Source organism: Hypanus sabinus, chromosome 17, assembly GCF_030144855.1.
Source record: "Hypanus sabinus isolate sHypSab1 chromosome 17, sHypSab1.hap1, whole genome shotgun sequence".
NCBI classification, from domain to species: Eukaryota; Metazoa; Chordata; class Chondrichthyes; order Myliobatiformes; family Dasyatidae; genus Hypanus; species Hypanus sabinus.
Window position 1 is genome coordinate 52,395,665 of NC_082722.1, and position 123,076 is coordinate 52,518,740.

The 123,076-nt window shown below is 39.8% G+C and overlaps 3 protein-coding genes across 6 annotated transcripts; 1 reads left to right on the forward strand and 2 right to left on the reverse strand.

The window, feature by feature from the left end:
* Positions 1-18,713: 18,713 nt before the first annotated feature.
* Positions 18,714-35,534, reverse strand: snai3 (snail family zinc finger 3). Of its 4 annotated transcripts, none has more exons than XM_059993062.1 (3): positions 29,554-35,534; positions 21,848-22,480; positions 18,714-19,824 (listed from the first exon to the last, which is right to left on the reverse strand). In XM_059993062.1, exons 1-3 carry the CDS (start codon positions 29,633-29,635, stop codon positions 19,643-19,645), a joined length of 897 nt encoding a protein of 298 aa, XP_059849045.1. In that variant the 5' UTR covers positions 29,636-35,534; the 3' UTR covers positions 18,714-19,642. The 4 variants fall into 4 exon arrangements, with proteins under 4 accessions (XP_059849045.1, XP_059849049.1, XP_059849048.1 ...); XM_059993066.1 differs by lacking the exon at positions 29,554-35,534 and adding an exon at positions 28,397-28,648; XM_059993065.1 differs by lacking the exon at positions 29,554-35,534 and adding an exon at positions 23,537-25,002.
* Positions 35,535-35,646: 112 nt separating this feature from the next.
* LOC132406933 (E3 ubiquitin-protein ligase RNF166) lies at positions 35,647-82,443 on the reverse strand. Its single transcript, XM_059993068.1, has 6 exons — positions 82,259-82,443; positions 56,479-56,635; positions 46,982-47,094; positions 44,364-44,478; positions 43,583-43,690; positions 35,647-42,394 (listed from the first exon to the last, which is right to left on the reverse strand). Exons 1-6 carry the CDS (start codon positions 82,402-82,404, stop codon positions 42,329-42,331), a joined length of 705 nt encoding a protein of 234 aa, XP_059849051.1. The 5' UTR covers positions 82,405-82,443; the 3' UTR covers positions 35,647-42,328.
* Positions 82,444-82,466: 23 nt separating this feature from the next.
* Positions 82,467-121,438, forward strand: ctu2 (cytosolic thiouridylase subunit 2 homolog (S. pombe)). Its single transcript, XM_059993067.1, has 15 exons — positions 82,467-82,797; positions 88,272-88,348; positions 91,935-92,013; positions 93,767-93,826; positions 96,767-96,827; positions 102,724-102,833; positions 102,939-103,300; positions 109,953-110,088; positions 111,414-111,545; positions 112,406-112,497; positions 112,883-112,983; positions 113,273-113,444; positions 114,345-114,411; positions 119,133-119,191; positions 120,414-121,438. The coding sequence occupies exons 1-15, from the start codon at positions 82,732-82,734 to the stop codon at positions 120,484-120,486; spliced, it is 1,647 nt and encodes a 548-aa protein (XP_059849050.1). The 5' UTR covers positions 82,467-82,731; the 3' UTR covers positions 120,487-121,438.
* The last annotated feature ends 1,638 nt before the right edge of the window (positions 121,439-123,076 follow it).

Genomic DNA, 123,076 nt, shown 5'->3' on the forward strand with positions numbered 1-123,076 from the left:
GTACTTGGTAAGAAAGGCGTAGAGGATATGGGCCTGATGTTCGCGTATACAACCACACACACATACACACAGAGTATCTAATTTCATTCTAACAAGTGCATACATACTCATCATTCATTCCATGCCTGCCAGACCAAGCTGCAGTATTTTTATACACAAACACACACAATGGAAACTATTTAACAAGGGTGAATGGAAGGCACACTAAGCTCATAAATAAATATATCCCAAGCAAGTTTCACCAAGTTCCGGATATTTATAACACAGTATTCCTCCAGTTGGTATTTGGGATTGAGTTTACCCATCTGAATATTACAATCAGATTTTCCAGCCTGAAATATGAGTTGTACTTTCTTCTTTCACAAAAATAAACAAGAAAAACAATGAGCTGCCTGTCTGAAAAGACAAGTTCTAATAGTTGTTGACCAGAAATTAATTCTTTCTTTTTGTCAGAAACCCTGTTTGACCCAATGAATGTGGCATTTTCAGGTTTTATTTTTAACATAAATGCTTACACACACCAAAAATACAAGAGATTCTGCAGATGCTGGAAGTCCAGAGCAACACACACAAAATACTGGATGAAATGAATAAATAGTCATTGTTTCGAGCCAAGAATCTTCTTCAGGAATAGAAGGGATGGAGGAAGATGCCAGAATAAAAAAATGCAGGAAGGGGAAGAAGGACTAGCTAGAAATGATAGGTGAAACCAGGTGGTTGAGAAAGACTGGAGAAGAAGAAATCTGATAGGAAAGGAGAGCAGACCATGGGTGAAAGCAAAGAAGGAGCTGCAAGAAGGGGAGGTGATAGGCAGGTGAGGAGAAAACATAAGAGGCTAGAGTGGGGAATAGAAGAAGGGGGGCAAAATTATCAGAAAGAAAAATTGATGTTCATGCCATCAAGTTAGAGGCTACCTATATGGAATTTGCCTCATCTTGGCTAAAGATGGGGCTGTTAAATGATGTCAGAACAGGAATGGAAATAAGAATCAAAATTCACCAGGAAATTCCACTTTTGGCAGATGGAGCAGAGCTGCTTAACAAAGCGGTCTCCCAATCTACGTTGGGTCTCAACAGTGTAGAGGAGGCCATATCAGGAGCACCATATACAATAGACATCCCCAACAGATTCACAGGTGAAGTATTGCCTCACCTGGAAGGACTATTTGAGGCCCTGAATAGAGGTGAGGGAGGAAGTAATGGGCAGGTGTATCATTTCTGTCACAGGGGTATGTGGCAGAAGGGGGATTAGTTGGGAGGGATAAATAAATAAAAGAATCATCGAGGGAGCAATCCCTGCAAACAATGGGGGGGGGGAATCGTTAAAGATGTGTTTGGTGGTAGGATCCCATTGAAGCTGCAGAGAATGATATGTTGGATATGAAGGTTTATGGGGTGGTAGGTGAGGACAAGAGGAACTCTATCCTTGTGAAAGTGGCAAGATAATACAGTGAGTATTCTCAGGACCAGGACCAGCAATGTTATTTCAGTTTAGGGTGGTACATGAATTGGGGTGGTGCTCCCACAGGTGTTGGTGTTCCCTTGTGCCTGCTGCCTCTGTCCTTCTGGTGGTACATATAGTGGGTGGAGAGGTGCTGTTGGCATGTATTGTGGTGTATTTTGTAGATGGTGTACACTGCATCCTCTGTGTATCTGTGGGGAAGGGAATGAATTTTTGGGGTAATGGATGTAGGATGGCAATCAAGTCAGTGTTTTTTTTTCCTGGTTGTATCAAGCTTCTTGAGTATTGTTAAAGATACTTTCATCCAGACAAATGAAGATGGTTTCAATCACATTCCTGATTTCTACCTTGCTCACCATTTGAATTGGTCTAGTTAGGTTTCTGATATTAATGATGGGGTTCAGCAATGGTAAGGTCAAGAGAACTTCAAGGATCTGGTGATCTACATCCAAGCATCCAATTTACAATGGAGATGGAGAAGAATGGTTGCCTCCCATTCCTGGATATCCTTATACAATGGAAAATGGTAGCCTTGGACATGGCGTCCGATGGACTTACACTTCAGCAATAACAGCCACCATCACACCTCCCAATGTAGAGTGGTTCTTTCTACTTCGATAAACCATGTGAAAACTATTTCAAGCTTGGTGAGTCTCCACAAGGAAATAAGATGATTACACACAATGTTTCTACAGAATGGCTACAAGGTGAAGGAAATTAATCAGGCCCTTAAAAGGGCCAATGGCAAAACCAGGAAACCTAACAACGAGGAGGAACCCGTCACTATTGCCTGTCTTCCTTATATTTCCACGGTTTTTGGAAGGATCTTCAGGATCCTGAAGAAATACCAGATTGATACCATCCACAAACCCATAAGGAAGCTCAACTCACAGCTTATGTGGGTCAAAAATGACCTGGGACTCAGGATGGCTGGTGCTTACAGGAAGGATGACTGGTATTTACAGGATTATCTGTGAATACAGAGCAGTGTATATTGGTCAGACAATGGAAATCCGTGTCGAGGAGCATAGGAGGTAGCCATTGAAATAAAACTAAAGGAAAAAGATTTTAACAAAGACAAAGGACTCACTCCAAATAAGAACTGGAATTCAAATTTAAACAAGGTAGGACTGCAGAAATCTGATTGGATGAGGACTAACCAATCAGGAGGGGTATAAATACCACAGGACTAGACATGCCCAGACATCATCCCTGATGAAGATGGCAGAGTTCGCCATTGAAACGTTGATTAAAATCGATATCTGGTTAAAGCCCAAGAAGAATTTATCTGTTCAAGGATCTCATTAAGAAACTTTTGAATATTAGGCTTAGATATAGTGGGCATTGTTTTCTGCAGTGGGTTAGTATAGGGCTAAAGGGCACTGCCTCAAAATAGAAGCACAACCGTTGAGAACAGAGATGAGAAGGCTGGTGATCTGTGGAATTCATTGCCACAGATGGCTGTGGAGTCCAAGCCATTGGGTATATTTAAAGCAGAAGTTCATAGGTTCTTGATTAGTAAGGGTGTCAAATATTATGGGGAGAAAGGAGAAGAATGGGTTTGAGAAGGGTAATAAATCAACAATGATAGAATGGTAGAGCAGACTCAATGGGTTAAATGGCATAATTCTGCTCCTATATCTTATGGTCTAGGAGTGGATGGCTAGACTTTCTTTTGTTAGAGAAGATCATAACTTACTTTATTAACTTCAGTTTCATCAGGATGTCTTGTTGCCATATTAGCATTGATGCTCTGAAGTGCATGTTTTCAGTAATAAAGCTGAGATGTAAGCTAGTCCCATTGCTTTTGCTCTGTTTAGTGCTCTTTTATTTCTAGAGAACTGAATTCATTTGTCCAAAGACTGACCACTGCATTGCTATTGGTTTCAGGAGAAAATTAAGCTGGATCACCGGTTCAGCACTTCTTGCTGAACATAGACGCAAAAGCTTCAGTCTTGCAGTAGTACACACATTGCACACGGGCCCACCATCATTCAGGGACAGCTGGAGGACTCCAGAGATTGGTTACTTTTCAGATCATGGAGTTGCCTATTGCATGCCATTTTTGTTATCTGTCATGCACTTTCTCCTGCATTGCAGCTTCACTAGCTTGACACCTTAACATTTTAGGGTATGTTTGTGCAGCTTCTGGAATTCCATTCTGCACTCCTCATTGACAAGAGATGATCCCCAGATTTGTTAGTAATGATAAATTGAGAAATATGGACGTGAACATTTTCCTCAGAGAGTACATTTTGTGCCTCTGCTAACTTCAGCACTTCTAGTTGTTTCACATAAAGAAAAGTCATCTTCTGAGGAAGAACAATAAAGTGTTATACAGCATGAAACAGGTTCCTGTTGACCATGTTGTCCACCTGACTTGGTCCCATTTGCCTGCATTTGCCCCATATCCATTTAAGCATTTTCTATCTGTGTACCTTCCTGAAACAAATTTAAGTGATGTAATCGTGCCCACTTCTACCACCTTTGCCGGGAGCTCGCTCCACAAACCCACCACCATCTGTGTGAAAAACCTGCCCCTCTCTTTAAACTATAGTATGTCATTCTAGCTTTAGACTCTCCTACTCTTCATATTTTTGTCCCTCATTATTTTGCATATTGCTATTAAGTCATTCCTCAGCCTCCTATGCTCTAGTGCAAAAATCCCCAGCCTATCTAGTGTCTCATAAATCAAACCCTCCAGTCCCAGTAATGTCTTCATGAATCTTTCTGCACTCTTTCTATCACAATGATATCTTTCCCATAGCTAGATAGCCAGAACTGCCCACAGTGCTCCCATTGGTATGATCTCATCACTGTCTTGACAGTTGTAATGTGATGTTCCCCCTAGGGTGGTTTCCTTCCTCATGTTTGACAATACCATGAGATTTAATGCAGCTGCATCCAAAGTTGAGGTCCTTAAAGGCTGTCCTTTCCCACCTGGTAGCCAACTGGACATAATGTACCCAGGGATTGTGTTGTAAGAGTCTGGGAAATTATTTGCATGTGTAACTGAACTTTTCTCTGGAGCAACTTCGCTTGGTGGGAATTTGCATGAGCAAATTCAGTATAAGGGGTTCTTCCAATTGTATTATTTTTTTCTGTTTGATCATAGCAGTAATGGTACAAATGAGTTGCTTATTAGGCTATTTATGTTCATCATTACTAGGAGTAACCAAGATTTATTATAAAAGAATGTATAAATTATGCAAGCTTGAGATTTGCTTGCTTGATTTGCTTGAGATTTGTGGTAGCCACAAAGCAAGAACTTCAAAAGAACCCAATTAAAGAAAAAAGAATAAAAATAAAAATAAAAGACCAAGTCAATGTGCATGAGAAAGAAATAAAGTACAAATCATGCAAACAATTAAAGAGAACAACAACATTCCAAACCAAAACTGAGTCCTCAGATCTGAACCCTGGAGCAGCCTAGAGTAGGCCCAAAGCCTTGCTTATCAGTTCATCATATTAGTAGCATGGAGCACAGCAGTTGGGGCAGTTTTCATAGGCTCAGCGCCTTGGAGATCTTCATCACAGAAAACGAGTGAAATTGGCTCTCATCCCAACTGACACAATGTCTTTTCAGTCTATCTGGACTGGTGTTTAAATTGACCAAACAACAGAACAGAAAAGGCTCTGGTGCCCTGGAGAGAGCACATCGCAGAGACTGAATGAAATTGGCTCTTGCTCTAAATTGAGCCAGCATTTAAATTGTCTAAACAGTGTATCATACTTTGCACTAGGACCCAGGCACCACTGCTGTGAAAGGCTCCGGGCTTAGACCATGCCATCAAGTGACTTGCTCTGGGCCAAGATTTTGCCACCCAGCCCAAAGCCACTCTCAAGCTCTTCAACTCAATACCCAGAGTGATCCGAACTCAAGCCCTGGTCAGCTGAATGGATATCGGAACTCCATCTGCAATGATTTTGTAACACACCATCTTGGCTCATCCCCCAAACCTGCCTCACTATTTGTTGATAATTTAACACAATTTACCTCAGAAAAGTGATGTTTTGTCAGATTTCTTAGCTTTTTGACAACCAAAAAGCTGTCGCACACGTTTGGTAATGCCACCTTAACCGGAAGTAATCCTCATTTTCTCAAATTCCAGATGTTTAACTAAATATAAATTCCACATCCATCACAGTGGGATTTGAATTCCAGTGTACAGATTTTTAGTCCAGACATCCAAATTCATTATCTTAGCTACTCTATCACCATTATCCCCAACATCTATAAAAACAAAAGGTAGTTTAAGTTTCAGAGCAATAGATGAAAACAATGATATAAGTTATAAAAATCTTTATTCTTTATCAGACTGAAATTTAATAGAACACTGCTGGTGATGATTTCTTTTTACACAATGAGCTAGTAATTTTGCAAGTTGTGGTAGATTTTATAATGAAAATTAAAGATCTGCAGGCTTAGCCATATTTTAATCCAAATTTAATTGGATCCTTGTGCTGTGATGTTTCAGTTAGTGTGGAGCAGAATGAGTCGGAAACTTCAATCTGACGTTTTGAGTATTCCAAATAAGATTGGAAATAGTAAGCAACACGAGTGAATCTGCAGATGCTGGAAATAAATAAAAACAGAAAATGCTGGCAGAACTCAGCAGGCCAGACAGCATCTACGGGAGGAGGTAGTGACGACGTTTCGGGCCAAAACCCTTCATTGGGAGTGAAGTAACATGGGATGGTTGAGGGGGGAGGGATGAAGTAGGGAGCTGGGAAGTGATAGGCTGGAGGGAAATGGGCTGGGGGGAAGGTGGAGAATTATGGGAAATAAAAGAGAAAGAAAGGTAGGGCTGGGGGGAGATTATAGTGAGGGGGGAAAAAAGAGAGAGAAAGAGAACCAGACTAAAATAATAGATAGGGATGGGGGTAAGGGGGGGGGGGGGGCAGGGGTTCCATCAACCTGCGTGTGGCCTCATCTTGATGGTAGAGGAGGCCATGGACAGACATGTCGGAGTGGGAGTGGTCTGTGGAATTGGACATGTCGGAGTGGGAGAAACATTCAATATTCAACTCAGACCTCCGTTGATACCCCTGCCCCCCCCTTACCTCCATCCCTATCTATTATTTTAGTCTTGTTCTCTTTCTCTCTCTTTCCCCCCTCACTATAATCTCCCCCCAGCTCTACCTTTCTTTCTCTTTTATTTCCCATAATTCTCCACCTTCCCCCTAGCCCATTTCCCTCCAGCCTATCACTTCCCAGCTCTCTACTTCATCCCTCCCCCCACTTCTTATCCCCTCTCCACCATCCCATGTTACTTCACTCCTTATCTCCTGCCTAGGTAGCCTCCTACCTGCCGGCATGAACATTCAACTCACAGACCTCCATTGATACCCCTGCCCCCCCCTTACCCCCATCCCTATCTATTATTTTAGTCTGGTTCTCTTTCTCTTTCTTTTTTCCCCCCTCACTATAATCTCCCCCCAGCTCTAACTTTCTTTCTCTTTTATTTCCCATAATTCTCCACCTTCCCCCTAGCCCATTTCCCTCCAGCCTATCACTTCCCAGCTCTCTACTTCATCCCTCCCCTCACTTCTTATCCCCTCTCCACCATCCCATGTTACTTCACTCCTGATGAAGGGTTTCAGCCCGAAACGTCATCACTACCTCCTCCCATAGATGCTGTCTGGCCTGCTGAGTTCTGCCAGCATTTTGTGTTTTTATTTGAAAATAGTAAGATTGTCAGAATCTGTTGTTGATATTCAGAAATGATTTACTGATAATTTAATAACAAAAACTTATTTTAGACCAAGAAGATAAATATTTTCAGTGAAGAATGTTGGTAGATTTTAGAAGTTATTGGACCATTGTGGATTTTCATTATTTTTTTGATATATATTGCTCCTGATAGTTGCAGGTCCTTGGATAAGACTGAAAATATTGTCAGAAGTTAATGTAGTTCTGAATTATTTATAACTGGATGTTTGCAGTAAGGTGTTTGTATTATATTGAGAATTTGTACTCAAAGTGATCGCTTCATTTGTGTCCTCTAAGGGCATGCATTTGAGAGGTCATCTTGGATCAGAGGGATCTTGGGGTCCGAGTCCATAGGACACTCAGAGCTGCTGCGCAGGTTGACTCTGTGATTAAGAAAGTGTAATGTGCATTGGCCTTCATCAACCACGGGATTGAGTTTAAAAACCGAGAGGTAATGTTACAGCTATATAGGACCGTGGTCAGACTCCACTGGAGTACTGTGCTCAGTCTGGTCACCTCACTATGGGAAGGACGTGGAAACTATAGAAAGGGTGCAAAAGGAATTTACAAGGATGTTGCCTGGATTGGGGGGCATGCCTTATGAGAATAGGTTGAGTGAACTCGGCCTATTCTCCTTGGAGTGACAGAGGTTGAGAGGTGGCCTGATAGAGGCTATATAAGATGATGAGAGACATTGATCGTGTGGATAGTCAGAGGTTTTTTCGCAGGGCTGAAATGGCTAGCACGAGAGGACACAGTTTTAAGATGCTTGGAAGTAGGTACAGAGGAGATGTCAGGAGTAAGTTTTTTTACACAGAAAGTGGTGAGTGTGTGGAACGGGCTGCCGGCAAAGGTGGTGGAGGCGGGTACGATAAGGTCTTTTAAAAGACTCCTGGATAGGTACATGGAACGTAGAAAAATAAAGGGCTATGGGTAACCCTAGGTAATTTCTTAAGTAAGTACATGTGCGGCACAGCATTGTGAGCCGAAAGGCCTGTATTGTGCTGTAGGTTTTCTGTGTTTCTATGTTTCTAACCTGAAACGTTATATTTCTTTCTCCACAGATGTTGCATAATCCAATGAGTATTTCCAGCATTTTCTCCTGTTAACATTTAATTTCATGCTTTGTACTAAATGTATTGTTAGTGACAGCACACTAAATTTCGAAGAGGCATTTATTTTCACTTTTGTAATGTAATTATTACACATGACTTTAAAAAAACAATTACTTGGATCTCTATGTATCCAATTGTGTCATGATAGCTCTTCCTCCGTTTTTTGTTTATTTAGAGATGCAGTAGGCCCTTCGAGCTGTTCTGCCTCATAACCCCTGATAACCCCAATTAACCCTAACCTAATTACAGGACAGTTTACAATGACTAATTAACCTACCTGGTGCGTCTTTGGACTGTGGGAGGAAATCAGAGCACCCGGGGAAAACCCACGCATTCCACGGGGAGGACATACAGACGTTTTACAGATGACACCAGAATTGAACTCCAAACTCTGACACCCCAAGCTGTAATAATGTCACTAACCACTATGCTGCCATGGCACCCCTTGAGGGTCATTTTGGTTAAAACCAAATATCTCTCACAGTAATAATATCTGGTCCTTCAGCAGGCTTGTCCAATAATGATGTCTGCATTCACCCAGAGGTTGGTTGTGACTTTAGTACAGACTATACTGTATAATTAGTGATTCTAATTATCTATTCCACAGCATAATAATTACCTATTCTATTTTATGGAATGATTTTAACAATTCTGGGATTCTGTTTATGTTGTGCTGTTCTTTACATTTCAGTAGAACATTGCAAGTATTGTTTACCTTCAGTGTCACATGGAAGATGACATTTCATTTCATTTGATGTGGTTATAGCAGAGAACATCTGTGTCTCCTTTCATATCACAATATAGCATGGACAAAAGCCAAAGACATCAATAATAGGTTGTGGGAATAAGGGCCAAGTGGCTTGTATGGATAAAGTAGTATAGTGATATCTCTGATTCATTTCTGACATATTCTTTCCCCAAATTTTTATTAAGTAATTTTGAATAATATTAGATCTTATATCTTATCAGAGACCAGCATTTTTCCTAAGCCTTCAATCCCTTGGGCATAAGGATGTAGTTATACAGTATGTATGTAGAAGGAAGCTAGACTAAAAATTATTTTTGATATAAATTTGTCTCATAGTGTACAAGCATTTTCATTGCTCAGTGATGGGTAATGCATTGTTAGATTGTTTATGAATATGGAAATTCCTTCTGCTGACATGACCCTGCTCTTTTCCAAATTGTGAGATGAACATTGAAAATTAAAGGTCCACATTTCTCAACTGTTCTACTAAAGTCCCAAAGGAGTTTCAGAAAAGGTTATGATTCCATTTATTCCTTACAAAGCCATTGGTGCCCAGCAAATGAAGCCTATTGTATGGTCTCCCTAACATGTGAGCAATGTGTGATGGCAGAACTCTGAAGCTGTTCCATATTTATAATCTTGAGATATTTAAAACACCCTTCTAGAAAAAAAATCATTCCACACTAATCTAACTACATGGCTCAAGAGGTTACAGCATTTACATTTATATATTTAAAATGATTTTACCATTGTAAAACAATCAAAAATATAAATGGTACCTTTTGCACTATAGTTTGGTTCAGTAACATTATTATAAAATCACCCCATATAAAAGACTGTTTAGTATTGGTTCCAATCTAAATGAAGGTCTCCGCTCTTGAACTTTTGAGGACAGTCATTAAAGTGCACATTTCTTTTAAAGAGTAAAGATCCTTTATATTCTGACCTCCTTTTCCACAGTGTTACAAAGCATTTATTATAGTGGGTGTCATTTGTTGCATGTGGGACACCGAGTTGAAAGTTATGGGCAAACTGCCTACAACAGTCTGTGCTGCCTTTGGCCTAGGGAGCTTCACTGATTGAATCACTGTTCCCAGAGTGTAAGAATAATTCAAGTCAATCTTCATTACTGAATTATTGCAAAAACTACTTTAAAAGTTAACAGAAACCAATAGCCAGACGTATCATTCCCCTTTTATTGTTCTGCTTCAGAATTTGTGAAAAGATATTATTTATTTACCGCAATGGAGTGATAAAGTATTATTCAATAATTCATACAATATTCTTCCCCACCACTGTCAACTTCCTAGTCCATATGACCGTTGTTGGCAATATTTAATATGGAGAAACTATATGATTGTTCAGAAGATAATTATGAAATTAAATCCAGACCTCTAGTTTAGCCTGCAGCAAAGCAAGATAATTTCTCCTTTAAATAGTCAGTGTTAAATGAACAGAGGAGGACAATGAGATTAATGGATGAAATGACAATCTACCTTTGACTATTGATTTTTAAAGTATCAGCAGGTTAGGCAGAACAATTCATAGGATGGGATTAATGTAATAAAGCTCTTTCCAGTAACAGAAACAGAGGAAATAATAACATCAAGAAGTAGTTATGAAAAGAGGAGTTTGAATAATGAGTGGGGAAAGGATGATATTAGCAGTGTGGATTAGGACAAGATGGTGACTTTTTCTAACCTGGATCTGGGATAGTTCCAGTGGGGGCAGTGAAAAGAAATCAGGAAAGAAGATGTGGGCATCATAATATGATGAAGCGATAAATTTCACCATCTTATATTTGAACAATTATACTTCTTTACCTATAAATGCAAAACAAAGCATAACTATTGATGGGTTTAGTGCAATGGAAATGCATTTAAAACTCACTAATAAATATCACAATTTACAGTGTTAAGCTGTGCATAGTTTTTGTGGGATGATGTTCTCTTAGTGAATACAGGATTTGAGTCTGCAGGACTCATGTACTTTGTCCTGTGACCCGTTCAAGTCCTGTGTCTCCTCCTCTTTGTTTCCCAGCTCTGCTTCACCTGCTCTATTTCCCTGAAATGCCTCTCAGTCTCTTCTCCTTGGACCTTTGATCTTCTGTCTTCTTCCACAGTTGTACTTGCTGCTCTCTGATCAAAGGGCACGAAGAACAGTTTTTGGGGTCTCCAGGGATCATGCTGCTGAGGCAAGACAGCATGCCATTACATGAGATTCTCTGAGCGAGACTGGAGTGTAACCAGGAGAGGGCAACCCCTACTTAGTTGACTAGCAGAGGAGATGTACTGCAGAATTATAGCCTGACCAACCATGTCAAAGCATATCAAGCAGGATGTGTGGGTTTAATGCACCAAACCCATTACTGAATAAGGCTAGGTGAATACATCACCAACTTTATTAAGAATAGATGTTAGCTTTTCTGACACTAATTGGTTCTTCTACAGTTCAATCAATCTACAAACAAACTGAACTAGTAAAGAAGACAAATATATTTTCATTGGGCTCTGCCAATGCATAAGCATTGGCCATATCATTAATGTTACCAGTATTAATATTCAAGTTGGTAATGGTCCTGAACATTATATCGACATTGTCCTGATTGGAGTCTATTTAGGCTTTGATTGGATTTATTCCAATAGACGGAGGTGATTGAAATCTATTACTCTCTGAACACAGGTGCTCTTATCGGCATTCAGCTCATTCTCATAATCTGTTTTTGGAGTATCGGAAACATAAGTGGTTCCACTCAAGGCTGCCAATGTTTTATTCATAGACACAGAGCTCTGGCCACACGGGTTATGATATAATTAGCAACAGAGGAACTATTTTCAAACCTTCACCTATAATAACTGCAGGGCTAGATTTACCTCATTCCAAAAGTAGGTTATTTTTAGCAAGTAGTAAGCAGCTAGTGCAGACTATTCATTAAAAACAGACCTTAGAGTTGACTACATACTGGCTATGTCCCAGGATGCTCTACACAGCTGGATACTATCTATTGCTAGCCTGTAAAACCAAGGCTAAGGGTATTTATTAATAGTATTTTTCCATAGTAAATAATATGTGAACTGTTTGACATACAGCGATTGATATCTACTTTTGTTTAAGCAGGATGAAAATTTATTACTGATACAAGCACTTCAGTACCAAGAAAAAAATTTAAATTGGAATTTAAATCAAAATTTGTAATTTTGAAGATCACACTGTTAAAACCCCATGAAACTTAACATGGCTAAAATAAACTAAGGCTATTTCTTCAAATAAATTGTCCAGCCCTTAAGAATAGAAGAGAAAGTCATGGAAAAAAATCAAGATCTAAGAAAAGCTATTTAGTCCTTTAACCCTTTTATTATTCCTTTTTACCCTCCCTAAATTCCAGTTACATTTTGTTATATTTGTTATATATTATTCCACCAGCTTATTTGGTTTTCATTTTCTAAAGGCTGTACTACAGGTACATCATGACATGAATAATTAACAAGCAAAATGAACTAGGAAAATATATTTGTCATGTTGCTTATATAAATTACTTAAGTATGTAAGTTTGATCAACACACAGTTTGACAAAGGCAGTGCTGCTGTTATTTGCTGCACCCTCTTACATGCTAAACAACAACACTCTGATACCCATCAACCTTCCCAGACAGTCAGTCACTGACCCAATCTTCTCCCCACCACCTACAACCTCGTTGTCTCCTTTTTTTTCTGCCATAGGATCCACAATCAAGATTGTCTTGATGGATACATGATCTCAGCTTGTCCTTCACATACAGGATTAATTTAATTGTATCTGACATTTTCTTTCCCCATCCATATCAAAGATAACTCTAATGCTTTGTGCCTTGCCTATTTCCAGTCTCTTAGTCCCAATCAGCAGATCTTCACAATGGAATCCCAGTTCCTTCTTAGATCCCTGAGGGGCCAATCACTCTTCTTTGAAGCCAAATGCACTTTCAATATTCAATTAGTACAGGAACATTTCACTTTTCATATGTTTAAAGACATAGAAGTAGTCAGTGCTGGCTCTCAGATGAATCCCTTCTATCCTATTTCCCCACATTTCCCTGTAACTCATTTCTTGTCATGCATCCATCCACTCCACCCTGGTTCTCCTGTCACCATCAAGGACACTTTGCACTTGCCAATTAACCTACCAGCACACCTTTGAAATGGAGGAGGAAACTAGAGCCCCATGGGAAAACCAAGCGGTCACAGGAAGAAGTTGCAAACCTCACATGGGATGGACTCAAGGGCAGGTTTGATCCTGGGTCGCTGAAGCTGTGAGGTAACAGCATTGTGGAGCCTTGTGTGGATCCCGGCAGTGATTTTCTCTATGAAGAATGTAAGGAACATTTCTTGTTTCAGTCTTACCCAAACACTCTCCTTCACCCCTTTTCTGGTATCACTTCCTCCTCTCACCCACAGCCAGAATATTTCATCAAATTTCTTACAGTTTTAACCCTTCTACCATCTTCATACAGTCCACCTCTAATTCTTCCCTTACCTGCTGTTACTTTTCTATCTTCTGTCTGCTTTTGAACTGATAGGTCAGTGACCAGGATCCACTTCAATATCACAGTGTCCCAGCTTGCTTCCCTGTAAGAACCTCATTCCATTTTTCCTAGCTCCTTAACTTCACTCCATTTCCAGTAGCCTCTCACTATAATTCTTCACTCCCACTCTGACCTCTCTATCCTCGCCTTCCTACATTATTAAATGAATCCCAATGTAAGTTTGAGAAACAGTATTTAATTTTATAGCTAGGGTTAATACAAGGTCTAGACATAACATGAAGATCAATAACTTGAGATAATTAGTTTTTCCAATATTTTTATTACTAATTTGCATGATTGCTTTTAAACTCCTTTGTAGATTCAGAGAATTATATTTCACATTTAGGTCTTATCACTTAACTCTGGAACACTTTGTTTAAATCGCTGTCCTCTTGTCAAACGAATCTAACTTACTTATTTTAGTTTAGTTTGCTGGAGGAACTCAGCAGGTTGAGCAGCATCTGTAGGAAGAAAAGAATTGTCTTCATTTTATTCATTTAATTTACCCTTTACTGGATTTATTTACTGTTCCCTTTTGTTTTTTCCTCGTTTTCTTCCTCAGCATTTTGAAACGTTTATCTCCATCCTGAAACAGCAGCTGTTCCTCTCTGCCTGAGCTGCTGACTAATTTGGTTTGAATTTGAGGATTTCAACAACTGCAGTATTTTACTTTTCTTTGATAAATCAAGCTTTGCCTTTACTATAGGGATCAGCAACTATGGAATTACTGGAGCATCAAGAATAAGTGATAAAATAAGTAGGGAATGACTGACCTGCTATAATGGGGATAGTTTTCTAAAGTGAGCTTAAAGCATAGTCAAAGCAAAGACAAGTCAATAATTGAGCTCATATTAAAAACGGTGCAGCAAAGAGTGTATGATTTATATAAAAGCCTATACTTTTCTTCAATCCCATTGAATTTTATTTTAATAAGAACATTAGTCATAGACAAAGCTTTTCACGATGCTGTATTACCTCACTGTCACTGGATTTCCCATACCACTCTGAGTGATTAGGTTACGTTGAAAATATCAGTGCTATTCTTAAATCTTTATTTACAACATTTGGGAAACTGACTAGAGCCCTATTAGTGGAATATCCTTAGTGACCAAAGATCCAAGATATTCTGTTCCATCATATTTTCACAATACCAGGACTTGCAAGCTTTTCCGCTGCCCTTAGAGACACCTTTATGTGAAACCACATTATCAACTGCCAACAGTGAAGAGGCCAACATAAATATCAAATCCAGACTGAAATATAAACTCAATCAGTTAATGTTTCATGATTTTATAGCATGTATATCACCCTTCCACATCTCTCCTGCCAAGACAGACAGCTGACAAGCTGCATTTTTAAAGTTGCGGCCACAGTGGCAATCGAGCAGGTTGATTCACAGTTCACACACTAAGGCTGAAATTATGCAAGCTTATTGTGTGCAGTTACACAAAAGACCTAGAATCATGGCACTTCCAGCGCATAGGATTTTGTATGAAGTGTGCTTGATAAAAAAACACATTCCCCAGTAACACTGGAAGAAACTGCTGCCTTTCCACGCATAACCTCTTTAGTATACAATAGATTTCATTGTTGTAAAAGATGTTAGTGATTTCATACAATTCCAGTTTCAGCTTTTTAAAACCGATATCAGTTTTACCTATTCTCTTAGAAGTTGCTGTCCTCTTGTCAAACGGATCTAACTTACTTTATAATTCCACTGGAGGGACTCAGTAGGTTGAGCAGCATCTGTGGAAGGAAAAGAATTACCTTTGTTTTGGGTTGAAACCCTGCATCAAAGGTTTGCTTCAAATTGATTTGCGGGGTTCTCTAACGTTTACAATGTAAAGTGTCTCTAAAAATTCATTTTAACTATCTGGCCCTGAGGTAAGACATCAATAGCTATAAACTTCCCTCGCATCTGCTCTTGGATTAGGTTTGGGGTTTTTTCTACATTTATTTATTTATTTATTTATCTATCTATTTATTTGCCTATAGTTCAGAGAAGGCCCGCCCAGCCCTCTGAGCCATGCCACCCAGCAATCCCCCAAATTAACCCTAGCCTAATCACGGGACAATTTACAATGACCAATTAACCTACCAACCGGTTCGTCTTTAGACTGCGCGAGGAAACCCACGCAGTCACGGAGAAAATGTACAAGCTCCTTACAGGAATTGAACCCATGTCATTGGTAGTTTAAAGCAATGTGCTACCTAGCCACCCAAGCTATAGAATGGAATCTGCCTCTCACACAAGTCTAGCTCTGTGGCCTTTCTAGGCAGTTAACATTAAAAATGTATATTTACTCTTAAGTACCTATCTGCATGCGGTTGTCACCAGGTGCAATGTAGTGGAGAAAAACAAAAAGGATGAAGAGGAAGAATAGATATGGGAGTCACAGGCACCACTTTCTATCTGACTTAGCAATATTGTCTTAAATAGGAAATAAAGGATTTCCAAAATGTACAAGTAATCAAGCTGTGCTCCAAAAGGGCATGGTGGCCAAAGTTGAAACAGTAGAACAGAACAACGTGATCATGGTCTTGATCCTCTTCCACCAGCTTTTGCCAAATCTTGTCCCCATAGTGTTATAATTATCATTTTACCTCACTGTCAGCGTGGAATCCCAAAGATATGAAAGCAATCAGTACTATTACATCGATGACTAGTGCTAGAAGCTGGCACACGTGGATCTTGACTGGGCTTAGGTTTTAACTCAGCTGAAGTATTAAAATTACTTGAGAGCCCTGTTATTATGCAACACACAGATAATGCCAAATAGCCAAAGTAGCAGCAGACCTGGCTGGCAGGGAACAATTTGCTGTCAGGAAATCAATCAATTAAGAACAGCAGAGATTTGATAAAATATTTATATGTACATATTTTTAAATGTCATTGAAGTTATTTTCCTCTGGATGTTATTCTTTTCTGACAGATACATAATGACTTGAGAGAAATATGTTAACTAGAGTTTAATTACTCAGTGAGTGAAGTCTGTCTTTACATCAATAATCTTCAGAAATAGATAGGGCTGAATATTCTTTAGTGAGACATTCTCTTTGGCCTTATAAGTGGAAAAGTTTGTTTAATATTGAAGGCCAGTGCAGCCATTGGGGCAGAATGGTAGCACACACTTTACAGTACCAGGTTCAATTCCTGCTGCTGCCTGTAAGGAATTTGCACGTTCTCCTTATGACCGTGTAGGTTTCTTCCACGTTTCCTCCCACAGTCCAAAGACGTACCGGTGGGTAGGTTAATTGGTCATTGTAAGTTGTCCCATGAATAGGCTAGGATTAAATCGGGGGGGGGGGGGGGGTGCTGGGAGGCGTGGCTCAAAGGGCCGAAAGAGACTATTCTGTGCCATGTCGCAACAAAAATAAATAACTAAATAAGCAGGATGCAGACTTGTAACCTTTACCACCACAGCAGCTAGCGCAATGCTATAACAGCTCCGGACATTGAAGCTGAGAGCTCAATCGCAGCTTCCTCTGTAAGAAGTCTCTGTCCTCCCGTTAGAATGCATGAATTTTTTTTCCAGTTTCCTCCCACAGTCAAAAAGATGTACAAATAGATTAATTGGTCATTGTAAATTGTGATTAGGTTAGAGTTAAACTGGGGTTGTTGCAGGTTGCTGGGTGGCACAGGTCAAAGGGCTATGTCTCTAAATTAAAAATAAATAAACCAGTAAGTTAAAAGGAGGACAAGGGCGAGAGATATGTGGGAACACTAGCTTCTGCAGGTTCCTCTGCAAGTTACACATCATCCTGACTTGTAAGTCCATTGCTGTTCTTTATTGCCACTTGTCTAACTTGTGGAAGTCATACCCGGCAATATTGTGGGAGAACAATCAGAACTGCAACAGTTGAAGCAGTGCTAACTAACTTCTCAAGAGCAAATAAGAATGGGATATAAATGCTGACCTTGCCAGTAAAATCCCCCCCAAAAAAAGTGCGGTCCTAGTGTAATTATATTTCCCCTAGGGTGAACACAAGGTTAAGGTTGCTAGCCAGTGAGAATATTAAATAGATCAGGCTAAGAGGACAAGAAGCCTGACTCACAGCAGCAACATTCAGCCTTGAAGAGTTCACATAGTTTACAGTTAGAAGGAACTTACTGCATCTGTATGTGAGGCAGGGTAGGAGCTGGTGGAGATGGAGGCATAGCACCCAATTCATTATGGAAGCTACTTCTGTGTTAAGCACATCTTCCTACCCCACCGCTGCACACACAAGCACAATGTCTAGTCATAGTTAAAGGTCTGGGCATTTCTTGGATGAATAATTTCCAACATCACATTAGACTCAAGGTCAAAGGTATGGGAGACTGACAGAGTAAAGAGTTCTACCTCTTACCTTGTCTATTGTGTCATACAAGGCAGGTAAGAACCCAATACAAAGAGTGATACAGTCTATCTATTGCAGGAGTTCCCAACCTGGGGTCCACAGTCCATTCTGTTAATGGTAGGAGTCCATGACAGTAAAATGTTGGGAACCTCTGACCTTTGGGCTGTTCCACCAAAACAGACGTGCTCATTTGATGTCTGTATTCACGGGATTTTGATACATCTTTCACTTGTGTTGAAGAATCTTTAAGAATGCAGCTGTTTAACCAGACATTTTATTCAATTGTGATTACGTTCACATTCCAAAGTTATCACATAGTAAAAAATAAACACATTATATGACATTTGCACTCCAAAATTACTAGTCTAGTGATATTTATATTCTGGACAGTATTCGCACATTCCCATTCATCTTTCAGATCCAACTAATTTTATTTTTTAAATCTACGGTCATACCTTTTAAAGCACCAAACTGGCTTCCCAGTTGCTACCTTAGAAATTGTGGTAATAGTTGAATTACCTTAAATTTGTTGAAGTATGACAAGTAGGATTTTAGATATCCAGCATGAAGCAGCTCTAGAAAGAACTAAGGAGGCCTTCTAATTCTGGAGACACAAGAGACTGCTAATGCTGCATGCTGGAGTAACATAAAATCTACTGGAGGAATCCAAGGGGTGAATCAACATTGAAATGTTGACAATTCCTTTTCTCCCTCAGATGCTGTATGGTAGTAGCGTTTATTTGAGATTTGGATTCCTCTCTCCAAAGCATTCTGGGCAGTCTTGCCACAGACATAGAGTTCAGTGATTCAGAAGTTACTCTTTTCTTTTAGATAATTACAGACAGAAGCTTATCCATAATACTAAATCCTTACCTGGTACTTTTAAAAATAATCTTCTAACCAAATCCCTGTATGTAGATCTTAGTAACTAACGAGTGAAACAAGCCACAGATAACCTCATGGATGGGGCAGCAGATGCAAAAGTATCAGTGCTATGTATTTCACTAAAGTCCTTGGGAAATTTAGATACAAACAAATTATCAGTTACTGTCAGCATATCAAAAGTTAAATTTTTTTAAGTTCATACAAGTTAACAAACAATTCTATTAACCAAGTGTAAGGTTTCAAAATTTCATTCTGAAGACAGTACAGTACCAGATTATTTTTAATACAGGCAGGTTATTTCCAGTGTGAATAGCTCACTCTTATAACTTGTAAATAGATTTTAACTTCTTTGAGACTCTCATGAAAAGCAAGCCTCTCTGATCCCAATGGCAACATTGCCCATTCTCCTGCCCATGCATACATTTCCTATAATTAAGATTCTAGAGGATGATGTTACAACTAAAGATCTGACCAGTCCTCAGTTTTGCAAAACTCTACAATTCCCTTTAAAGAGTGGGATACTAACATTACAACATTCATACAATTCAGTACACTTATTTGCTCTTACTGATACATTGATTGTGTTAGTGTTTAATAAAGCTGTTCTATCTCAATAAAACAGAGTCAACATTTATACTTCTGCAGCCAATGTCATCTGCCAATCTCCATTCAGGTTAAATTATTTTGCGAATTAATGAGCTAAAAAATGCAGCAGTTCATTCCATTTTCAACCAAATAATACTATAACAAAGGTCCTCAACAGTCTGCATAACTACAACTCCAGCTTATTACAACATCTGCAAATATTACAACATCTGCATCAAGATAAGGGGCAGCAGCCAGCTTCCTCATGTTTGGAAAGAAGAGACATTCTAGAGAAGGTCTTTGAGCAGCTCTTGCAGTGATATCTTTTCACATCAGAGTGTGTCTGCAGATGTGCTCGGAGGTTTGAGCGGTCTGCAAATGCCCTGCTGCAGTGAGGACAGGCAAAAGGTTTCTCTCCTGCAAAGAGAGAATAAAGATCAGATCCGAATGTCCCACTGTCACCCATAAGCAAGAAAACTATGATTTTTAAAAAGACTGTAGAGTTAAAGACACCAAGAAGCTTAACTACCGATTTGCTTTTGGCTCCTTTCAGAAGTGACCAAAAAACAATTTGCATCCCAACCCACAGCGAACCATTGGTACACTCCGATGGTTTGATTACCCACCCGATTTTACAAATACTTGTCAACACGTGAATTACAATGGTTAAAGGGTCAGCACTACATGGTGGGCCGAAGGACTGTACTGTGCAGTACTGTTCTAAAACCTGTAAAATATTTTGCAGCTACACCATTTCATTATATAGTGTTTGCTATATAGTCTTCTTTCTAAAACTATTTGCTTTTAAGTGATAACTAGCTGTGAATCCCTATTTCATATAGATGGTTATTTAATTTCAAGCTGGCCAGAAAAAAATGTCACTACTTAACTTGTTTAGAATTAGTGCAGCGGGCCTATTTCACACTGTATTGCAATAAAAAAATATTATGACTACTCAGCCATCAACAATATTAGGACTCCAACTTTACAATTTAGTCAGATGCCTGTAGCAAATACATTATTACAGCAAATGCATTGCATGTCTGTTGGACTGCATTTTAAAATTTCATACACGAAACCATGTTGTTCTGCTAGCAAACATTATTTTGGGCATGGTAACAGAATACCAATTTGTAGCTTAATAAAGGTCATTTAAGAAAGGCTAAAACAGGAGATCCCAACATTTTTTATGCTACGGAGCCTTACCATTAACCAAGGGGTCTGTGGACTCCAGGTTGGGTATTCCTGGTCGAAAACAGAAGAAATGGGTGGCAGGTTGGAGATACATCTCCACCAAAGGAGGTACAAGGCTCCAGCCTGAGGGTCACCCTTGGGCAAGGTGTAGCACCCACTTAGCCCCCTGATCAGGGTCTTGTGAAGTCATGGGAGCAAGTGGTGCATATCACAAGCCCTGGTTATGTGACCAATGATGCCAGGTAGACAATGTCTGAAGAGTACTGATAACAGCAGGGGTCACCCATCTTGTAAAAGCACTGCCAAGAAGGCGGCAGTGGTAAACCACTTCTGTAGAAAAAGTCTTGTAGACTAATGATGATGAAAACAAAAGAAAAACTCAGATTAAGGTAGTTTGTGTTTTCTCAGAGTTCAAGAATGGAATACATCATGTTAGGTTGGATAGAAAGCCATTAGGGCAAAGCTATAGAGCATGCCAACTTTCAAGAAATTGCTGTCGCAGCTCGGTGTTACATAATTTAAATGAAGTGTTTGCTCTTTACCCTACACAGCGATTCATGGCTGGACCATCATAACCATCGATTAATATAGAAGGAGAAAATAACCATAACATGTTGTTTCAAAGACATTTCATTTCCACTAGGGTAATATTTGAAAACATTAAATTACAGTGAAGTATTTCTGGGTCGTTCTCAGGAAAGGAATTATAATGAATTTCTGTGATACAGGGGATGCATTGATTAATTTTAAGCCAGCAAAACAAAAGAGGAACTCAAATTAAGAAAATTCTAGATGTGCTGAAAGGGTTGTTTTTGTGCTGTACTTTTTCTAAAAAAAAATGTGGTTCAATTTTGCTTTCTATTAAGGGTTAAACCTGCAATCTGTCCATTTTTGTGCAATTTGAAACCCTGTTCATTTTACAAAACTTTTAATCCATTAGGTTCAGCAGTCTTTATCTTTCCCACTATCCACCATTGGTATTAACCCTTTGCCAAAGTGGTCTTATTTGATATATTATCCTTACAAGTGGGTGCTGTAGGCAATTTTGCTATTTAGGTATAGGTGGTGGTGGGTGGGGGGGATTAAGAAGTCGCTATGGTGGTAAAAAAAATGACATCATAGCTGAGCTCAGTTCTATTCTCTTCTTCATTCACATTTATGAACTTTCCAGCAGGTCATTGAATAATAAGCAGTGGGAACTTGGTGGGTTTTTTTCACCCTTTACTGGGACCCTATTTGTACTCACCAGTATGTGTTCTGATGTGCCCCTGTAAGAGCCACGGTCTAGAGAATGCTTTGCCACAGATTTTGCAGACACAAGGCAGAGTGTGAGTCCTTATGTGCATCTTCAATGCACCCAGACTGACATATTCCTTATCACAATACTTGCAATTAAAGTATTTTGTAGTCTGTGATTCACAATGAAGCTGTCTGTGTTTAGAGAGACCAGATAAAGTATTGTAAGCCTTGTGACAATGGAAACACTCAAACTTCTCCAGGACTGCTTCAGCAGCACTTTCAACCTCAAAGATTTTTTCCTCCGGTTCATCATCTCCTTTAAATGTGCCATTGTTTCTCTCTCTCCTCTTGGTTCTTTTGGAAAGGGACAGGCTAAGGTCATTCACTGTATTCCTTAGTGGGGTGTTGCTGCCTCTGACAGCGACACATTCCTTAACACTGATCTCTAGGCTTGGTTGGCTACTGAAGGGCATTTCTGTTCCAATCTCAGCATCCAGGGGCGGGGGCAGACACATTCGGGGACTGATAGGAGCCCTGTCCCACAGTCTTGGCGGGTCACAAACGATGGGAGTGAGCACTTCAGGCTGTGGCACCAGTGGAAATCTCAAACCCTCATATAAATATGGTGAAATAACTGTGGCTGAAAAGAAAGCAAAATCTCAAATCATGCAAGTTAATAGAAATACTAATCGGTGGAGCATGTAAATTATTGCCTTATCCATAATATTTAAATAAGTTTACATTTCAGAAAATCTATAGAACCTATCAAGTATCAACAAGGAAGTATTTTAAACAAATGATAGTAAAAGTAATCTTTAAAAGATAAAATTAGAGCATATATTAACAAAGATGTGCATTTCATTATATTAAGGGGAAGTTCTACTTTTCAAGATCGCATCAAACGGTGCATGGCTGATCCCGATTATCTTTTCAAAAGGAATGAGTCCGTCCGCTATTTTCTTGCATAATATGCATATGCAGCTAACTGCCTTTGTCATTCATACTTCCACCACCACCCCTTCCACTTGCAATTAAGCTACTTCAATGTAAAAAAAGACACGTCTTCCCTTTTGTGTGGTGAAACCCTAGGCAATTAGCAAAATTTCTACAGGAAACTATTCACTTAAAATAGTTCACTGTAAGAGATCAATGGATCTCCACAAGTCAAAGGGGAAATCTGATGTGGAACATGAAACAAACATCTAAAAATAAACTACATAAGAAACTACTAAAGAGGGAAGTTTACTTTTTAACTGTTTTTTTTAAAGTGAGGGCGGAAACAGAATACTTAAAGACACAGCCGAAACATGCCTGTTGCTTGTTTAAGACAAATACAAGCCTGAGCTGGAGGGCGAGCCTGTGAATAAGAATGAGAACCCTCATGTAAGGCTATGCACCTGCTGGGTCTCTCTTTATCTTAGCAGCCGCGCTCTACAAACTCTATTAGCTGGATAATTCTACATAGCAGAATTTTTCTTCAATTTGGACGAAGAAAGCGCGCAGACCACTCATTCATGGTCTCGCCTCGATACATAAATATCAGACAAAGTAAACTAAGACATTATTTTTCAACAGGAGCAAACAAGTAGATGCTAAACGTCATGCTCTAAACTAAATTCATAAAGACATGGAAAACAAGTTTATTTTCACAGTTATGTAGAACAGTTTTAAACAATAAACCGAATTTTACTTTTACCATTCTGGATCTCCAGTTGACTGTAGTTAGGTTTCTTGGTGCTACAGTGTTTCTTGATCAGGAAAGAACGGGGCATGACTGTTTATTTCCCTCCTCCCACTGAGAGCATTAAATATGCGCTCAAAACCGAAATCCCGCTAGCTGAGATCTCAAAACGGGATAAGTAAAAATGACAGGGTTAACCAGTGAAGAACAAGTGCAGTAAGTCCGCCCCTCAAATTCTTCACTTGTGGAAACTATCTGAACGTCAGGTGCAAGAGGTCAATCCTTATTAACATAGACCTCCCATTGAGCCAATTAGAGCAAAGGCTCTTCAAGCGGGAGGAGCTAATAGTTGTCAATCATCCTTCCAACAGAACAGGTGGATTTCAGAACTGGAAGCTCGGAAATGGAAATAGGACCGTGTCTTAACGGACTGGAACAAGTGAAGCACTTCACATTTACACGTGCATTCCAGATGTAAAATGTTCAGTATTTAATAATTCGTTTAAAATTGTTAATTACTGGAATCAAATACACTCAGTGGCCACTTTATTAAGTACACCTGTACACGGACACGTTAATACACATATCTAATTGCCCAATAATGTATCAGCAACTCAATGCGTAAAAGCATGTCGGCATTTTCAGACCAAACATCTGAATGGGGAAGAAATGTGGTTTAAGTGACTTAGACTGTGTGATGATTGTTGCTGCCAGATCGGAAAGTCTGAGAATCTTAGAAACTGCTGACCTCCTGGGATTTTCCCGCACAACAGTCTCCAGAGTTTACACAGAATGGTGAGGAAAATAAAATTAAAACATTCTATGAGCGGCAGTTCTGTGGGTGAAAACGCCTCGTTAATGAGAGGTTAAAGGAGAATGGCCAGAATAGTCCAAGCTTATGATGTTCAAAGTTCAAAATAAATTTATTACATATAGGTCACAATATACTACCCCGAGATTCATCTCTGGGATAGGAAGACGACAGTAATTCAAATAACCAGCGTTACAAGTGGTGTACAGAAGAGCAACTCTGAACGCACAGCTCACCGAAACACGGAGTGGACGGGCTCCAGCGGCAGGAGACCACGAACATACACTCAGTTGTCACTTTATTAGACACAGGAGATACCTAATAAATTGGCCACTGAGTGTATATTTTCAATGTAAGTGGAAGATTATTAAATCCATCATTTTGTAGATACAGCATTGGTACTAATTATAATGAAAGTTGATGGCAGCTCCTGCTGTAAAAAGTAATTGTTTTGCTACTTTGCTTAACAATGCGGTAGAGCTCTTGGCGTGAAACTTCCAATTCCTATCTTCCCGAATAAACCATTATTAATGGAAAAATCACTGGACATGTAAAGTTAACTCTCGGAAATTGGATTGGTAACTCTCACAAATATCAGTTTCTTTACTGTTCTTCTACCGTTTATTTGCTCACAAGCTACAAGGCAGTTTCTAGATTTTGTATCCTACTAAATGACATTATACTTCGTATAGACCCAATGCCATAAGAATAACAATTCATCTTCCTTGATAGGCAGAGTAGCAGAATTGTCCATAAGTAAACTCCACGTCAAGCTTACTTTTGCAATTCATATTTAAATAGAAAATAACTTTAAAACACTTGGGAAATTCAACTGAGCTGGAAGTGATTTCCCACGATAACCATGCAGAAGTCAAAACAAAAGTTTGGCATATCCAAGCAAAATGACAGCTATCATGTTACTTATGGAGGGCTCAATTTTAGGGCAACTCTCTCTGGGTTATTTTATTTCGTTCGGCTGTAACATCTGGCAATGAAAAGGAGGTGGGTTTGTTTAATATAAAATTGCGATACACAGTAATCCCCTCCCCCATTTAATTAGGTAAATTTGGAAAGAAGACATTGAGTTCCAGAGTGCTGGCGAACATCAGTCCCTTGGTAATAACTCAAACAAGTGGTCATCTGGCAGCTTGCTCTCATAAAACATCGTGACGTGCAAATTAGCTGTTGATTCTGCCTTATAAACAGTGAGGTACTGGAAATGAATTGGAGAGATTAAAAAGCCTACAGAAATGCAAAGGCCATCGCCACGTGACTAACGCTATGTTTTTACGGACCTCTTGAAGTCGAAAGTACACAAACATCATTCGACATGGTAATCACATCTTCACAGTAACTGTAAAAGGGCAATCACGTTCTGACTTTCATAGGAATGAACATCGGACTTCTGAATTTTATAATATCATGGGAGCTCGTTCGTATTGACAGGTGCCCATAAATCAGGTGTTCATGACCTTGTGTTCTTATTTAAAAGGTGAACTATGTACCATTACAGTATTAAAATGCTAAAGAGCGTCTAACATTGTGCATTGATGTTTCATTGGTTATGTCGTAATTATGAGGAAAGATCCAAATCAATAATTCTAGCATCTTTCGACAATGTATTAGATAGCATATTATATCCCAAGTCTTTGATTTGCATCCAACTTTATTTAATTTTTGAATGCCAAACTTTCTAAACATTAAAAAAACCTTTTGAAATATTTCAAAGGCATAACAAACATATTACAGAGAGGCTATCAATGTTTGCATTTTATTTGAATATTTTAGTTTAAATACCAAGTTCAGGGAACTGCATTCTTATCTCCTGATCAGGTATTTTATAACTCTTGTGATTTAATATTGGTAACACACACAAAATGCTGGTGGAACGCAGCAGGCCAGGCAGCATCTATGGGGAGAAGCGCTGTTGACGTTTCGGGCCGAGACCCTTCGTCAGGACTCTGTTTCCTCGTGTTTGCCATTTAATATTGGTGTTGGTTTACTGTTGTCCATTACAATATTGCCAAGTCCCTCATGGGAGGCTAATCCAGAAGATTGCGTTACATGGGATACGCAGCGAAATGGCTGTTTGGATTCAGAACTGGCTTGCACATAGTAAAAAGAGGGTAGAGTTTGAAGGAACTTATTCGTGCTGGAAGTCTGTAATTAATCCACAGGGACCTGTGCTCGGACCTCTGCAGTTTGTGATGTATATAACAAACTGGATGAAAATGTAGGTGGGTGGGTTAGTAAGCTTGAAGAAGATACCAAGATTGGTCGAGTTGTCGATAGTGTAGAAGACTGGCAGGGAATACAGCACAATAGAGATCAGTTGCAGATATGGGCAGAGAAGTGGCGGATGGAGTTTAACCCAGATAAATGTGGGGTGTTGCACCTTGGTAGGGCAAATGCAGGGAGACAGTACGCTGTTAAGGGCAAGACCCTGAATAGTGTTGCTGAGGAGAGAGATCTTGGGGTCCATGTTCATAGCTCCATCAAAGTAGCAACACGGGTCGATGGGTTGGTTAAGACGGCTTATGGAAGGCTTGGTTTTATTAGTTGAGGCATTGAGTTCAAAAGGCAACTTTATAAAACTCTGGTTTGGCCACATCTGGAGTATTGCATACAGTTCTGGTCGCCCCACTATAAGAAGTATGTAGAGGCTTTGGAGAGGGTGCAGAAGATGTTTCCCAGGATACTGCCTGGTTTAGGGGGCAGGTGCTATCATGAGAGGCTGGAAAACTTCGGTTGTTTTCTTTGGAGTGGTGGAGGCTGGGGGAGGGGGGGAGATCTAATAAAGCTTTATAAGATTATGAGAGGCATAGAGTGGACAGGAAGTGTATTTTTCCCAGGATAGAAATATCCAATACCAGTGGCCATGCGTTGAAATCTGAGTGGATGAATGTGTGCTTACGAAATCATTCCCAAACCAAAAGCCGTGCATGAACCACGAGATTCGACGTCTGCTGAGGGTTAGACCTGTGACATTTACAGCAAGTCTAGCGACCCAGGTCTGTACAGGAAAATCAAGTATAACCTGCGGAGGGTTATTTCAAGAGCGAAGAAACAATTCCGAGAGGCTAGAGACAACATCGATGCACGTCAACTCTGGCAGGGTTTGCAGCACGTTACTTCCTACAAAGTGAAACCCAACACTGGGTTTCCCAGGGCTCAAACGGCTAGCACGAGGGGGCACAGTTTTAAGGTGCTTGAAAGTAGGTACAGAGGAAATGTCAGGGGTAAGGTTTTTACGCAGAGAGTGGTGAGTACGTGGAACGGGCTGCCGGCGATGGTGGTGGAGGTGGATATGACAGGGTATTTTAAGAGACTCCTGGATAGGTACATGGAGTTCAGAAAAATAGAGGGCTATGGGTAACCCTAGGTCATTTCTAAGGTAAGGACACTTTCGGCACAGCTTCGTGGGCCGAAGGACCTGCATTGTGCTGTAGATTTTTAATGTTTCTAACATCATGAATGGCAGTGATGCTTCTCTAGCAGAAGAGTTCAACGCCTTTTATTCTCACTTTGAAGGGTGGGGTGGAATTTAACTACAGCTGTGAGGATCCCTGCTGTACCCGGTGACCCTTGATCTTTGTCTCGGAGGCTGGCGTCAGGCTGTCTTTCGGGAGGGGAAACCTTAGCAAAGTATCAGGCCCCGATAAAGTACTTGGAAAGGCTCTGAAAACTTGTGCCAACCAACTGGCGGGTGTATTCAAAAACATTTTCAACCTCTCACTGCTGAGGTCAGAAGTTCCCACCTGCTTCAAAACGGCAACAATTATACCAGTGCCTAAGAAGAGCAGGGTAAGCTGCCTCAGTGACTATCGGCCAGTTGGACTCACATCTACGGTGATGAAATGCTTTGAGAAACTAGTCATGGCTAAAATCAACTCCTGCCTCAGCAAAGACCTGGACCCACTGCAATCTGCCTACCGCCACAGCAGACGTAATCTCAATAGCTGTTTACACGACCTTAGATGCTGTATAATAAAAACACCTGCGTCAGGGTGCTGTTTATTGACTGAAACAGCATTCCTCTAGTCCAAATCGAAAAGCTACAGAACCTGGGTCCATGTACCCCGCTCTGCAATCGGATCCTCGACTTCCTGCGCGGATCGGTAATCACATCTCTTCCTCGCTGACGACCAACGCTGGCGCCCCTCCCAGGGGTGTGTGCTTAGCCCATTCCTTTACTCTCTATACCCATTACGGTGTGGCTGGGCACGGCTCAAATCCCGTCTGAAAAGTTGCTGATGATACAACCACTGTTGGCAGAATCTCAGATGGAGACGAGAGGAGCATACAGGAGCAGTCAGCGGGAGTGGGGGGGGGGGGGGGGGGTCCTGTCCAGACAGGTATATGTAGTTGATCACAGAGACGGGAGGAGCAGTCAGTGGAGGGGGAGGGGGGGTCCTGTCCAGACAGGTATATGTAGTTGATCACAGAGACGGGAGGAGCAGTCAGCGGGAGTGGGGGGGGGGGGGGGGGTCCTGTCCAGACAGGTATATGTAGTTGATCACAGAGACGGGAGGAGCAGTCAGCGGGAGTGGGGGGGGGGGGGGGGTCCTGTCCAGACAGGTATATGTAGTTGATCACAGAGATGGGAGGAGCAGTCAGCGGGAGGGGGGGGGGGGGGTCCTGTCCAGACAGGTATATGTAGTTGATCACAGAGACGGGAGGAGCAGTCAGCGGGAGGGGGGGGGGGGGGGTCCTGTCCAGACAGGTATATGTAGTTGATCACAGAGATGGGAGGAGCAGTCAGCGGGAGGGGGGGGGGGTCCTGTCCAGACAGGTATATGTAGTTGATCACAGAGACGAGAGGAGCATACAGGAGCGAGATAGAGCAGCTAGTAGAGTGGTGCCGCCGCAACAACCTTTCACTCAACGCCAGTAAGACCAAAGAGCGGACTGTAGACTATAGAAATAGTAAGACGATGAAACACGAAGCAATCGTTATAGAGGGATCAGAACTGGAGAGAGTGAGCGACTCTCTTCAAGTCTCTCTGAGGATCTAACCTGGTCCCAACATATCGATGCAGCGATAAAGGCAAGACAGCGGCCTTATTTAATTAGGAGCTTGAGGAGATTTGGTTTATCGCCTAAGATACTCGAAACTTGTCCTGATGTACTATCGAGAGCATTCTGGCAAGCTGCATGGGCGGGGGTTGCGAACTACTGCACAGGACCGTAAGAAGCTACAGAAAGTTGTAAAATTAGTCACCTCTTACATGGGTTCTCGCCTCCTTCAAGGAGCGGAGCCTCAGAAAGGCGACGTCACCACCCCGGGCATGCCCTCTTCTCATAGTTACCGTCGGGTCAGAGGCAAAGAAGTCTGAAGGCCCACACTCGGCGATTCAGGAACAGCTTCTTCCCCTCTGCCATCAGATTTCTGAATGGACATTGAATCCTTGGACACGACCCCACTGTTTCTGGTTGTGCACTATTTTAACTGATTAATAGGTACACACACATATTTACTATCATTTATTCATTCTACATTATGTATTGCATTGAACTGTTGCCGCTAAGTTAACAAATTTCATGACACATGCCAGTGATATTGAACCTGACTCTGCTCGAAGATGAGAGGGGGGAGGTTCAAAGGATATGTGAAGGGTAACTTATTTTCTCAGAGAATGGTGATGTCGGGAATGCGCTGCCTGGTGTGGTGCCAGAGGCAAATACACTAAAGACTTTTAAAATACATTTAGATAGGCACATAGACGTGAGGAAGATGGAGGGGGATACGGAGAATGTGTGGGTAAGAGGGTTAGCTTTTGATTAACTTGTTCGGAAGTGCGGGCCGAAGAGCCTGTTCCAGCGCTGTACTGTTCTATGTACATGTACCAAAACACAGTGAAAAACAGATCATTCTATATATACTGTACGAACGTCATGGTGGTAAATAGGAAAACAGAACGCAGAATGAAGTGTGGAGAACATCATTAGTAATTATTACATTAGAATTGAGCTTTAAATTAGTTGCGTTGAGGTCTCTGTCGGTCAGATTTGACCATGGATATCGCGACCTAGCTGTGTAGATTTGCAAGCCCGGGGCAGTACGATATGGAGAGCAAGCTGTTGCCCATGTAACACGGTCCCCCTCTTCCACACATCTGATGAAACCCGAAGGAACGGCAGAGACCGATACAGTTTGGCATCAGAAGTGTGGCGGGAGTTGCCAGTCAGCAATGAACTCAGCGTAGGACTGACTGCCTTGGGGACTCCAGCTCCGGATTTTCCCCTCAGGAGTTAATTCCGAAACCTTCCCAATGGGTGGCTATAGCCACAATGCAGCGGACGTTTGAGATCGGAGTTTTCCTTCTGCTAGATGAGCTGCCAACCACGGCTGACGAGCTCCATTTGCCCAAAGCAATTGGTTTTAAGGAGCTAGTAACTCGCCTTTTGTCATTTAATGTAAGAAATAGGAGCAGAAGTAGGCCATCTGGCCCGTCGAACCTGCTCCGCCATTCAATAAGATCATGGCTGATCTGGCCATGGACTCATCTCCACCAACCTGCTTTCCCCCCATAACCCTTAATTCCTCTACTATGCAAAAATCTATCCAACCTTGTCTTAAATATATTTACTGAGGTAGCTTCCACTGCTTCACTGGGCAAAGAATTCCACAGATTCACCACTCTGGGAAAAGCAGTTCCTCCTCATCTCCGTCCTAAATCTATTCCCCTGAATCTTGAAGCTATGTCCCCCAGTTCTAGTCTCACCCATCAGTAGAAAAAGCTTTCCTGCCTTTATCCCTTTCATAATTTTATATGTTTCTATAAGATTTCCTCTCATCCTTCTGAGTTCCAGCGAGTACAGTCCCAGGCGCAATGAAGGCCAACATTCCATTTACCTTCTTGATCACCAGCTGCACCTGCAAACCAAAATTTTTTGGGAGTGCTTCTGCATGAATTGCAAGTCCTGCACAGGCGCATTCTGCAATCTTTTATCATTTAAATAATAATCTGCTCTTCCATTTTTGCTTCCAAAGTGGATGACCTCACATTTTCCAACATTGTACTCCATCTACCAGACCCTTGCCCACTCACTTAACCTACCTTTATTTCTCTGCAGACGCTCGGTATCCTCTGTCCAATTTGCTTTTCCACTCAATTTAGTGTCATCAGTGAACTTAGATACACTACACTTGGTTCCTTCCTTCAGATCGTTAATGTATATTGTGAACAGTTATGGGCCCACCACCAAATGCAAACCAGAGAAACACCCATGTATTCCCAACTCTCTGCCTTTTATTAGTTAACCTATTCCCTATCCATGATAATACATCACCACCCCACTCCATGCATCCTTATCCCTGTCAGTAGAAGTGGTTCCACCAGGCTTGGTAGCTAAGTCTCACATGAAGGCCAGGAGGTTATTTGAGGTGCACGCCATTGGAAACATTTAATACGTAAAGAGAGCTTGTCCCCATTACTACCCCTGGCTATGACAAGCTTAAGGAACCTTAAAATAATAGAATTATAATAAATGTGGATCTACTTAGAGCAGCTCACGAATAGCCACCACACTCTGGCACCATTGTGGAGACAATGCCAAGCAATTTTATTATACTCTTTTACCTACCACTGACAAATATGGGCAGGACTTTGGCTTTGTGTTTCCTCTCATCTCATAATCATTTTGTTCTAAATACGGGGTTTCAATGGAATTGTTACTTTAATTTACATCTCATTACACAAGGGATGCAGTCTTCAACGTTTTGAAGTCACATCTTTTGATTTGGACTTAAGTTCTAAGGTATTACTGTAGATGGTGTCAAAATGGCTTTTGTGATGCATCTGATCTGGTAGTGTAGTGGATAGTGCTTGTCACTCTTACTTTCAGCTTCCACCACTGGCTAGCAGTCTTGTGAAAAGAAGAGCTGAATGTGTCAATCTCTCCCTGCCTCTCCAACAGCAAGTCTCATGTAGTGCCTTTTCACTGGCAACACACGGATACAGAACTCCTTTCAGACTCAGGCTGAACTATAGAGGGTGGGGAAGATATCTGGTCCCTGCACACGTAGCTCGCAGGTCCAACGGCATGTGGAATTGCCTTGGAGCTCATGAACTAGATCCCCAGCTATGGGTAAATAGCCCCACTGCCTTGTGGGCAGCCTCTGGAGAGACCAAGGCTAAGGGAGTAAACCCATTCAGCAAATCCGGAGTGAAACCCCTAAGGCAGCTGGACGTCATTGAACATCCTCTTGCAGCCAAGCTTGTGCCTAACGTATTGCTTCATAAGCTTTCCTTTAGACTTCACTGGCGAGGCCAAGAGGGAGATCTTGACAACTGAACATTTCAGGATCCCATACCTTCCACCCAGGCTTGTGATGATCATCATCATCACACATTGTCCTCCGAGACAGATGGATACCAACCACCATTACTATAGATAATTATAATAATTGTGCATTAAAGACACATTCAAATGTCAGGAGTTTTGCTTTAAACAATCATCTAGAGCTAGGGACCAAAACACAGATCTTGATCGTAAGCACCACACCAACTTTAAAAAGCAATGTTTCTTTTTCCTAAACCATGATCTCTGAACTCTTCCCTTTCCCCATCGTTGTACAGCCCTTCAATGAAGGCTACTAAAAAGAGTTCAGGACCTGATGCCTCATAGCCTTAAATTTTCTGACTAATTGATTGAAATTTCTCCAACTATGGAAGACCACCATGGTGTTTTTCAGATGTCACAAGCCCCATTCCATTCACCAATAATTTTATCCTTCATGCCTGGAAAATGTCGGAGACCAAAATAGTTTGCTAACTTGTGATTGCCTATGGAGCATCAACAGCGTAACTGCAAGTTTACCAAAAATGCTTTATTCAGCATAGTACATCGTCTAACTCTTGCGTCTGCTTTTGAAGCACATACTTAGTTCCACTTGCCTCTTACTTATCAAGTACCAACTGGTTGGTTAGTTGGCTGCTGTAAGTCATCCGTTTGCTTTGGTAAATGCCAACAGAAACACCGGGAACTAGATGGACATGTCAGAGAGAATACATTGCAGGTCTGAAGGAAGAGGAGAATTGGATTGATATGCTGGGAGTTAGCAACAATTTAACAGGCTGAATAGCCTCCATTCACCATGATAACAAGTTATATGCCCATTACCTGCAGATTTGGTTATCTGAAGCCCTGGACTACATGTAAAATCACTGACCAGAAACTTAATCAAATTTCTTTTCTAAAGATGCTGCCTGACATGGTGAGAATTTTCAGCATTTCTTATTTTCAATAATTACCCTTAAGTTGTATTCAGTTATCATAGTCACTGTTTTTCCATTGGTTCCTATTGAGCAAAGTCTAGAAATTAAAATTCCCAACTCTCCAAGTTCTCTCTTCACTTCCCACCCCACCCCATCCCCTAACTGAATTCTCCTTCGGCCCTAAAATCCAAGTGTTTGCACTTCGGTAAATCTAACTTCTTGGCATTTCCTTACATTGTGTGCTCTCCCAGTGGGTAATGATGTCCTTTAGCCATCAAGTCTTCAATGTTGGCCTTGATTTTCAGTTCATATCCTTGTTCTGAATTTACCTGCTCAAAACCCACTTTCTCTCTGAGGAACTCCCAAATCCACTTTTTACAAAACATGCTCACCACCTCAGTAACAGTTTGTGGCTGTGTATTTAACATTTTAAAAAGCATTTTTGAAAGTCTTGGAATGTTTTACTATATTAAAAGATATTTTACAAATACAGTGCCTATAAAAAGTATTCACCCCACCCCCAGGAAGTTTTCATGTTTTATTGTTTTATAACACTGAATCACAGTAGATTTGACTTTTTTGACACTGATCAACAGAAAAAAAATTTGTGTCAAAGTGAAAACAGATCTCTGCAAAGTGATCTAAATTATTTTCAAATAAAGGCACAAAATAATTGATTACATAAGCATTTACCCACTTTAATATACACACCAAGTTATCACTGGTGCAGCCTTATGTGCGGTCTAGGTGTTTCAATTGATAGTAAAAATACACCTGTATCTGGAATGTCCAACTGCCAGTGAGCCTGTATTCTGGCAAAAACTAAACGAAGACAAAAGAACAATCCAAGCAACTTTGCAAAAGGTTATTGAAAAGTACAAGGAAGGAGATGGATATAAGAAAATTTCGAAGTAACTGAATATCCCTTGCAGTACAGTTAAGCCAATGATCAAGAAATGGAATGAATATAGCACAGCTGTAAACCTGCCCGAGCAGGCAGTCCTCAAAAACTGAGTGACTGTCCATAAAGGGGACTAGTGAGGGAGGCCTCCAAAAGACCAATGACAACTCTGGATGAGCTAAAAGCTTCCGTGGCTGAGAAAGGAGACTGCACATACAACTGTTGCCTGGGCAGCTTTATGGGAGAGTGGCACATAGAAAGCCACTGTTGAAAAAACTCATGTGAAATCTCAGTTAGAGTTTGCCAGAAGGCACTTGGGAGACTCTGAATTAGCTGGAAGGTGGTTCTATGGTCTGATGAAACCAAAACTGAGTTTTTTGGCCATCAGAGTAAATGCTATGTTTGCATAAGCCAAACATGACACATCATGAAAAACACACCATCCCTACTGTGAAGCAAGGTGGTGGCTGCTTCATGCTGTGGGGATACTTCACTGCAGCAGGCCCTGAATGGCTTGTGAAGGTAGAGAGCAAAATGAATGCAGCAAAATACCGGGAAATCCTGGAGGAAAACTTGATTCACTCTGCAGGAGAACTGAGACTTGGAAGAAGATTTATTTTCCAGCAAGGCAATGGCCCAAAGCATAAAGCCAAAGCTACACAAGAATGGCTTAAAAACAAAGTTACTGTTCTTGAGTGGCTAAGTCTGACTCCAGGCCTCAATTCAAATGAGAAATTGTGGCTGGACTTGAAAAAGACTGTTCACTCACGATCCCCATGCAATCTGACAGAGCTTGAACGGTTTTGGAAAGAAGATTGAAGAAAAGATTGCAGTGCCCAGATGTGCAAAGCTGATAGAGACCTATCCACACAGACTGAAGGCTGCAATTGCTGACAAAGGTGCATCTATTAAAATATTGATTTAAAGGGGGGGGGGGCTGAGTAATTATGCAATTACTTTGCATTTAATAATTGTAATACATTTAGGCCAATTTGTAGAAATTTGTTTTCACTTTGGCACAAGAGTCTTTTCTGATCAGTGTTAAAAAAACAAATTTAATCCACTGTAATTCAATATTGCAAAACAATAAAACATGAATACTTCTGGGGGGGGGGGGAGAATGAAATCTTTTTATAGGCACTGTATATGATGCTGCTATTGACAATCAGGTATTCCACAGCACACACAAAATGCTGGAAGAACTCAACAGGCCTGGCAGCCAGCTGAGTTCCTCCAGCATTTTGTGTGTGTTGTTTGGATTTCCAACATCTGCAGATTTTCTCCTTTTAGGTATTTCACAAATTGATTCAATTTGATACTTTTCTGGAAGAAAGAGTGACAAAATATCCCATTTTTCTAGCAATAAAATCTTTGCTTAATTATCTGCTATAGTGAGAAGATCTTTAAAAAAAATGAAACAAGTTCCAGTTGCTGAACAATCAAAATTTTATTTACAAATTGTCCAAATGTACACACTAACTTCACACAGCAACAAACAATTCCTAAAAAACTAGTTTGAAAATGTGCACTGTAATACATTAAAAATATTAGAAAATTAGAGAAGGTTTGTTTTACAGTTTAGCATAAGATTTCTATAATCATTTTTTGCTGCTTGATGGAAGAATGTGGAATCTGCATCTGACGCCTCTGCAGTTGGAGGAATATAACTGAACTGGAATGATAAGGAAATCACACCAAAACTAGCTTAGTGGCCTTGCCTCTGTGAAATGCACCGCTTGATTATCATCATTGGCTATTCCAGATAGATAATGTTAACTGTTTTTACATGTATTAGAACTTGGCTTACATTAACAAGAAATTGTAAATTTAAAATATCATTGAAGCCTATTCAAAAATCACATCTAATTGAAAAGTCAAAACAATGGGAAGAATATTTTTAACATTACACTTCCTATTCTGATATGGTATTGAAAATAAAGATTAGCAGCTAACAAAGCTTTTGTTAATTATAACCATGTTTACTTTTGCTCGTGAGCTGCAAGCCAAAAAAGTAAATGCCCAAAATTAAATATAAAAGCTTTAATAAATTATGATATAAAAGAAATATAACTTATCTTGTATATCTGTATATTCGTAATTACAAACTGTGAGCCATCAGCTCTAGTGATTTGAACAGTTTCAAACACCAATCTTGCACATTACTTAAATCTTTTTCACACTCTAATATAACTGTAACATCAGAAATTACTTTTTAAAATGAAAAACTGGAAGTTTTCACTTGTGCTCTGTTGGTTGAGGATTAAACAATGGAGCAGAATGAATATATTTTTCTGTAACAGTTTAAATTAATTTTTTCTGTAATTCCATTGTAAACCAAAATCCAACATTTCTCTAGAGTCTGAATATTAAATACTTAGCCAGCTATCTGGATTTTTGGTTCCTGCTATCGGAGTGCAAATTTCATAATCACCTAGATTGCTGAATTCTTCTTCTTGTTTAGCACTATGAAACTTCTTCAGAAAATGTTCTGTCCTAAAGCAGTAGGGAAAAACCTTTCCAAGATTTATTGCAAATGGAATATTCATTCCATGCTTTTTGAAACCAGTCTATCCAAAGCTGAGACTACTTTTATCTCTGATGTGCTGAACATGACCTCAGTGACCAACTGCAAATGCTACAAGAGGATGAAAATTAGCTTCCTTTCACTTATTTTAACCACGACTAGAGGTAAAGTGGAGGACAGGCATTAAAAATCATGGCAAATTGCTCTGAGGTTTTTTTGAGTATGGGTTTAGCTGCTCTTTCCAATTACTACCTTGTATGTTGCTTTAGAAAATATTAACTCAGCACATGCTTCATTTTTTTTTGGTTCAGCCACTTTTTCATGTGGAAGAATCCTACTATAATGATTTATCTGACTCACATTAATCTAACTGAATTTTTGTATTCCCTCCTGAACATTTAAGAATCATGTGATTTCAAAACATTAAGGAGATAACAAAAGACTGACCACCCAAATTGGATGATAAGCAATAACTCAGGATGGCATCATACATTTACAGAATGTAAAAGGCAAGACATGGTAATACAATAATGTTTTCAGAGCTCGAATTTCATTCTGTGAAGTCTCCTTGCCACACTGTATTTTTCTAATCAGTTGGTTATAGACTTAGGATTTACTAGACCATATTCTGAAAACTCAAGATTTGAAATTATCAAGCATCATGGTTTTAGTTCGGAAATAAAATCTGAGATCAAATGAATTACTTCTGTAAAACATGACTGGCCATTCATTTAAATGATGGCTAATCTTATTTGCATTTACCCTAACCTGTTCTGCATTCTTTACTACATCCCTCACACTACAAAAAAAAACCTAGCCATGATAAACTGATTCCCTGGGGCAATATATATTGCATTTAAAACAGAAATCAAGAGATGTCAACTCCCAATGGTTAGTGAGAGTCAAATGGATTTAAGATCCATCTCCCATCCTCATTATCATCACAGCAAAGATCTCTTGCATGCATTGTGGTTAAAAATGATTACTGTGCGTGTTTAAGCTTGAAAAGGAGCTTGAAAAGGATTTTCGTTGCAGAACATGGAAATACATGAGCCTGCGCATGCCGAAGATTATCTAGCTGCACATTTGGATATGCATTGTCCATAAAAGCAACAAGGGTGCGAGTGCAAACACAAGGAAATTCCTTATTAATTTAAACATTATTTCAAAGCAAATTTTAAGAAAATGCAAGTGAAAATTATGCCCTTATGATACAGGATTACTGAAAGTGAACCCAATATGAATGTTCTTGGGTGACAAGAGTCTCCACTTAGCTTTCACAGAAATGAAGCATCAACAGCTAATGTGATATTCAGAGTGATGAACAAAATTACATCAAACTTTCACTTGGAAGTTAATAGCAATGGTTGGAGTGGATAATATTTTTCTGTAAGCAATGGCAATAAGAACTAAATTATGACAGTAACAATAAAAAATTCTGGTGATACTTGTCTATCCACAATGCTACAAATAAAGCAGTTGAAGATATATTAAATGTGATAATGAAGCTTTTTCTATGAATTTCCATCACTCCTTTAATAACTTAAAGAGAAGAAAAAAACTGGAGGAATTGTGAGCCATTTGTGGCACAGTAAGTGCATATTGTCATGGAAATGAAGAATGCAGAATATTGCAGAATATCACAAAGTTAATAAATAATAAAATATATCAGCTACAGCTTAAAGATGTAATGGCTGAAGTTCACCCATGTCCTATCTCACATTACACATGTTTATCAATGTGAACAAGAGCACACAACCGGAACCAATTAATCTCAATAATTTACTGAGAACATTTTACAAGTCACTAGAGACCATAAAGGAACTAGGGTCAGAGATATTAACCACAAGGATGTCACGATCACAACAGCAGCTTTACCTAAAAGAAAAGCCATCCTTCTGGCTCAAGATCTCATGGCAGTTGAAGACTTTCCCTTCTGGGCCTCTAACAGTTCTGCCTTATGAAACAAAATTATGATATTTTGGGATGAACAGTGAATCCTGTCCTCATCAGAACCTGTAAACAAGTGTGAGCTCTGAAAAGTTTTGGAGAAGCCAATCTTTCTGATTTAAGTATACAAAGACAATCATCTCTGGAAAGCCTGGATTGTTGTTCATCAATTTATCCTACTACACAGAACCAGTATGGATTTGGTTTAGTCTGCAAGCTACTTTATACACTCTGGTGATACGCTCCATAGTTTTTACATCTACTTTAATTTTATACACATTAAAACAATCTTTGCCAAGCTAAAGCAGCAACACATCTGTTGACATTCTACAATAGAGCTGAAAGTGTGTACACTTACACACTGCTGCAATAACCCTGCATATGTATCCATGTATTTGCACGCTTTTAAACATAAACTAGTGCTTTGAGTTTGCTAATGTTAACTGGACAGAATTATAATTTTTGGTGATTTGCTGACAGATTTATATAAATCTAGCCTGATATTCAGTAAATATATATATTCTTTCAGCAACAAAACTGCCTCCAAATAGAAGAAAGTAAACACAGCAAGTTAGCCAGACCTCATTCGTGATGGAAATTAAAACAGAACTAAGGACTAATCTTATTTACTAATAAGATTCAATTTAAATTTGAGTTAATTTTCTAATATTTACAGCCTCAAGTTCTATTCAAGGTCTACAGTTACAATCACTTAGCCTTATCCAATATAAGGATAGATAAGAAGGCTCCCGAGTTCGTATCCAAGTCAGGCCACTCCCGAGCACGCTTTCCATCCGTGCCGGGTTGAACATCGAGCTAGCCACTCGGCCTCGTAAAAAAAACACAAGGGTCAAGTCAGGAACGTTCATATCCTGATCCAGTTAATCCAAATGGAGACCAATCCTGACACCACGTGCCAGACAAGAATGGTAACCGCCTGGTGCCACACGCTAAAAAAAATAAATCCATATAAAATTAGAGAGAACAACTTATTTAAATTTCTTGTGGAAAACATACAATTTAAAAATGGAATTAATGTTTTCCCAAAGCAGGAACTTAACTAATTTTGTTCCTTCAACTGTTAATTTGCAATATTTTTAAGAGGTGATATTTACTTGACTTGATAGGATTTGTGCAGAATATATCTTCATGACATAGAAAATATATATTAAGAGATAGAAATTACATGAGGCCTGAAAAGAAACATTAGAGCAGTATTTCTTCTGCAAAGCCTTCTGCGTGACATAGGCTGTGCACACCAAAATCTTTCTCCAGTAACTCTCTGGACTTAGTTGAATGCTGGGTAGGAGATTGAGAATTTTGGATGCAGTTAGAAGCAGAATCAGGTTAGGGAAGGAAAAGAAGAGACAAGACATCAGGGGTTGGGGGTTGTGTTGAATGTAGATTGGCAGGGATCAGGTAGACAAATAATGGAGTCAATTAGACTACCAAGCTAGTCAACTGCTTTGGAGTTCCAGTGACATTACCAGTACATCAGTAAATGTGGGAGAGTGAATAGTAAGTAAATCATTTTAAATAGGATGTACATAAAAGTTGATAAGTACCTCTGATTCCCAGCAACAGATCAGGTCTCTCTTAACTAATGCTGAAACAAGTCTGAACAAAGAGGAATTTTCTCCTCTGAGAATTCTGTGTATTCCTTGCTGTTGTGTCCAGTTGTCCCGGTGCATGTTGATGTCATACACAAAGAGGAACTGGAACCAATTTCTACAAGTATGTTACAGGATACAGGAACATTTGGGGTTTATAATAAAAGACACATAGGAATACAGAAAATCTACAGCACAATACAGGCCCTTCGGCTCACAATGCTGTGCTGAACATGGACTTTAGAACTGACCTATGGTTCAATTCTGACCTATACCCTCCATGTACCTATCCAAGACATGTTGAATGTCTCTGCTCTGCAATCAAAGGATCCAGTCTCTCTCAGCAATTGTTGGCATAATGTGTGTTTGAGGTAATAATAATAAACTCCGTATGTGCTATTCAGTTCATCAAGGTAAAAGCACGAGTAAAATGCATAGGCTGAATAACACATGATCTTTTCAATTTAAAAGCACCTCAAGCATGCTTAATCCTATATGTACCTTCTACAAATAATTTCATAAAATCTATAAAGATTTTCTGTACCTATTAATCTTGGAATTGGTATATGGCCTATGAAAAGGAGCAAGCATCTCCAATATCATAAGCCAAAGCTGTCACAGAATCAAAAATATTGTAGCTGTACCCAGAAATATCATGAATGATGACACATTTTAGTTATCTAATATATCTGAATTAACAAATGTATGTTCCTGGATCATATCATTTTATATCAGTTCTTGAGAGTTTCATTAATGTTCATAAACTTCACCTTTGTATCAGGATTAGGCAAAGATCTGCCTTTAAAATCTTGAAAATTACTGACTGATATCTTCAGTCGAGGGAATGAGGTAACACATGGTTACATCTCAGAACCAAATGAACAGGTCTGAAGTACTTTGTAGATCATGTTTCATACATCAGACTCCATACCATATAGATGACAATCAAGCAATAATAGTTTACAAGCTTTTTCCAATGAGTTAATGGCTAGAAGCCTTGGTCTGAAAAAGGGAATAAGTTTTCCATGGCATATAACTAAAACTAGACAAGTTTATGTTGTACACATGCCAATACAGTTTTCAATAAATTTCCAATCACCAACTATAAAATTCGAGCTCTGATTTGCAGAAAAGTATGTGGCGCATGAATGATTCCTTTAATCATTTCTCAAGTTTTCTATTCCCACTGTACCTGTTTTAAAATATTCGTTCTTAAAATCCACAAAATGACCAGAATGACCCGAAAATTAAAAACACACTTCAAAGTCAAACATCCCACTTATATTAAGTCCCTCCCCTATCAGTATAGAAAAATGTGGTTAAATTTATACCCAGTATATCCATACACACAGATGTTTAAAACAAAGGCTTGAGTGGAGGTTGTGACTGGCTGAGCGATGACAACCCTACAGAATGCTGAGAAATGAGCATAATCTGTGCTCACGTGTGAGAAGCTAATTATTATTGAGCATGAGAGCACCCTACTGAATACTTGCAAGTGGGCAAGATAATTCTCCAGATATACAGAAAATGACAGTACCCTACAGAATGCTAAGACGTTGACACTTCCTCTGTACACGTAAAGAAGGGACCAGTGCAGAGGATGACAGCACCTTAGTGAATGCTGGGAGAGGACATTACTTTTGCTCAGATGAGAAAAGGTGACTTGTGCAGAGGATGATAGTACCCTTCAGAATGCTGGGAAATTGAAACCCTTTGCCCAGGAGAGAGGAGTTAACCTGTAACCTGTACAAAGGTTGTCCACTTAGATCTCTGTGCAGATAGCTGCTTCATTTCTCGGTAAGTGAAAGTGCTATTGCTGCATGTAATGCTGCATCTTCGTCAATGCTGTAATCCTGCCAAAACAAATAGGACAAATACAGATCATTCTGACACCTAGTGGCTGAAAATAAGTACAGCACTTGTAGGGGACTGAACTTCCTCAACCAACAAAAGAACCACACTGCTAATTATGCAAACAAACCTTGTGCATATATGCATGTTGAACTATGATGCAGAATACCCTACACAAATTCTTACATAAGGTGCGTCACCATCTTTATCATATGTGGAACAAAATTATAAAATTATTTATAAAATACAAACTAGTTAATACATTCTGCAGAAATGTCCCTTCTCAATTTGTGGTTAGCAGTTTAATTCACAAAGTATCTCAAAGACTGAAAACAGGTTTTACATTTTTACGGAGTTAATTAGCAATAATAAATCATAAAGCCAGCCTAAATAATCACATGGGAGTACTGCATTTAGTTTAGTTTCAAGTAATAAATGGCTATGCTCTTAGAATATGTCTTATTTATTTGATGGCACACATATTTGTACAATGAAATATAGTTGCGCAACAGAAATAGAAATGAAAATGTAGATTATTTTACACTGTTAGGTGTAAGCATTGGTGAACAAGTATTTCCTAGTCCTACACTTGCTAGTCAAGCTGAAAGCTGAGGGACAGCTAAACTGATGTAAGCTTTTATTTTCACTGGCTGTCCATGGGACTGTGCAGTAAGGTGGCAATCAATTAGTTAAATAAACTGGCAACTAGAAAATATTATTTTGTATCCCACTGTGTAGTTAAAGTTCTCCCAATCTTCTGTCCAAGTCAGAGGTCTTAGGGCCTCTCTCCTCTCCCCAAATGGCCTCGGTCTGATTTCCACCCCCCATTGTTATTCTAGTTTTACATACACCTCCTTCAGCACCAACCTAATTTAACACAAAGCAAGAACCACAGGGCTGCGCATTACAGGTGAATTATGAAGTATTAATTTCACATTTGGTCTTCCTACTTTTCCAACTGCCCTTTAGCACTACCCAAATTGTCATTATACAGTGAAGTTGAGGATTGAGTGGCAAACATCCAAACATGTGTCCTTTCCAGGAGTCACCAACTAATAGAGTAACTGTCAGACTTGAGGGTACCCTGACTTTTATGATTCAAGAAATTTACACAGTACTTGATTATGCATTTCGAAACTATTGCCATTCTCTGATTACTCTTTTCACTAGCATAATGAATTTGTGCTCACCACAAATGTATCATAGGAGAATTTGTGCCTGTGAAGCAAGTGCTGGAGAAAGTTGGCACTCTTGTAGCTTGGATCTCCCCATGGCATTGCCACGCAAATTGGACATACCTACACAGGTAGGAAATAAGATAAAAAAAATCAAAGAATAGATAACAAAATAATGACCATTTTATTTGTTGTCTATTTGTTCATTAACGCCAATGCTAGTGGCATTCCTAAAGTACAAGTACCATTGGATGCATTCTGAGCTTAGTCCTAACCTCTCTTTAATTCCAATAACAGACCACATTAATGCATCCTGGACCTCCCATCGCCTCTTCAAATTTTGAACCAAATTTATTCACAGCAAGAGTTTTGTTCAAATAATTAATGGCACATTCATGTAATAATTTTGGACAATCTTTCAGTATAACCAGCAAATGTGCTGCTTTTCTTCATTTTGTTGGCAAAAGCACATGACGAGGAAATGTTCAACAATTTTGAGATAACGTTTCATTACCAATATCTGCGAATATACACTTAAATGCATAAAATGTGTTTTTTTTAATAAAGACTTTGTTTCATAAAATCATCTATAGTTCATTGCTTGTGACTAATCACGAGAACTGGAAGTAAAACTGAACAGAAATATTAACTTCCTTACTTGTGGTAGTAAATATGACAACAGCAGAAAATACTGGAGGAATAAAATTACATGAAAAACATACTTTTAAGATCTGCTGAAAACTCTCAACCTTTGGTTATCGTGGTTAGAACAGTAAATGAGAAACTGGACACTCACCACTTTGTTGGGATCACTGCGATGATTTTCCATGCAGTGTTTGACTAGTTCTTGTTGATCAAGGTTTCGTGCACCACAGTATGGGCAAACGAATGTGGAACGGTTTGGAATATTACTGAAGGAGAATAAGCAAGCTTTAGTAATTTAGAACAGAACAGCACAGCACATGTACAGGCCCTTTAAATAGAACCAATTAAGTTAACAATCAAATGGCTAACAAAATCTTCTGCCTACACAATGCCTATATCCTTCCATTTTCCTTACATTCATGTACCTATCTAAACATCTCTTAAAAGCCTCTAATGTTTCTACCACTACCATGACACAGGCAGCGCATTCCAGGCACCAACTCCTCTCTGTGTAAAAAAAAACTTGTCCCTCACATCAACTTTGAAATTACTCCCTCTCACCTTAAACGCATACACCCTGGAATTAGACATTCCAACCCTTGGAAAAAAATACTCCCAGTCTAATCTATGCCTCTCATAATCTGATAAACCTCTATCAGATCTCCAATCAACCTCTGCTGCTCCAGAGAAAACAATCCAAGTTTGTCCAACATCTCATTGTAGCACTTGCCCTTTAATCCAGGCAGCATCCTAGTAAACCTCTTCTACACCCTCTCCAAAACCTTGACATCCTTGCTACAATGACCATAACTGTAAACAAAATTCCAGATGCGGCCAGGAGTTTTATAAAGCTGCAATACAATTTCTTGACTTTTGAACTCAATTTCTCAACTAATGAAGCCAAGCATTCCATATGCCTTCTTAACCCTGCTATCAATCTATGTAATCACTTTCAAAGAGCTATAAATTTGGACCCAAAGTTCCCTTTGCTCATCACACTGTTAAGGATCTTGCCCTTAATGGTGCACTGCCTCTTTGCATTTGACCTACCAAAGTGCAACTCTTCACATTTAGCAGGATTAAACTCTGTCTGCCACTTCTCCACCCAAATCCATAACTGATCTAAATCCTATAGTACTCTTTGCCAGTCTTAGATGTTATTCACAACACCGCAAATTTTTGTAACATTTGCAAACATAATAGCCCACCCATCTACATTTTCATGCAGGTCATTTATATACATCACAAATAGCACAGATCCCAGTTCAAGATTCCTTCAAAACACCACTAATGACAAACCTCCAGCTACAATAAATCCCTTCGATCCCCACCCTCTGTTTACTATGGGTAAGCCAGTTCTGTATCAAAACAGCTGATTCGCTATGGATCCCATGCATCTTAATCTTCTGGATGAACCTCCCATGAGGGATCTTGTCAAGCACCTTACTAACATCCATATAGATAACATCCACGACTCTAGCTACATCATTCATCCTCATTGCCTCATCAAAAATCTCAATCAAGTTGGTAAGATACGATCTGCCCTGAACAAAGTCATGCTGGTTCTCCCCAATTAGACCATGGTTTTCCAAATGCTCATAAATCCTCTTCCAAAGAATTCTCCCAGTAACTTGTATATGCACATCTGATTACATGCCCAACAAGTTTGCACGGGTCAAGGATAATTGCTTTTGGACTGTAGCAGGCCAAGAGGTCATTTTTAATGTCCTAATTAGGAAAGGAGGGGCAAATACAGAGCAGAAAATAAAAGATAGCAACAAATGAAGAATAACAGGCTTCAAGTATGTTTGACTTCACAGATTACAAAATTATCCTTATTATTAATGAACATAACATTCATCCTGTAACAGAGGTCAATAACCAGGGAGAATAAAGAACCCTTCTTTATCCAAAGGGCCAAGGAAGGGTAGGGAAGAAAGGATGTTGTTGAAAAGAAAATGTCAGAAGATTACTGCCTTAGAAAGGATGGCAGAGTATCATCACATTTCAGAAGATATTTCAATAGGCATGTGCCATAAGTAAACTAGAGACCAATGGCTGGCAAAAGGAATTTCATTGAATAACCCCCTTTATGCCATAAATCTCAGAGATTTGCTCACTCTATAACTGATTAATCCAACGCACACACTGTTCAGATATCTACATTACCACTTACAGAAATAGGAAAGGCACAGATCTTTATAATCATTCTGGTTTGCAAAAATTCCACTTCTTTATTGCCTTTTTATTTACCAACTCCATTGTGTCTGCACCTCCACACATAAAAGAATTCAAAATCCTGATCCTTGTTTAGAAGTCCCTTTGCAATTATGAAATTCTTCCAAGTGCCAGTACACATGAACGTGCTCTGCCCTTCCTGTTGAGTTATTATGCAATTTCCATATTCTATAACACAAATTTCTTCATTGCACTGCAAAGAACCTCATTTCTTTATTTTTCTAGTATTTGCCCATCTTAAACACTTAACAAAATTTCCATCTGATTTTGTTTTTACTTATTCTTCTCTTCAGAATTTCAAAAAAAATAGTTTTAAACAAGAAGTGAAGTGTGCACCAGAACGGTTTATACAATATAGTTAACTCCTTCCCCAAATACTCAGAACGGATGCAACCACACTATGGAAATAGTCACTCTGGTAGTTGAAATGCTTTGAAACCGATTATGAATTTTGTTGAGTTCTAACATTGAGTTATTTCCGTGAGCCTGTTTAGAAGAGGCAATGTTGCAATTGCAACAGAGATTTCTTACCTGGGAATGGGCTGTGAGGTTGGAACAACAGGTACAAACTTTGGACAGTTGTCCATCTGCTCTTGAACTTTACTGCAGGAAGATATATGAGACCGCATCTTCACCAGAGTCACCTAGTGCAGTAATGTGCAGATTGCTTACATCAGGTAGAAACTGGATAGCTGCAAATTCCTTTCCACATCAATGTCAGGCAAAGCACAACTATTCTTGTTTCAATTCTGTTTAAATCTGTTGCTTAGCCTAGTGAAATCAAGTGATCACTGTTACAAGGTCTGGATCTTCAAATCCAGCCCTTCATTAAAATTCAACCTCTTCTGAACATCATGACAGCTCATATGACCCATTCTTCCCTAACAGAACAGAACAGAGTGCATCATCACTAACAGCCAGAGAACAGTTCTTACAAAACTATACTAAAAGCATACAATTTAACATTTTTACCCACCACTTTAAAAACCTGGGAAAAAAAAGAGAAATATCACTGTATTTTTAAATGGTGAAAGATGCACAGTATTGTACAAAAGTCTTAGGTTTCTTATACGGTTTCAGACAGCATGTCCTCTAGAGCCCTGATCTCAACATCATCAAGACAGACTGGGATTACACAGAGAGACAGAAGCAAGTGAGATAGCCAAAGAACTGTGGCAAGTTCCCCAAGAAGCTTGAAAAACTTTCTAGTTGATTCTCTGATAAAACTGCATGACAGTGTACCCGAGAGAACTCGGGTCACATGTGGTCACATTAAATATTAACTTCATCTAGCCTTATTTTCACCATGGATGTCCAGTCTCTATATACCTCCATCCCCCACCCGGACAATCTCACAGCTCTTCGTTTCTTTTTGGATTCCGGACCTAACCAATTCCCCTCTACCACCACTCTCCTCTGTCTAGCGGAATTAGTTCTTACTCTCAAGAATTTCTCCTTTGGCTCCTCCCACTTCCTCCAAACCAAGGGTGTAGCCATGAGCACCCACATGGGTCCCAGCTATGTCTGCCTTTTTGTTGGCTTTGTGGAACAGTCTATGTTCCAAGTCTATACGGGTATCCGTACCCCTCTTTTCCTTTGCTATATTGACGACTGCATTGGCGCTGCCTCCTGCACGCATGCTGAGCTCGTTGACTTTATTAACTTTGCCTCCAACTTTCACCCTGCTCTCAAATTTATCTGCTCCATTTCTGACACCTCCCTCCCCTTTCTGTCTCCATCTCTGGAGACGGCTTATCTACTGATATCTACTATAAGCCTAAAGACTCACACAGGACTATTCCTCTTCCCACCCTGCCTCTTGCAAAAATACTATCCCCTTCTCACAATTCCTCCATCTCCACTGCATCTGCTCTCAGGATGAGGCTTTTCATTCCAGGACGAAGGAGATGTCTTCCTTTTTTTTAAACAAAGGAGCTTCCCTTCTTCCACCATCAACTCTGCTCTCAAACGCATGTCTCCCATTTCCCACACATCTGCCTTCACCCCATCCGCCCGCCACTCCACTCAGGATAGGGTTTCCCCTTGTCCTCACCTACCACCCCACCAGCCTCCAGGTCCAACGTATAATTCTCTGTAACTTCCACCACCTCCAACGGGATCCCACTACCAAGTACAACTTCCCCCCACCCCCTTCTGCTTTCCGCAGGGATCGCTCCCTACGTGACTCCCTTGTTCACTTGTCCCCCCCCCATCCCTTCCCACCGATCTCCCTCCTGGTACTTATCCTTGTAAGTGAAACAAGTGCTACACCTGCCCTTACACTTCCTCCCTCACCACCATTCAGGGCCCCAGACAGTCCTTCCAGGTGAGGCGACACTTCACCTGTGAGTTGGCTGGTGTGGTATACTGCGTCCAGTGCTCCCGGTGTGGCCTTTTATATATTGGTGAGAGCCGACGCAGACTGGAGACCATTTCGCTGAACACCTACGTTCGGTCCGCCAGAGAAAGGAGGATCTCCCAGTGGCCACACATTTTAATTCCATGTCCCATTCCCATTCTGATATGTCTATCCATGGCCTCCTCTACTGTCAAGATGAATCCAAACTCAGGTTGGAGGAACAACACCTTATATACCGGCTGGGTAGCCTCCAACCTGATGGCATGAACATTGACTTCTCTAACTTCCATTAATGCCCCTCCTCCCCTTCTTACCCCATCCCTGACATATTTAGTTGTTTGTTTTTTCTCTCTCTCTCTGCCCATCACTCTGCCTGTTCTCCATCTCTCTCTGGTGCTTCCCCCCTCCCCCTTTCTTTCTCCCGAGGCCTCCCGTCCCATGATCCTTTCCCTTCTCCAGCTCTGTATCACTTCTGCAAATCACCTTTCCAGCTCTTAGCTTCATCCCACCCCCTCCGGTCTTCTCCTATCATTTCGCATTCACCCCTTCCCCCCACTACTTTCAAATCTCTTACTATCTTTCCTTTCAGTTAGTCCTGACGAAGGGTCTCGACCCGAAACGTCGACAATGCTTCTCCCTATAGATGCTGCCTGGCCTGCTGTGTTCCACCAGCATTTTGTGTGTGTTGCTAGTATTTTTAAAAACTGTTTTCTGTTCTTTATAGTAATTTTATTGATATTTAGAAACTTTTCATTTCATTATTTTTGAAAGCATCTTTGCTTTATGGAATTTTTTTTAAACACATGTACCCAAGACTTTTGCACAGTACTGTATACCTCAGCTTGCTAAAATGTCACATTTTTCTGAGTACAGCAGAACCTTTGGAGCCATTTGGCTATTACTTACTAGAAGCAGCAAATGAATTGTACAGAAATTGTAAATGTCTTCTTCTTAAGTCTATAATTATACCATGTCAAACTTAACACATTGAAAAAGCTGCAAAACATGCTTAATGCAAAACAAGAAAAAGGCTAATAGGGAAAGTTGCAAATAATGTGATGCCAGTATACCACAAAAGGTGGTAGTGCATGTCAGCACAAATGACATCGGGAAGAAGAGGAAGGACATTCTGCAGCGGGATTTCAGAGAACTCGGAAGAAGGCTGAAAAGCAGGACTTCCAGGGTGGTTATCTCTGGTTTGCTTCCAGTTCCTCGTGCTGGAGAGGGCAGGAACAGGGAGATAATGGATCTGAATGTGTGGCTGAGGAAATGGTGCAGGAAGCAAGGATTTACATTCTTGGACCACTGGGATCTGTTTTGGGGTAGGGATGAATTGTACAAAATGGATGGGTTGCAACTTAATAGGCGGGGGACCAGCATTCTGGCAGACAGGTTTGTCACTGCAATACGGATGTGTTTAAACTAAGTATTGGGGGGGGGGGGGGAGAGGGGATGAACTGGAAATATAAGGATGGATTTAAAGGGAAAGTGAAAATAAGAAAAGTTGAAAAGGACAGCAGAATCAATGAAGTAGAAAGCTCAAGAAGAGATCATACAGTATGGCCAAGTGAAATAGGAATTGATATGAAAGGAGAGGGGAGTACTGAATTAAAAATTTTATATATGAATGCACTAAGTATAAGGAATAAAGTAGATGAGCTTGAGGCTCAGTTGGAAATTGGCAAATATGATGATGTAGGAATAACTGAGACATGGCTTAAAGTGGACAGGGCCTGGGAAATGAATATTCAAGGATATATATCTTATCAAAAGGACAGACTGACTGGCAAAGGGGGTGGAGTGGCTCTGTTGGTGAGGAATGATATTCAGTCCCTTGCGAGGGGGGACATAGAATCTGGGGATGTAGAGTCAGTATGGATAGAACTGAGAAATTCTAAGGGTAGAAAGACCCAAATGGGAGTTATCTACAGGCCCCCAAACAGCAGTCTGGAAGTAGGGTGTAAGTTGAATCAAGAGTTAAAATTGGCATGTTGCAAAGGTAATGATACAGTTGTCATGGGGGATTTCAACATGCAGGTAGACTGGGAGGATCAGAATGGTACTGGACCCCAAGAAAGGGAGTTTGTGGAGTGCCTCCGAGATGGATTCTTAGAACGGCTTGTACTGGAGCCTACCAGGGAGAAGGCAATTCTAGATTTAGTGTTGTGCAATGAACTGGATTTGATCAGGGACCTGGAGGTAAAGGAACCATTAGGAGGTAGTGACCATAATATGATATGTTTTAACCTACAATTTGAGAAGGAGAAGGGAAAATCAGATGTATCAGTTTTACAGTTGAACAAAGGGAACTATGGAGCTATGAGGGAGGAGCTGGCCAAAGTTTAATGGAACAATACCCTAGCAGGGAAGACAGTGGAACAAAAATGGCAGGTATTTCTGGGAATAATGCAGAAGGTGCAGGATCGGTTCATTCCAAAGAGGAAGAAAGATCCTAAGGGGAGTAAGGGGTGGCCGTGGCTGACAAGTGAAGTAAAGGGCAGTATAAAAATAAAAGAGAAGTATAACATAGCAAAGATGAGCGGGAAACTGGAGGACAGGGAAGCTTTTAAAGAGCAACAGAAGATAACAAAAAAGGCAATACGCCAAGAAAAAAATGAGGTACGAAGGTAAACTAGCCAAGAATATAAAGGAGGATAGTAAAAGCTTCTTTAGATATGTGAATAGCAAAAAAATAGTTAAGACCAAAATCGGGACATTGAAGACAGAAACGGGTGAATTTATTATGGGGAACAAGGAAATGGCAGATGAGTTGAACAGGTACTTTGGATCTGTCTTCACTAGGGAAGTCACAATCTCCCAGATGTAATAGTGGCCAAAGGAACTAGGGTAAAGGATGAACTGAAGGAAATTTATTTTAGGCAAGAAATGGTGTTGGATAGACAGTTCAGTCTGAAGGCTGATAAGTCCCTGGGACCTGATGGTCTGCATCCCAGGGTACTTAAAGAGGTGGCTCTAGAAATCATGGACGCATTGGTAATCATTTTCCAATGTTCTATAGATTCAGGAACAGTTCCTGCTGATTGGAGGGTGGCTAATGTTGTCCCACTTTTCAAGAAAGGAGGGAGAGAGAAAACAGTGAATTATAGACCAGTTAGCCTGACGTCAGTGGTGGGAAGGATGCTGGAGTCAACTATAAAAGAGGAAATTACGACACATTTGTATAGCAGTAGAAGGATCAGCCCGAGTCAGCACGGATTTATGAAGGGAAAATCATGCTTGACTAATCTTCTGGAGTTTTTTGAGGATGTAACTATGAAAATGGACAAGGGAGAGCCAGTGGATGTAGTGTACCTGGACTTCCAGAAAGCTTTTGATAAAGTCCTACATAGGAGATTAGTGGGCAAAATTAGGGCACATGGTATTGGGGGCAGAGTACTGACATGGATTGAAAATTGGCTGACTGACAGGAAACAAAGAGTAGTGATTACCAGGTCCCTTTCGGAATGGCAGGCTGTGACCAGTGGGGTACCGCAAGGTTCGGTGCTGGGACCGCAGCTGTTTACAATATACATTAATGATTTAGATGAAGGGATTAAAAGTAATATTAGCAAATTTGCTGATGAAACAAAGCTGGGTGGCAGTGTGAAATGTCAGGAGGATGTTATGAGAATGCAGGGTGACTTGGATAGGTTGGGTGAGTGGGCAAATGTATGGCAGATGCAGTTTAATGTAGATAAATGTGAGGTTATCCACTTTAGTGGCAAGAACAGGAAGGCAGATTACTATCTAAATGGAGTCAAGTTAAGAAAAGGGAAGTACAACAAGTGTTCTTGTACATCAGTCAATGAAAGCAAGCATGTAGGTACAGCAGGCAGTGAAGAAAGCTAATGGTATGCTGGCTTTTATAACAAGAGGAATTGAGTATAGGAGTAAAGAGGTCCTTCTGCAGCTGTACAGGGCCCTGGTGAGACCCCACCTGGAGTATTGTGTGCAGTTTTGGTCTCCAAATTTGAGGAAGGACATTCTTGCTATTGAGGGAGTGCAGCGTAGGTTCACAAGGTTAATGCCTGGAATGGCGGGACTGTCATATGTTGAAAGATTGGAGCGACTGGGCTTGTATACACTGGAATTTAGAAGGATGAGAGGGGATCTGATTGAAACATATAAGATTATTAAGGGATTGGACACACTGGAGGCAGGAAGCATGTTCCCGCTGATGGGTGAGTCCAGAACTAGAAGCCACAGTTTAAGAATAAGGGGTAGGCCATTTAGAACAGAGATGCAGAAAAACTTTTTCACCAAGAGAGTGGTGGATATGTGGAATGCTCTGCCCCAGAAGGCAGTGGAGGCCAAGTCTCTGGATGCATTCAAGAGAAAGTTAGATAGAGCTCTTATAGATAGCGGGGTCAAGGGATATGGGGAGAGGGGAGGAACGGGATACTGATTGTGTATGATCAGCCACGATCACAGTGAATGGCGGTGCTAGCTAGAAGGGCCAAATGGCCTACTCCTGCACCTACTGTCCATTGTCTATTGATAAATACAAAATCACATCCAAAATAAAAGTTTTAAAAATAATTTTCTCAAAATTCTCACTACAATTTGTTAACCACTGAAACAGGTCTATGGCAGGCATAATCTCCCTGGCCCAACACTTACCTCTGGAGCATTTGGACTGTAAAGACATCTACAATAGACTATTGTTTATTGACTACAGCTCTGCCTTCATAACTATAACTCTGAGTAAACCCCCTCCAACACTCCACTGCTCCTTCCATATTTCACCATGGTTTCTCAAATGAAACATGAGTACGTAACCTGCTGGCATCTAAACAAGACTACTACCAAATGAATCATAGTTGACTGACTTAGCTAAAAATTGAAAAAAAAAACATAAGCTAGAAACAAGGACCCCTCCGCTGTTCTGCGGCCATCCCAGTATCAGTAGTAGCAGTTGTAATAGATGATTAGACACTGTAAAATGCCACCCGGTTGTCTTAACTTTCCACAGTTCCACCCACTATTTAGAAGGATATATACATTATATATGTATTATAAGGATTATATACATATATGAAACTTTATGTCATGAAAGCATGATGTTTGCTTTCTAGCTTACAGTCTGGAGCACATGTTAAAATTTCTGGAATCAGGTACAGTGTTCCCTTTAAGGTACACGCGCACACATCCTTTACTACTAGCACACAAAGGATTTGCTTCCTGATGGACTTTAGGACGCGGGGGAGCTGAGGAACCGCCGCCCATGCTGCTGCTGAGTCCTGAGTCAGGAGTAAGTCAGTGTAAATATAAATTTGCGGAGAGTGATATAAACATGATTTGAGAATTATCGGTTCATTAATCTCAATGCGTTAGCAGCATCTGTCAATGGAATGGAACAGAAATACTGCAGATTTAGCAGCAGCTGCATGTGGCGGTTCCTGAGCTCCCTGGATCCTACAGCCCATCCTCACAACACAAATTCTTCGTGCAATTCCCTTGTGCGCTAATAGCAAAAGATGTGTGCACAGCAAACACCTTAGAGGGAATGTTGGTCAGGTATGACTTGAAAATTAAATGAAAAACATGAAACTGATCAAATGATGAAGACTCTATATTCCAATCAGACTGATATCGCCTTTCTTTAGAAAAAATTATGTATTGACGAGGTAGCATAGAAGTTGGCATACTACCATGACATCGCCAGCGACCTGGGTTCAGTTCCAGCCGCTGCCCGTAAGAAGCTTGTACGTCCTCCTCCTGACCACGTGGAGTTCCTCTGGGAGCTAATTTGTCACATGGGTGTAATTGGGCGAAACAGGCTTGTTGAGCCAACTGTGTCTCTACATAAATAAACAACCTAATCATGCATCGCTGGCTGTCACATGAGAAAGATATCTGCAGCTTTCTACGCCATTCATGAGACATCTGAAAGCTTCATGCTGTGGCAACTTTCACATCCATTGCAAAATGCATTCAAAATTAAGATGTAATACACAGATCACTGATCAGAAGATGGTACAAATCCAAAACAGACTGTCTCATGAAACTGAATCAGTGAAGACAAGAATCTTGTCTGCATTGATGTCGCCATACCCAACTATGTTTTCCACCATGTAACCCTATCCAAATCAGAGTGGCTCTCACCAAATACTCCAATCTTACCTATAGTAACATGATCTTGATCATACTTGTTCATCTCTGGTCACTTTGCTCCATTCCTTAACGCCTATTTTCCCTCTCTTTCCAACTCAACCTGCTAGATCCTCCTCGTTCTTGCCTACTGCGGTTTACTGGATTGCTTCAGAGTCAGAAGTCAATAGGTTCAAGGTGCACACCAGAGTGTCACGCTCAAAAATCTGGATTCAGACTTCAATGTAAAATAAGGGAGTGATGCATTGTCAGAGGTGGTGTTTTTCAGCCACAATTTTGAACCAACACTAGAAATGCACTTTGAGGAGCATGACATTCAAGTTCAAGTTTAATTCCTATTCAACCTTACACCTGAATACAGCCAAACTCTGGCCAAGTTGCAAAACACAGAACAAACAGTCCAACACAGCACATAGTATGTACAACACAGCACATATAATTATGATAGCAGAAAAACATGCAGTTACAAAAAAATATTAACATTAAAATAATATTGCTTAAGAATGAGTGTAATGGCCTGTAGATTGATGGTGCATGTTGCCCTGCAGCCACAATTCCAGATGAACAAATCCGCATTTCCTTATCTCGTGCAAATGTAGCTGCAGACAAACACAACCCAGCCTGACTTCCACTGAGGGCAGCCCCAACCCAGCACGTAATCCAACAGCACACAGCCAGCTTTGGCATCTTCTTCCCTGGCAGCTGCAACAAGTGACCCTGAGGCATTAGGGCCCGGTCCACACAGCTCTATCGTCGTCAATCTAGCCACTGAACCAGTGAACTGGACTCACAGCAGAACACAGTACCAATGTCTAAGAGGGTCTCGCGATCACAATAAAAATGCCCTAAACAATCATTTGTTGGACTGCGCACTACCTCTGACACCCGGGTGGCTGAAGCAGTCTGCAACATAAAGTTCAATAAGTCCAGCTCCACCGCTATTGAGCAACCCGTGAAAGAGGCACATCTACAGTGCCTGGTGTTCTTAATGCCCACAAGTGTCTTGTGATCATAAAAAATAAGACACAAGGGACATACAATTATACGTTTGTTTGGACCCTAAGAGGCTGCTGCATCTGAGCATGGAGACTAAGACATAACCAGCAAAATCTGTAAACTTTACAAGTGTCTAAAAATGACAATAAATAATAATTGAACTAGGCATCTAATTCTGTATAAAATTCTAATGCTAAAATTTTTCAGACTGTAAAAATATGGCATATCATTGGAAGCTGCTGTCTTACAATACTACTCCACATCGGACTAGTGTAGATTATGAGACTACAGATCTAGTAAATGAACACTTCACCGATTCCCAAAATTCCCTCCAGCAAAGAATATATTGTCATTTAATGCATTGCCTTAAAAAATGGTATACACAGTGCACAATTCCTAAAACCATAAGCAGATTTGAGTTACATGCTGTACTGCACAAAAAAAAATTATTTTTACGATTGCACACTGCACTGACCAGATACGAATGGTCAATTCGTCTTCCAAATCAAATTTCTTTCAAATAATTTTTTTGTTGTTAATTAAATATTTTCTTTCATCATACCTTTTTATTGCATCCTCGACAGGGAGCCTTATATGAAGAGAGCTGTTTCTCCACATTAGAGGCCTTTTCTACCTTTTTTGGGTCAAAGGGCATACGGCACAGAGGGCACAAAGGTGACACAACTTGGAGGCAGGGTTGCAAACATTCTCCACAGAACCTGAAAGACAATAGATCATTGTTAGTAAGCAGCTTACAAGGTACTCATTCCTCAAAGGAAACAGCATGCTCCAGCTGGATAAAACCCAAGTACTCAACCAGAATGTTAATATGATAAGTTGTATGTCCAAAGCCCTTTACAACATTGTTGCATACTACCAAGAGGATCATCATGCCAAAGAATCTGCCTCTTGCTTGGGACAGCTCTTAAAGAACAAAAACTAACTGAGAAAATACCTGGGATTCCCTTTGTTTATTTGAGACACAATGCCCCTTAATTGGGACAAAAGATGGTTTCTGAATAGTTTTTAAATAGTTTTGTGTGCTTGTGTGGCAATAGATACTACAGTGCGCTTTGAGCAAATAGTTTTTAAAATAACATCAGTTCCACGTGCTTGTGTTATGTTATCCAGATGCTGATTCAAAAAGCAGTGATTTTTGATCATTCTATTTTTAATAATTCAGACCCTCACAACACTACTTCATGCAGGAAGGCAATGAAGGCAGTACATTATCTGCACTAGGGTGCATGCACTGATTTACAGTCAATTAAAAGAACATGACACCAAACACTGGATGAATTCCTCCATCAATAACTACAACTAATGCATAGTTTTATTGTTCTGACATAGTATGGGTAGTGTTCCAATTTGTTCTATACTTTTTAAATATATAATTTGTTACTCAGTTAAACAATAGTTTGATCTTTTTTTAATATCTTTTTAACTATTTCCATGAAACCGGCTAATTGGGACAGGCACTTAATTGAGCCTAAATATACTGGTCTCATGTGCCCCAATTAGCTGCATATTAAGTAATATTCTTAACCTGAAAACAACCTAAATTGCTTTAAGGCAGTAAAATGCTTTTGAAGTAAAATTAATAATTGTAAGCACAAAAATTACAGCAAGTTCTCATAAATGGCAAGAAGGAAACACCCTGACAATCTGGGTAGTATTTGTCAAGGGATAAATATTGGCCAACATTTCTTTCAGGCCCACCTGAACCAGTATTAGAATCAGGTATATTATTGCAGTCATATAATGACATTAAAATTGTTGCTTTGTGGCAGCAATACAATGCAAAGACATAAAATTTCAAAATAAACAGTGCAAAAAGGAAGAAATAATGAAGTATGTTCATGGACTATTCAGAAATGCAATGGAGGGGAAGAAGCTGTTTCTGAATCATCGACTGTAGATCTTCATGATTCTCTACCTCTTCCCTGATGGTAAAAACGAGAAGAGAGCATGTCCTGGTTGAATGCTACTTTCTCAAGGCACTGCTAGGAAGGTGGCATCCATCATTAAGATGGTGGGGAGGGTTGTCCTCATGATGGAATTGGCTGCGTCTACACCCTCTTTTAATCCCGCACATTAGAGCCTCCATACCAGGCAGTGGCGTGATCAATCAGAATGCTCTCCATATTACATCTGTAGAAATTTGCTTGTCTTTGGTGATGTACCAAATATGTCCTCAAACTCCTATATTTTATAACTGCTGAGGTGCCTTCTTCATAACTGCATCAATGTATTGGGCACAGGACAGACCTTCTGAGATGTTAATATACCGAAACTTGAAAGCACTACCCTTTCCACCAGTGATCACTAAGTGAGGACTGGTGCACATTCTACTGACTTTCCCTTCCTAAGGTCTACAATCAATTCCTTGGTCTCGCTGATGTTTTGTGCGAGATTGTTGTTATGACACCACTCAGCCAGGAGACCTATTTTATTCCTATATGTCTTCTTTTTGCTATCTGGGCAATGATGTGATGTCATGTAGTATTCAAACAAAAAAGGACACCTCTTACAGTGTAGTAACTTCAAGGTGACAGTGCTGCCTCTACACCTAGGTTGTTGTTCCTTTCCATGATTTGTGGTGCATCAATGTTTCTTTAGCGTTTTTGTCTTTTTTAACAAGGCTGAGTTGCTAGCCCAACGCTCAACCCAATACGGATGGGAAATGTGCATTAAACCTGGACCACTCACCTTGAAGTCTAGTGCAGATGCCACTACACCACTGGCTGGCTACTCTATGTCTAGGTACACCATACAAATGAACATACATTCATTAACAGAGATTCAATGAAGTGGTAATATATTTTAGCAAGATAATTTCAGGTTAAAAAAAATAGCCCACTGCCAATATTTTGAGTTCTTTGGCATTCAAAGGGAAAAAAGAAAACAGTTGAGCAATGGTGTTCCAGAACCACTGGGATTCCTGAATTCAAGTTTACAGACTGATGGCCAGATCTTGATTTATCAATGAATACATGCCCTAAAAGAGGCTATTACAGATGACTAACATTGCTAATGTTAATGTTACTAATAAAATGGGTGAATGTCTGAATATTGACAATGATGGGGACCTTCTCTGAAATACATCAATTAGAGATGTTTCCACCAGCACTGTACAAAAGATAAATCAGTGGAAAAATGCAGGTATATTTTTTATTTCAATATTTTTTATTCTTTTTTTTCCGACAAACGAGAAAAAGAGCACATCCACAAAAACCACAACCTTAACAAAATCAAATTAAGTATTGAGCAGCAAAAGGGAGAATAATATAAAGGCAAAAGTAAACATACACAGCAGAGGTGCACCGCACTAAAAAACCTCAGTCCTCATAAGAAAGTCGAATACAGGGCCCCATATCCTTTCAAAGATGTCCTCATTACGTAGCCTCAGTCTCTCCAAATGCAAAATGTTTGCCAGTTCTCTCAGCCACAGATTGTACGTAGGTACAGAGCCCATTTTCCATATTTGCAGGATTAACTTCTTAGCAATCACAATTCCAAACAATACACCCACTTTTTCATACTTATTGGCTGAAGATAGGGAGCTTGTTGCTCCAAGGATGGCTATAGTGGGCCTGGTTCCCACCGCTTCCCATAAACCTCAGAGAAACAGTGAAAAATACTTTTCCAGTATGCATAAAGCTTACATGACCAGAATGAATGTGACAAGTTACTGTTCTCAGATTTACACCTATTACAAACTGGTGAAACATCAGGATAGAAGCTGTGCAACTTTTCTTTGGAATAATGGAGTCTATGTATTGTTTTAAACTGTATAAGTCTGTGCCTGACGTTGACTGAACAATCATGTATACTCTTTAAACACTCATCCCAGACCTCCTGTCAGTTCTATACCCAATTCATCCACCCATGCCTGTTTAAGACCTGCAGTATTCACCCGAGCTCCATTATGTAGGATCTGATAAAAATTGGATACGGCACTACAAGTAACCGGATCAAATTTATTTATTGCCTCCAGGGGCTCTTGTTTGTCTAAAACTTCAAAATTAGGTATATATTTCCTAACATAATCTCAAATTTGTAAATATCTAAAAAAAACTAGATGCAGGGATATTTGTTAATTGCTTGTAGCTGTGCAAATGAGGCGAAGTTTCCATTAATATATAGGTCACCTACACTACAGATGCCACACTGTTTCCAGGACGAGAAAACAGAATCATTTAGGCCAGGCAAAAAGGAATGATTGTCACAAATCGGAGTGTCAATATAAGTTTCTGGGGCCTTAATGTGTAGTTGAATCTGTTTCCAAATTCTTATAGTGTTGCCAACCACAAAGCTGTTACTAAAATGTGACATATTAACTGCAGTGGGGCTATTAAGGAGAGCTGGTAAGGAAGTTTTCTTACAAAGCACTCGCTCTATGAGTAACCATGCTGGGCACAAGTCTGAGGTAGAGGGTGGGCCTTTTTTCCACCATGCAAGAATGGATAGGTGGGCAGCAATTCATCCAGCTTTTTTGTATGTCTTGATTTGATCACAGTATCTGCAGTGTATTTTGTGTTTACAATACATTTTAATGTCTGGTAGGGCAAAACCTCCTGCTTCCTTGCGCTTTGACAAGTGTTTTTTAGTAATTCTAATGGCTTTATAATTCCAAAAGAAGGGTTTAATAATTGAATCCAATTGCTTAAAATATGACAGAGGAATAAAACATGGAATTGACTGGAAAAGATGAAGAAATTGTGGCAGTACAATCATCTTGATTGCGTTAACCCTTCCCACCAAAGAAATTGGACAGGTTTTCCAAAAGTCAATATTGCATTTAACCTGCTCAACTTTGTTTCACCAATTCACTTGCAAAAGGTCATCTGGTTTTTTTTTGAATAGACACACCAAGATAGGAAAAATAATCTTAATTATTTTAAAGGGAATAGACTGTAAATACTCTGTATTAACCACTGCAGTGACTGGCATTAGTTCACTCTTATCCCAATTAAAAGAGAAACCTGAAAAACTACCAAAATTATTAATTAGAGTCAGAAGGGCGGGTATTGATGTTTGTGGGCTGGAGATATATAAAAGGACATCGTCAGCGTATAACAAAAGATGATATTTATGTCCATGCATATTAATGGGAGATATCAAAGGGTCCTGTCTGATGCTAACAGCCAGTGGCTCAATGATAACTGTAAACAAAAACTGAGAAAGGGGGCAGCCTTGACGAGTCCCACGATGAATTGCAAAAGAGGAGGAAATATTCTGATTAGTGATAATAGAGGCAGATGGGTGAAAAGCAGGTTTATTTTGATACATTACACATTATCAATCAATAACCTGTATGAAAATGGGTGATTCAAGAACTAAGGGAGCCAGACCATGTGTTGCTTCTCTATTTACTGTCATATCTTGAGCATGCAGGCATGTCAATGATCTACTATGGCTGAATTTGTTTGCTATGAAACAATGCTGGAACATCATGAGACTTGAGTCATTATCAATTGTATACAGCACTTTTAGCTTTAGCAGCAGGAAAAAAAGCTGCTAATGGACAGACACTTTGAGCTTTTTCTATGTCTTTCAAAATAATTTGATCACAGAGGGAAGAGTGGGTTTTTGCATACTGCTTTCCACAATGATATCCTTGAGGCTGGTATTCTTTTAAGCTTCCACGACCCTGTTGTGGAATAAATTCCAAAAATACACTATCCTCTGGATAAAGAAATACTTTTTCCTTTGCCTTGAATGGCTGATCCTATTTTGAGATTATGATGTCTGGTTCTAGACACCTCACTATGTCAAACATAATCTTTATAACTACAAAATATGCTTGTTTCCCTGAAACCACTTCTAAACCCGAGATAGTAAAACAGGAAGGTTCTTCTAAACCCAAGAGAATATAGTACACATTACTTCATATGACTCATGATAAACCCTCCATCCCAGGAAACAATTTAGCGAACCTTTGCCTTAATTGCCCTCTCTCACTCCAGTGCATCTTTCCATGTGTGGAGAGAACCAACTTGTACACCAAGTTCCCGACACAGCACCACCTTTATAATTGGAACATGATTTCTCTAGTACTCAAACCCACTTACATTTAACTCCATTTGTCTTCGAACTGCTCACTATTTCTGCACATTAATTTCCAGTGATTCACTTATATCCAGACCTTCTTAATATCAAGATTTCTCAACCTCTCACCATTTAAAAAATAACTACCTTGCCATTTTTCTATCAAAATTGATATCCCTGCATTTTTTTCTTTGGCTGCTTCCTTGTGCATTGTCTTGTTTATATTCTCCCAAAGTCTTACTCACACCCAGATTCTACAATGCTGCTTAAGGAGAATGCTTTCAGGTTTCCATGAAGTAAAAAAAATCTTCACAGCAAACAAGGTAATTAAAACCCAGTGGAAAAACAATATGCAAAAATTTAACATTTCATTTTAGTGAATAGCATATTTCACAACATAAAACCTACAGAAATCAATTTATACCTTAAAATAAAAGGCTGATCAAGTTCACACTGTGCTTACTGCCTTTATTGGCAAGAAATATATTGCTGATCTGAGTTCTCTCTGGTATTTACACAACAGATGCTTATTGCATCCCAAAGTTATAGGATTCAGCAGTACAAAAAACAAAAACGATTAGTCATTGAGGCCAATAACTGCAGTGCAGTAATTTCTAGAACAATGCTTATTTAACAATGGGAGCCTTGTTCAGAGAACTACTACTTAAAAATACAATCCAAAAATATCAGACCATTTACACCATAAGACATTGGACATTAGGCCATTCAGCCCATTTGTTCATGGCTGATCCATCTCCTTTTCAACCCCATTCCCCTGCCTTCTCCTCACAACCATTCATGTCCTGACATCAAAAATCTATCAATCTCCGCCTGTGGCAACAAATTCTATAAATTCACCACCCTCTCACTAAAGAAATCCCTCCTTATCATCATTCTAATGGATGTCCCTCTATTCTGAGGTTTTGCACTTTGGTCCTAGACTCTCCCGCTATAGGAAACATCCTCTCCACATCCACTGTATCCAGGCTTTTCAATATTTGATAGCTTTCAATGAGATTCCCCCACCTCATTCTTCTAAATTCCAGCAAGTTCAGGCCCAGAGGAAATAAAATGCTCCTCATACAATAAGCCTTCCAATCCCAGAATAATTTTCATGATCCTTTGTTGAACACTTTCCAATGTCAGCACATCATTTCTTAGATAAGGGGCTCAAAACTGCTCACAATACTCCAACTGAGGCCTCACCAATGCCTTATAAAGCTTCAGCCTTACATCCTCGCTTTTATATTCTAGTCCTCTCCAAATAAATGCTAAAGTTGTATTTGTCTTCCTCACTACTACTAACTCAATCTGCAAGTTAGCCTTTAGGGTAACCTGCATGTGGATTCCCAAGTTCCTTTGCAGCTCAGATTTTTGAATTTTCTCCCCATTTATTAAATAGTCTATGCTTTTATTCCTTCTACCAAGAGCTTTAGTGTGTATATTTCCCAACACTGTATCCCATCTGCCATTACCTTGCCTATGCTCCTTATCTAAGTCCTTCTGTAGCCTCCCAGCTTCCTCAACACCACCTGCCCCTCCAGCATCTTCATGTTGTTTGCAAACTTGACCACAAAGTTAAATTCCATCATCCAAATCATTGACATACAGCATAAACTGTCCCAATACCGACCCCTGCAGAACACCTCTAGTCACCAGCAGCCAGCCAGAAAAGGCTTCTTTATTCCCACTCTTTGCCTCCTGCCAATCAGCCACTGCTTTATCCATGCTAGTGTATTTCCTGTAATACCATGGGCTCTCATCTTGCTAAACAACTTCATGTCAGGCACCTTGACAAAGGTCTTTTGAAAATCCAAGTACACAACATCCACCGATTCTCCTTTGTCTATCTTGCCAAGATTTTCCCTTGAGGAAACCATGCTGTTTCTGGCCCATTTTATGTCTCCAAGTACCCTGAAACCACATCCTTAACAATTGATTCCACATCTTCCCAACCACTGAGGCCAGGCTAACTGGCCTTGATTTCCTTTCTTCTGCCTCCCTCCCTACTTAATTTTCCAATCCTCCAGAACCATGCCAGAATCTAATGATCTTTCAAGAATCACTACTAATGCCTGCACAATCTCTTTAGCAACCTCTTACAGAACTCCACTCCCTTTGCAATTTTTGCTCATTTCTTTCTCAATTCCTGCTAAAACATTGTTTATGTTGTTTACATTTACATTATTTATTATCATATTGTAATTTGCCCTTTACTATGCCTATTGTCTTGTTTATTAATTATTATACTGTCTTGCACTGTTTTGTGCACTTTATGTAGTCCCATGTAGGTCTGAAGTCTAGTGTAGTTTTGTGTTGTTTCATGTAGCACCATGGTCCTGGAGGAACGTTGTTCCCTTTTTCCTGTGTACTGTACCAGCAGTCATGATTGAAATGACAATAAAAGCGACTTGACTTGAACTCTCAGGTGTAGTCCATCTGGTCCAGGTGGCTTATCTACCTTCAGAACTTGCAGCCTCCCAAGCACCTTCTGTCTAGTAATGGCAAATGCACTCACTTCTACCCGAGACACTCTTGATCATCTGGCATAGTATCATCCACTGATTCAAAATACTTACTCAGTTCGTCCCCCAGAACAACAATGTTATTTTACCTTTTTGCAGAATAATTAAAGTAGGAAAATACAATGTGACACACAATGAAGGGAATGGGGAAAAAAAACTAAGTCTTTGTAAGAGGGTTGGAGAGATGGTCAAAATCTTTGTCAACTATTCCAGTATGACTTTTAAAGATGATAGCAGTAGAATCAATTTCTAGCCTCTAATGGTTGTGTCATATGTTTTAGTCCCAATTGAACTCTGACATCTTTTGCTGCCACTGGCATGAGGTTTTGGTATGGCTGAGCCTAGTCCTTTTCTCAAATCAAATATTCTTGTAACCCTCACCATTAAGGAGGAATACCAAGTATAAAAAGCAAAACATGTCAATAATGCCTTTCATGACTTCTTTATTTCCTAGAGTGCACAACAGTTGGTAAAATACAGTGCACACTTAGTGCTTTATTACAGGAAACACACCTGTCAATTTTCAGATAGCAAGATTCCTTAGATTTCAATGCTATAAATGACCGAGTAATGTTGCATGTTGTTAATTAAGAGCTAAAAATTGGTCAGGGTAATTATAAGCAATGTTATCCAACATACACAGCATACCAATCTTGAAATCTTTACCAAGTTAGCTCTGTAGTACTTACTTTTTATCCACTTCACTAATTTATCTTCTTGGCCCTGGAAACAATGATTCACTGTCAGAATGCAATTCCATGGCTCAGACGTGGCCTCCAATCTCATTTCAAACAGGACATGATCTGTGCACCAGACAGTCATCACTTTTACTATTTTATCAAAACCCATTTTACAATTATTTCCTGCTGTTCTGACCAAGATCAAAATTTCTTACATTAAAAATTACAATGAATCAAATGGTTATAATTTCAAAAAAAAAGACTAATTGGGGAAGCACAAGTGTAAATGCTTAGCGCAACGCTGTACTTTGTCATAATGATGGAGAAAAACTAAACCAGATAGCCAAGACGAGAAAATCTGCAGATGCTGGAAATCAAAGCAACACACACAAAATGCTGGAGGAACTCAGCAGGCCAGGCACCATCTATGGAAAAGAGTAAACAGTCGACTTTTCAGGCTGAGACCCTTCATCAGGACTGGGAAGAGAGGATAAGAAGTTAGAGCAAAAAGGTGGGAGAGAAGAGGAGGAAGTACAAGGTGGTAAGTGGTAGGTGAAACTGGTAGAGGGGAAGGGGTGAAGTAAAGAGCAGGGGAGCTGATTGGTGAAAGAGATAAAGGGCTGGGGAAAGGTAATCTGATAGGAGAGGGTCGAAGGCAATGGAAGAAAGGGAAGGGAAAGGAGCACCAGAGGGAGGTGATTGGCAGGTAAGGAGAGGAGGTAGAAGAGGGAAACAGGAATGGGGAATGGTGAAGGGGAGGGGGGCAATTGTCAAGAAATCAATGTTCATCCCATCAGGTTGGAAGCTACCTAGATGAAATACAAGGCGTTACTCTCCAAATCTGAGTGTAGACTGACATGCCGGAATGGGAAGTGGATCTCCACTAGGAGATCCCACTTTTTCTGGCAGAGTGTAGCTGCTTGGCAAAACGGTTGCTATGCTGGGACTCACCAATATACAGGAGGTTACACTGGGAGCACCGGTTACAGCTGATTACCCCAACAGACTCATAGGTGAAGTGTCGCCTCACCTAGAAAGACTGTTTGGAGCCCTGAATGATAGTGAGGGAGGTGGTGTAGGGGCAGATATGGCACTTGTTCCTCTTACAAGTAAAAGTATCATGAGCGAGATCAGTGCGGAGGGTTTTTGCTGTTGAAATAGAAAAACCCAAGACTGAATATTAAACTACCCATATTGCAAAGCAGTTTTACTGGATCAGTTGAGAGACAGTGTTAGGAGCTTACAGGTGGAAATGGTCCTTGTAAATTCTAGCTATACCATCAATGATCAACATTGGAAGCAGCAGTGTACTAGATATAGGGCAATTCCACTGGTCTGGACAATCGAACAATAGAGCACAAGGATGGAGGTTCTGCCAAATATGTCAAAGAATGCAGTAAGTTTTTTTTTCTGTTTTGGTTAAGGCGTAAGTATGGAAGGTCAGAAGAAATGGACATGAAATTCAAAGGTAATAACTCTGCAATGAACTTTGAAGAAAGAACAATGAAGATAGCATGGTAAATTTACTGGGACAGAAATTTGAAGTAATTTTTTGAGAAGGGTGATGACAGTTAATTTGGAAGCAAGTGGGGACAATATATGAGGAGAGAAAATTTTTACTGGATCAGCATGTGTTAGGGTCCAGAAAGATTAGGCAGTCAGTAGCTATATGTCTTACAGGGATCATGTGATAGCTCTCAATAAGCAATGAGTGGCATGAGGGGAAATTTTGTTGAATTATATGTGAGACAGGATAAGCTGAAGGTAGGTTCTACCTGAAATCTAACATGAAATGAATGAAGCACTGGAGGCAGATGGTCTCAATCCTACATGATTTAAAGACTTTGCCAGAGATGTCTGTGAACAGAATTGGTGAGGAAATGGTTTGATTTGATATGGACGAGAAATAAAAGTCAGGGACATCTAAATTCTTGATGATACTAGAGTAGATAGCAATTTTCATAGTGGCTGGATACTACTTGACATACTCCAGATCTGATTAATCATACATTATGTTCAAGACTACACAATACGTTCATAATAAACGTTAGGGCCCTGGGGAGTGTCGTGGAGCAGAGGAACCTAGAAATCCTACATGGTTTCTTGAAAATGGTGTCACAGGTAAGCAGGATGATGAAGGTAATTTTTGGCATGCTGGTTTTCAGTCAGGGCATTAAATTAAGAAGTTGGAATGTTATATTACAGTTAAAAAATGTTTGTGAGGCAACATTTGGAAGATTGTGTTTGGTTTGATCACCATACTATAGGAAAGATGCCATTAAGATGGAAAATGTGCAGAGATTTGTGAGGATGTTGCTGAGGACCAAGGTTGAACAGGTTGGGACTTGGCAGATTGGTTTAGTATTGTCACACATAGCAAGGTAGAGTGAAAAACCTAGTTTTTCAAGCCATCTATACAGACAATTTCATCACATCAGTATGTTGAGGGAGTATGAGGGAAACCAGTAACATTGTGCAGAACAAATTGCTAGTTAGAGAGAAAGCAGTGCAGGTATACAATACAGTGCAAGGTTATAACAACATTGATGATGAAGTCAAAAGCCCATCTAATCGTACAAGCGGACAATTTAATAGTTTTAAAACAGTGGGATAGAAGCTGCCTTGAGTTTAATGTTATGTGCTTTCAGGCTTTTGTAATTTCTGCCTGATGGGAGGGGAGAAAAGTCAGAATGTCCAGGAAGGGTTGGGTCTTTGATTATGTTAGCTGCTTTACTGGAAATGTACACAGAGTTCCTGGAAGGGAAACTAGTCTTCTTGTGCTGAGCAGATTTTTCAACAGAACAACAGAATAGAAACCATCCTTAAACATGGTGGTAGGTGCTTTCTTGTTTTTGGAACCTAACTGGAGGAATTCAAATGTGAAAAGCCTGAAAACAAATGAAAATGAACATAGATATGTGCTGCATCTCAATGAGTATGAGAGACATGGGGTGAAATTTTTTGTTTATTTATGAGATGAGGTAAGCTGAAAGTAGGCTTAACTGAGAATTTAACATGAAATGATTGATATAATAGACAGATAGTCTCTCAGTCTTAAATACTATTAAGAAGTAGAATGAGGGGTGATCTTGTAGAGGTGTATGAAATTATGAGGGACGTAGTAGATAGGGTCAATGTGCACAGATCCCCCCCCCCCCACCCAGTGTTGGTGATATCAGTAACTAAAGGGCATAGGTTTATGGTGAAAGGGGAGAGATTTAACAGGAACCCGAGAGGCACTATTTCCACTCAGGTCGCCACTGGAGTGAGTCATCAGGAAGTGGTTAACACAGGTACATCAACTTAAACGGCTGATAAATAACGGATATAACTTTAGACAGGAAAGCTTAGTAGCGGGATATGGGCCAAGTAGGTATATTGGTCAGCGTGGATCAGTTGAAGTGTGTTGTGTGATTGCATCCTATATATTTGAGGGAACAAATATAAATGTCATACCAAGGCAAATCAACCTGAATTAGAGGGCAAGTTTAATCAGGTTCAACAAATGAAATGAAGGAGTGATTAGGCAGAATGACAAATCACAGATTAGAGAGCAGACACTGCTTTGACTTTGAGATCAATGACCTCCATTTTATACTGTGCTTGGGTCAGAGGAATGCACCACCATAAATTATTCATTTCTTATACAGGTTGTTTTAGTACGAAATATGCTAATATATTGAAAAATTGTCGCAGATAGTCAAAATGCAGCACACCTATTTTCTTCAGTAGGTCTGAAGATATATGTTTGAATTGGTTATTAATTTTAAAAAAAAGGAACTGTTGGAAGAATTCAGTAGGTCAAGCAGTAGTTGTGAAGGTTAAATGTTAGTTGATATTTTGGGTGAAGACCTACAGTTCATCCAGCAATTTAGCTTTTAATTCTAGATTCCAGCATCTGCAGTCTCTCGAATTAAGAATACACCACATTCCCACTTCAGCACCAATATCCCAGGTTCCTAAACTCAATAACTTACAAGATTAAAATATCCTCCCTGTTTATTAATTGCAAACTATGAACTTAATCTATGGATACACAACAGAGAAATCTCAGCACCAATGGATATAACATTGTCCTGACATTTTCACAATTTTTCTTGTTACAATGCTGCAGCTCACTTCCAACAAGCTAGCATGGGTAACCTGTTCAATTTACATCACTCCCACTCTGGAAAAACATTACTCCAATTTCATAACAGACAGAAATTTGTATATTTGTATGCTCAGAGGCTGAGCTCCAAGTCACTGTCTACTCAGTCACCAAAGATAGGAGAAAAGGCCTTGCATTTAATGCACACCAAACAAAAGTCCCCTGCCAACCTCGCACTCTTTCCACTGTACAATATTGCTACAGAAGCCTCGCAAACAAAGGGGCACGTGACAAGACACTGAAATGTGGACATTTCCTATATGTTAGTAGTCACTTATAAAAGTTTGATGCTGATGGTGAAAACCACCATCACTTTCAGCACACCACAGATCACAAAACCTGTATCTAGTCATATAAACTGTTACAGCATCTGGTTATGAGCCCAGTACAGATTCTAGTGTCACAACAATAATAACTCTGACCAAACTGGGCATATTATCCCTCCTCTGCATTTCACTGTTCAGCCAATTTCTTAACTGGATCAACATTTTGCCTTTCATTTTAGATTGTAGTCAATTATGAGTGACTTAATTAAATGCTTAACATAGGGTCTTTGTTTTAAAGAGTATTTCACAGGGAGTATATATAGATATTATTTAAGAAACTAATCAAGTTCAACAGGCCAGTTGATCCAGTTTACAAATCCATGCTGGCTCTTTCAGATCATTTCAAAATGTTTGGTGACTCTTGAATTCTAAACAAGTAATTTTGCAATAATAGATTTTATGCAACTTCTTGGCTTCTCGTTCAAGATTGTTAAGTAGCAAAATGGAATGCATAAATTTCTAATGAAAAGACTGGTTCCAAATTAAATAAACTTTGGAAGACAAGAGGATATCTGCATTGTTCTTAACTAATTTCATTATAATCGGGGGATTGAAAACAGCATGTCTAGGGCAGTTGTTACTCACTTATAACGCAGAAGACCATAAAAGCAAATCAGATCAATTCCAGCTCCAGCCGAGCATTCTGCATATCCCTGCAAACCTGCCTGTACTAAGGGGTAATTCAGAGTAGTCATGTAGTCTAGTAGTAATTGTTTGGGATGTAGGAAGAAATCTACACAGTCACTGAGAGAAGGGGCTACCACTGAGCTAATGTTACTTTCCTTATGGTTGGGGACATGGCTCCCTTGTCATTTATTGTAAACGTTAACTGAAAGCAATTATTCATTCAGTCTATTGTTTCCATATTTAGACTTACAAGATCACCATTCTGAGTTTAAGGCCCATGTATTCCTGATCATCCTTTCCTCAAGAAAACTATGAAAATACTTGCGTTGACTTTACATATCTTCCAGGTTCATATTCCTGGCTCGTACAATTTTGTTGCTTTTTGCTACAGAGTGCATCTCCTTCAGTCACTAATCAATGGGAAATTTTACTTTCTTTTGTACTCTTTATTTTAGTGTTATACCCTTACATCAGCCAGGAATGTTTTTTTTAAATAGTTTTAAAAATCACCTTAAAATATAAATTGATCTTGGAACGAACTGTAATTGTTTTTGTGAATTTCTCCCACATAGCTTCTGTTGTTTACCCATTAACAGATTTTGTCGGATCACATCAACAGCATTGCCAATTGCACAGAAGTCAACTATGAATAAATCTGGAATCCCAATAATTTACTCACATTTCTTTTTCAAAACCATTATATTGAACGATCATATCACAATAACCATTTGATGAGTATTTGCATATCACTAGTTCAAACACCAATTAATTTCCGAATCTAAGACAGGCCACCCTTGCATTGTGGCAGTTTGAGTAATGGAAATTCACTTTTATGAAATTCTCAAATTGCTACCAAAAAGTCTGGAATATGAAAATTTGTTCTATGAAATTTGTGGAAGGAAAAGCAAATACATTTTCCTAGTGAATGTGCAAGTTTCCTCCAGTTTTCTCCCACATTCCAAAGATGTACGGGTCAGTAGGGTAATTGGCCAGCAATCCTCAAGTCCTGAAAAACCCACTGTGCATTCTTAGCACTTTGTTTTTATTTCTGATTTCCAACTTCTATGGAGCACGATCTCACACTTTGTTCTCAACAATATAATGGCACCTCCATCACTAAACCTTACTTCCAAGACAGGGGAATAACTTGGACAAACTTGAAATTCTATGGAAAACTCCCAAGTCTCTCAAGATGAAAATCTATGAACTAGCTCTGAGTCCTGCCTAAAACACAGTGACGATGATCTACCTCATTCAGCACAGTGATGGACTTTCACCTGCAACACCCGACGGGTTAGGGATTTGTTGTTCTAGCTGCTATTTTCCATTCAGGCGACCCATTAGTTTTTTCTATGAGGGAGAGCATGGGGTGCCTGGGGTTTGTTGCTCTAGCTGCCATTTTCTATGTGGGTGCTATTAGTTTTTTGTGGCAGGGAGGGGGTGGGGTAAGTTTGAGGTTTGTGAGTTCTGTTTCTTTTTCTTTTTAGTGCACGGGGGGGGGGGGGGAAGAGGGTTGATGTTTTTTTCTTTCAATGGCTCCCATGGCTAGCTGGAGGAGATGAATATCAGAGTTGCATTGTACATGCATATTTTGACAATAAAATGAACCTTTGAAGTTTGCCATTCCCATGATAAGCTGCACTGGGTACTGTATAAATGACCCTGTGTAAGCTTCACACTAATGCACCATTGTCTCTGAAATCATTTTTATTTCAAACCCTGGAACAGAATTATCAATTCAAATAATTTGTTAACTTGTAATCAGATCAAAGCTAAAGTTCCACCACATCCAGCCATGCATAGTAGTGCATCACTAAAAAACCGCTGGGAGGAGAAGACTCCAAGACGATCCTCCATGATTGCAATTTGACTCACTCCACATGATATCAAGAAACAGCTGTGAGCGCTGGATGAAGCAAAGGTTAAGGCCAAACAAAAGTCCCAGCTGCAGTTCTGAAGAGCTGGGCTTGAGAACTAGCTGTTCCCCTAACCAAGCTATTCCAGCACTGTTACATTTGTATTTAATCTACTTGATGATGTGGAAAATTGACAATATGTGTTCCGTTCACAAAAAGCAGGACAAAACAAATCTGGCTAATTGCCAGTTGTCTGCTCTATATCATCAGTGCAGTGATGAAAGCCGTGGATGACAGTGCTATCAAGCAGCTTTTACTCACCCATAACCTGTACACGGCTAGCTTCAGCAGGTCCACTCAGATCTGGACATTAAACGTGGTTCATGGCCCACAGAGAATTGCAGAGGGGAGGCAAGATTAACTGTCCTTGCTAACAGGACACCATTTGACTAAGTATAGTATCAAGCACTCTGTAAAACGTGTCAATCAGTTTGAAAGGGAAATCACTCAAATGGCTGAACTTGAAATACAAAGGAAGTAGTTTGTGGTTGTTGGTCAATCATCCCAAATCCAGGACATCACTGCAGGAGTTTGTCAGGGCACTGTTCTATACACAAACATTTCATCTCCAAATGGTTCAATAACTGCTCAACATGAAGTCATGTGCCACCTTGCTCAAGGATAGCTTTCACTCCACTGTTGTAAGACTATTGATGGTACAATAAGATGGACTCTTGAATTCACAATCTACCTGCACTGCACCTTCTCTGTAGTTGATACACTTTATTCTGTTGTTGTTTTACCTAGTGCTACCTCAATGCACTAAATAATCAAATAATCTGCATGGCCTGTATCCAAGATAAACTTTTCATTGTACTCAGTAAATTCATTATACTGTATTGATTTATATGACCATTGGGGAATTGAGCACTACATGCATCTGGCACAGAGGAATTGAGGCCTGGGGAAAATCACCCATGATCATTAGGCGCAAGAGAAGAATTTAGGCCTTTTGACCCATCTAGACCACTCTGCCATTCGATCATTGCTGATTAATCCATTCTCCTGCCTTCTGCCCGTAGCCTTTGAGACCCCGACTAATCATGCTTATCAATCTCCTCATTAAATATACCCAATACTTGATCTCCACAGCAGCCTGCAGCAACGAATTCCACAGATGCACAATCTAAAGATTCTGGCTAAAGAAATTCCTCCTCATCTCTGTTCTAAAGGGACATCCTTCTATTCAGAAGTTGTGCCCCTGGTCCTATGCTCCCCCATTACTGGTAATATCCACTCTGACTCAGCCTTTCAATATTCAGTAAGTTTCAATGAGATTTTCCTCTCCTTCCCCCCCCCACCCCCGACTCCCACTCCTCTGTACTTCAGAAGTACAGGCCCAGAGCCATCAAACGCTCCTCATATATTAACTGTTTCATTTCTGGGATCATTCTCATAAACCTTCTCTGGACCCTCTCCAATGCCAGCAGCACATTCTTTCATGCAAACAAGGCCCATAACTGCTTGCAAATGTGGCCTGACCAACATCTTGTAAAGTCTCAGCATTACATTCTTGCTTTAATATCCTAATTCAATGGAAATGAATGATATAATTGAATTTGCCTTAATACTATTGACTCAACCTGCAAGATAATCCTTACAGAATCCTGTACTGTACTAGGAATCCCAAGACCCTTCTGCATCTACTTCTGAATTCACTCCTTGTTTAGAAAATACTCAACACCTTTATTCCTTCTACCAAAGTGCATGACCATATACTTTCCTACAATGCATTCTGTCTGCTACTTTTTTGCTCATTCCCCTAATCTGTCCAAATCCTTTTGCAGACTCCTTGCTTCCCCAATGCTATCTGCTCCTTCATCTATCTTTATATCGTTTGCAAACTAGACCATCAAGCCACCAATTCTATCATCTGATCATTAACACATAACATGAAAAGTAGTGGAACCAACACAGGCCACTCCAGAACACTACTGATCACCAGCTGACATCCAGAAAAAAATTTTTTACTCACACTCTTTTCCTTCTGGCAGGTAGTTGATCTTCTGTCCATGCTAATATCTTTCTTGTAATACTGTAGGCTCTTAAGGAAACTAGGTTTAGTTCTGTCTATTTTAATGTTTGCCTCCAATTATTAAACCACATCTTTAATAATTGGCTCTAAATTTTGCTAACAACTGGTCAGGCTAACTAGTTGCTTGCCTCCCTCCCTTCTTACAGATTGGAGTGTCAGTTGTGATTTTCCAGCCCTGAGGAAGCATTCCAGAATCTATTGCTTTTCAAAAGATCATCACAATCTCTTTATCTATTCTTCCTATTCAGAGTCCATCTAGTCCAGGAGACTACCTTCAGACCTTTCAGCTTCTCAAGCACCTTCTCCTCAGTAATAAGGAGTGACCATACTCGATTTTGGCCTGTGATGTTTTTGAATTTCTGGCATGCTACTGATGTCTTCCACAACGAAGACCGACACAAAATACAATGGATTCTGGTTAAATTGGGGCAACAGATTAGTTGTGACAACTCTTTAAAAAAAAAAGACCAATCAGAAAAATTGCTATGATTCCCATCTTTTATTTGGGATATGATGCCACTTAACTAGGGCAGGTGATTTTTGTCACTGATAGTGGGCTAGAAATAAGTAGTAAGACAATTCAGAACTGTTTTGCTCACTGCAGTTTCAAGCATTTAGGCTTGGAGTTGTCAGAAATGGCACTTAATTGGGCCAAAATGTATTGCCCCTGATGTGCCCCAATTATTCAGAATTGACTGCACTTATTCAGCTTGTTTGTCAGTTGTTTGCTCCCCATTACTATCTCCAGCAACACTTTCCAGTGATTCGGTCCACTCTTATCTCCCTTTCACTCTTTATATATCTGAAAAATACTTCTATATTATTGGCTACCTTAGCTTCAAATTTCATATTTAGTTGCCTTCTGTCGGTTTTTAAAATGTTCCCAATCCTTTAGCTTCTTCTCTTTTGCTTTAATACTGTCCTTGACTTCCATTGTTAGCCACAGTTACTTCATCCTTCCCTTGGGATGCTGTTTCTTCCTGCATCTTCTGAATTACTCCCAAAAATTTCAGCCACTGCTGCTCTAACATCATTCTTGCTAAAGTCTCCTGACAATTATCTTCAGCCAGCTCCTCTCTCATGCCTCTGTAGTTATTTACTCAATTTAATATTGATTCATCCAATTTTAGCTTAAATCCTCAAACTGCAAGGTGAATTCTATCATATGATCTCTACCTACTAAGGGTTCCTTTACCTGAAGCGCTCTAATCAAATTCAGTTCACTACACAACTCCCAATAGACAATAGATGCAGAAGTAGACCATTCGGCCCTTTGAGCCTGCACCAATATTTTGAGATCATGGCTGATCAACTACTATCAATATCCAGTTCCTGCCTTGTCCCCATATCCCTTGATTCCTCTATCCATAAGATACCTATCTAGCTCCTTCTTGAAAGCATCCAGAGAATTGGCCTCCACTACCTTCCAAGGCAGTGCATTCCAGACTCCCACAACTCTCTGGGAGAAGTTTTTCCTTAAATCTGTCCTAAATGACCTGCCCCTTATTCTCAAACCATGCCCTCTGGTACTGGACTCTCCCAGCATCTGGAACATATTTCCTGCCTCTATCTTGTCCAATCCTTTAATAATCTTATATGTTTCAATCAGATCCCCTCTCAATCTCCTTAATTCCAGCATGTACAAGCCCAGTCTCTGTAACCTCTCTGCGTAAGACAGTCCAGACATCCCAGGAATTAACCTCGTGAATCTACGTTGCACTTCCTCTACAGCCAGGATGTCCTTCCTTAACCCTGGAGACCAAAACTGTACACAATACTCCAGGTGTGGTCTCACCAGGGCTCTGTACAAATGCACGAGGATTTCCTTGCTCTTGTACTCAATTACATTTGTAATAAAGGCCAACATTCCATTAGCCTTCTTCACTGCCTGCTACACTTGCTCATTCACCTTCAGTGACTGATGAACAAGGACTCCTAGATCTCTTTGTATTTCTCCCATACCTAACTCTACACCATTCAGATAATAATCTGCCTTCCTGTTCTTACTCCCAAAGTGGATAACCTCACACTTATTCACATTAAACGTCACCTGCCAAGTATCTGCCCACTCACCCAGCCTATCCAAGTCACCCTGAATTCTCCTAACATCCTCATCACATGTCACACTGCCACCCAGCTTAGTATCATCAGCAAACTTGCTGATGTTATTCTCAATACCTTCATCCAAATCGTTGACGTAAATTGTAAACAGCTGTGGTCCCAATACCGCGCCCTGTGGCACCCCACTAGTCACCACCTGCTATTCTGAGAAACACCCATTCACCGCTACCCTTTGCTTTCTATCTGCCAACCAGTTTTCTATCCATGTCAATGTCTTCCCCCGATGCCCTGAGCTTTGATTTTACCCACCAATCTCCTATGTGGGACCTTATCAAATGCCTTCTGAAAATCGAGGTACACTACATCCACTGGATCTCCCCTGTCTAACTTCCTGGTTACATCCTCGAAAAACTCCAACAGATTAGTCAAACATGACTTACCCTTGGTAAATCCATGCTGGCTCGGCCCAATCCTATCACTGCTATCTAGATATGCCACTATTTCATCCTTAATAATGGACTCTAGCATCTTCCCCACCACCGATGTCAGGCTGACAGGTCGACAGTTCTCTGTTTTCTCCCTCCTTCCTTACTTAAAAAGTGGGATAACATTAGCCATTCTCCAATCCTCAGGAATTGATCCTGAAGCTAAGGAACATTGGAAAATGATTACCAATGTATCCGCAATTTTCAGGGCCACCTCCTTTACTACCCTAGGATGCAGACCATCCGGACCTGGGGATTTGTCAGCCTTCAGTCCCATCAGTCTTCTCATCACCGTTTCCTTCCTAATGTCAGTCTGTTTCATTTCCTCTGTTACCCTATGTCCTTGGCCATACATCTGGGAGATTGCTTGTGTCTTCCTTAGTGAAAACAGATCTAAAGTACTCATTAAATTCTTCTGCCATTTCTCTGTTTCCCATAACAATTTCACCCAATTCATTCTTCAAGGGCCCAACATTGTTCCTAACTATCTAACAATCCTGAATTGCCTTTTCCTTAGCCTTTTCCAAGCACAAACTGCTCCAAAAAGCCACCTTGTAGGCATTCTACAAATTCCTTCTCTTGTGATCCAGCACCAACCTGACTTTCCCAATTAATCTGCATATTGAAACCCCCTGTAACCATTATAACATTGCCCTTTTTACCTGCCTTTTCTATCAACAAAACCTCCCTACTCCCTCTGCCCACCTGCCTGCCCATTAGATATGAAATGTACCCTTGGATGACAAGCATCCAGCACGGATCTTCTTTCAACCACAACTCCGCGATGCCCAGTTCAAACAGCGCTACAAAATCATCTACATTATTTAGTACACTGCGTGCATTCAACACCTTCAGTCCTGTATTCCAGAACACTCTTCTCAATTTTGTCATGTCACCCGAAGTTAAATCCATATAGCCCTTTCTAAACCTATTGTCTTATTCTTTATTTTTGAGACCTCTCCTGCACTCTCCTTTCTTTTATTTTATCCATACTTTTCTGAGCTGTTGAACCTACCACCCTACTATTTAGCATAAAGCTTTATCTACAGTCCTAGTTATGTGATTTGCCAGGACCCACATCCCAGCAATGTTCAGGTACAGTCCGTCCCATTGCAACTGCTCCCTCCTTCCATAATAATAGTGCCAATGTCCCACAAATTCAAACCCATTTCTCCCACACCAATCTTTCAATCACATGTTTAATTCTCTGATCTTATTAATCCTGTGCCAATGTGGACCCAGTTCAGGCAACAATCCACAAATTACTACCCATCTGGTTCTGTATTTTAATGTAGTACCTTGCTGCTTCAATTCACTGAGCAAAATCTCTTTCCTTATTCTTCTTATGGATCACAACAACTGGATCTTTTCCTCTCCCACTCCAGATTCCTCTGCAGGTTAGACTAGATGACCCAAAACCAGACAACACAGCCTTTGGAAATCTCAATCCTAGTAATTGAGAATTGTACCTATTCCCCCAACTACACTGTCACCAATTGCAACTACATTTCTCTTCTGCCCCTCTTGAACCACAGAGTCACGGTTCAGTTGCCCATCCTTCCTACTGCCCCCACTCTCATTCTCCCAGGAAGCAGCAAATCCAACCTGTTGGGCTGAGGCTTCTCCAGCACTACCTTGTGGAGTCACACCCTCTTGACCCTAACTGCAGATTGAATTGAAGCAGTTCATCTAATGTGTGTGATTGCCTCTTGAAACAGTGTCCAGATAGCTCAGCCCCCTCCCTGATGCATTACAGTGTTCGAAGCTCACATTCCAGGTCATCAACTTGGAGCCCGAGTTTAATGTACATAAATGTCACCACATACAACCCTGTGATTCATTTTCTTGTGGCTAAGTAACACAATAGAATTGATGAAAGACCACACCCAGTAGGACAGATAAACCACCAATGTGCAAAAGAGAACAAGCTGTGTAAATACAAAAGCAAAAGAAATCATAATCAATGAATAAGCAATAAATATCAAGAACACAAGATCAAGAATCCTTGAAAGTGAGTCCACAGGTTGTAGGAACAGTTGAGTGATGGGGCGCGAAGTTATCCCCACTGGTTCAAGAGACTGACGGTTGAGTGGTAATGACTATTCCTGAACCTGGTACGGAGTCCTGACGCTCCTGTACCACCTTCCTGATGGCAGCAGTTAAAAGAGCATGGCCTGGGTGGTGGGGGTCCTCCATGATGGATGCTACTTTCCTGTAACAGCGCTCATTGGTGGGAAGGGCATTACCCCGATGGACTAGGCCAGGGGTGGGCAAACTTTTTGACTTGTGGGCCACAAAGGGTTCTAAAATTTGACAGGGGGGCCGGACCAGGAGCAGATGGACGGAGTGTTTTGGTAATACACCTCATAAGAGAAAATAAAATATCATGGGATATGTAGAAAACATGTGCTTTAATTTCAATTGAAAATGAACAAATGCATTACAACAAAATATCTGTCTTTGAAGTCCAATGGTATATAGCTATTTATTGAAATGACTTTTAAAACACTGAAAATTAAATGAATAAAATACAGCTTTTTTTAATAGTAGCAGTTATTATTTTAAAGCACTGAAAATTCTGTTATACTTCAAGATATTATCATCATCACTCTCCTCCTGACTGTCTTTATTTCAAAAACGGTAGGAGATGCAGGTCTACTTGTCCTGCTCCTTCTTATTCAATTGTCCCCTGTGCCAAAACTCAACAACGACCAGCACAAAGACAGAACAGGGACAGCGCGCCAGTATGCGGAGCACGTTATTTGATCTGGAGCGCATTTTTTATTTTGAGAACGTACATACACCTGCGCACTACTCATGTCCATCATTTAACAGAAATGACATATAACATGTAAGGCTTATTGAAAAAAATATTTTCAAATGCATTTTTTACATAGCACAACGAAGAAACTTATTTTTAATGTCAGTGGGAACAGTGTTGTTGGTCTCCCTTTTTAGCCAGCGCATCAAAGTCTGGATTTAGTTTTGTTGTGGCGATTCTCAGGATGGATCTGAGGTGTTGGTCAGTTAACTTGGATCTGTGGCTGGCTTTGTTGATGTTCATGACGCTGAACGCCTGTTCACACAAATAGCTCAAGCCGAACAAAGAGTAAAGCGCAAATGTGGAGTAATACGCTGCACCTCAACAAAGGTCAATGTATATAGAGTGCGTCATCTATTGGGAAAACGCCAGAATTGCGGGGAAAAAACGTTAACAAGGTTTATTAATATAATTTCATCAAGTTCTGCGGGCCGGATTAAAAAGCTTAACGTGCCGCATAAGGCCCGCGGGCTGTAGTTTGCCCATGCCTGGACTAGGCTGTATCCATTACTTTTTACAGAATTTTTCCATTCAAGGGTATTGATGTTTCTGTAGAAGCAAACAACATTTGCCGCAGATGTGGTCATTGGAAACCACAATAGGGTTTGCAAGTTTCCACGTCATACAGATACAATAAATTATCTGATCCTGCATCCCTACTTTAATTAGCTGTAATTCAGTCAACTTAAAAAACCTGACCTGTTCTTACCTGTGACACAATTGCATCTCCTTGCTCTGAAGCCTCTCAAGCCAAAGCCTCAGAGCCTACACTAGTCCATGTACACAACAGCCTATCCAAAAAGGCCTCCGGGACTTTGGCATCCGCCTCAAGCCAAAATTTCAGTTCCCCACTCTAACCCTGTGCACTCTGACAATGGTGATCCCACAATGGCTGCTCCACTTAAAACCCAATTCTTACTACTGGCCCAAATGAAACTCTGATGCAGCGAGATTTGCTCTTTCCGATGGTTTCTGTTCTCACTCTGTGTTGCTGGCTCTCACTACTCCAAGGTGAAACTCACACGTAATGATACTTGTTCTTTTCATACTGACTGGCGGCACGACCTTGGGAACGTGGTAGGTTTGATGGGAGGAAAACAGCAAACTTCTGCCCCTATATTTTACTATCTACTGATTTGCCATTGTTTATTATTTATCTTTAATCAATTTCCCAAGCAATTACCCTTTTGTGCATAATTTAATCTGAAGACCAATTTTTATGAGCTGTCACTCAAAATTCAAGAAAAAATCTCCCATTTTTACTTTTCCTAGAGAGTCCATCACATGTACTGTATTTACTAATTAACCCCGTTTCATTATGAACAAGTGCTAAGACAGTGTGTTCACTGCTTTGGATTCATAATAGATTTACTATTCTAGGAACCTGTTCCATATGTATTCCACTCGTACAGGAGCCTGAAGGACCACACTCAACATTTTAGGAACAGCTTTTTCCCCTCTGACCAGTCCATGAATGCATGAACACTTCCTCATTATTCCTCTTTTGCTCAATTTATTTCTTGTAATGGATTTTTTTTGCACTGTAGTCCTGTCACAAAACTAATTTCATTTGTCAGTAATAATAAACCATATTTAATAAAAATAGAAATAATCTAACATAACACAAATTATTTTTGCACAATGATTCAGTAACTTTGGCCTTCTGAGCAACCAAACCTACCAATAAACAAATTAGAACTAAATCACACTCTTTTCCTAAGTACCACAGTTGCAGTTTTTATTTGTTAGTTTCCCGGCTACTGGTCATCACTGAATATTTCATTAGCACTGTCTCTACCAATTCCTGGAACTCGTCAACACATCAATTTGCCAGTGCACTTCAGACAATTTAACATTGTTCTTTCTAACTTGGGATGGTACAGAGCTATCCACACGCATTATCTGATTAAATTGAGAAACGGTTAAAATCTGCTAAATCTTTAACACCCAGCTGGGATTAAAACAGCAGAGAAAATAAGGCTTCCGATGTATCACGAATGTTGATATGTTTATAATTATTTTCCACATCAATAAATTAATTAGGTTTTCAGAAACGTGCAACTATCGTTGCTTATTTTGTGTCTAAGTTTGCGGGTTACCATTTGAAAGGAGACCACAGATTTATAAAACAAAACCTGACCCTCATGAGAAGCACTTGTTATAAATACCAAGACTACAGGATTTCTGTCACAATGGCTTTTAAGTTATCATTGAAACACGTCCACAAAGGGGTGGGGAGAGGGTTTAAAATCCGAATTTTAAAAATCCGATTCCCTCCCATAAGTACGCTGCCTCAAAGCAGCAGGTGCCAAAATGCTATCAATAATGGCACTCCCGTATTAACCAAAGAAACAGTTATAAGCTTCCATGTGGTCCAACCGTGCTTCCGAAAAGGGCACCAGTGAAGATGACGCCATCGAATTAGCTTTTCAATAACTTCACGACAACCTCCACTAAACGCATTTTGAGCCAGACAGGGAACCGCAAGCTCCTGTTGAGGGGGCGAGGTGATTTTTTTTCCCCTGCCGTCTCAGTGCAAAGCTGCTTGGCCGGGTGCTAGCAAACACAGGTGAACTTCCCCTCGGCTGCACGCACAGCCATTGTCTAATCCCCCAGACTACCACTGTTTATCTCCCGATCCGCCACGGCTCTCTGGAACACTCACGCATGTCCGCAGCTCGCTATCGACACGGGCTTGTAGTACACCTCCAGGCAGATCGGACAACTGTACGAATCCGCCAAGTTTTCCCCCGATACCGCTGCCTGTTTCGTCTGGTTCCCGGAGACTAAACTCCGAAACATCGCCATCATCCACCGTCTACAACCTAAACACTCATCATTAAGCCGCGACATCCGGGAGCCCGCGTCATCACATCGCGCCGCCCACAACAACGTGACGTCACGGGCGGTCGCAACCCCAACTCGTTTCTACGGAAACTACCGACATTTTGCTTTGTTAAATCATGTTCATAGACGAGCTGCAGAAAGCCATTAGTATGGGGTAGGGTTCGTCAGTGCAAACGTTTGAGCATCTTAACGATCCACATTAGCAGTGGGTAGCGTGCGCCATCGACACGCCGTGGTTGCGGTGCCGACCGAGAGCGAACCGGCGGCCGGACGGTGACCGGATCACGCAGGATGTGTGAGGTGGAGGACGATTACCCCGGCGAGCCGCTGCACCAGGCGGCGCCGGCCTCGGCCACGGCCACGAGGTGGGAGCGGGGGGCGCACGTCTCATTCATTTCTCTCTCTGCGCTTGTCGAGGCGAGGGTGGGGTTAAGGATGGGCGAGGGTAGGGGTGCGGCGGCGGGGACCGCTCGCCCCCGGCTGAGGACGGCGGGGGTGGGGAGGCATCAACAAAAACGTGTCAATGCAGTCAGTGGTTGCGCGTAAATAATACACGAAGGAGTCAACTGTGCTCATTTGCACATTTCCCATCAACAATGATTTTAAAGCACGAAGATATTAAAATATAAACTGTCGGAAAACGTGCAAATAAAAGTTGCATATTCCGTTTGATAATGAGAATGTGTTCTGACCATTACGGTTGATGTTAGTAGCGTTAACTATTGGTTCTCGATTCAGAGCAAAGAAAAAGTCCAAATTAACATTGTTCGCGGAGCATCCAGAATGATCTTTTTATCCGGAATCCAGCATCCAGAAATATCTGTGATATTTTAGTTCTAGATTTTGTTTCTATCATCAGAAATATATATTCAGTGTAAAACAGCCTAGTATTACAACACAGGTTGTGTATGGCGCGGTCAAATGTATTCAGAAAGAAAATGTTGAGGATTTTAAATGGACGATTAGTTACTAATCATAATTCAGTGGTAGCAGATGTCAACTGGCGCTTAGTTACCGGCTTTTTTTAAAAAATTGCCAGGGCTAACACAAATATGTAAAAACGGAAGAGAGCAGCTATAAACAATAGAGATCCTGCAGATGCAGGAAATCCAGAGCAACACACTGGCAGGACTCTGCAGATCAGACAGCATCTATGGTAATAAATGAACAGTCGACTGTTCATAGAGAGTAACTATAATACAGCTTGGGTCTCCTGGGTACTGACAGAAAAAAATGTGCAACATTTGGAAAGGACGAAGGCAATAAATGTTTCACTTAATCACAAGAGTACAAAATATAGTAAATATGGAAAGGAACTAAATGATCTAATGATAGTGAGGAGGTGTTGGGGAAAATAAAAGTAATAAAACTGGAGCTGATACTCTGCATGCCATGGATTTGAACAAACTGGTTGCAGTATATTCTTCCAGTATTCTGGAACTGTCCCAACAGATTTTTCAGAAAGAAGGGAGAGATCTATAGTTGGCAAATGTTGGTATTCATTATTAAAGATATTGGTAACAAGGTCTTTTAAAATTTACAATCGTAGTATGACTAAATAGAGGCAAAAATAATTTTCACTCCTGCACGACTATTCAGATTTTTAAATACAATTAACCAGTATGATATTTAAAGAGGTGAAATATAATAAAATAAAAACAGAAAATATTGGAGATACTTGGCATGTTAGGGAATATTTGTGGAAAGAGAATGGATAATGTTTTAGCTGTATCTCTTTAGAATCATAGAACACTACAGCACAGAAAACGGGCTGTTCGGCCCTTTTAGTCTATGCCGAAACTTTATTCCGCTAGTCCCATTGACCTATACCCAGTCCATAACCCTCCAGACCTCTCCCATCTATGTATCTATCCAATTTATTCTTAAAACGTAAGAGTGAGCCTGCATTTACCACGTCAGATGGCAGCTCATTCCACACTCCCACCACTCTGAGTGAAGAAGTTCCCCCTAATGTTCCCCCGAAACCTTTCCCCTTTCACCCTAAAGCCATGTCCTCTAGTATTTATATCTCCTAATCTAAGTGGAAAGAACCTACTCACGTTTACTCTGTTAATGCCCCTCATAATTTTGCAAACCTCTATCAAATCCCCCTCTCGTTCTTCTACACTCCAAGGAATAAAGTCCTAACTTGTTCAATCTTTCCCTGTAACTCAACTCCTGAAGACCCAGCAACATTCTAGTAAATCTTCTCTGCACTTTCAATCTTACTGATATCCTTCCTATAGTTAGGTAACCAGAACGGCACACAGCACTCCAAATTTGGCCTCACCAATGTCTTATACAACCTCACCGTAACATCCCAACTCCTATACTCAATACTTTGATTTATGAATGCCAGGATGCCAAAAGCCTTCTTTACAACCCTGTCTACCTGTGACGCCACTTTCAGGGAATTATGTATCTGAACTCCCAGATCCCTTCTGCAGATGTTCAGTTTAACTTAGAGATACTGCACAGTAACAGACCCTCGCCTAACTTCCTGAATGTTTGCAGTATTTTTTGCTTTTATTCTAGATTTATAGCAACAGTTTTTTTAAATTTTCAATTACAGTGGCTATAGTATACCTGGATTTTCAATAGGTATTTGAAACCGCATTTTAAAAAAAATAAGCTCACAGTAGGAATAAAATATTTTTTTCTTAGATTGCTAGCAGTTTGCCAGTAGAGTTTTCAGGAGTCAGTACTGTGCCATCAACTGATTATAATTTAAATAATCTAGATTGGAGAAATGCGTAACAGAGCTTTCTGATTTATGTTGGGAGTTTATATACCCAAGAAGAGGCAGGAATTTTGTAAAGTGATACATACAGAAGGGTTACCCAAGTGGATAAGATCATGAAAGACAGGGCTAATTACTGATTACAAGACTGATACAAGGCTATGTATTCCACAGTGACATTCCAAAGTCTGTGTGCCATCTACAAGCTACAAGTCAATGGGGCGATAGAAAATTGTCTATTTGTAGCTTTCCAATAATCCCAACACTAAAGGTTCACTTTCTCCACTATAGGTGCAGTGTGAGATAAGGAAAAGGAACAGGAGTAGACCATGTGGCTCCTTAGGGAATTTGTTGTCATTGATTTATCTAATCTTGTCCTTGGCTTCACTTTTCTGCCTTATTCTTCAAAAACCTTTCACATTGTGTATACTTGTGACTGTGGCCAGATTCTGCTCTAACCGCATCTACAAGTTTGCAAGTGATTACCACTGTAGGAGGCCGTACCTGAAATAACAGGAAAGATATAGTGAGCTTAGAAACATGGTGTCATGACAATGACCTTTCCCTCAATGTCAGCAAAACAAAAGAACTGGCCATTGACTTGAGGAAGTGAGAATTTTACATCAGTGTTGTTGTGGGTGGTGAGCTTCAAGTTCCTATGAGTGAACATCACCAATAGTTTGTCCTGCCACGTAGACATGGCCAAAAAAAATTCACCAGTGCCTCTACTTCCCCAGGAGGCTAAAAGCATTTGGCCTGTCCCCATCATTTCTTAACAACTTCTTTCGATGCACCATAGAGAGCATCCTTTCTTGATGCATAACTGCTTAGTATACTCTGCACATGACCAGAAGAAAATGCAGAGTTATGGTCGCAGTTTAGCTCATCATGGAGAAAAACGTCCCCTCCATGGATTCTGTCTGTACTCTCTGTATCAGTAAAGCATTCAGCATAGTCAAAGGCCTCATACATCCTGGATATTCTCTCTTCTCCCATTAGGTGAAATATACAAAGTCTGAAAGCTGGCACCACTGACTCAAGGACAGCTTCTACTCTACTGTTATAAGACTATTAGTTAGTTCCGTAGTATGATTAACTGGACCCTTGGCTTCACAATCTCTCTCTTAATCATTTTGCACCTTATTGTCTACTTCCTCGGTAGCTGTTACATTTTACCCTGCATTAGTATTGTTTTACCATGTTCTACCTCAATGCACTATGTATTGATCTAGATACAAGCTTTTCACTGTATCACAGTACATGTGACAAAATAAAGCCAATGTGGAAAATCAATTGGTTCAAGGATTTAGATTCTACAACTGTTTGGATAAGGAATCACAAAGATTAATGATCCTCCTGAGGGAAGAAACTCATAGAGACATAGAATCGTCACAACATGGAAGCAGGCCACATGGCCCAACTCATCCTCATTGAACACTGAGTGTATATTAATACCACCCTCCAGCACTTGGCCAATAGTATTCTATGCTCAAGCAATTCAAGAGCTCACTTAGACACTTAACTGCTGTTAGTGATTCAATTTAAGTCACTCTCATGCACTGTATTCCAGATAATTACCATTCTTGGTTAAAAAGATGCCTTTTCCTAACATTTAATTTTTGATCAGTAAAAACAGTTGAATAAATTATTTCCTTGCAGCTTTTCCTTGGCAATTGCATTGGATTAGTTTGAACGATGTACTTTAATCCTTGAAGACATAAATTCACATCCTTCTGAACACAAAGACATTGAGATGACAATTTGGCTCCTTAACCTGCTCCTTCATTTAGTATTATTGATTTCCCAATAACTTCATTTACTTGGCTTTATTTTGTTCCATTTCATTGATACCCTGACCTAGCAACAATAAAATGTTTATCAATCCTGGTCATGAAAATTTCATTCACTTAAGCATCATAGCGGTTGTGCTGGATGCCTTCCAGATTTTTGTTGGTCTTTATGTGGGAAAAGTTAAAACTCAAGTATTAATGGTCAATAATTTAGAGAGATTTTAGTCATAAAGTTCAGCACAAAAACAGGCCCTTCAGCTTTGAACTGCATTGTTCACTGGGACCATAGCATTCCACGTGCCTACTATCCATGTACCTAGCCAAACTTCTCTTAAGTATTGAAATTGATCTTGCGTGCACCACTTGTGCTGGCAGCTCATACCACACTTGCACGACCCTCTGAGTGAAGATGTTTCCCCTCATGTTCCTCTTAAACTTCTCACCTTTCACCCTTAACCCATGACCTCTGGTTGTGTTCCCACCCAACTTTAGAAGTAATGGTCTGCTTGCATTTACCCTATCTATAACCCTCATAATGTTGTATACTCTATCAAATCTCCTCTCAATCTTCTACGCCCTAAAGAATATAGTCTTAACTTTCCTTGTAACTCAGATCCTCCAGATACTTGTGAATTTTCTCTATACTCTTTCAACTTTGTTTACATTTTTCCTGAAGGTAGATGACCAAAACTGCACACAGTAATCCAAATTAGGCCTCACCAACATCTTATACAACTTCAACATAACACCCTATCTCCTGTACTCCTAATACATTAATTTATGAAAGCCAGTGTGCCCAAAGCTTTCCTTATGACCCTGTCTACCTGTGATGCCACTTTCAATAAAAGGACCTGTATTCCCTGATCCCTTTAAGACACATATTAAGATTCATCAATGTTGGTTCCTAGTTGTATTCTTCTCACAGTATCCTGTTTCATTTGTAGAAGTTATTAAAACCTAACGTTAGGAAAGGAGTCCAAATGCTGGCCAATACTATAATTTAAGTTTTCATCTATTGAAGAATCTGTGATAACTTTTCTCAGTTCAAGTGTTCAATACATTGCCCCTTCCATCGGTTACAAACTACTGTACTTGTATCACAGTATTAATGTTACTCTTTTATCAAAGATGTATTTATTAAGAAGTTTCTTTGAATATCACTAAATGATTAAGCAACACACACAAATGCTGGTGGAATGCAGCAGGCCAGGCAGCATCTATAGGAAGAAGCGCTGTTGACGTTTCAGGCTGAAACACTTCATGATTAAGTTGCTTTTATAATTTACAAGTTTTTTTTCTGCAGTGTTCCACAGACATGTATGAAATGCAAGACCAGTTCAGCAGTGTTGGTCATTCGAGTTGGTGATGCGTTTTGTAAGTAAGTATTAAAGCTTGCAACGGACATTTCAAAACATGTAACAATTGCTCAATACACACTAAATTGTAAGTATAGAAGAAAATAATACAGGAATAGGCCATGCTCCATTGTTTAATTGAATTGATATGTGCATTTTAAATCCAAATTAAATGCACTCCAAATCACAATGAAGTGTAAATGGATACTGTAGAGTTCACATTCTTTTCATAATGGCACTGAAGGAAGCCATTTTGCCCTTCAAGTTCATGCTGACCATGAGGTATCCTATCAATTCCACCACCCTACTGATATCTGACTCTCATGTACCCATTAACACCCCTGCTTTCCCCTCTAATTCTCCTCCCACCTATCTATACTTTTTGGGATCTTACAGTAACCAATGAACCTAATAACCAGCACATTTTTGGGGTGGCAAGGGATATCAAGCAGTCAAAGGGAGAACTTGTGGAGTCTGCAAGTATGTCATGGTGAAAACAAATAACCAATGAACCTAATAACCAGCACATTTTTGGGGTGGCAAAGGATATCAAGCAGTCAAAGGGAGAACTTGTGGAGTCTGCAAGTATGTCATGGTGAAAACAAATTTTTCAATTATAGGTGTAGTAATGAAGTAAAAATAAATATTAGGAAGACTGATAACAGTACATGTGCAGAAAGTGCAAAAACTCAAGGAAAGGTATAAAAGGAGATGGTCAAAAAGCAAATAATGAAGAAAGTGTGCTGTTGATAGGCACAAATATGTGGCAGAATGGATTAATGAATTTTAATTTTTATGGTGGCGATCAATTGAATTTAAGAATGCCTGAGGAGCATTTGAAAGACAGTAATAGATGTTCTCAGTGGATATTGTGCAGAATAGTTATTGATCCCACTAGAGCCAAATGGAAGCTACACCAGAGCTTTGAGGAGAGTTAAGATACTGACTCTGTATGAAAAGGTAAAAAAATAAGATGGGAATTTATAGATCCATTAGTCTTGACTTAGATGTAGAAAGAAGTTAATAAGCACATGCTTGAATCTGAGTTGGTATAAGACATTTAGAATGGATTTGTAAAGATGAGACAATTGCCCAACTCTGCCCAATTGAATTTACTGATTAAAAAAACTTCATCTGTAAATACAAAAAGCAGCATCTTTGGATTCCAGAAGATTCCACATCAGAAATACATGTAAAAATAACTTGCAGGCAAGTTGTTTAAAAGGAATATAAACACATGGATCGATAACAGAATGACGGTAAGAAGTTGCTCTTGATTCAGCAAGATGAGTGGTGAGATGCTGAAGCCTCTTCATTTTCTGTTCATAGCAATGTTTGAGAGGTAGAGAAGAAATATTATTTGAGAATATTGCACAGATTACATTAGGCATTATGAAAGCTGTACCAAGAGTATGGAAGATTGCATTATGAAGTGGATAGATTACTGAACTAGTGCGATTACTAAACTATGGAACCATTCAGCACAGAAATTGGCCATTCACCCCAATGCCTATGCTGATTTTTGGCCATTTACATTGATCCCATTTATCCACATTGGAGCTGAATTGTTCTTTACCTTTCTCATATCTCTTAAATGTATCCAGATATCAACCACTGTTTTGTGGGGTGGGGGAGGGAAATCATACCCCTGAAATCAGCTTTAAAATTTTTTCCTCTCACCTTAAAATTGAATCCTTTTTTAATACCCCGACCATGGAAAAATGGTTATCTACCTTATCTATGCTTCCCATAAACTTATATGCTTCTATAAGGTCACCCCTCAGCCTCCTACCTAACCAATCACTCCCTATGGCTAAAGTCCTCCAATTGAGGCAACATCCTGGCTAAAAGTGAGAGGAAGTCAAGTAATGCAAGATCAGAGTGTGTCTGTGAATTGAGGAGGGGGGCGCATGGTGGGGCATTCAGACAGGGTGTACATGTATAGAAGGTGGCAGCAGGTTGTTAAGAAGTCAAGCAGCCTGGGTTAAGGAGCCATTTCCCAGTCTGACTGTTATGCTGCGGTACCTTTTGCCTGACAGCTGGAGATCAAAGAGATTGTAGGAAGGATGGGAGGGTCTTGACAATGCTGGAGGCACTGTATATGCACTGTTCTGATATATGTGCTGAAAGTGGGGTGGGAGAGAGAGATCCCAGTGATGTTTTCAGCAGTCCTCACTGTCCGTTGCAATTACTTCAGAACATAGAACAGTACATCACTGTGCAGGTGGGCTCTTCAGCCCATGATGATGTGCCAACCTATGTAAACCTACTCCATGGTCACTCTAACTCTTCCCTCCTACATAGCCCATAATCTCCATTTTTCTTACATCCATATGTCTGTCTATGAGTCTCTTAAATGTCCCTATTGTATCAGCTTCTACCACCACCCCAGCAGTGCGTTCAAGTCACCTGCCACTGTGTTTTTTAAAAAAAACCTATACCTCTGACATCTCCATTAAACTTTCCTCCACTCACCTTTCCTTTGTTATTGACCACTGCCATCCTGGGAGAAAAGGACTGACTTTCTGCCTCTCTTACTCTTATACACTTTATGAATCATCTCTCGTTCTCCTTCACTCCAAAGAGAAAAGCCCTGGTTCACTCAACTTCCCTTGCAAGAAATGTTCTCATATCCAAGCAGCACCCTGTTAAATCTCGTCTGCACCCTCTCTAAATTTTCCACGTCTTTTCTATAATGAGGTGACCAGAACTGATCGTAAAGCTCCAATGGCTGTCTAACCAGAGTTTTACAGAGCAACATTACCTCATAGCTCTTGAACTCAAACCCCTGACTAATGAAGGCCAATACCCCATAGACCTTCTTAACCACTCTATCAATTTATCTAGCAATTTTAAGGGATCTGTAGACATGGACCCCAAGATCCTTCTATTCCTCCATACTACTAAGAACCCTACCACTAACCTTTACTCTGCCTTCAAATTCGATCTTCCAAAGCACTTCACATTTTTCTGATTGAACTCAATCTGGCTATCATGTCTGAATCCCATTGAACCCACAACAACAGTCTGCAATATCCACCAACCCTTGTGTCATCTGCAAATTTACTAACCCACCCATCCACTTCCTTATCCAAGTCATTTATAAAAATCAGAAAGAGCAAGGATCCCAGACAGATCCTTGTGGAACACTACTAGTGACAGACCTCAAAGCAGATTATGTTCTATCTACTACTACCCTCTGCATTCTGTGGGCAAGTCAATTCCAAATCCATGCAACCAAGTTTCCAAGGATCTCATACCTTGTGACTTTGTGAATAAGAATTGTCTGCAGTTTTGGGCATACCTTTGAAGAAATATGAGAACCAAATGAAAATTCACCAACGTCATAGCGGAGCTTATGAAGAAATGTTTAAGATAACTGTGACTCACTGGAACTAAGAATATTAAAATATTTTCATTTTATTATTTTTGAGAGGATAATTGGTCATGGAGGAACAATTTAGAATATGTGTACATAATCTTCATTTAAATATTTTTTCTTTGCATTATATTTGAATAGTGACATAGTTATTGATTAATTGCTCCAATAATATTTTAAAAAGAAACATTCAGCTTTCAGTATGAATGTTTGTGCTTCTTGTCATTCAGATCTTGCTTCAGGGAATACTTTGTGCATAAATTCCGTGCGATGTTAGGGAAGACACGCTTAATTTTTCCAGGAGAACAGGCAAGTGATTTAAGTAATCATTATTTTAGTTTTAAGCATGAAGTTTTTAATCTGTAAGAATATCCTTGTTCTGGATTTCAAGCAAAGCAACAGATTTACTGGAAATCTGAGATAAAAACAAAAATTGCAAGAAATGGTCAACAATTAAAAGTTTTTGTTCAAAGACCTTCCTCAGAACAGGGAACATTCCAGAAAGGGTGAGGGAGGGATGGAAAGGACAAAGGGAATATTTTAGCAGCTAATTGAAGATAAGGTGTGAAACAGAAACCCTCAGGAATGAACAAGGTGAAAGTGTCAGATGGAAATCTCATTGAGGAAAAGTGCAAAACTGCTCAGAGCTGAGGAGTGTCTAATTTATCTTTCCCCCCACTGTCACTGCAGATTAAAACTTCAATCTGAAATATTGACTTTATTCTTATTTCCAAAGATGCTGCATGACTTGCTGTGTATTTCCAGTATTTTCTATTTTACAGTTTAAGTTGGCGGCATTAATTTGAGATAAGTTGACTTTGGAATGGGTGATTCATCTTAATATGTGTCACTACATTTTAGAAGCTTTTTTCCCCCTTCTGTGAAGGAATATATAAGAGTAGTAGTCCTGCATCCTTGGAACTCTGGTTCTGAACCAGTAGATTTTCCAGACTTCTTTTAATATCCAAGCATACTTTTTTTTAAACTTTTTAAATATGTTACATAGTAGAATAATAAATCTTTGGGTGAACTTGGTGAGTTTGAAGAGAGTGGGAAAGATACAACCACTCTGGATGTAGGTCTAGTCACAAATCAACCCACATTTCAGTCAGCTATTGCTCTGGACACCAACCCCAGCTCTGTCTCATCTAGGCCACAGATTGGATACCTATTGTGGTCATAAACCCCACTTTCAGTCTGGATCTCTGCCTCACATTCCAAACTAATTAGGATTTCTGATTTATCAAATGACAGATTATTGGAGTATTATTGTATTGAGAAACTTTTAACAGTCTCGTTGTCAACCCAGCTATGATCAATTGCTTTGCATCCAGCTAGGAACTGAATTTGACTCTTTCTTCGTCTAAATGGTTCTGACCAAAAATTGGCTACTTCCATTTTAAGAAACTGTGAGGGCTCTAAATTAATGGCAACAGTGTAGTTTGTTCTTTAGCTTTTTTTTTTACTTTGTTAAACTGAAAATTAAATTTGGAAGAAGGAAAAATTGTTAAGATTTTGAGCAATTGGAGAAACAAATAGCTTAGGGTCTTACGTGTTCAAAAGCAGTCTTTACCTTTAAGATACCATGAGTTACATAGAGGAATAAATATAATAATTAAAGAAAAACTGGTGTGATTGAGATCGAAAGCCTCAATGATATGGAAAGGAATAATTATTTGATTGAAAAAGAAGCTGTGTAAAGTGACATTGGGGCCAGGTTTAGATTAGTCTTGACTTTATGGAATGATGGAGCAGGCTGTAGTTGTTGACTGCTCTACTCCTGGTTTTCTTTTGTAGAACTATGGGCAGTCCAGTAATGTAGATTTGGATTAACTACAAAAGATCAGGCGTAGATGTGATGGATTAAAAGGTATCTGTGTTTTGTGTAAAATTGCTTTTAAAAAGCTGAATATGTCCCATTTCTGAGGAGTCTACCTAAGCTCGTAAGGCTGAGAGTAATCACCACTCATTGCCTGTTAGGTAGCAGGATCAGAATTCATAGATAACTAGATTTTTTATTTGTTTCTCTTCATAATTTTATTTTGCCTTTTTTTTAATACAGGTCTTGCTAGCATTATCTGGTGGTCCAACATCCAGTGCAATGCTTTGTCAGGTTCAAGAGGTAATATATTTTAATAGCCAGATGGTTTCCTTTCTCAACAGATGTCCAATGTATGTGAAAAATAAGTATTGAGAAATAATTTGTTGTGCATTAAATCCCTTGCACTAATATGAACACGATACTTTAGGTGCCATTAATGATTTTGTCATTTCCACAAAAATAATGGTGAGACTTTGTTGTTCACTTTCTGTATACTTGAGGGTAGCCATGGACACCTGCATAGGCCTCAGTGATGTTTCCATTTTCGTTAGCTACATAGAACAGTTTAGCTTCCAAGCCTTCCCTGGTAATGCTCCACAACTCTTCCTCTGTTACACTGATGACTGCCTTGATGCTGCTTCATACACCCATACAGCTCGTCAATTTCATCAACTTTGCCTCTCACTTCCACCCTTAAGTTCATTAGGTCCATTGCTGACACCTCTCTTCCCTTCGTTGATCTCTTTGTCTCAATCTCTGGAGGCAACATCATGTCGACCAACATCTTTTATAAACCTACTGATTCCCATACTATCTTAACTATTTCTCTTCCTATCCTGTTTCCTGTAAAAATGATATTCCCTTTTCTCAGTTCCTTCTTCGCTGCCGCATCTGTTCCCAAGATAAGGCTTTCCATTCCAGGATATCAGAGATGTCCTCTTTCCTTCAAAGAGCTTGCTTTTCCTTCCTCCTCCATTGATGCTGCCCTCACCCTCATCTCTTCCATTTCATGGACACCCATGCTAACACCATCGTAACAGTGATAGAGTTCCTCTTGTCCTTGCCTACCATCCCATGAGCCTGTGCATCTAAAATATTATCCTCTGCAACTTCCACCATCTCCAAAGGGATCCTACCACCAAACTCATCTTTACGTTCCCCACACTCTTCACTTTCCACAGGGATCACTCCATGATTCCCTTGTCCATTCGCCCCTCCCCAGTAATTTCTGTGCTGGCACTTATCTGTGCAAGTGACCTAAGTGCTACACTTGCCCATTCACCTCCTGCCTTACCTCCATTCAGGGCCCCTAACAGTCCGACCAGGTGAGGCAACACTTGACCTGTGCAGCTGCTGGGGTTGTCTATTATATTCGCTGCTCCCAAAGCGGTCTCCTCTACATTGGTGAGACCCATAGTAAATTTGGGGACTGCATTGTTGAGCACTTCCTCTCTGCCTGCCAAAAGCAGAACTTCCCAGTGGCCAAACATTTTAATTCTGATTCCCATTCTGATATATCGTCCGTGGACTCCAAGTGCCATGATGAGGCCACCTTCGTGGTGGAAGAGCAACACCTATATTCCATGTGGGTAGCCTCCAACTGGATGGAATATTGATTTCTCCTTCCGGTAAAAAAAATTCCCTCATTACTTATTCCATTTGCCAGCCTGGCCTCTTACCACTTCTCAATTGCTTACCACTTCCTCTTTCCCTTTCTCCTATGGATCACTCTCCTCTCCTATCAGATCCCTTCCTCTTCAACCGCTTTACATTTCCCACCCACCTGGCTTCATTTTCTACCTTCAACCCATCCTCCTTCCCGACCCTCCCACCTTTTTATTCTGACCTCTTGCCCCTTCCTTTCCTGTCCTGAAGAAGGGTCTTGGCCTGAAACATCGAAGTTCATTTCCATAGATGCTGCCTGACTTGCTTAGTTCCTCTAGCATTTTGTGTGTTTTGCTTTGGATTTCCAGCATTGCAGAACTCTTGTGTTTATGATTTATTGTTCACTATTGTATTTAAAGACAACTGTAAAAAATTTGGTGATATTAGGCATGGCATGGGCTTACTGACAGCTATTAGTTCAACTGCAGCCCAGCATCTATGCCGTTGTGAACTGAATTGCCGGTTCACAATCCTAAGAGCTGCACGGTATAGAAACTGCACTGTGACAAACAGGAAGACTATGAAACAAAGATAAAACTGCCTTATGCATCACTGACCCCAGCATACCCGCTATCAATGATATGTGCGTGCATGTATGTATATACAGTCGGTCCTCCTTATCTGCGGATTGGGAGAACCCAGAAGTTCTCTCTCCAGCACTCATTGTTTGAGCATGTACAGACTATTTTTTCTTATCACTATTCCCTAAACAATACAGTATAACAACTATTTACATAGCATTTACATTGTATTAGGTATTATAAGTAATCTAGAAATGACTTAAAAGTACAGGCAGTCCCCGGGTTATGAGTGAGTTCTATTCCTGAGTCCATCTTTGAGTCGGATTTGAAGTCGGAACAGTACATCCGGTATTATTTAGCATCAGTTAGTCAAATGTTTTTCTTAGTACATAGTACATATTTTACCTTTCTATGCATATAAAACACTTAAGAAACATACGTATTTCAATAATTAAACCGCTGCGTTGCTTAGTAATAATTGTACCTTTCATCGGGGCAGGGCCTTCCAAATGCTCCATTAAAATTGTTCCGATCGTTGACCAACTGTAGCCTAACACTTTTCCAATGACCGATGGCGGTTCACCTCTTTCTGATTGCTTTATTACTTCCACCTTATTTTCAATCGCGATCGTGATTATTTTCATGAACAGAAACACCGCGAATTCAGAGCTACGCTGGGTCTTAATGTCAACTGCACTGAACATGTTAAATAAAGTCCAGGGTTCCGCTGGGTCCTAAAGACCACCTCACTATTTCAGATTAAATAAGGGACTTGAGCATCCGCGTTTTTTGGTATCCACGGGGGTTCTCGGAACCAATCCCCCGCAGATAAGGAGGGCCGACTGTAGTTGGTTGACACAAATTAGGTATCTCTCCAATATTACACTTAAGCTGGCTAACAGTTATGACATTACCCACTGTCAATAAAACATTTAAAATTTTACAGGTTAGCGCATTCTTATCATTGATCCAGCTATTGCTTTAAATAAACTGGCCTTGTATGCAAGTAGATGTATATGAGAAAAATTGTAGTAAACTTTTATTTCTCCTTTAGGGTTTGTCTCGAGAAGCTCCAAAGAAATTGCGTTTTACTCCTGGGATAGTCCATATAGATGGTAGGGTATGAAGTCCTTTCCATCCTCTGAATTAAAGAATGTGGGCATTTTTTTCCAGTGACTACATTGCTAATTTATATTGTTGCAGTTTATGTAGCATATTTTTAAAGGTCAATGTCAACGTTAAACTATAATGGAAGATTTGATTTTGTAAAGATATGAAAGGAACTTTGCATTGTAAGTTGGTATTTTGAATATATTATTGATCCTGAAACAGAAATTTAATCATGAAGTTAATGCTTGACGTGAACACGTCAATGCTTCTGGGAGAAGTGGTAAGAGAAGGAATAGGATTTTGGAGGAAACATAAGGTAGGTGTGCCTAAGAGGCTTAAGACCACTTTGTAAGGCCAAATAAGAGCAGAGTGAAGGGAAGGAGAATACAGTTACGATCACAGAAGTTTCATGTCTAAGTACTAACAGTTTATTGATCAACTGGGAAAGTGGGTAAGGCAGTTGGAATTTAATATGGGCAAGCACATAGAGATACGTTTTGGGTAGATAAATCAAGGTGGAACATGCAGAGTGAATGGCAGGGATTAGAGGAGTGTTGCTGAACAGTAAGGCTTAGGGGTATAACTACATCATTACAGGGTTGGTGGTGAAGGCATATGACATATTTACATTCATCAACCAAGGCCCTGAGTACAGGATGTCATATTACAGTTAGGTTGCTTTGAAGTATTGTGTGCAGTTCTGATTTTCACTACTAGAAAAATATGATTAGCTAGAGAGGATCTTTTGCATGGGCTTGAGTTATAACTTGGTCTGTTTTCTGTAGTTGACTGGTGACGTGATATGGGTATATATGATTATGATAGGCCGAGATGGGGTAGATAGCTAGTGATTGTTTCCCATAGTAGGGTTGTCTAAAGGTGAGAATGAGGGGTCTTAAAGGGGATCTGAGGGGTAAAATTTTCACAGTGTAGTTCTTACCTGGAATGAGCTGCCAAAGGAGGTAGTGGAGTAGTAACACACCTGGACAGTAACTTGAATGAGCAAGGATAATGAGTATGGAATCATGTAGGCAATTGGAATTATTTTAGATATGCATGATGTTCGGCATAAATACGTTGGCCTGAAGGGATTGGCTCTATGTTTACAACTGTACGAGATTAGAGCAGAATATCACCGAGACAGATCCGTGAGCTCAAGGAAGTGCATCTGAATGATGATGGGGATTTTTAAAGCATTGTGAAGAAATGAAGGGCCATGGTTGACTGATAAATAATAATAGAGTAAGGACAAAATGATGAAAGATTAAGTGCACTGTAACTATTGTGTGCTGGAGGAGCATAACATTGAGGGAAATGGAATCAGGTCCGAGCACAAGAGATTTGGCAGAGGCTGGAAATCTTGAGCAGCACATACAAAACGCTGGAAGGATTCAGCAAGTCAGGCAGCATCTATGGAGGAAAATAAACCGTCAATGTTTTGTGCGAAGACCCTTCAACCTGGTCTTGGCCCAAAACATCAACTGTTTATTCTTCTCCATAGATGCTACCTGACTGCTGAGTTCCTCCAGAATTTTGTTGTGTCAGTAGGTCAGAGGCAGGTTACTCAGGCTAAAACCTGGCTTGGTCAGTAATCCTGTTTCACATGCAACTCCTCCCATTTCTCTTTGTTCTTATTAGGGTATTTTTCCATTTCTTTTCGTTTAGTTTTCCCTTGTTTCTGTGAGTTTTTTTATGGGAGTTGTTAAGGATGGGGGGGGGGTTATAGAAGAATTGGGGATGTTGATGGGTAGGTGAGAGAGATAGATTACCAGGACATAATTAGGGAGGGGGTGTGGATTTCCCTGAGAGCCAGCATTGGTTGAATGGTCTTCTTTGAACATATTTGCAAGTCAGAATGATGTTCAACTTGGTGGAGAACCTGCAAGTGGCAATGTTACCATTTTTGTACTTGTTCCTTAGCAATAGAGGTGCCTCTGAAACAGGCAGGATGAATGACTGGAGTGGATTTTGTGGATGGTAGTAGTGCAGCCACTGTATGCCAGTGTTGGAAGGAATGAATGTTTAAGTTTATTGATGGGATGCCAGTAAAGATGGATTCATTGTGGATGTGGTTGAGCTTGAATGGTTGGGTCTACACTCATCCAGGCAAATGGGGAGTTTTCCATCATGCTGCTGATTTATGTCCAGTATTTTGGGAAAAGCTCTGAGATCAGAAGTCACTCACTATAGGGTACCCAGCCTCAAATATGCTTTTGTAACAGCAATCTTCATGTGACTGCGCCAATTGAGTTTCAGTTGTATTTATGAACTAAGATTCCATTTGCGTTTCTACTGTTGATGTTGAGCTAACTGCCCTATAGCTCTCTGATCTTGTCCTAACATCTTTTTTCACTCTAGGAATAACACTTGATGTCTTAACATTCCTGCAGCTATTGGATTTATATTCTGAATTTGAATTCATTTTGTCAATTATTTTTCTCCTTATCGTGGTTTGAATGTTTTGCCCAGCTCATTACTTGCTTGGGTCAGAAGGGAAAGACAGAACAAAATAAGAGTTCAGTAATTCTGTTATTATATCGTTACGTGACCATGGTTTTGTTTACTGTGCGTGTCACTTTAAAATGCCTGGATGAGACAGGACTATAACGTCAGTATAACAAGCTGCGACAGACCACTGGGACTTTCAGAGAGAAGGAGAGAGAGAGTGTAGAAGTTTTGGACTGCACGCTTCTGACAGGAGCTTGCTGCGACAGTGGGTAAAGTCTGATACTTTCCCATGCTCAAAGGATTGAATTGATTAACGGCACACAGTGCTTGTTGGATGTGTGACTGTCACCTTGTGGTATTTCTATGTGGATTTGAGAACGACTTGACGGATACAATCTTCGGCAACTGTTAGTTCGTTTTCCCAGCGTGGAACCTGTGGAATTCTTCGTGATCGCTTCCTCTCTACATTTTAACGTGGATTTACCAGTCCCTCCTTTCACTTACTCAGTGGATTACTGGCCCTTCCTAGTTTGCCATCTTAAGAACTGTTCCTAAGCTTGACAGTTTGGGAGCCACGCACATAACACTGTCAACTTCTGTTTATTTCGGTTAATTTTCTATATTTTTGAGTAGATACTAATAAATATAGTGGGTTTAACGTTAAAACCTGACTTGATTTGTGATCTATTGCTGCTGGTACATAACAGTATTATTTATATTATCTGTAAGTTTAATTTGTATATTTTTGGTGACCTGTTTTGGTCCTGATGTATTTTTCTGACTATAAAGTACTACAGTGCATATAAAAAGTATTCACCCCCGCCCCCTTGCAAGTTTCCATGTTTTATTGTTTTACACCATTAAATCACAGTGGATTTAATTTGGCATTTTTTGACACTGATCAACAGAAAGAAACTCTCATGTCAAAGTGAAAACATCTGTACAAAGCGATTTAAATTAATTACAAATAAAAACCACAAAATAATTGATTGCATAATTACTCACCCCCTTCAAGTCAGTATTTAGTAGATGCACCTTTGGCAGCAATTACAGCCTTGAGTCTATGTGGTTAGGTCTTTATCAGCTTTGTATATCTGGACACTGCAATTTTTCCCCATTTTTCTTTACAGAACTACTCAAGCTCTGTCAGATGGCATGAGGATTGTTAGTGAACAGCCCTTTTTAAGTGCATCCACAAATTTTCAGTTGGATTGAGTCGAGACTCTGAGACTTGGCCACTCCAGGACATTAAGCTATTCCTGTGCAGCTTTGGCTTTATGCTTGGGGTCATTATCTAGTGGGAAAACAAATATCCCAAGTCGTTGTTCTCTTGCAGACTGCTTCAGATTTTCCTGCAGGATTTCCCTGTATTTTGCTGCATTCATTTTACCCTCTACCTTCACAAGCTTTCCAGGGCCTGCTGCAGTGAAGCATCCCCGCAGCATGATGCAGCCACCACCATGCTTCACGATAGGGATTGTGTGTTTTTGGTGATGTGCAGTGTTTCGCATATGCTAAACATAGTGTTTAATCTGATAGCCAAAAAGACTATAAGAGATAGAAATAGAATTAAGCCATTTGACCCATCAAGTCTACTTCACCATTGAATCAGGGCTGATCCATTCTTCCCCCTCCTCAGCCTTCTCATAACATTCTCTGCCTTAAATACACCCAAAGACCTGGCCTCCACAGCTGCCTGTGGTAACAAATTCACCATCCTTTGACTAAATAAAATTTTCTGCATCTCTGTTTTAACTGGACGCCCCTCTGTACTGAGGTTGTGCCCTCTCATCCTAGACTCCCTGACCACAGGAAACATTCTTTCCACATCTACTCTGTCTAGGCCATTCACCATTTGAAAGGTTTCAATGAAATCCCCTCCTTATTTTAAATTCCAGCATGTACAGGCCCAGAGTCATCAAACGCTCCTCATATGATAATTCTTTCATTCCTGGAATCATCCTTGTGAACCTCCTGTGAACCCTCTCCAATGCCAGCACATCTTTTCTTAGATGAGCAGCCCACTCACCAGTGCCTCTTGAAGCCTCAGCACCACATCCTTGCTCTTTCTTATATTTTAGACCTCTTGAAATGAATGCTAATATTGCATTTGCCTTCCTAACTTCTGACTCAACCAGCAAGTTAACCTTTAGGGTGTTCTGCACAAGGACTCCCAAGTATCCTTGCATCCCAGATTTTTTGGATTTTCTTCCCATTTTGAAAATAGTCTGCACATTTATTTCTTCTACCAAAGTGCATGACCATATATTTTCCAACATTGTATTTCATTTGTCACTTTCTTGCCCATTCTCCTACTCCGTATCCTGCAGCCTTCCTGTTTCCTCAATGCTACCTGCTCCTCCACCAATCTTCGTATCATCTGCAAATGTGGCAACAATGCCATCTATTCCATCATATTGATGTACTGCATAAAAAGCTCAACCGTGGTTTCATCAAACCATAGAACTTTCTTCCAGCTGACTTCAGAGCCTTCCACAAGCTTTCTGGCACACTAGCTGAGATTTCATGTGAGTGTTTTTCAACAGTGGCTTTCTGCTTGCCACTCTCCCATCTCTGTCACTGAAGCTTGCAACTCCTCTGGAGTTGGCATAGGTCTCTTGGTGGCCTTCCATACTAGTCCTCTTCTTGCACAGTCATTCAGTGTTTGAGGATGGCTTGATCTAGGCAGATTGACAGCTGTGCAGTATTCTTTCCATTTCTTGATGATTGACTTAACTGTACAAGGGATTTTCAGTGATTTGGAAATTTTCTTATATCCATCTCCTGGCTTGTACTTTTCAATAACCTTTTCACGGAGTTGCTTGGAGTGTTCTTTTGTCTTTATGGTGTAGTTTTTGCCAGGATGCTGACTCACCAATAGTTGGACTTTCCAGATACAGGTGTATTTTTACTACAATCAGTTGAAACACCGTGATCTCCGTTTATCTAATTATGTGACTTCTAAAGCTAGTTAGTTGCACCAGTGATGATTAAGTGTGTCATATTATAGGGGGTGATTACATAAGCAATCAATTATTTTGTGTTTTATATTTGTAATTAATTTAGATCACTTTGTTGACATCTATTTTCACTTTGACACGAAAGAGTCTTTTTCTGTTAATCAGTGTAAAAAAAAGCCAAATTAAATCCACTGTGATTCAATGTTGTAAAACAACAAAACATGAAAACTTCCAAGGGGGAGGGGTGAATACTTTTTATAGGCACAATACTTATACATACCTTGATACCTTGTTTTTAATTTTTTTCTTCATTCCCTTCTGTTTACTGTCCTATTATCTTTTATTGTCTATTTACTATTTATTGAGACTGATGCATGGTGACAGAGGCCGTTTGTGTTGTCAAAGTTATAATAATTAAGGCATATTTCAAATGTAGAGCGAAAACCCTCCAGTTTCACGGAATATTTTTGTTGTCTCTTTTTTTTCCCCACAGAGGGAGCTGTATGCGGAAGGAGCCTAGAGGAAAGACGGGAAACTTTATCACAGCTGGAATGCATATTCCAGGCTTCAGGATTTCCTTACCATATAGTTTATTTAGAAGAGGTACTTCTATCTTAAACATAATTGTAAAAGTTTTGCAATAGTCATTCAGTTGTTTAAAATTACCATTTGAAAGTATCTAAACAAATTGATTGCTTGGTTCTACAGGTGTTCAAGTTGCCAAATTCCATGCTGCAGAGTGTTTCCTGCAGTCCAGCAAGCCATGGTGAAAACTACAAAGAGGCTGTGGATGGTTTCCTACAAAAACAACGTGAGATCCTAGTTCATGCAAAGCAAGAGCCTACAGCTGAGCAATTGAACATCACACATTCAGAAGATCAAGTTCAAACGAAACTGGCTCAACTAAGTATTGGTGATGTATTTACTGAAGAGAATTCTGGGAGCATCTCATCAGAAAATTCCACCAATGGAAATTGGCAGTTTACTTCAGCACAAACAGAAGCAGTAAAGGAACTGTTTAGTTCAATAAAGACTCTGACAGCTAAAGAAGAATTACTGCAAACATTACGGTAAAAAATTCTGAGTGTTATTTCATAGTATATTTTTATTTATTTATGCTTATTAATGGATTTTGATTTGCTGCTGTAATCTCCCTCAAAGTGATATTTACACCTGCTTCTACTAAAGGTTCATATTGTTAAGTAAAGAATTTTAGAATGATTCAATAAGCAAACGGGCCCTTTAGGCACTTAGCACATGCTGACCACTGATCACCCATTTACACTCATCTTAATGTTTTCTTTTACATTCCCATCATTTCCATCAGGATTCTGTCATTTACCTATACACTAGGGGGGGCAGTTTACAGGGGCCATTGACCCACCAATCTGTACATTCTAGAGAAATATAAAACTGGAGCATCCACAAGAAACAGAGAATTTATAAGCTACACACAGAGAGCACATGAGGTCAGGATTGGACCAGGGACACTGGATCTGTGAGGCGGCAGATCTGATCACTGGGACATTCTGTACTTTGTAATCACAACCCTATAGTTTTCACCTCATCTTTATAACTAATTTCCTACCAAATGCAATAAGCATATACAACAGTTCATCTCTGTGTAACAGTAAAAATTTCCTTGCTTGATGTTGTGTAAATGACAGAGTCCGGATAGTTAAATGTTAGAATTTAATACGGTTATTTACTGCCAAGCACAATCCTTGTGTTAACTGTTGTTCATTTCAAATCCATCCTCAAACAAGGTTGCTTCTTTAAAATATTATTTTACAGCTGCATGAGCAAGCACAAATTTTATATACAGTGGATTCTGGTTATTTGAGCCATTGATTAATTGGGGTAGCAGTTTATTTGGGACAGGAGACTGTCACTGAACAGTTTCTAGCTAGTGTCAGTTGCATGCACTTGTGTCACCGTTAGACTGTGCACCATGGTTAGAGCAAACAGTTTTTCCTTTATCAATCTTTTTTATTGAGTTTCAAATAGATAAACATAACAATAATAAAGATACGAGATTGGGATTACATTAATAATGCTTAACATATACATAAACATGCTCCGTGTAACATGTGTAATCTAAGCCTCCCAATCTCTTAGTAACTAAAGATGAGAAAAATTCAAAGAAAAAAGATTTTTACAAGAGGAAAAAAAAATCCCCCTAAACTAACAAAAAAACCAAAATAAAATCAAAACAAAACAAAAGCTGGGCTGCCTTGTTTCATCAGTTAAAATTGTTATTTGTCATTAAATCTGCCCCTCTATACACAAACAATAAGTTATTGAGAAGGATTCGGAAAATGTCAGCTTACATCATATGAAAATGTTGAATAAATGGTCTCCAAGTTTCTTCAAATTTAACCAAAGGGTTAATAGTGCCACTCCTAATTTTTTCCAAATTTAAATATGTTATAGTTTGGGAAAACCATTGAAATGTAGTGGGGGATTAGAATCTTTCCATTTAAATAAAATGGATCTTCTGGCTATTAATGTAACAAATGCAATCAAATGGCAAGCTGAAGGGGATAATTAACTAGAGTCCATCAGTGGTAATCCAAAAATTGCAGTAATAGGATGAGGTTGTAAATCAATACGCAAAACTGCTAAAATAATATCAGAAATATCTTTCCAATATTTTCCCAAAAGAGGGCAAGACCAGAACATAGTCCATTATTAAAGATGAAATAGTGGCATATCTAGATAGCAGTGATAGGATTGGGCCGAGCCAGCATGGATTTACCAAGGGCAAATCATGCTTGACTAATCTATTGGAGTTTTTCAAGGATGTAACAAGGATGTTAGACAAGGGAGATCCAGTGGATGTAGTGTACCTTGATTTTCAGAAGGCATTTGATAAGGTCCCACATAGGAGATTGGTGGGTAAAATCAGAGCTCATGGCATTGGGGGAAGATATTGACTTGGATAGAAAACTGGTTGGCAGATAGAAAGCAAAGGGTAGCGGTGAATGGGTGTTTCTCGGAATGGCAGGTGGTGACTAGTGGGGTGCCACAGGGCTCAGTATTGGGACCACAGCTGTTTATGATTTACATTAACAATTTAGATGAAGGCATTGAGAATAACATCAGCAAGTTTGCTGATGATACTAAACTGGGTGACAGTGTGACATGTGATGAAGATGTTAGGAGAATTCAGGGTGACTTGGATAGGCTGGGTGAGTGGGCAGATACTTGGCAGGTGGCGTTTAATGTGAATAAGTGTGAGGTTATCCACTTTGGGAGTAAGAACAGGAAGGCAGATTATTATCTGAATGGTGTAGAGGTAGGTAAGGGAGTAATACAAAGAGATCTAGGAGTCCTTGTTCATCAGTCACCGAAGGCGAATGAGCAAGTGCAGCAGGCAGTGAAGAAGGCTAATGGAATGTTGGCCTTTATTACAAAGGGAATTGAGTACAAGAGCAAGGAAATCCTTTTGCATTTGTACAGGGCTATGGTGAGACCACACCTGGAGTATTGTGTACAGTTTTGGTCTCCAGGGTTAAGGAAGGACATCCTGGCTGTAGAGGAAGTGCAGCGTAGATTCACGAGGTTAATTCCTGGAATGTCCGGACTGTCTTACGCAGAGAGGTTAGAGAAACTGGGCTTGTACATGTTGGAATTAAGGAGATTGAGAAGGGATCTGATTGCAACATATAAGATTATTAAGGGATTGGACAAGATAGAGGCAGGAAATATGTTCCAGATGCTGGGAGAGTCCAGTACCAAAGGGCATGGTTTGAGAATAAGGGGTAGGTCATTTAGGACAGAGTTAAGGAAAAACTTCTCCCAGAGAGTTGTGGGGGTCTGGAATGCACTGCCTCAGAAGGCAGTGGAGGCCAATTCTCTGGATGCTTTCAAGAAGGAGCTAGATAGGTATCTTATGGATAGAGGAATCAAGGGATATGGGGACAAGGCAGGAACCGGGTATTGATAGTAGATGATCAGCCAAGATCTCAGAATGGCGGTGCAGGCTCGAAGGGCCGAATGGTCTGCTTCTGCACCTATTGTCTATATGTGTCAAGGAAGCTACCTCAGACATACATCTGTCACAGATGATTTATATGGCAATAAAAACAAGTTAACTTATCCTTGGACATCATCATCTTCTTCTTTAGCTGTCCATCGATTTTTGATGATGATTGAGGCCTGGGCAAGGTTGTGTAGGAGACCTGCAGTTGCCCATGCTGCAAGTCTCCGCTCTCGATGCTACCGATGTTGTCCAAGGGAAGGGCATTAGGACCCATACAACTTGGTACAGGTATCGTCGCAGAGCAATGTGTGGTTAAGTGCCTTGCTCAAGGACTCAACACGCTGCCTCAGCTAAGGCTCTAACTAGCGACCTTCGGCTCACTAGACTGACGCCTTATCCACTTGGCCACGCACCACACTAATCCTTGGACATATGGGCCCTATGAACCACCTTAAATTGTATCAAAGTGTGTCTAGCACACATTGAAGAAGTGTTAACTAGTTGGAGAATTTTCTCCCATTTCTCTATAGGTGAATATACCTGAAGTTCTCTTTCCCATTCATTCTTAATTTTATCAGATGTACCTAGACGTATTTTCGTAATCAGATCATAAATAATTGCAATTAAACTCTTCTGATAGGGGTTTAAACCTAAATTTTTTTCTGTAATTTCAGTTTGATGTGATACTGGAAAAGTAGGTAAAATAGTATTCAAAAAGTTTCCGATCTGTAAATATCTGAAAAAATGTGATCTAGGCAAACTATATTTATTAGACAATTGTTCAAAAGACACGAGACAGTTATCCATGAATAAGTCACGAAAACATGTTATTCCCTTTGTTCTCCATAAAAGAAAAGCTTATCAATTCTGGATGGTTGGAAGAAAAAATTAGATTGAATAGTACTTGATATGATAAATTTATTCAATCCAAAAATTTACAAAATTGAAACCATATTCGTATTGTATGTTTAGTTATTGGATTAGTCATGTTTATGCAGTTTAGTAAGTGCAAAGGGAAGCAAGTCCCTAAGATAGAAGCCAATGAGAAAACCCTTGTACAGACTCACGCTCGAGTTCACCCATTGTGGACAATGAATTTCATCCAGATCTTGTGTTCAACACGTTAAATATCGAATATTAATTGCCCAATAATAGAATCTTAAATTCGGCATTGCCAAACCGCCGTTCTTTTTTGATTTCTGTAAATACTTCTTACTTACCCTAGGATTTTTATTCTGCCATATATATGAAGAAATTTTAGAATCAATAATATCAGAAAAGGATTTAGAAATTAAAATTGGTACCGCCTGAAATAGATAAATAGTTTTTAAATAGCGTAAGTTGTGTGTGCTTGTGTTATGTTATCCATTTGGACTGCTGGACCCTCATTCAAAAAGCAATGATTCTTAATATTTCTGTTTTTTACTTTCACTTTAAAAAATTTCAGACCCTTTCCAAGGTGCCACAAAACGACTTGACAGTAGCCAAAAAAATTACCCTACTGGACCAAATTAAAAGCTATTCGCCTAACAGCACTATTTTCAGCTGGCAGAGATAACTGTAATTTGCTTTGCATTTTAGTTAAACAGTAGTTTAACATGTCAAGGTGGTGCCAGCGAACAACAGTTCCTCAGGCAACATCTTCCAGATACATAGACATAAAACATAGAAATTTACAGCACATTACAGGCCCTTTGGCCCACGATATTGTGTCGACCATGTAACCTACTCTAGAAACTGCCTAGAATTTCCCTAGTGCATAGCCCTCTATTTTTCTAAGCTCCATGTACCTATCTAAGAGGCTCTTAAGACTCTGTTATATCTGCTTCTACCACCGCCACCAGCAGTACATTCCATGCATCCACCACCCTCTGTGTGAAAAACTTACACCTGATATCCCCATGGTACCCATTTCCAAGCACCTGAAAACAATGTCCCCTTGTGTTAGCCATTTCAGCCCTAGGAAAAAGCCTCTGGCTATCAATGCTCCTCATCATCTTACACACCTCGGTCTGGTCACCTCTCATCCTCCGTCACTCCAAGAAGAAAAGACCAAGAACACTCAACCTATTCACATAAGATACGCCCTGCAATCCAGGCAACATCCTTGTAAATCTCCTCTGCACTCTCTGTATAGTATCCATATCCTTCCTGTAATGAGGTGACCAGAACTGAACAGAGTACTCCAGACTATCCACTTGTCTCCTTTGTCTCATCAGCAAACTTACTAACCCACCCTTTAAGGTCATTTATAAAAATCACAAAGAGCAGGGATCCTAGAACAGACCCCTGAGGCAGTCCGCTGGTCACCGGCCTCCATGCAGAATATGACCCGTTGACAACCACTCTTTGCCTGTGGGCAAGCCAGTTCTGGATCCACAAAGCAATGTCCTCTTGGATCCCATGCCTCCTTACTTTCTCAATAAGCCTTGCGTGGGGAACCTTATCAAATGCCTTGCTGAAATCCATATACACTACATCCACTGCTCTTCCTTCATCAGTGTGTTTTCTTACATCCTCAAAGGGTTTAATCAGGCTCATAAGGCACAACCTGCCCTTGACAAAGCCATGCTGACTATCCCTAATCAGATTATGTCTCTCCAAATGCTCATAAATCCTGCCTCTCAGGATCTTCTCCAACACATGTCCACCACTCAAGTCAGATTCGCTGGTCTATATTTTCCTGGGATATCTCCACTCCCTTTCTTGAACAAGGGAACAACAAATAGTCAATCATTTAAGTTTTTTTTACATCTTCTACTTATTCTTTTTATCTTAATTTTGTTTTTGAAACTGTTGGAGCCTGGGACTTACAGTATGTAGTTCGATCAAGTAAGCTAGCACTCTACTGTCCCCAAGGAAACTCCAGAAATGCGAGCATGAGCTACCACAAGGAGAAGCTCAGAGATGAGACGGGGGAGCCATGATCACCTACATTTCTCGCCAGTTAAAGCGAAGAAGATTGAAACATCAAAGCAAATGTGGAGGAGAGTGAGTGGATGTCTGAGAGGCCCACTCAAAAGCACTTCTTCAAGTTGCTTCCTTTGGAGGGGCCACTAATTCGTGTCACTTACCTCAGAGGGGCTACTGGTTTGTGTCGCTTCCCTCAGATGTTATCAAAACTCTTAAATTTATGCATTGGACTATAGTCCTAACTTTAGTACATTTTGGCCTCTTTCAGTTCTGTGTTTTTTTTTTCCATTCTCTCTTGTTGCTGATCGGCGGGCTGGGAGTTTGGGGTTTGATGTTCTGATCTGTTTGTTTTTGTGTGAGGGAGGGGTTGAAGGGGGTTTGAGTTTTGCGAGTTTTTGTTTCTTTTCATGTGGAGGGATTACAACTAGAGGGCAAGGGGGATTAATAACCATATAACGATTACAGCACGATTAATGTCTTTCTTTCAATTACTTCTATGGTTTATTTTATGGCTATTTGGAAAATACAAATCTTAGAGTTGTGTTCTGCATACATGCTTTGATAATAAAAATGAACCTTTGAACCTTGCATTTGACTCATTTATACCTTTTAAATATTTCCATGAAACTTAAGCTAATTGGGGCAGCCACTTAATTGCACCAAAATGTACTGGTCGCAATATGTCCCAGTTAACCAGAATCCACTGTATTACTAAACACATATTACTGAATGAAATTATGGCTGATCTCTTGTATATGTCAATAGTGCCTTGTCTTGTCATGGTGGATTTTAAATTTCTGAAAGAAAAATACATTTCTCAACAGACATCATCTTCTTTTGTACACTGCGAGGATCAAAGGCTACACCAAAATAATGATGGGAGACAGCTGTACTCGATTGGCAGTGAAACTTCTGACTAATATTTCATTGGGACGTGGAGCATCACTTGCTATTGATACAGTAAGGAGTAAGCTACCTATAGGAAGTTTAAAAAAAACTTGCGTATACTTTTTTAATAAGTTATTTGCATTAATTTTGAATTTCACAGTTCAATATACATTGGGAAAATTGCGGAGCATTGTAAATGAGGCCATTTGTTATTTAACAATTAGTTATTTGTGCATTGGAGATTCTGAACTGCTTTTTTGGACTCTGTCTTATTAATGTATCCAAACCAAAGTAATGGTGGACTTGGAAAGAAGTAAATGTGAATTGAGTATTTCTTTTAATGAGACAGTTGGAGTAGGAGAGTGGGAGGAGGGTGAATGGTATTTGGTAATGATACTTAAAAACAAATAGCTATAAAACCTTCAGGCACAAGAGAAAACCACTTATTTCTAAATGGCCATGCCATGCTTTGGGAAATCCTATTCTTGTATCCCTGAAAAAATGATATGTTTGAAAAGAATAATTTGTAAGTTACCATTGAGCTATGAGACTTCTGGAAGGTGAGGTAGGGCTGGGGGGGTGGGGTTAGTGGTGATGCATTCTTTCTCTTTGCATGCCAAATACAGTGATAACAGGATGTGAGGTTATAACCTGCGTGTTAGCAATTATTAAAAAGCAAAACAGCAGATGCTAGAAACATACATGAGTTGAAAATGAACAGTGCTGGAAAATTATATAAAGCATTGGTGAGTTCACAGCTGAGGTACTATTCCAGCACTGTGTGCTGGTGTACATTGACATTTGATGGTCAGCAATGGGCAGGCAGAGAAGAAAGCTTGTTTTCTGCAAACTGTGACTTTAAAATACTCCACAGCTAAGGCTGCATCTGAGGAGAGAGAAAACACTATTGTTACTGACAAAAACACTTAAGCTTAGGGTATTTACATAAAGCAGTTTTTATTGCTTAAAATCATAAAAATATTTTAAAATGGTTAATTTGAGGTCACATTTGTATTCCACATTTGAATACTGCATTTAATTTATGAATTATTTTAATATTACCTAGAGCACTGTTACAGGCGACAAGACTGCGGATACTAGAATCTGGAGCAAAAGGCAACCTGCTGGATGAACTCTTATTGGCTACCCTCTGCTCAAAACATCAAAAGCTCTCTCCCCCACAAATACTATTCATCCCAATGAGTTCTTCCAGCAGTTGATTTTCCAGATCCTTGACTTCAAGTTGCCGTATTTGTTTTAAGTTAGGCGGGGGTCTTTCAGTTATGTGCTTCATCTAGCACTGCAAGCTTTTCTTAAACAGAAAAGATTCAGTGATATTCAGGTGTGGTTTTTCCTGTTAAGTATTGTATTTCAGTGTAGTTTCTTTCCACATACAGGGTTTCTCAGATAACCGTTATGGAGACATCATGATTATACGGCCAATGAGGGAATATTCATCCAAAGAAATTGCTTTCTACAATAAGCTTTTTGATGTTCCAAATGTCTTTACTCCAGCATTGGATACAAAGGTAAGAAAATTCATTGCATTTAAAGGCTGCCGTATTGTGTCTGGAAATTAAAACTATAGAGTATCGGCACACTTCAAAGTGAGAGCTGTATAGTGTCTGATAATATTTTGTATTGAAAACTCTGTTTGGTATAATTGTATGACATCCTAGGGAAAAAAGTCCTTTTGTTTCATCTGCTGTGCATGAAGCTTGAAGTAATGTCAGTTATAAGTGACTTGTATACAAAAATCTTAGTATGTGGGATTTTGACAAGACTCCATGGATTGTCATATAGCTCAAGAACAGGCCTTGTGGCCCAACAGTTTAATGCTGACCACGATTCTCATTTGCCTGTGTTTGGTTTATATTCCTCTAAACCTTTCCTTGTAATTGTTCAGTCCCTTTTAAAAGTTCCTAATGTACCTGCCTCAACCACTTCCTCTAGCTGCTCATTCCATGTATTGATTACCCTCTAGTTAAAAATGTTGCCCTCGTCTATTCCCCGACCCTGGGGAATAAAAAAGACTACCTATTCACCCTATGACCTTCATGATTTTATACACCTTCATAAGATCATTCTCCTCTGCACCAATGACCGATATGCTCAACTCAACTTCTTCCATCCCAATAACTCAGTTTTCTTTTACTACATCCATTGTCCTTGTATGTTGTTGATAGCAACCAGCTATCAACAGTTTAATTGAAAAATTAAAACTAAATACACATGGATACCAATGACTTTGAATATAACTTTACCTAAAACTATTTGAAACTACATGAAATTTGGAATTCCATTCCAACTGGTTCAGAAAGATGGCACCGAATAAAAAAAAAAAGTCATTGTTCTAAGCAACTTGAAAAATTCTGCTACTAAATTGCAGGCCAGTGATAAAGCCAGCATCCATCGATTGACTGAGAGTTTCGTGAACAAGTTGCAGACTGATTTCCCATCCACTGTGAGCACTGTTTACAGGTAAGAATTGTGCTGCTTTTTAGCCTTTGCAAGTGTTTTCACAAATAATTTTAAGTACATTGCAAAAACATGGAACAATGTGAATACTGTTTTTAAACCATAGTTTTATATGATAACATCTTCATTCTCCTCAGATTTTTTCCCCATTTTACTCCCAATTGCAGCTTATAGAAATGTTAATTAAAAGCCAAGAGATGTACAAGAACAATGTATTAGAGATTCTCCTTGCAAAATGTTCCTTCCTAAGCATGCCTTATATTCATGTTTAATAACATGGTTCAAATAAGAGAGGGCTTGAACATCATAGCTTGAGATCAAAATAATTTGTAATTTTTAGTGAGTTTGCAAATCCATTGTAGAAACAAGTAACCATTTTTTCTTGTAGGACCAGTGAGAAGTTGAATACAGTTTGCTCCGATTTGAACAATGATGCCGAACAGCCAGAGAAATGCTTACTGTGTCTTTGTGCAATGAACAGTAAAATAGGTAAGTTATAAATGTTAAAAGGTGTCCTCTTCATTGCTTTGAGGATGTTTTAGTCAGTGTTAAAAGCCCCAGTTAATTTCTACAGCTTCTTTAAATTTTCCTAACTTAATAAAAATTTTTTAAAAAGATTTCTTTGATTTGCCTGGAAAATATGCAAAAGAGAAATGGTCAATCACATATAAAAGACATAGAAAATGGATTAATTGTTGAAATTGCATGTGCCTTACATCTAAGAAAAGGTATTTAAAGTTTGTACGTTCTTAAAAGCATAATTGTGTGTTCTCTCAAGAGGAAGCCTCGGCTTTTCATGCTACTCTAATATCAGAAAAATTATCACTGAAGCGGCTTCCTGATCAGGTGCCAAAGGCCACTGAGCAATCTTGCTGTGGTAATGATGGAGAAAATGACAAAGGAAAATGTTGTGGTATGCAGTCAGAATCAGCATGCTATTCAACGAGCTGGTAGGTGTTAACAAGCAAGTAAATGTTTTCAGATGGATAAAAAGAATAGAAATCTGCCTCACCTATTCCATTATCCACTTGATTTTAATCCATAGCCAAGTGGAAAATAATTCATTCTCTGATATACTGAGAATATGGTTAATAGGAAAATGATACAATCTAATTCTTTAAACAAATGTAATTCCAGTATCATAGAGCATTAACATTTGAAAACTAAATAATCTATTTTAAACTCAGAAGCTGTTGTCATTGACTCTTGCCACTAATTTCTTTCTCTAGCTGTAGTTTCCATCTGTGTTACTGGGACTGAATCCAGCTCTTGGGAACTTCATGCTGAGCTTCCAACCCATCATTTCAGATGTCAAGACTCCCAATTTACACCCATGTACTACCTACCGCTTGTTTGAGTTTTTTGTTATCCCCGGATTAAACCATTTCATATTAGCTATGCTGTTTAACACCCTCTAAAGAAATTTATTCAAGTCACAGCTGCTTGTTTCCTAACTTTGCAGGTTGTGCTGAACCATTGTACCTTTAACCCAATACTAGTTCCTTATCAACTCATTCCTCATTTAAAATTCTCATTGTTGTGTCCAGTTGTGAAGATTGTGGCCTTAATTTTAATCACCCCTTTCTTCCTCTTACTCCTAATCATCAAGAACTGTTACTCCATTTCTGATCTCTTATTTATCCCTATTACTTTGGTCCTTCTACTGGTAGCTATGCCTTTAAGCAAATAGGCTCTGAAAGATTACTCTGTCTAAAAGGCAATGCTTTTTTGGTACAGTGTTAGCTTATACATTTTCCTAAAGCAGCTTTGTAAAAGATGTTTTATGTTTTTTGTTCATGCAATAGCAATGTCTTTGAAGGTTAATTACTAGTTAAAATTTATAATTTCAGTGGAAATAGAACTACTGATCTTCTCGCACTGCTTTGCTACAGCTGTAGGCTAACTATCAAAGATATGGTGAGTCATCATTAAAAAAATCCAATTTCCCAATTCTGCGATTGTTTCAAGAGATGCTTATTTAAAACAAAAATTTAATAAGTCCTCCATTAGATAGACAGAATCAGTCTTAAGTATTAACTCTCTCATTCTATGAAGAGTGAAAGAGCTAATACTTTAGATCAATTGTGATAGTATTTCTAAGCTCTGATTTAATGGCATTGATAAATATTGTTTCTGTTTAAGGTATCAAATTAGATTCAAAAGCATGTAGTTGTAGTATCTAACGACACACTTGCATTGATTCTATATTTTGCCTAAAACTGTCTATCATTACTTAAAATATTGAACAGTTCAGCACAGGAATAGGCCCTTTGGCCCATTGATGTGAGTGCTATGCATTATGCTAATACAAATTGCACATCTGACTGTGCACGGTCAATATCCTTCTATTCCTTGCCTTTTCATGTGTCTGTCTACATGCCTCTTCAATATTGCTCTTGTATCTGTTTCCACCTCTTCCCTTTGCAGTGCATTTCAGACACTTACTAATTTCCACTTAAAATAAAAACGTGACTAGTAAATCTCCTTTAAACCATCCACTATTACCTTAAAGCTGTGCCCTCGATTATTTGATGTTTCCATGTAAGGAAAAGGACTATTCCTTTCATAATTTTACCTGCTTGTCAGATTTCCCCTCTGCCTTTGATGATCCAGAAAAAATGATGTTGGTCAAACTACTCTACAGTTCATACTTTCTAATCTAGATAACACGCTGGTGGAACCATTCTGTAACCCCTCAGCCTTCACATGCTGCCTATAATGTAGCAATCAGAACTGTACACAGTACTCCAAATGGTGCCCAAAATTTTATACTGATGCAACATGACTCCAATGAATGCAACACATAACATGCTGGAGAAACTCAGTGGGTCAGGCAGCATCTGTGGTGGAAAGTGGCCAATTAACATTTCTGTTTGCAACCCTAGACCCTTCAGTCAGGACTGAAAAGAAAGAGGGCACCGTCTTCCAGCCCACTTGCCTGTCTCACCCGGATTCACCTATCACCTGCCATCTCTTGCTCTACCCTCTTCCCCCAGAGATGATTTTTGTATTGCCTGCACACTAATCAGCCCATCTACATTTTCAGATCAAGAGTCTTGTATAACACCATGATCACATACCTCAGTTGAAATAATATTCCTCCACCTCTATTATACCCAATTAGTTCAAATAAGTGTGTGTATCTGTCCAGATCGCTCATCATTCACTCATCTAAATTAATGCAGGAACATTGGATTAGTGTTGATGGACATAATGGTCAGCGCAGATACAGTGGGCTGAATGCCCATTTCTTTGCTAAACAACTGACTCAATAAAAGACAGCTGTCATTAGTGCAGAGTTAAACTCCAATAAAAGTGTATGAAAAACTTTGCGATACTTTTCAGTAGGCTCCAAATTGCATCTTTTCAGCCTCAATCATATAACTCTATATTAGCAAGTTTAGTGTTTATGCACTTCTGGAAGTGAAAGGGTGTACTTCTTCAATAGCAGAAGGAGTTGGTTGACAAGGATACGTGCTAGCTCTTTGTTTCTTGATGACAAATGGGAGATGCTTGTGTAATTGCCACAATCTGCCTTGTCTCCCTTCTTGAAAATGGTCACTATTAGAACATCCCTGAGCTCTGAGAGCAGTTGTTCCTTTTCCCAAATCTTCTGGAGCAGGGCACGTAGAAGTGTTGGTCCTCCTTCCTCGAGGATCTTTGCTGGGATCCCATCAGGACCAGTGGCTTTGTTGCTTTTCAGGTTCCTGAGGGCTTCATGGATCTCTTTCCTTCTGGGAGGAACCCATATGTCTTCTCTCACAGGTCTTTAAAGGCTTTGGTTAGTAACCTCTGGTTCAGCAGTGCTGTTGCAGTTAAGAAGTTGATTGCAGGGGGCTTAATCTGTGGTAATCTGAACCATACAAAATGCTGGAGGAACTCAGCTGGCCAGGCACCTTTGGAAAGGAATAAACATAAAACCCTGATGAAAGGTCTTGGCCCAAAACGTCAACTGTTTATTCCTTTTCATAGATGCCTGGCCTGGTGAGCTCCTCCAGCATTTGTGTATGTTGGATTTCCAGCATCTGCAGGTTTTCGTGCATTTGTGAACCTGAACCATAGACTGTTTAGGTGGCACTGAAGAAGCTTCACGTCACCAGAGGTAAATGAAGTCAGTGTGGTTTCCACCATCTAGAGATATTACGCACATTATTTTCACAGCATGCTAATTATAGGAAAATGCTTTGAAGAAAGGCAACACTTGTACTTGGCTTTCGTAAATTTGACAAAAGCATTTGATACACTAGACCGTCAAGCTCTCTGGCATATACTATCAAGACATGGCTGCCCTGACAAGGACTTAGAAATACTGACACTATTGTGTATTGGTATGTCAGCCATAGTGGTACTGAATCAGAGCCCTTCACTGTCAACACAAGTCTAACAGAACTGTATCATTGCACCTCCCTATTTGCAATCTTTATTCCTGCCACATTTCACCTCATTGGCCAAGACCCAAGACCTGTCACAAGGAATCCCCATTCATGTCTAGAATGGATGACAAGGTCAGCACCACCACTATAAAGGATCTTCAGTATGTGATGACACCACCACCATAGATCACTCTGAAGACCTCCAATGTATCCTGAATAAATAGGGCTCTGTTTCTTGTCTTCTTTTAATATTCAAAACACAGGTCCTACATCAGCCACTGCCCAACCAGCCATTTATCCAGACCTCCATAACAGATGATGATAACACCTTTGAAAAAGTAAACCACTTTCCCTACCTTGGCAGCATTCTCTCCTCAAAAGCAGACCACTGCTGGAGTAATGCAAATGAAACACTTCAAGGATAACATTAAAATCTGCCTGAAGAAATAGTTACACCTGAAGGAAATCTGTTCAAGAGGAGCTGTGCTACATGACAGTGATTTCTGCTGTGTTGCAGAGGACAAACAGTAGTTGTGAAAGATGAGACTGACAATCAAAAGACCCAGCCACTAACCAGAGTCACCACTTGCTCGTGCCCCAATGCACCAGAAATAGGTAGCTCAGGAAATTTATAGACCGGTGAGTCTTACTTCAGTGGCTGGTAAGTTGATGGAGAAGATCCTGAGAGGCAGGATTTATTAACATTTGGAGAAGCATAATGTGATTAGGAATAGTCAGCATGGCTTTGTCAAAGGCAGGTCGTGTCTTAAGAGCCTGATTGAATTTTTTGAGGATGTGACTAAACACATTGATGAAGGTAGAGCAGTAGATGTAGTGTATATGGATTTCAGCAAGGCATTTGACAAGGTACCCCATGCAAGGCTTATTGAGAAAGTAAGGAGGCATGGGATCCAAGGGGACATTGCTTTATGGATCCAGAACTGGCTTGCCCACAGAAGGCAGAGAGTGGTTGAAGACAGGTCATATTCTGCATGGAGGGTGGTGATCAGTGGTGTGCCTCAGGGATCTGTTCTGGGACCCTTACTCTTTGTGATTTTTATAAATGACCTGGATGAGGAAGTGGAAGGATGGGTTAGTAAATTTGCTGATGACACAAAGGTAGGGGGTGTTGTGGAGAGTGTGGAGGGCTGTCAGAGGTTACAGCAGGACATTGATAGGATGCAAAACTGGGCTGAGAAGTGGCAGATGGAGTTCAACCCAGAAAAGTGTGGGGAGGTTCATTTTGGTAGGATAAATATGATGGCAGAATATAGTATTAATGGTAAGACTCTTGGCGGTGTGCAGTATCAGAGGGGTTTTGGGGTCTGAGTCCATAGGACACTCAAAACTGCTGTGCAGGTTGACACTGTGATTAAGAAGGCATACGGTGCATTGGTGCAATCGTGGGATTGAGTTTAAGAGCTGAGAAGTAATGTTGCAGTGATATAGGACCCTGGTCAGACCCCACTTGGAGTACTGTGCTCGGTTCTGGTTGCCTCACTACAGGAAGAATGTGGAAACCATAGAAAGGGTGCAGAGGAGATTGACAAGGATGTTGCCTGGATTGGGGAGTATGCCTTATAAGAATAGGTTGAGTGAACTTGGCCTTTTCTCCTTGGAGTGACAGAAGATAAGAGGTGACCTGATTGAGGTGTATAAGATGATGAGAGGCATTGATTGTGTGGATAGTCAGAGGTTTTTTCCCAGGGCTGAAATGGCTAGCACGAGAGGGCACAGTTTTAAGGTGCTTGGAAGTAGGTACAGAGGAGATGTCAGGAGTAAGTTTTTGTGTAGAAAGTGGTGAGTGCATGGAATGAGCTGCCGGTGACAGTGCTGGAGGTGGATACGATAGGGTCTTTTAAGAGGTCCCTGGACAGGTACATGGGGCTTAGAAAAATAGTGGGCTACAGGTAACCCTAGGTAATTTCTAAGTGAAGGACATGTTTGACACAGCTCTGTGGGGCAAGAGGCCTGTATTGTGCTGTAGGTTTTCAATGTTTCTATGTTTCTAATTTGTGGATCCCAGATCAGCCTTTACAGAGGACCCACCAATAGGCAACCCCTTAGGAGAACATCATACTCGATTCAAGTGATCGCACTACTATTATCATGGAAGACTGATGAAAATTAGAATATCAGTTATTATGTTGTAGAAAAACATATCAAAATTCATTTATTCTCTTCTATAACTGCAAGAAGTTCCACTCTTATATTTGGGCCAGCAATATACTAATGATTTTTTTTCATTTGGCTGTTCATTTCTAGGTGTCACTGGATCTCTTACCACAATACGTCCTCTCTGAAGCAGAGCGCAGAAAACGCAGGTGAATTTACACATTTAAATAAATTGCTAGGCTATATATAAAGTAAAATTTTGGTTGAATTAATGAGCTTTTATGTGTATAATTTATCTTGGCCCTCAGCAGTAGAAAATAATCTTACTCTAATTAATTTTCAGTCTTTGCTTTCTGTACACACCATGTCTATAATATAAAAGTTGGAGGTCTGCTTGCAACCGACAATGTCAATTCAGTATCACGGATAACTTCGTTCCTCACAACAATTGCAATATTGAAAGGAAGTTAGCATTAGTTCACCAGCAGAGCCAAGGGCAGCTCTTGTAAATAAATCCTGTGACTCCCTTAAAAAAAAGTGATGCATGACCTTGCACATTTCCTAAAATCTAGTAATATAAGATCGTCAAAGGCCCAGGACAAAGTTTAAGAACTTTCACCATGCCATTTTTTCAGTTAACTTGATAAATTTCCATTACGTCTTTTGCAAATCACTAAAAAGAATGAACAGTGAAGGGCCAACCTGTAGATTTAAAGTGCAATCTAAAATACCATGCATCAACAATTCTCCCAAAATCAGATCAGTAACTCTGATTTGGAACTTTAGTGGTATTTTTAATACCACTATTAAAAAAGTGAAGGAGCAAAACTGAAGTATAATTAAGAGAACTTGGTTACCTCATTTAGTATCAAAAATACAACAGGGATAGAGCATTTCTAACTATTGATTCATTGGCAATATTGAGAAAGCCAAGCATTTGCAATGTATCCATCTTAAAAACCAGATCAGAATCAGGTTTCATATCACAGGCACGTGTCGTGAAATTTGTTAAGAGGCAGCAGTACATTGCCATACATAATAATAACAATTTTTTATATATCTACTACAATTAAGAAGTTAAATGAAATAAGTAGTGCAAAAATAAAAGTATAGTGTTCATGGGTTCACGGTCCTTTCAGAAATCAGATGACTAAGGGGGAGAAATTATTCCTGAATCATTGAGTGGGGTCCGTAATCATGGATGAGGCATTGCTCCTTGAAGATGTTTCGAATCCTGGGGAGGCTAGTGCCCATGATAGAGCTAACTGAGTTTACAACTTTCTGCAGCGTATTTCAATCCTGTGATTGAAATTTGGAGCTGATAACTAAATTTGGATTTAATGTTTATTCTCTCTTGAGCTGAACTCTTATATTGAAAGTTGCACCCAAAATGGAAATGGTAATTGACAAATCTGATGTGGTTTGTTTTAGAGCACAGGTGAAGGAGCAGATCAAGGAGTTCCTGTTGGCTCCCGAGAAGGAAACAGATGCTGCAAGCTCTTGACCAGTCTGCCTGAATTTGCCATATTGGAGATTATGTACTGATTATCCATGTAGCAGAAGCAGATGTGTTCTGAATAAATTATGAATTGCAACTTGCCTTGTCATTCTGGCACTTGGAGTTTAAATAATTAGGTTTCCATGTTCAATCCTAGGAATTTACAGCAAATACAATGCAGATTGTCTATGTATTATAACAATCACAACACTGATGTTTTAGTCTGATTTATAATCATTGGTTTGTATACTTACTTTGTGCTGCTCTTTAAGTTTGCCGCAACATTAAAATGTCCCATTTGTAAATAAATTTGTTGAAATATTAAATTCTAAAACTGTTCCTACATTTAGAGTGGTGAGATTTTCTATTGCATTACTTTTAAAGATTGTTATTTTTAAGGTTTACATTTGTTGTTATCATTTTGATTAAAAATAGAGAACTGATTGGTTTAACCTACGTTTCATTATAAAACAGCACTTTTATAGTGTCCAACTGAAAACAAAAACAGGCATCTCTCCAGTGACTGACCCAAGTTCAATCTTGATCTCCAGTGCTGTGTGTGTGGAATTTGCATGTTTCCCCTGTATGCATGTAGGTTTCCCTTTGGATGCTCTAGTTTCCTCTTACATCCCTGAAAATGTGGTTTGCTAGGTTAATGGGCCACCGTAAAATGCCCATAGTGTGTAGATGAGTGATAGATGGAATTGTGGGGGGGGGGGGGGGTGGTTACTCAGAATTTATGAGTGCTTGATGGTCAAAATGGAAGGGTATGTTTTATGTTGTATCTTTCTATGTCAGGATTATTAAATACTGAATGGAAAAATTAAATAGTTGAAAAGGAAAGCAAATTATGGCAAATTTCAGAAATTGTATTTGACCTCACAAATAGTACTCAAACCAGACATGCCATTTTTCTTCAAAGCTTGAATAAACTCCATTTACAAGCAATCTGTATCTCTATAATTTGGTTTTACTTATACTAGTTTTAGAAATGACACCCACTTTAAAATTCTGACCGAAGGTCTTTTTTCTTTTGCAACAATATTCTAGACATTTTGCAATCTTATAAAATGGACATACTCTCCTAATGGTCAGTGCTCGTGCTCCTCATCTTCTGATCCGTTTAATCTGCATTTATGCGTGACTCAGAGGTTCGACCTAAAATCTTGACAATTCCTTCCTGCACCCGGAGATGTTGCTCAACCTGCTGAGTTCTCCAAGGTATTACCACTCTGAATTTCAGCATTTGCAGTCTCATGCTCTCGCCTTACATTTCACTTTATCCCCCCACCTCTCCTTTGTAAACTGTAACTGTTCTACTTTTCCCACAGTTCAGACTTTGAAATGTTAATTTTTTTTCTCTTTCCATAGATACTACTTGACTGACTGAGTTCTTCTAACATCTGCACTTTTGTAACTTTCCCCCAAGCCTGTCTACCCAGTATGATTTGAGGAGAAAAAGTTATGAAATCTCCAATTTTCTTTCTGCTGCACTAGGGAAAAAAGCCATATACCCCAACACCTTCCACCCACCTTACAACATACAAGAGTTCACTAAGTATTTGAAGAAACAAGTGATAGTTGTTAAAATATCAGTTCAAGAAAAAAAACATGAAATTGAATGGATAGATGTAACTTACTGCACTTAACAGAAAACATCACTTTCTGTACTTAAATTCCATAATCAATTAGTCACACTGGAAACTGGTGGCATTCACACAGTAAACAAGGTCACAAATTGTTCATGCACACTTTTTCTACTGTCAGCTTTTCAAGGAAAATACTTTCTCAGTTCATCCAAAAGCAAAAGCCCAGGAGCATTAGGGCTTGAGAACAAGTCAATAACTAGTGTATGTCTTGGATGCAGAATCCACTTTGAGTGTACCACTCATAGTACAAGAATTGATTAGGCTTGGTCCAAGTGTGGATTCTGTATGTTGTCGTCTCACCTCATCTGTATTTTCCCAAAGTTCCAAAGCAGACTACCACTAGTTAATAAAGGCAGGATAAATACTGACTCACTTCTCTCCCCCCCCCCCCCCCCAAAATAACAGCTGCCAGTGTTTGATAGAAGCGACAAAGGCCCTCTTTTTGCACATGACTCTGCCAAATGCCACAGTATTACTAATTCTGTTCAATTTCCTGTTAAGTTCCTGTCCAAGTGCTTTGTAAGCTTTCTGCACTAATAAAGAGAATTCTTAAACTGAAGTTCATTATTTGAATTGCAAGTAAACCAAGTTTCACAAGGATTTGCTTTAAGACTTCAATAGCAGTAAAATCCCAACATATAGAAATTATGATAACCTTTAAAGTCTTTGTCTAAACAGCATATCATATTAACAAAATCTGCATTATCAAGAAAATCTGTATTGTATTAACATTTGCACTTTCAAACATCACAGCCCAATGAAAGAGAGTTGCATTTTAATTGTTACAGCACCTCTTCACCACACTCTACCAACCCCAGCTCACTCAAAGAATGGAGATCTCTTCATCGGCTTTTTTCCCTGTACCAGAGGTTCCATTCTGATTCACCATTAGTCCCAGATGAAGATAGAAATAGATAGGTGAAGCGAGCTACTCAATCTACATTTTG

Bases quoted from the DNA above. Each gene is read 5' to 3' on its own strand.
- snai3 (XM_059993062.1), bottom strand. From the start codon at position 29,635: ATGAGAAGAGGGCATGCCCGGGGTGGTGACGTCGCCTTTCTGAGGCTC. The intron at 22,481-29,553 runs GTGACTAATTTT...CTTTCTTTTCAG, and splicing joins GGCGAGAACCCATGTAAGAG to CCACAGTTATTTCACCATAT. The intron at 19,825-21,847 runs GTGAGTACAAAT...CTCTCTTTGCAG, and splicing joins GCACATCAGAACACATACTG to GAGAGAAACCTTTTGCCTGT.
- LOC132406933 (XM_059993068.1), bottom strand. From the start codon at position 82,404: ATGATGGCGATGTTTCGGAGTTTAGTCTCCGGGAACCAGACGAAACAG. The intron at 47,095-56,478 runs GTATGATGAAAG...TTACTGCACTAG, and splicing joins GTCGAGGATGCAATAAAAAG to GTGACTCTGGTGAAGATGCG. The intron at 44,479-46,981 runs GTAAGAAATCTC...ATTCTCCTTCAG, and splicing joins ACCTCACAGCCCATTCCCAG to TAATATTCCAAACCGTTCCA.
- ctu2 (XM_059993067.1), top strand. From the start codon at position 82,732: ATGTGTGAGGTGGAGGACGATTACCCCGGCGAGCCGCTGCACCAGGCG. The intron at 88,349-91,934 runs GTAAGTATTAAA...CTTGTCATTCAG, and splicing joins GTTGGTGATGCGTTTTGTAA to ATCTTGCTTCAGGGAATACT. The intron at 102,834-102,938 runs GTACTTCTATCT...TTGGTTCTACAG, and splicing joins ATATAGTTTATTTAGAAGAG to GTGTTCAAGTTGCCAAATTC.